Source organism: Scomber japonicus, chromosome 1, assembly GCF_027409825.1.
Source record: "Scomber japonicus isolate fScoJap1 chromosome 1, fScoJap1.pri, whole genome shotgun sequence".
NCBI classification, from domain to species: domain Eukaryota; kingdom Metazoa; phylum Chordata; class Actinopteri; order Scombriformes; family Scombridae; genus Scomber; species Scomber japonicus.
This window is the reverse complement of record NC_070578.1, coordinates 3,066,802-3,188,368: the sequence shown is the minus strand read 5'-3', so window position 1 is coordinate 3,188,368 and position 121,567 is coordinate 3,066,802. Positions and strand designations below refer to the sequence as shown.

At 41.5% G+C, this 121,567-nt stretch overlaps 6 protein-coding genes across 9 annotated transcripts; 4 read left to right on the top strand and 2 right to left on the bottom strand.

Moving 5' to 3' along the window:
* Positions 1-14,623: 14,623 nt before the first annotated feature.
* Positions 14,624-29,102, top strand: gpt2 (glutamic pyruvate transaminase (alanine aminotransferase) 2). The gene is made up of 11 exons (XM_053315665.1): positions 14,624-15,018; positions 15,809-15,898; positions 19,517-19,625; positions 19,950-20,083; positions 21,683-21,926; positions 23,171-23,250; positions 24,917-25,053; positions 25,820-25,994; positions 26,465-26,620; positions 27,630-27,742; positions 28,511-29,102. The coding sequence occupies exons 1-11, from the start codon at positions 14,728-14,730 to the stop codon at positions 28,668-28,670; spliced, it is 1,689 nt and encodes a 562-aa protein (XP_053171640.1). The 5' UTR covers positions 14,624-14,727; the 3' UTR covers positions 28,671-29,102.
* A 284-nt stretch (positions 29,103-29,386) lies between these two features.
* Positions 29,387-34,307, top strand: mtfmt (mitochondrial methionyl-tRNA formyltransferase). Its single transcript, XM_053315748.1, has 9 exons — positions 29,387-29,655; positions 31,113-31,310; positions 32,102-32,224; positions 32,305-32,407; positions 32,485-32,560; positions 32,646-32,737; positions 32,828-32,906; positions 33,344-33,417; positions 33,811-34,307. Exons 1-9 carry the CDS (start codon positions 29,495-29,497, stop codon positions 33,988-33,990), a joined length of 1,086 nt encoding a protein of 361 aa, XP_053171723.1. The 5' UTR covers positions 29,387-29,494; the 3' UTR covers positions 33,991-34,307.
* A 2,426-nt stretch (positions 34,308-36,733) lies between these two features.
* mthfs (5,10-methenyltetrahydrofolate synthetase (5-formyltetrahydrofolate cyclo-ligase)) lies at positions 36,734-39,819 on the bottom strand. Its single transcript, XM_053315785.1, has 3 exons — positions 39,568-39,819; positions 37,761-38,025; positions 36,734-37,638 (listed from the first exon to the last, which is right to left on the bottom strand). Exons 1-3 carry the CDS (start codon positions 39,700-39,702, stop codon positions 37,412-37,414), a joined length of 627 nt encoding a protein of 208 aa, XP_053171760.1. The 5' UTR covers positions 39,703-39,819; the 3' UTR covers positions 36,734-37,411.
* On the top strand, positions 38,064-48,751 carry zfand6 (zinc finger, AN1-type domain 6). Of its 4 annotated transcripts, none has more exons than XM_053315824.1 (7): positions 38,064-38,129; positions 38,779-38,821; positions 43,169-43,329; positions 45,651-45,753; positions 45,854-45,933; positions 47,402-47,500; positions 48,125-48,751. In XM_053315824.1, exons 3-7 carry the CDS (start codon positions 43,179-43,181, stop codon positions 48,271-48,273), a joined length of 582 nt encoding a protein of 193 aa, XP_053171799.1. In that variant the 5' UTR covers positions 38,064-38,129; positions 38,779-38,821; positions 43,169-43,178; the 3' UTR covers positions 48,274-48,751. The 4 variants fall into 4 exon arrangements, with proteins under 4 accessions (XP_053171799.1, XP_053171772.1, XP_053171791.1 ...); XM_053315797.1 differs by having other exon boundaries at positions 38,120-38,129; positions 38,515-38,821; XM_053315816.1 differs by lacking the exons at positions 38,064-38,129; positions 38,779-38,821 and adding an exon at positions 41,245-41,289 and having other exon boundaries at positions 43,172-43,329.
* A 2,691-nt stretch (positions 48,752-51,442) lies between these two features.
* fah (fumarylacetoacetate hydrolase (fumarylacetoacetase)) lies at positions 51,443-86,940 on the top strand. Its single transcript, XM_053315736.1, has 14 exons — positions 51,443-51,588; positions 52,071-52,181; positions 52,684-52,805; positions 53,355-53,404; positions 55,395-55,485; positions 57,504-57,601; positions 57,892-57,944; positions 58,167-58,266; positions 77,790-77,920; positions 78,886-78,961; positions 84,752-84,798; positions 85,656-85,757; positions 86,360-86,477; positions 86,672-86,940. The coding sequence occupies exons 1-14, from the start codon at positions 51,508-51,510 to the stop codon at positions 86,746-86,748; spliced, it is 1,257 nt and encodes a 418-aa protein (XP_053171711.1). The 5' UTR covers positions 51,443-51,507; the 3' UTR covers positions 86,749-86,940.
* Positions 86,941-112,134: 25,194 nt separating this feature from the next.
* Positions 112,135-112,317, bottom strand: LOC128355550 (cortexin domain-containing 1 protein-like). Its single transcript, XM_053315845.1, has one exon. The coding sequence runs from the start codon at positions 112,315-112,317 to the stop codon at positions 112,135-112,137; it is 183 nt and encodes a 60-aa protein (XP_053171820.1).
* Between the last annotated feature and the right edge of the window lie 9,250 nt (positions 112,318-121,567).

Genomic DNA, 121,567 nt, shown 5'->3' with positions numbered 1-121,567 from the left:
GGTACAGGTGTTATATAGTCGAATAGTGTTTGACTCTTAGGTCTGGAAGTGGCTAACCAGAAGAACAGCAGGATCTCTGATTACTGACTGGTCTCATTTATTTTGAGATCTTTTGGTTTAGAGATGTAAACTGTTCATAGACTAACCTCTGCAGCTGAGGAACCAGTGACTGATACTTCACATCTGAGGAAAGCAGCTCTAAACTCTGCACCATGGCTTTATCACACACACACACACACACACAGACAGACTGTAGCAGAGAAACGCAAATTACAAAAAGCATGAAAAAGAAGCTCACCGTTCATAACCGAAGACAAAAGAGCAGTAATGAAACCGTTATGTCCTCTATGTTTCCCTCAGTGGGTTCCTGCTTCTCTTCTTGACTCTTAGCTCCAGTTTCTCAAACAGAGATTAAGACTAGTCCTAGACTAAAGACAAGATTCTGTGAAAATACAACTCTAGTTCTTGGACCCGACTTTAATCCTTGTTCTGGAAATCGGCCGTTAGTGTTTCACAGACGTTTCAGTGTAAGTGGACTTGCACAAGCGGTGGTCTAATCAGAAGAGTTGGAAAGTTCTACAGGATTCAGTCATGTTTTTGTTGCGCTTGCTATCAAATAATTCCCATCATAGGAGACCACCAGGGTGACGTCATTACTCTTGAACTATTTGGATATATTTTTTTATGTAGGTAACTTGTATTTGTTTTTTTTTTACCAGCAAAGTTAATCACAATATTGATTGAAACACTAGAAGTCAAATGTTTCATCTGTCTGCATGTGCAGGGTGAAGCATGCAGGTCCAATTTAGGTCAGCACATGTGACTGCTGTCCTCCAACCAAAAATGTATTTCCATTACTGTTTCTCAAAAGATCTTTATATTTTTGAAAGTAAAGTTCTGGTCACAAAAAGTTAGGGATATCTGGCTTTCGGGTGAAATTTATGGAAAATGTAAAAAGTTCACACTACAGTGTCATCATAAAAATCATAAAAGTAGGGCATTTAAGTAGAAGCATGCAATGGTGATTTCCTCATCTCAAACAACAGCCAACAACAGTGGTGTCAATGTCTCAATAACTTGTCATGTGTCCTTGAGCATCAGTTACAGCTTGACAACGACGTCTCATGCTGTCCACAAGTCGACTTATTGTCTGCTGAGGCATGGCATCACACTCTTCTTGAAGGGCGGCCCTCAGGTCATTGAGGTTCTGGGGTACAGAATTATGAGCCTCAACATGGCGACTCAGCTGATCCCATAGGTTTTCTATGGGATTCAGGTCTAGAGAAAGTGCAGGCTCCAGCAGCCGTTCCCTAATGATGCAACCTCGATGAGCTGAAGCATTGTCGTCCATGAAAATGAAATTAGGCCTGTGTTGTTCATGCAGGGGTACAATGACTGTATTAATAATGTTATTCAGGTAGTATGGGCTTGTCACTGTACCATTCACAAAGTGTAGGGCAGTTCTGTATTGACTAAACACATCACCACCACCAAAGGCTCGTCTGATGACAAACAAATACAAAGGGATTGCACCAGCATAAATGCGACTGCTATTCTGCATGCATCCATGATCACCATAGATTGTAAACATAGATTGTATAAAAGAAATGTATTCATTTATTTATTTAACCCAGGAGCAGTTTCCGGATCCCAAATCCCCGTTTTTCTCTGTTTACATGCAAACATGCAAACAGAGTTTTCCAAAATCTCCACTCTGGCCGGAGTTTTTAAAAAGCATCGTTTTCAGGGGTGAATTCTCCATTTGCGTCTAAACGGAGGGTGCGAACGATGATTAATGTCTCTGTTTTTAAAAATAACCGGGTACGTATAAACGGGGCCTAAGTTCACCTGTAAAGGTTATAGTGGATTTTAGGTTCATCCTGAAATTTCATCTGAAAGCCAAATATCCCTGACTTTTTGTGAGTATATATATATACATATACATATGTACATATATATATAATCATTTTAGGGTACTTTCAATTGAGAGGTAGCTGACCCTGACAAATGAAAAAGAATAATTTGGACATGCTGTTTCTCAAAAGATCTTTATATTTTTTAAAGTAAAGTTCTAAAAAACAACATTTATTTTGTAATTTGCAATGGAATTTTCCAAATTTAGGTATCATAATTTGGTATACACTGGGTCAAACTAAGTCCTTGGGGTCCCTGGGAGGAATCTTAACCATGAGACACACTGTCTCCCCTTTATACAATAGATGCCAAGGTGTCTCTCTGAATGGAGTAGAGGTCAATGCAATCAGAGGTTGGATATTGCTGACCCTGAGGAATGGAGGGAAAGGGTGCTGAGCTGAGTTCATTGTGAATTCATATCCCCTTGTTTTAAATTTGCAGACCAGTATTCTATATGCTGTAGATCTGTTGGGTCTGACCATATTTGGGAATGGATCATTTATGGCAATATGTGTGTTGGCTTGAAGGGAGCATCAGGAGTGGGAGCACAAGTGTGTACTGATTATTCGTTCATTCTCCTTGATCAAGTCTCAATAAACCTTTTCAGCGTCAGATATCTTGGACTCCTGTGCACTTTCTCCACTCATGTATGGACTGCAGATTAAAATGTTTATCAAACTGGTGTCACTAAATAGAATCTCAACAAAACTGACTGGGTAAGTGCTGAATTTGTATGCCTCACCATATCGAGATCAAAAAGAATCTGTACATTTTTATTTTTTTGAGATTGGCAAATGCAAAAGTAAGATACTGGGGATGATCAGAAAGGAATATCCATTTTGGTAAAATATAGATACTGTATCAGAATCAATATAGTTGAAAAAAATTGATTAGAAATGCAAAGTGTGTGGTATTAGAGGAAAAAGACTGCTAGTGGGTGTTTCGGACCCCTAACAGGGCCCCAGTGTGGCTTCATGGTTTCTGAGGTACCTGCTAGAGGTTTAAACTGTAAGAAAAAAACATTTGTAGGGCAGTTTGTTTAAATCAATATTGGGGATGGTCTGCTGTGTGTCTCTGCTGAGACTATATGTGTGTGATGTTGTAAAGTGCAAAAATGGCTAATAATCCGTTCAAAGCAGGTAGTAAGTGTGAAAATAAAGTTACACTCACCAAAAGTTAAAAGAGAGAGTAGGCTAACTGTCAAACAGTGAAAGACACCAGTGAAAATGTGGAACAGAAGAGTTAACCTGATAAGCCACACACACCATTATCAGATGAATCTGAACATTGGTAACCCATCTTGGAACTTTGGTTACATACGTGTGGTTCACTGTGGCTTGTCAGCATTGCAGATGAAAGCTATGAAAATGAAAATCAAGCAAATTCCTTGAATGCAAGCTATGATGTATAACGTCTAACGGCGACTAGTTAGACCATAACTCACAGGTTCAAGTTGCTCCACTGTCACGTCTCCTCAGTTATCCATGGTGCATCTCTCTCTCTCTCTCTCTCTCTCTCGCTCTCTCTCTGGCGGTCTGTGACAGAGCGGAGCCGCAACGGACAGAGGAGCAGCAGGCTCAATACACACAACAACCCCGTATTACAAGAAAATGGGTACGTTAAATGTATAATAATAACACGGGACACCGATGTGTTGCTTCGAGTCGCATCTCTGTTTACTGTGAACCAGGTAGAGCACATTACACGCATTGCATTGTGGGAGCTAAGCATCCTGGGAATAGTAGTCCTACTACTGCTACACCTCCCCCTTATAGCTAAACTCTTTCTTCATTCAAATAAATTGTTGTGCAACTTCTCTGTGTTTTTACTCACGAACTACTAAAACTGAAACACAGGATATCATTTTTATCAACATTTTAACCTTAGCATACTTTTGTGTTTTTTTTAACTCAAGACTTATGAACTGTAACATCCCAAATCACTTTTTTTCCCCCCATGGGAACATAACTGTCATTGTTCACTTTATTCACAAGTCCAGTTTGTCAGGTGGCTTTGTCACCCGACCAACTCTTGTAACAGTCCCTATAGGTTGGAGGTGACTTCTGTTTCTTCTGAGGAGACTTCTGTCAGTCTCTACCATATACTGTAAGACCTCGGAGTGTTGGCTGATCCGACGACTGCTCCTGTGGTTCTCTCAGTGATAATCCAGACCTTTTGACCAGCAGTCAGTTCTGGGAGAGGTCTTGAGCGGTGTCTCAGGTTGTAGTTTGTGGCCTGCCTATGCCTTCCCTTCTCCTCCTTCTTGCGAAAGGCCTGCAGGTCTGGCCACTTAGGATCCAGCTTGGTCGTTGATTGGGGTAGAGATGAACGCAGGTTTCTTCCCATCAGCAGCTGTGCTGGTGAGAACCCGTGCACCAATGGGGTGGACCTGTAGGCCAGCAGTGCTCTGCTGTAATCACTGTCCTTTTTCCACAAGTCCTTGATGGTCCGTACAGCGCATTCCGCCTCTCCGTTCGCTTGAGGGTAGCGGGGGCTGCTTGTGATATGTATGAAATTGTTCTCTTTTGCAAACTCTCTGAACACTGATGATGAAAACGGCGGCCCGTTGTCTGATATGACAAACTCTGCAGTCCCGTGCCTGGCGAAGACCTCTTTAATAGCCCTCATTGTCACCTCAGCCGAAGTGCTTTCGAGCTCTGCTATCTCAATGTATCTTGAGAAATAGTCTATGATCAACAGGTAATCTCTCTTGGACCACTCAAATAGATCCATACCAACTTTCTGCCAGGGGCGGTCCGGCAGGGGAGTTGGCACCAGTGGTTCTTTGAGCTGTGATCTGTGTTTCGGACATAGTTCACACCTTTCCACCATTTGTCCTATCTGGGCGGAAATGCCAGGCCACCAGACGGATTCTTTTGCTCTTGCTCTGCATTTTGAGATCCCCTGATGTCTTTCATGCAACTGCTGTAGCACATCTGCTCTTAAGGGGGGTGGAATAACAAGTCTCTCACCTTTCATAAGGAGGCCGTGAGCGATGTGGAGATCCGCTCTGTCTCACCAGTATGGGCTGATGTGTGGGTCAGCCTCACAGTTCTCCGGCCACCCTGTGAGACAGTGTTCAGTCACTTTTGTGCACACTTTATCTTCTTTCTGTGCCTTTTTGATCTCCTCCAGAATTTTGTCTGTAGCTGGGAGAGAAGACAGTACACAGTCCACAAAAACCTCAACCTCTTTCTCCAGCTGTAGATCTCCTGCTGTGGGCGGACCCTTCAGTGGAGCTCTGGAGAGCGCATCTGCTGTGATGAGTTGCTTCCCTGGAACATGGACGATGGTGTAGGAGAACCGCAGCAGCCGCAGACGACACCTCAGGATCCACGGCGGGAGGTCGTCTAACCCTCTTGTGCTCAACAGTGGAACTAAGGGCTTATGATCTGTCTGTAGTGTGAAATGCAGACCTAACAGGTAAGATGCGAGTCTCTCACACGCCCATGTAGCTGCCAACGCCTCCTTTTCTATTTGCGCGTAGCGCTTCTCTGTGTCTGTCAATCCTCTAGAAATGTATGTCACTGGTCGCCATGAGCCGTCAGTCTGTTGCTGGTTGAGAACGGCTCCCAAGCCATATGGCCATGCGTCTGCAGTGTAGCGAACACAGCATCAGGACGGCTCAGAACATCCTCTGGTCAGAGTCACCTTTGACCCTCAGATGAGGAAATTGGACCAGGTTTGATATAGAGACAAACAGGGTCCTTCTCTTGGACAAACAAAGATCCCTTATCATTCCATGGGACAGAATCAAATGGAATGCTTTGAGCTAATTGCAAGAAGGCAATTAAATAATAATTCACTTTGTAAGAATGAGCCGGTTTGTCCCATCTTCCCATTCTTCTGGTCATAAGGTTTAACCCGAGGCATGAAAAATGACCTTTTTCCACCCCAGACCCGGAGTAGGGGACAAACTCGGGTCTTCTGACTACCCACGGGTAGCCATTCTGTCCTTCTCATCAGATAAGGGTCACACAGACAACGGTCGTAAACTAAAAGACACATTCCTGACTTCCCCCCCTCTGTGTCTCCTGAAACCACACAGAGCATGAAAGTGAGAAAATTAGTGTTAAGAACTTAAATAAAGAACATCTTAGTAAAAAGTATGGTTTAAACAATACCAATTACTTATATCCTTATCAATTACCTAAAGAAACCTCCACTGTAACAGCTATTACAGCGATCATAGATAAATGTGTATTTGGAGAACTGTGATTATACTTTCTTACTTACTTTAATTTACTTACTTACTAAATTTTGGTATGAAAATGTTTGTTTAATGTGAGAAAGTGTTACACTGATGTTATGCTTACATTTTGGTGATAATCAATTATCTATCATGGAATAAGTAGAATAACAATGTGTTATGTTTGATAATATTAATCCTCTTCAGGTTTTAATGAATGGCGGCTTGATGAATCAAGCTGATGTCATATTAATAACAGAATAATACATCCTGTGTTCTGTGTCAATAGATTATAGTATGCATTTTATAATCAGGATTAAATACTGAATGAATGTTGATGAAAAGTTTCATGATAAAAAGCTGGAAATCAGATCCTCAGAGTAGCTGGGATGAATCTGATTGGCTGACACACAAACCCTCCCCAGGGACAAAAACCAGCTGCACCCATGAACACACTCTCTTGCTCTTACTCTTCTTGGTCTTAGTCTTTGGTCTTAGCATGACCTGAAAAGGGTTTTGCAGACCTGAACAGGGTTCTGCTCTGTCCATCTTCTCTTTTCTTCACCTCACACATTATTAACTTAATCTTTACTTATTCTCTATCTAAGTTTTCTTAAGTTTTGTAATCTTGTAACTTTCACCAGCAACGTCTAGAGAAAAGGCTCTTTAAGTAAACACGTCATTAAGTTTTGCATTCAGCTTGTTTTGACATTTTGATGATTTTGACGCTGAGATCTCTCCAGAGAGAGAACTAGTTAAATTAGACGGTTCCTCCATCTTTCATCAACCTGAGAGAACTTTTGAGCAGACAAACGTCTGTCAACCCTACGACTCATCATAACTGAGAGGAACAAAGTCTTCCAGCGGACAACGACCGGAACAAGGCAGTCTGACGAAGGCCAGCCGACCCGGACATCTCATCCCGCCCGGATCTGCGACGCTCTCTGAGATCTTCCACTTGGTGTGCGTACGCGTAATTCTGAAGGGCGGACAGCTGAGACCCTCCATCGATGAAAGTAGGATCCAAATATTGCATTAATCAAGGGTTGATGTCAGATCGAGTAATTCAAATTTCCTTTAAAAGTAAGGCTCAGTAAAACTTATAGGCTAAGTTTTCTTAGTTTCCACATAATTACATATCCTTCATTTAAATTCATCATTCACCATCATCTTTCATTCATGTCGCTATATCAAGTAATCTCTTGAATTCATATTGTATTGTATCATCACATTCATTTATCCATCATTTATTTGTAGTGTGTAGTTAATAAAACCCATAAAACTCAATCAATGGTGTATGTCTATTCTTTGAAGTGATACAGGGGATCTATTGAACCATAAAGCCACGAACTTTAGATATTTGACTGATTCAGAAATGTATTGATTTATTAATTATTATGATTTATTGATTTATTAATTGGCTAATCAAACAACCAATTAAGTAAAAAAATCTTTTCCTTCATACCAAGGTGGTGCCCCTTATTACGAGAGCTATTTTCAATATCTTTAAGATACATAATCCGCTACAGCAGCAACCTTTGTGTCAGCAGTGTTTGAATACTGGGCTAACACATCTGGAGAGCTCAGTATTTGTTTCAATCTCTGAAAGGCTGTTTCCTGGGGCTCTGTCCATATCCATTCGTTCCTCTCTTTCTGCAGTTCTTTTAGCGGTGTGGTTATTGTGGCTAGCTGCGGCAAGAATTTGGCAAGGTAATTTTCCATGCCCATGAGGCGCTGCACGTCCTCCACGCCTGTGGGCTGTGGCAACTGCTGGATACACTTTACTTTATTTGGGTCTGGCTCGATGCCTTTTGCAGAAACATGACTTCTTCTCTTGCAAATTCACATTTCTCATTCAGCGTGAGACCCTCCTGTCGTATCTTCTTAAGCGCGTGGTGTAACCTTTGGTCGTGCTCCTGCCTGTCCCTGCCATACACGAGGACGTCATCTGCATGACAGAGCACTCCATCGCAACCCTCCAACATCTCTGACATTCTCCTCTGAAAATGTTCCGGAGCGGATGCAATACCAAAAGGGAGTCGGTTGAATTGGTATCTCCCGAAAGGAGTGATGAAGGTCGTGAGGGGCCGTGATTCTGGCGTGAGAGGAATCTGCCAAAATCCAAATCGAGCGTCAAGTTTGGTGAAAACTTTGGCATTTTTCATCATGGCCAGTGTTTGGTCCACAGCTCTCTTTTCACGACTGAATTCAGGGGTGTGAGATCCACACAGATCCTCGGTGGTTTCTTTCCTGGTTTGGGAACGAAAACCATTCCTGAACACCATTCAGTCGGCTCCGTGACCTTAGAGATAACTCCCATGTCTTCCATTCTGTTCAACTCTGCCCGCACTGCTTCTCTGAGTGGCAAGGGGACCCTTCTGGGTGCGGAGAGAGCAACTGGTGTGGCATCTTGGTCAAGCTCTATGTGGTAAGGCTCTTTTAATTTGCCTAGTCCCTGGAAAACATCTGGATAGGCTGCTCTAAAGTCTGTCTCTGTTTCCATGACAGCATCTACTCTCTCTACAAGCTGGTCTACTCAGAAGTGCATGTTCTAGTCCTGACACTATGTAGATGTACTGAGAGGTGGTGCGCCCTTTTGCTGCCATGTTTGCTTTGAAGCAGCCTTCAGGGATTAAAGCAAAAAAAAATCCTGAGCCTGAACTTTTTTAGACTTGTGCACTTGACTCTACACGCCACTACGTTGGTTGATCGATTGGAAACCGGTTTACTTTTTGGAGTGTTTGCACACGACACAGGCCGTGTTTTTGATGTTGGTGGTAATCTGTGGCGTGTACACATTCGCAAGGTCAAAATGATTGACTAAACTGCAACACCAAGAAAGGCCAATAGGTGGCAATAGTAGTCCAACACACTACAATATGCTACATGTAGCATTTCTTTTGATATCAAGTTTCGCTGCTAATCTTTGTCTTTGACAGGTTAAAAAATGGCCTACAATCACAAGGTGACATGTTATAAGGATATGTGAAATTGGAAGGCAGGCATTTGAAGAATAAGATTTATTTGCAACCATTTAATTTAAGGTATTCAAAAAAGGACAATGATTCTCTTTTTAAAGAGTTTTAATTCAACAGTTTCAACATATTTGAACTTTCTTTAAAATAAATAGTGGCAAATTAAATACTAAGAAATTAGACGTTCGAAAATCAAGTCTATAAATAACATAAAAAATATCAACTTCTACATGAAGTAGTAACAAATCAGGTACAATTTCCGTAAATTCCGGAGCTGCATGCTCTAATTTTAGAAAGAAAATCAATTTTGTACTTGTACAAGCCGCACCGGATTTTAAGCCGCAGGTGTCCCACGTTGTAACATGAGATATTAGCGAGGGTTGGTCCGATCGGCGATGCCTGACAGCCATCACGCAACCCCCCCCCCCCCCCCCCTCCTCTGACTACACACATTTAGGGCGCACTAGGCAATCATACCATGCCCAAGCACGTTTGCCCCCTACAGTCCGGATTATCTGGCTAGTGTGAGTGCAAGTGTACCCTGCTTGAGGGAGGCAATTTTCCCGGGAATCCCGGGAAATCAACGATGTTTTAAAAGGCAACATTAGCTGAGCCCTGGTCATTTCAAACAACACTAAATGCAATGTGGAGACATTATTCATATGGGTTCCCAATCCGACCATTTTTTGTGTATTATTTTGTCATTATTAAGGCAAAAGAACTCAATTTATGTCCATGGACATTATAATGAATAGGCTATAGGCTTAATATTAGTTTGCATCCAGCGTGCTGCGTGGACTTCATTACATCTGCTGCACCGCTGCTACCACAATTATCATATGCTAAGTTTATTGTCTGTGACTGTGACCCTCATAAAAGTAATATTTTATGAATCTGCATTATATAAACTAACGAAATTCGTTAAAGTAAGTCATTTGACGACTTCTAAGTCATTAAACTAAGTCTTACTTTTACTGGAGTAATCTACCTCGTTCTGTCATTGTACAGTTTATAGTCCGGAATTTACGGTAGTTAAATCAGATAGTTAGATTTAAAACGGTTTCACCATTTCAATAACTTTGAACTTTCTTTAAAATAAATAGTAATAATAAAAAAATGTTGCCGCTGGATGCGTTTAATCTTTCTGGAGCACAGCGTGCAGAAACAGGCACCTGGCTCTCTCATCTTTTTGCACCAACTACTAAACGGCTTGCCGTCCTTCCCTAGCTCATCTAGCCATGCCCAACGCCATTTATTTTTCAACCCTTGGTCGATTATCAGGGCATTTTCCCCTGGAGTCATGAACTGAGCCATCTTTCCACTCCATGCAACGTCTCTCTCTCTCTCTGGCGATTAGGCTTCATACGTAACTTGGTGGAGGCACGTTTCCTCAAGACCCGCCTTATTTCACCTCTGATTGGATAATAATGTTAGTTTCAGAGCGGGAGAGTTGTGCTTCTCTCATATCATTGGCAGACGAACGATTACACTCTCTTTCACATTTAAAAAATATATTATTTTATTTATTTTGTTTTGACGCGCCCGCAGTCAAGCGCCGCACGCCGGAATTCCGGCACGGGGCCGGAAAACTTTAATCCCTGAGCCTTTTACCTTAAGTGGGCCATAGCAGTCTCTTTTTAGGCTCATGTAGTTTCCCGTCTCTCTCTGGCTTGTACTATCTCTCAGGTATTGATGTTATATCTGCCCCACAGTCTAGCTCAAACTCAACATTCTCCCCATTTATCCGGATTCTTTCCATCCATGGTTCTGATGTGTCAGTTCCTATGTCTCCTAGAAAATAATAGTCGTCAGTGTCTGTGTCGCCCTGAATTTCTATGACTTCGCGCAGAACTACTGCATCTCCTGAGCTTCATACTGCAGCAAAATGTCCTTTTTTCCTACATTTCCGACATTCTGCATCTCTCGCTGGACAGTCTTTTCATGTATGTTTTTGTTTACAGCCACACCTGCCACACTCTCCCTGCGTCTAATTATTTGGCTTTTGTTTTTGTTGCCATTTCTGTTTCCTCTCTTTTTTCTTGGTATTGATGATGGCGTCCATGTTTGCTTTGTTGTCCCCCATTATTTCACTGTGGAGTATAGTCTGCTGTTTCTTTACTGTTTCACTTTGTCTGACTTTTTGTATGGCTTTAGCAAGTGTCAGGTCAGAGTCCATTTGTAGCTGTTCAGACAGTCTTTTGTACCTTATCCCAACTACGATTCTGTCCCTTATGAGCTCCTCTTTCAGTACCCCAAAGCCACAATTTTCAGCAAGTTTGTGCACTGTTGTGATATAAGCCTCCACAGTCTCTCCGTCATGCTGACGTCTGTTGTTGAACTGTGCTCTCTCGAATATAATGTTGTGTTTTCCGATGTAATGCTGCTCAAATGCTGCTTTCACAGCCTCATATTTCTTTTTATCTGCATCAGTCAATGGTAAAACTGCTAGCACATCATCCGCTGCGTCACCCATTGCATACAGGAGTGAATTCACCTGATATTCTTCCTCCTTTTCATCAAGAGCCGTTGCTTTGCGAAATCTCTCAAACCTGCGGATCCACCGCGGCCATTCTGCTGGGATTGAAAAGTCGAACGGGTCTGGGGATGTTAGTTGTACAGCTGTCGCCATCTGCGCGTTGATTCCCTCTTCCTTTCACGTTCGGACTCCAGGTCCTCGGTGCGCCGTCTCTCTCGACTCACTCACCAGTGTGCTGGTGCTAACCATAGACTGTATATAAGAAATGGACGTAACATCCGTGACGTCACCCATTGGTTTGTGGACTGCTGCTCGGAAGCCAATAGTATCGAATCTAGGCAGCACCATCTTGAAAATTTCAGGTGCATGCTGGGAAAAAAAGAACACGGATTCTACTTATATGGGCATGAGGCGGAGTCATGGACGAAAGTATGGGCGGGGCTAACGGCGGAGCGGGGAGGCTGCGATTGGTTGCGAGGCTGGATCTCAAGGACATTGGTCAATCACCCTGTCAATCACAACGTAGCCACCTAGCCTGCTTTATTGTCAAATATAAAATCAGAGAGGCCAAAATTTCACAAATGAACATCATACTGCATTGAAGAAGGCTTTAAACTAGCGATTGAGACCATAAACACATTTTGAAAACGTTTACTGAGGTTAGAAATCAAGTGAGAAGTTGGTGAATTCTCCATTGACCTGTATAGAGCCGGAAGTCTTTTTGAACACAAAACGATCGCCCCCTGGTGGCCTTTTGATAGAATGCAGCTCTAAGTTACTTCCGCATTGGCTTCTTTTCAGAGGATAGGAACTCCCCGCCTGGTGCTAACGAGCTAGCGCTCCGCTCGGGGCTCTGCCGTCATCTTCGTAGCGGTCAGTTCCGGTTTAAACGGCACGAAACTTTTGTGTTCGCCAGCTAACGCTCTATACTGAAACTACCGCCGAGACTACAGTTCACCACTTCTGATACCATGTATAATAATAACACGGGACACCGATGTGTTGCTTCGAGTCGCATCTCTGTTTACTGTGAACCAGGTAGAGCACATTACACGCATTGCATTGTGGGAGCTAGTGATGGGAACGGCAGTTCTTTTTACTGTACTGAATCTTTAGAATCCGTTCATTAAAATGATTCGTTCAAAAGATTCGTTCACCGAATCGTTCAGTGCTCTCCAACTCCCTGAACTGATAAACAGCCAAATAATCCGTCATTCAGTTCATGATTCAGCCCTGAGGTTCACGTTCACTTACTGAGGGACGGTGCGTTCAAGGACTATATTATACAATCATTCGCGGGAGACGCAGCGCTGCTTATACATGCACTAAAAATATTACACAGTGAAAGTGTCCTCTGTGCACAGTAAAATAACATAACATGATGCTACACTGATGTTAGCAACACAGCGCTAATGTTAGCAGTACATTTACTGAACGTTCGCGAACGACACGTTCGCGAACGACACAACACTAGTGGGAGCTAAGCATCCTGGGAATAGTAGTCCTACTACTGCTACAGTAAAATACCTTGGAGCTTTTGTACCGCCGTTTGTTTGTTTGTTTGTTTTTTTCCCCTAAAAGGAATGAATTAATGTTATTTAAAAACACACACACACACACACACACACACACACACACAGAGGGCACTTTTTAATACGAGGCAAAAAGGGCAGGGGCTCAAGCACCCCTAGGGCCCTATGTGTGCACGTGGCTGCTGGTGCAGTGTTGATATTAGCTTCGTAGGCTAGCTTGTAACTTAGTTGTCGCACGTGTCGGAGAGTTAATGTCCGTAGGTCGTTAGAGTTTTCAACCTGCCATCAAAACTCTTCTATCCTTGTTTGGTTGATGTCTAGCCGTTTAACAAGCCGTTCAAACCATTGGCCTTGTCAAATTACCATCAGATACTCGATTAATGCTGCAGAGGTTAGCACAACACGTCTGCTACAGTCGCCATCTTGCGCGAGACCATGGGTTTACTCAGGCTATACTATTCCAGGTTTGTTTGTGGTTTGACTTTTTACATTTTCTTACTGTTCACATTCAGTAAACTTTTGGTTAAATATTGCTCACGATTCACTTCCATAGTGTGTGTGTGTGTGTGTGTGTGTGTGTGTGTGCTCTGCCTGCGACTTCCTGCTCGGCCTATAGTCATAATGACATCACAGATCTAAAAAACATTCGAGGCTCGAGGACAGTAATACTGGCTCGAGGACAGTTTTACAAATATACAACCTGAAACTTTAATAATAAAAAGAGTCATAACTGAGCTTGTTTTCAGTTCGAGGTGTTCTGTCAGCAGTTTTACAGACATCTCTTTTATCATACCTGCCAAGATTTGAGTAATAAAATCCGGGAGATTTTTGTGGGGGGGGGGGGGGGGGGAGAGATTATTATTTGTGTTTATCTCATTTGGGGTTTATTTATTCATGTTTTTATTTTTATTACAACAAAACATGAACATCACAGTTTAATACTGTGGTAAAAACAAAACAAAAACAAAACTTTTGTCATTTAATCTTTTGAATTCGGCTTAATTAATTCTTCAGCCGCCTTTTATCCGCTGCTTAACGCAACACACAGCAGAAAATGTGCGGCGGGAAAATGTGCACTTTTATTTACAGTTAAAAACATTTCGTCGTGTGTTTCAGCCATAGACTGTATGTCAAACTAACGGAGCGGCGGCGGCGGCTTCCGGTCTAAACTTTCAAAATAAAGCCTTTGTTGTTGTGCACTTCTCATTATTATTATTATTTTTAACAAACAAATTTGGGGCTTGTAAATTACAAATTTAGAAAGAAAAGACAAAGCGGGGGGCGTGAGTCTAAAATATGGGAGAAACCCGGGAAAAACGGGAGTGTTGGCAGCAATGCTTTTATAATGGTGCTCTATGGGGGAACGCTTTTTGGGCAGGGAGATTATTCGCTACAATACCGCGAGTGACCACTAGGAGAGCCTGGCTGCAGGCTGAGCTTTACACAGCGTTTCTAGTACTTCATCCATCCGTGGCACCGGTTACATTCAAGCCTTCACAGCCTGACAAAGAAGAGCAAGTTAGCGGAAGATGCGTCATGCTGCCGCGTTTCTCTCACTGTGATGGCCACATAACCGGAATAGTGGGATTATGAAGCAATGTTATTTTGACTGGTGAATCATCGAACACATTCACAGGAAACATGTTTCGTCTTCATCACATAGTCCATCGCTCTTCTGTTCTCCACAAGACCAAGACGCTCTCTTCATGTCTCCGGCAGCATACGCGACTTAAAACGCAGGGGCCTCCGCTGCAGTGTGGACTGAAACAGTTCAGCACAGCAGAGGTCCCTGTGGAGGCAGGGGACCCATCCAGGATGAGAGAGCGAACCCTGACCATGGAAACCTTAAACCCGCAGGTGAAAGCGGTGGAGTATGCAGTGAGGGGCCCCATCGTTATCAAGGCGGGGGACCTGGAGAGAGGTCTGCAGCAGGTTAGTAGCTCTAGCTAACAGTACGAGCACAGTGGATTAAAAAAACGATTATTATTTTATTTTAATTAAAGCAGATAATGAATCTGTGCTGTTTGTATCGACGGATGTCTTCAACAGCTGACGGATTCCGTTTACTACCGCCCCGCGCTCTGGCTGTCCATGGGAGGCTATAAAAAGCTGATTTATTTTCACACACACACACACACACACACACACACACGTGCGCCCACAAGCACATGCAGGTTGCATCATCTCTTCAGTCTAAATCTACTATATAGACAATAATAAATTGTTGTTTGACATGATATATGAATTCTAACACTCATGCAACTTCAGCCTGCTGAAGCAGAACAGATCAGATCTTGTGTCAGTAACAGACTACAGCAGCAGAACTTCCACTCAACCATAAATGAAGCTGCCACTGTTTTTGTGAGTGAATAAAGAATAAAGAACATCTCTAAAGAGCCACAGAACATACACATTCATGCAAGTCATTTTTAGCCAAAGGATTATAAATATAAGCTGTAAGTCTGCTTAGTAATGGGAGAAATGGTATCTGTCCTCAGATAAAATGTTGAAGTGCTTATAAATCTATTTTATTCTTGAATGAATTAAAATAAATAAAACATACAAGCCTGTGTTTCCACTTTACCTGACTGCTGTTCACCCAGCACACACTTCATGAATCATGACCAAATATAATCCAAGTGTTTTTCTCTATTATATTTAGTATGAAAAGCCTTAAATGAGCTTGATGTACTGATGAGGATGTGTTTCTTTTTCTCTTCAGGGAGTCAAACAGCCTTTCACTGAAGTCATCAAAGCCAACATTGGGGATGCTCATGCCATGGGCCAGCAGCCAATCACTTTCCTCCGTCAGGTAAGAACAGACCTACTGTTTTACCTACAGCTTTCTGGATGATTTAGGAAACATTTCATAAACATTCAATGAATGTGCAGAGTAGACAGATACAGATACAGAGACTGACTGAAACAGGGTGATGTTGAGGAGTCCTGCATCTTACTCGTACTATACTAGCTTCACAAAATAGACTATTTGTGTGCAGTCTTTATGTCTTTAGGTTTGGTATTAGTGGAAATAATTCACATCAGAATCAACATTTTTCTACAATTCTGAGATGGTTCACAAATCCTAAATCTAAAATAAATGTAGTTAACAATGTTAATAGGCTCACAGTAAAAGCCTGAAGCTTGTGTGTGTAAAGGGTAAGCACCTAATTATATACTCCGCTCTGGTTGGACAGTATACTGGTGTAAAGCAGTTCATTTCGTGAGCAACATTTGCAACTCAACTCTTACTATAACACCAAGGACTTCATACCGATCAGGCCAGAGCACTGACACTTACATTTAGGCATTGAAGAACAAAACCTGATCTGAACAGCTCTCTAAAACTGTATCAATGTCAAATCCATCATTAACAACATCTCCAGAACTTCACAGCACACTTCATTCAATTGTATTTATTTAATCTTTATTTATATATAGCGCCAAATCACATCTCATGGCACTTTTCAAAGAGAGAAGCAAGGACAAAGGGGATAAAGGGAAGAAGTGTCATGCAGCCCTGGACTCTAGGAAGACTCTAGCTGGACTCTAGGTGGACTCTAGGTGGAAGATCATCTGCTTTGAGTGGTTGGGTTGACAGAGAAAGGCACAGAGAAACAACAGCAATAACAACAATAGAATTATAAATAATAATTATAGCAGCTGACATGGGTGTCAAGCAGGACCACAGCAACAAGAGGTCCACAACCATGATCCATGATATGGCTGTCACAGCTCCCAGTACCTCCTAGTATCTCCCAGTATCTCCCAGTAGCTCCCAGTACCTCCCAGTAGCTCCCAGTACCTCCCAGTAGCTCCCAGTACCTCCCACTAAAAAGACTGAGGCTGTCCTTACTGTTTAATCCCAGGAACACTGCAGGTTTTTTATTGTTTACTGAATGTAGTATTTAGAGATTATTTAGTGTAAGTCGTTTTCATTTTATTTTATATCCCTTTACAATTACAAGAATACTGTTGTGTCAATTTTGAATTTCCCCCTAGAGAAATCAATAAAGTTAACCCTTCCCCTCTTACCTTACCTTTAAAGGATAATCACCATTTTTTACAACCTGGACCTTATTTCTAGCATAAAATATGACCATTTACTCACCCAGACAACTTTGGTGTCATTTGGAGTCGTTTGGACGAAATTAGCTCCAGTGGAGTGCAGCCTCTATATAGTCTGTTTAATGTCTGTTTAATGTGTGTTGCTCCAGAATAACGTCCTGACTGTTCAGATTGCGGTCGCATTCAAATAAATCCGATATGTATCAGATTCAGTAGCACATTTGAAAGTGGCCTGAATCAGATTCAATGTGACTTGGGCTGTTCACTGATTCAGGTCACTTTTAACTGCAGTGTGAACGCAGACATAGTCTCAGTGCTGTGGAGTCTGAAGCCAGGCTGAAAAATGTCCAACAATCAACTTTCCTAAAAAGGGAAGATTAGGGATAAGTCTTTAGAAGAGGCTTAACAACTACAGTTTTCAGTGATTTTGGAAAGATACCTGTTGGGGAATGAGCTGTTAATTTGTCAGCTGGTTGGCACGATGTTAGAACAGCAGTAGAAGAATTCAGATGCTTCCCCACATCCTCAGGAGGTTTAGCATTGACAGTCTGGCTCAGTTACTTTTGTGGTCTAATTCCATTGTTCAGTGCGGAGGAATTTATAGCAAGTCTGATGATATTTCTTTCACTAAAAGAAGATAGAAACTCAGTATACTTGGTGAGAGATAAAAGGTTAGGAGTTAACTGTGTGGAGGGATTAGTAAGCTTCTCAACAGTGCAAGCAAATCATTGATATTTCTGTTGATAATGTTAAAAAAAGTCAGACAGACAAACCATTAATGTTGAGCCCTGCAGAGTGAAGACACTGACTAAAACTCAACACAAAGAAAGTGATCCACCTCATTGTGTCAGAGCTCTTGTTCTGGTATTTGGTTTGGACTTCTGCATTGAGCCAAACTCCACCCTCAGCTGCATGTTTTGGCTCGACCAGGACAGGAAGGAGTTTTCAGTGAGCAGTCAGCGTAATAAAACCAGTGTGTTTCCTTTGTGTGGCTGTGGAAACGCCCATCGTATCATAACCTACCAGGACACATGATGGTATGCAAACAACCACAACCATAGCAAATAAAGTCCTTGTGACAGATGGTATGACTTGCCATCAGCTCAGGAGGAGAAATGTGTTCCTTCACCTCAGTGAGACAGCAACACCTCCTCCTGTCCTCCTGCCCTCTTGTCCTCTTGTCACTGTCTGCCTACATGAAGAGCAGTTAGTTGTATGGTAGATTCATATCTCTGAGAGAGAGAGCAAACTGCAGCTGTAGATTCTCCATCATATACATCAGCAGGAACGGTTTCACGGTTTCAGCACTTGGTCTGACATTTAAACATGGAAATGCAAAGTTTCACATTCAATTTTCTCTTTCATTACTGTTGAAAGGAACTTGTCTTAACCCTTGTATACTGCTCAGGGCAGGCATTAAAGTTCTCCGTCGCTATGACGGATTTCCGTCAATTTGACTGCTGAAAGGCCCATATATGAGATCAATGCAGATCCGGTTAGAATTACAGAGGTATAATAATAATATATAACGTGATACCCTACATCTATCTATAAATGACAGGAACGTCTGTCTGTCTGTTTGTCCGGTTGTCTGATTGTCTGTTATTTGCATATTATCTCTCGAACCATTCATCTGATTGATTTCAAACGTGACAGATGTCTTGCTACAAGCACGAGTAAAGCCCATAAGGTGCTAAAATAAAACACAAACGATTTCTGAACATTTAGACCTCCAACCCCCACTGTGGTTATACAGACCACAATATACCTTATTAATTCCTGTAATCTTTTCGGTTTCATTTAGAAAAGAGCAGCAAGGGTTAGTGGGTGAAATATAATCTTGTTCATCAGGAGAACAATTTGCCGTTTTCTCAGCTGTCTCCACCTTGTTTAACCTAAAGTAACCGTAAAAAGGTTTCTATGAAAAGGTAGATGGTGTTTATAAAAATTTCAGTCAGAAGATTTTTTAATCCCTGGCTCAGGGTCAAGTTTGACCCATTTTTATATTTGAGAGCTATAAAAAAACCTTTTACACATTTCTTTGAGCCAGTGTCCTAATGTGACACACAGTATACAAAAAGGGGAATAAAATGCATCTTTTTTTCTTTTTAATTCTGTGCAGCTGATACACATTTTTATATATGCAAATGATACAAGTGTATATATATGTTTATGAAAACAAAGCATGCTGTATTCATCATATTCTATCAAATGTTCTCCTGGACAATAAAATAGTGATTGTTAATGTCTTTTTTCCATGAGACTAAACAAACATGTATTAATAACTGATGGGGAATTTCTGAATGTGAATTGGTGCAGTAAGGGTTAATATGAACTGATCATATATTGGGCCTTTCTGCAGGTGGTGGCTCTGTGTTGTTTCCCAGAACTGCTGGATAGTCCTTCTTTCCCTGATGATGCCAAACAGCGAGCCAGGCGCATCCTTAAAGACTGTGGTGGACAGAGTCTGGGTATATGTGTGTGTGTGTGTGTGTGTGTGTGTGTGTGTGTGTGTGTGTGTGTGTGTGTGTGTGTGTGTGTGTGTGTGTGTGTGTGTGTGAGCTATAGAAGAGTGTTTAAGAGGATTGGTTTGATGATATAACACAACAGTACATTTGTTAGTTAAGTTGATAAGTGGCATGATGCAGGTAATTACCCTTGAATTCTGCCATCTACTGGATGTAAAACATGATGTCTACAATTTGATATGAACTATAATTCCTATTTCTGGTTGTTATTATTTCATGTGAAAACTATTGTATGTGTATATTGCATGTTGTGTGTTTTTGCTTCAGGCTCATACAGTGCCAGTCAGGGGGTGGAGTGTATCCGTCAGGACATAGCTGAACACATCACACACAGAGACCAGGGTGTTCCTGCTGATTGGAACAACATCTACCTCACCACAGGAGCCAGTGATGGCATCATGGTATGAAACACTGCTGCTGGGATGATGAGAGAGGTAGCAGAGAGCTGACCAACAAGCAAGGGGCTTGTCATAAAGTGATTGAACTTCTACTAAAGTGGGAGAAATCTTGTCTACCAGCCAAATGAGCAGTGAATGTCCAGATTTGAGCAGCCACTCAATATATTACCATTGTATATTTTGGGTGGCGAGGGAAGTGGTGCTGATTTCAGTTCAACAGTTTTATTCCCCCAAGCAGTCAGGCTTCTGAACTTGAAAAATAAATGAACTGCCACTGAAATGACTGAAGTGAAGCACTTTTAGAGAAGTCACTTTATTGTTATTTGATTATTACTGTAGCTTATTTATTGATTTTTAGCTTATTTATTTATAATACTTATTTTAGAAAATCTCACAATGTCTTGCCTTGTATCCTCCTTTTATTTATTGTCTTGGTTTTATTTTAAGCAAAACATTATTTCATTTTTATGTATGCAAATGCATGAGAATGACCATTAAAGTGAATCTGAACTGAACTGAACTAAACTGATCTGAAACTGAATCTGAATCTGAATGTGTGCTCTGAAAGGGGAGGACCACACTCTCCCTCCACCTTTACTCTTAGTGATCCATGGAGTACTGAAATGTGTGTGGTGTGATTTCTAAAATAGACAAAATGTAGTTGTGTTAGCATTAGGGGTGTGATGATACACTCCGCTCACGAGACGAGACAAGACACAATATTGGGTTCACGAGATCGAGACGAGACGAGATTTTAATTATATTTTTAAGAAAACTTCAATGAGGAAATAAATTATTTGAAATTCACAAAATGGAAATTGAATTGAAATGTTTTAACTAATCATCTTGTAATTAATCACTTTAGTTCTACTTTCTAAATATATAATTATCATATGCAGTATGCAGCACTGTAAAAGGTTTCCTCATATAGGTATTTTATAGATGGATAATTTTGGTATTTATGGAAATAACAACCATAAATACAAAGGTTAGATACAATCACAACTACTAAAAAGTAAATTAAAGAGTAGAAACAATTCTAATATAAATATAAATTAAATAAAGAATCCAATTATCAAAAATTATAATATATTGCTAATAAAAAACAGAAATAAAAGTAAATTGCACAAATGCTGTATCACATAAATACACAAGTAGAACAATATATAAATTGTGTTATAATTTGGTAGTGTGACTCATTTTACTTTTGGCAGCATTAGGCTTCCACAGCTACGCTAGATTCCTCCGCTCCTCCTACTTCAGGCTCTCAGTGTAGAGACCTGCGGCCAACTTACTGCTGCCCCTCTCCTCATCTCATACATCTGACTGAGATCTTCTCAGCAGGTAGAAGCTGCAACAAGGTTAATGATCCACACGTGACATTATAAAAAGAAGACATGACGAGCGAATGAGCGATAGAAAACCAATCGTCTTAAAGGAGATATATCGTCGCGTTTTCATCTCGCGAGATCTCGTGATACACGATCTCGTCACACCCCTAGTTAGCATACGTCTGATTAGGTCAACAGTTTGTGAGTCTGATAGGAGGGAGCAGCTTCTTGAAAGAAATGAACCACATGAGTCATATGTGTTGTTTTGTAGAGCATCCTGAAGCTGCTGGTGTCGGGTCAGGACAGCTCCAGGACAGGCGTGATGATTCCCATCCCTCAGTACCCACTCTACTCTGCTGCCATCTCAGAGCTGGGAGCAGTGCAGATCAACTATTACTTGGATGAGGCCAACTGTTGGGCGCTAGACACTGAAGAACTGCAGCGAGCTTATCTGACAGCCAAACAGCACTGCCAGCCCAGAGTCCTCTGCATCATCAACCCTGGAAACCCCACTGGTAGGGTGTGTGTGGGTGTAGTGGGTGGTGGTGGTGGTGTATGGCAGTGCATTACAATGAAAAGTGTTCCCAGTGTTTTGTTGCCCTCATGTTTGTTAATAAAGTGGACCAAATAGTAGGAACACTTTTCAACTGCATGCATTAAAATCAGAATGCCCACGTCTTGTCTTGATATCAAAACTAAAGTACTTCCTTGTTTTATGAATGAAGTGTCTGTGATTACCAATCAGCTATGTTAATTCCTGCTTAACCTGTTCCTAAAGCTTTTACAGACTATCCAAACTGAACTAATCCTGCAGGTTTTGTTTCTTTTGACCACTTTTTCATGTCTGTGCTTATTCTAGAACATTTTTGGGACATTTCCTCATTAATAAATATCCATGCCAGTTGCATGAAAACATACTATAGCTATTTTATATTATCAGTGCTAGCTTCCCCCTCTTCCTTCCACTGCTCCTGCTCAGCAGAGTGATGATTGGCCGGGACAGAGTCACTATCAGTCTATGTTAAAGTCAGTGTAAAGTAAGAATAAATATGTGTTCTGAGTTTGACATACCACAGAAAAGTGTGTTGTTAACCACCCTGCCAAATTTGAATGATTAAAAAAATCGCCAAATATATGAAACTAGGCTTCAAAATTGTGTATAAATCAGCCTCTTTCTCCGCTACCAAACGCTGTGGGAGTGCCCACCGAGTTCGCTGAAACCCCGCCCCCTACCAAGTGTCACCTGTCAGTCAAAGTCACCACCTCTACCAGAAACATGGATGCTATGACTGAGAGCTTTCTGCTGCTAACTCAGCGGCTAGCCCGGCGGCTAGCTCGGCTGCTAGCTCAGCAGCTAACTCAGCTAACTGGCTAACTGTAGACTGTAGTAGTAGTAGTAGTGTGCGCTGAATGTATTTATACCTCTACAGCAGCAGGGGCGGGTTTATTCAGACCCACCCACTAAATCCTGAACACAGAAATCTTGAAACACAGTTTGTGAAGCCTAGCTCCACAATTCAAATCTAAATGGTTGAAATGCTTTTTACACCTAAGAAAATGTCTGAATTCACTTTACACAGTTTTTAAGGTCTGAAATGTATCATCATGCAATACTTTGCTGTGACAAACACTATTACTTGTTGGCATATTTTTGAATATCTTGCACCCGGACACATATACATGAAAACACATTTGTTGCCATGACACCAGCATGGTATTTCCTTGCATCCATCTGTGATATCCCCTGTGTGTTCTCCAGGTCAGGTGCAGAGTAAGAAGTGTATTGAGGAGGTGCTTCACTTCGCCTATGAAGAGAATCTGTTCGTCATGGCTGATGAGGTAACTTTCACTGCCAGCTCATAAATACTTTGGAACACTGGATTCAATTGTCAAACCATGTCAGTGTCTTGAGTCAGATTCAGATTGAGCCACATGTGGAGGGTTGTCTGTGAATTCTCCCAAATTACAAATGACATACTTTCCACCTCCCTCTAGTGGTATGATTCCATAATAACAGTTTTGGTTTTATTTGTCCAGTTTTTGAGATTATCTCAAAATATCATTGTCTCTGAGATTTCTGCCTCCACTCTAATACAGCGGAGGTACATTTTGTTTTTGGTTTTAATAGAATAATTTATGTGACTCTTTTTGAGAAAGAACGACCTGATTATTCATCATATTTAAAACAGACATTACTGTAAACATAGTTTTTTCCTTGAATTACTCTACTGAAGAAATGGTCCTCATGAAAGTAAGACTCATCCAGTAATCTCAGGAGTAAAGCAAAATTCCACGATCAAGATTACCATGTAAACCAGACTCACTTCATTAAATCAATTAAAAAATATATTTATGGGATTAAGTGATACATTTATAGATAAAAGGCCAAAACATGTATGTCTATAATGAAGTCCTAATATAAGAGATGTGTGATGTTACATTCACCCATTCACACACATTCATACACTGATGGTGCAGCCATGAGGAGCAGTTTGGGGTTAAGAATCTATAAGGACACATGGAGAGCCGGGAACTGATGAAACCTGCAGCTGATCCAGTCGGACTGAACCATTTTACATAAATAGAGGGGGTGAAGGGGGGGGCCCTGCAGGCGTTGATGTTTCCAAAACAAATAAAGTTATTGTTACCAGGACATTGAAAATAAAACACGTGTGATTATATGTTAGTTAATAACTAAATAAATTTCATCATCATTAGGGGCCTCTCTGGGCCCCCCTCAATCATGGGCCCCTAGAATCCGTCTCCTTTCCCCCCCCTTTTCGGCGCCCCAGGGCTCTGCTGCGACTCCCACACTCCAAAATGGTACTTTGGTGGAGCTGAGGCTAGCTTGGCTGCACCTGGGTGTTTAGCGTGGAGGCGCTAACTCAAACTCGACGCACTCTGTCGACTTGTCAACTGAACCGTCTCGAAATTTTTTAAAGTTAAACAAGCCGTTCAAAAGTCCAGTAGCTCTCTTACTTTCCATCACCGCGGTAGGTTTACTGCAGGAGGCCACTTCAAAGCATAGCGCTACAGGTAGAGGAGCCGTCTACGGGTGAGTAGAAGGGACAAAAAGGCTTGCAAAATTAAAATGCGATTTAAAAAAAATTAACACGTTATGGATTGCATTAATCTAATCGCGATTAACGCGTTAACGCTGACAGCCCTAAATATAATATAATATTGTGCATTTGTGCAGATCAAATGTTTTTCTTCTTCTTAACTATTGGAATATTATCACTTTCATCTAGTTTATCCCTTAAAAGTGTTAGATTTTTCTTTTTCCCATCAGTGGTTGTAATAATGTGTTGTTAAGAACCAGTCTCACTGTTCCTTCTATTGAATACCATCAGCTCTTTTTAACCCATATAGGTTATAAACCGACTGCATGTGTCAGTAACTGGACAGATGTTTTGTGTCAGTAACTGGACAGATGTTTTGTGTCAGTAACTGGACAGATGTTTTGTGTTATACCAGTCTTCATCACTGGCTGGTGTGTTCACAGGTTTACCAGGACAATGTGTACTCCTCAGACTGTCAGTTCCACTCCTTTAAGAAGGTCCTCTTTGACATGGGCACAGAGTACTTCAACAATGTGGAGCTGGTCTCCTTCCACTCCACCTCCAAGGGCTACACTGGAGAGTGAGTATCCTGAGTTCAAAGCCTGATCTCATTACTGCTTAACTTACTTCTAACTCCACCTAAAAGAGAATTAGGCTTGTATGTAAGTTAGGGTATTATTAGAGGTAGGCCTTTATTGAAGATTTTCTGTTTTAATATTTCATCATAAGACTTCAGTGTCTTGACATTGTCAGCTCTGTTCCTGCAGTGTTCCTGGTAAGTCAGCAGAGACGATTCTGAGGTTAACAAAAAACGTTTATTAAACATTTCTGAGGTGAAGCTGAGCAGCAAGAGGAACAGTTGAGTATTGATACAGCTCACAAATGTCAAGATTTCAGTAATGCTCTGTTGTTATCCAAAAGATTATAACCTACGTGTTCTCAAATACAAAGCAATGAAATAAAAACAGTTCTTTTAGAGGAATAGTTCCACATTTTGAGCAAACAGAGCAGCCATATCAATCTATTCATCTAACTCATAGTAAGAGAGTCAATGAGTACATTATTTTAAGATAAGTGCAGCATATTTATGAAGAACTGATGAATGGATTCAGTAGTGCAGTTCAGTGAGCACAGTTTATGTTTATACTCAGTCAGGACTCTTTTTTCCAACTGTAAGTGACTGTAACAGAGCGGTGGATCTGAATCACATATGTTTGCTATATGAGCCAAACAATCATTGTTTTATTTCACTGAAGAACTAAGTGGTTTGGTATGAATACATGTATCATTACACTGTTTAGTCCATGTTATGCGAACACTACTCTTGGTTTGTGTCTCTCACCCAGGTGTGGTTTCCGTGGAGGTTACATGGAGGTGTTGAACATGGATCCACAGGTGCAGACTCAGCTGATCAAACTGCTGTCAGTTCGTCTCTGCCCTCCTGTCTCTGGACAGGCAGCCATGAACGTCATCGTAAATCCTCCCCAACTGCACGAGCCCTCGTATGCTCAGTTTACCAAGGTGTGTGTCTATATGCCAATCAGTGCACATCAGAACCAGATTACGTTGCAATGGCTCAAAAGTAGTGCAAAAAAAAAAAATGCTGTATATTAATAATAATAAAACTTAAAAACCTTTTTTTTAAAGAATACAGAAATACATTGCACATTTGCATAAATATATTGTAGTAGTAGTAGTTTATAAACTTATACAGTCCATGGAACAGTCCAATGTGAGTGTGTGTGTGTGTGGGGGCGGGGGGTTTAGTGGGAATTCAACAGCTTGATGGCTAGGGGGAAGAAGCTGCTGTAAGAGCTCTTATTTTAGAAGCCAGCAGGTGATGTAGGATTCACATTTCACAATGATTGACAAATCTACAATAACACTGCCATATATACTGTATTTTATACCAGTTATTGTTGTGTGGTATGTTGAGTATATGTTATGTATACCTGTTCTAACCTGTGTGTACTGTGTGTTATGTTGTCCAGGAGAAGAGCTCAGTCCTGGATGCCCTGGCTCACAAGGCCAGGCTTACAGAGCAAATCCTCAACTCAGTGCCTGGGATTAAGTGCAATCCAGTCCAAGGAGCCATGTACGCTTTCCCTCAGATCTTCATCCCACCAAGAGCTATTAAGGAAGCCCAGGTCTGTTACTGTGTACTCCAGAACTTCACTTCACAGATATATCAAACACACAGTGATACAATACACAGAGACAGACTGAGTATGTGTTATGTACACTTTATCCCATTGACACCACAATTCATGTACACATGCATTAAGTCCTCAAGTACTGTCATCAAATATTTAAATGCCTTACATTTTCAGATTTTTGATTTATATCCCAGACACATTCCACTCATGCTGCCCTCTAGTGTTCATCTGTCTGAGTCTCTGCCTCTTATTCTGAAACTCACTGCAGTCTGTTGTTGCCACTTAGAAATAAGCTTCTGTCTGATAATCCAGTTACACAAAGTGGTCATGGGTTGAAATTCAGGTATTCAATATCATGACAGAAAGTTTGTTGGCTTATTTAAATATATATTTACATAAAACTACTCACTCCATAAAGAAATTCCAGATATATTAAAAAGAAAGAGGGAAAGTTTATTTTTCTGAAGAAATGCACATTAAACACAGTTTTTAAAATCCTGCACATCAAACTGCACACTGCATGTCTCTGTTTCATTAAATAGATTAGCAGTTCATCTGGGTTAAAGTTATTGTTTTGATTAATTGCGTTGTGAGTTCAGTGATGATAGAACCAGATCTCTGCTGAGTCTGACTGACCTGTTCCTGATCAGATTAGTTTTAGGTTCACTTCACTTTTAAACAGTGTTACAATATGTTTGGCAGACTGAAACATTGTTTCTCCAAAGTTCCATCCCAGAGGTGTTTTTTTCATCACATGCCCACAATTAATTAGACTGTCAATCAGTCAAACATCTCTTTTTAAAGGTAGCTATCCACTGCATGTCTCCCAGCTTGTGTCAAAATACACTTCAGAATAAAGACGAGTTGATGTGAATGTCTCTGAACATGTGTCCAGTCTGCATCCAGAAAGAACAGAAGCATCATTTTAGGACTGACATCACAGAAGATATGAGATGAAAATAATGAAACTGTATTGTTGCTGTCTGTGTGTCTGCTGCAGTCTCTGTCCATGGCTCCTGACATGTTGTACTGTCTCAAACTGCTGGAGGAAACAGGGATCTGTGTGGTTCCAGGAAGTGGATTTGGCCAGAGGGAGGGAACCTATCACTTCAGGTTAGATATGAACATTAACTGTTTATTATTAGATTTATATATCTCAATATTCTTTCATTACCAAGAATTGTTAGAGGAATAAAGCCACAGTGTAACAGCCTGGTGACTCTATGAAGCACTCTGCTTTATTTAGCTGTTAACAGTTTTAAACCCTCACATACAGTTCATATTTGTGCATTTCACAGTCTCCCCTCATAGTTAGAACCACAAATCATTGATGTATATACCTCATCAGTCATTCATAAATTGGTAAGTCATTGTTTTATGAGGCTTTCAGAGAGCAGAAACGGTGTAATCTTTAGTTTTTATGCTTTTTGTTGGTGGAGAAATAATATTTGCAATCACACTATAATAATGGTCCATCATTATATAACACCAGAGAACATAACTCTTTCCATGAATGATGATGTATATCAGCTGCACAAATGTTTTTTTAGAAAGTTGAAATATTTCCTTTTTTATATATACACTGTATATTCTGAGTCACATGAAGATAACTCATCACATTTCTGGCTAAAAGGAAAAGTTTTTAAGGTTACTTACTAACCGCAATAATCCTACAGGGTTAATAAACATTGAGAAATTGTGTTAACATTCACCAAAGTTGAATTCTACACAGCTTCTTTTCACTTTTTTTATCATAGATTTACTCCCTTCACTCCTCCAATGAATCCATCAATCAATCATCTCATCAATTTAGCTCACTTGGTCTAAATAAAATGCTATTTTTTATCTAAATTCAAGCATGACATGTCTTTTGTTTCCTAGGATGACCATCCTACCGAGTCCAGAGAAGCTGGAAGTCCTCCTGGACAATCTGAAGAAATTCCACCTCAGATTTCTTGAGGAGTATTCACAACAAGAGCCTCAGATCAGCAGCAGCAGCAGTCAGGACCATCACAGACAGATGTCAACACAACCAGACTGATGACTCCCACACTTCTCTACAGAGCTTCTGGGATTTTAATATTGCTTTGAGTTTTGTGTTGTTACAGAAATATTGTGCCTTCTTAGATGATATTTGAATAGGCGCAGGGTTTTCTACCTGTCTAGACATGTGATCCTCCTCCCCAAAGCCCTGAATATGAGAACACACACAATAGCCAAATAGGAGTCAGACTGGTCCTGTTTTCATCTAAGTAGTTCCTTTATATTTGTTCATTGATCTGTGCTCGGTGCTTCAGTGCTGAACCAATGAGAATCTTGCATTCAACCATCTGTTTTTTTCCACTAACATCTCTCTCATGCTTGGCCAAGGACTTCACACATCAGCTTGTTACACTAATGCCTAAAGATGTCTTTATGAACGCTTCTGTGTAAAAGTGCAGTAACTACAAAGTTACTAAGATACGTTTTTTTTTTTTTTTGAGTTAGTATTGCCTTATATAACATTAAAGTATCACAAAAAAAACACCTTTGTCTCACTGTTCTCTAGCCATGAAAGAGTTTTAGTTTCACTTGTCTTGTAGCAGTGCGAGCTGTCTGCATTCACACCAGTACAGGGTTTTGTTTTTTTGTTTGGTTTTTGGTTTTTGGACCTCATGTTCCACACTGCTGTCCAGTAGGTGGCGGTAAACGCACCTAACAGCTGGTTGCCAACCGCCAATAGAAGAAGAAGAAATACAGTGTGAAACATGGCGGCCTCCACAGAAGTGTAAGTGTCAGTGTGTTTGGAGCATGGAAGTATATAAACACAGTCTCTCCACTGGTTAAGTCCACACATTCAGGAGAAATAAGCAGCTTCCGGTCAGCATGAGGACTGCCTTCAGGAGCGTCCTGTGCCGCCTGCAGCACTGCGGGCCTCTGGCTTTGTGGAGGCGGCTGCGGTCTTCCTCTGCTCCCCCCTGGAGGCTGCTGTTCTTCGGCTCTGATCAGTTCGCTGTGGAGTCTCTAAAACTCCTCACATCAGACAGGTGCGGCTCCTGCAGCAGTAAACACACTGTTCCTGTCATTTAAAAACAGCTGATCAACTCATGTGATGCTTTTAGTAGACATGCGTGTTACTGTGTGAGAGGGATCAGTGTAGTCCAGGTACAGGACATCACTGTGAGAGAGGGATCAGTGTAGTCCAGGTACAGGACATCACTGTGAGCAGTGTGTGTTGGGTTACATCATCAACACAGCTGATACATACACACTACACACTGTACTTACAGCAGAGTGTCAGGAGATGATCTGCATCATAACATTAGTGGAACATATTACATCTCACTAACCAATTGTTGCTATGGCTAAAGCTGTCACTCCCGTTGAGAGGAAACCCTTTCCTGTCACTCAGATGTCATTTCAGCTCATATGAACACGTTTCCTTTCCTGTGTCCAGCCTCAGTGTGTGTGTTACCTCACCACTGAGCCAGCATACAAACCAGCATCACTTTAAAATGTCACATGTTGATGGCAGCAGTCACATCATATGAGTTGTCACTAACTACTGAATTATAGCTATTGTTGGGTTTGTGCTCTCTTTGAAAGCTCCATCAGAGTGACACATTTTCTCTGCAGTGGATTGCATCATGTCAGTTTCAATCACATTACATGAGATAACTTTCATTCATATCAAGGCAAGGCAGCTTTATTTATATAGTGCATTTCACACCCAGGGGCAACTCAATGTGCTTTACATAAAACAAACATTTAACAGTAAGAATTGAAAACAAAAAACATAAAAACACGCAATTTTAGAAATAAAAATAAAACCCAAGAAGAGAAGTGTTTTTAACCTGGATTTAAAAATGTTCACAGTTGGGGCTGATTTCAGTTCTGCTGGTAGTTTGTTCCAGTTGTATAAAAGGTTTGAACTCTGGGCTCAACTATCTGATCTGAGTTAGTAGATCTCAGAGCTCTACTGGGTTTATATTCTACTATCATGTCATTCATATATTCTGGACCTAAACCATTCAGTGATTTGTACACCAGTAGCAGAACTTTAATATCTATTCTATAGCTGTCAAGACTTCCAGTTAAGAACCAGGACCTTCAGTGTTTGGGAAAACATCTGTTATCTCAACATGTAACATATGTATTCAATCATCAAGTGTTAAAGATCGGTTTATACACACACTAAACCTCCAATGTTTTCATTCATATAGTTGGAGTAAAGCTTCTCTCTGAAGGTTTGGTCTTCACTGTTACTATTTGAGCTTGAACCAGCCACAGGCCTCAGTTTGTAATATGTGAACAGCTAGTTTCAAGTTGAAATCATGGTTTTGCCAAAATTAGATTATTTTGACAGAATTCTTGTACACCTGCTTGTGTTTAGATATTTAAGAAGTTTGGCTTATTTTGTTTTCCTGACTATTTCATTTTCCAAGATGATATTGAGCCTTAAACCTTCATCTTTACTCTGCTAACCTACATGTTGTGTTTGTAGGAATTCCTGTGGAGGGATAGTGGAGTCCCTTGAAGTTGTTTCTTTGTCTGCTGACATCCCAGTGAGGAGGTTCGCTCAACAGAACCAGCTGCCGCTCCACAGCTGGCCCCTGGGTGATCTGCATGGACCCTTTGATGTTGGGGTGGTGGTGTCTTTTGGCTGTTTACTCCAAGAGAGACTAATCAACAAGTTTCCACAGTGAGCTTTTTTGTTTGTCTATAAATGATGTAACCTGTGGACTGTTTATCTGCTCTACTCTGCTCTGGAACTAGGTCACATGATCTGCCACATGTTTAAATAATAACCCAAACATCATCACAGTGTGCAGACCCACTTCCTGCTTCAACTGTCACCTTTTCTACTTGTCTGTAGTGTTGACTTTTTTGAACCTGTGTAAGTGTCTGACTGCTTGTGCAGGTTGTAGGATTTATAAGAAGTGGTGTCTGTATACTTTTGGTTATATTTTATACTCATGAAGCAGCTAATTAACCTAAAATATTTACAAAACATTTAAAACCTTAAACTCCGCGTAAAGTAAGAATAAATATGTGTTCTGAGTTTGACATACCACAGAAAATTGTGTTGTTAACCACCCTGCCAAATTAGAATGATTAAAAAAATCGCCAAATATATGAAATTAGGCTTCAAAGTTATGTAAAAGTCAGCCTCTGCCTCTGTTTCCAAATGCTATGGGAGTGTCACCTGTCAATCAAAGTCACCACCTCTACCAGAAACATGGACACTATGTCTGAGAGCTCTCAGCTGCTAGCTCTGCGGCTAACTCAGCTGCTAGCTCAGCGGCTTGCTCGGCTAACTGGCTAGCTGTAGACTGTAGTAGTAGTTAGTTGACCTATTTAATGTGTTTAGTAGAAAAAGTCTGAATTCTAATTTAAAGCCAGAGTCTATTTCACACAGAGTTTTAATGGGTCATTGACAGCAGTGTGTGTGTGTGTGTGTGTGTGTGTGTGTGTGTGTGTGTCTTATCTCAGTGGGATCTTGAACGTTCACCCCAGCCTGTTGCCGCGGTGGCGAGGTCCAGCACCTGTCCTACACACTATCATGCATGGTGACACAATGACAGGAGTCACCATCATGCAGATTTGTCCTCACAGGTAAGCAGAGAGAAATCTTCCCACTGTTCTTCCTGTTTTTTCCTTCATACTAACAAAAAGAAAATGTCCTCATACTCCAGGTTTGATGTGGGTCCCATCCTCACCCAGGAGCTCAATCCTGTCCCTGAGAACTGCACTGCTGATGAGCTGGGAGCCACCCTGGCCACTAAAGGAGCACATCTGGTGAGTTAAACATTCCTGGTGCCTCATCCTCTCACTAACAGAATGCTAACATAGTTGCTGTATTCTCTAAACCACAGCTGATGGATACGCTGAGGACACTGACAGAGAGAATAGAAAATAAAAGGGAGCAGAGTCAGACAGGTGCAACTTTTGGTATGTAGCTCTGAACTACAAAGACACAGTCCTGTTACATATCAAGAGGATTTTTTCCTACTTACACCTTCTTTCCCTCCAACAGCCCCCAAAATCCACAAATCCATGAGTTGGATGGTGTGGGAGGAACACACTTGTGACCAAATTGATCGTTTGTATCGTGCCATTGGATCCAGGGTAATGACGACTGATCTGGACTGTTGTTCAGTGTGAGCCATTCAAGACTCTGTTGAATATGACTGTAATGATCCCTCTCTCTGCCATCAGATACCTTTAAGAACCATATGGATGGGCAGCACAATAAAGCTTCTTGATTTTGTAGGAAAATGTCACATTTCATTATCAGGTAAGTTAGCTTCAATCTGATTTAATGCACATTTTTCTAGTTCTGATCAGGTTTAGATTCTGCTATTAGAAATAGAAGAGTTTATCTTGATTCTGAAAATATTGAGTATGCTAGCTGGGTTACTCTGACATAATACTGGGGCATGTGAACCTCATCTACGTTTGTGATGTTACTGTCATCAGAGCTCATGTGTAGAACCAAACAAACGTTTAACTGATCTACTAATAAGTATTGTGTGTTTATCCACAGTCTGATATATCTTATTCCTCTGTGTCATATTAGAACATCAGTGAGCCACCCTGCTGCACTGAGTCACATGTTCCTTTGTCCATGAAGACAGTGGCTGCATAGTTTGTTTTAGAAAGTTTTGTGTTTAGTGCTCCAGTAATGTGTAACCTGAGCACCATGACCCTGAACTGTTACTCACATGTGTACAGATGAAAGGAGGGAACCAGTCCCAGGCTCAGTGAGCTATCTGAAGGAGTCCAACACCCTGGCTGTCAGGTGTAAGGTCTGTACATCTCTGTTAACCTAAATCTGTACACCTGTAACACCATAATCCATCCCTATCACCATGACAACATTTCTCTTCAAAAAGGGCGATACATAAAATAATGTTCATTCATTTCAATTCATATTTTCACTTGATGTGTGAAATGTCCTGAACAGTAGAGTTCAGATGGTTTAATGTGTGTAAATGTTGTCAGCTGTGTAAAATAACATGACATGCTGTAATGCACATTTCCACAGTACAACCGATTCATACTGATCACTCTGCTGGTCTAACTTCCTCTTTTTAATACAACGTGCTTCTTGTCCTGTAATGTTTTGAATGAAGTGACAACAGCACTGCACTTCTTTTTCCTTCAGCTGATCAGTGGTTGATCTGGGTTCTCTGTTGCAGGATGGGTGGGTGGGCTTCAAGACAGTGCTCCTGAAAAAGAAGCTGACAGCAGCTGATTTCTATAACGGCTACCTGCACCAGACAATGAAGACAGTGACGCCCCGTCAGACGGCTGAAGGCCTGTTCATCAGTAGTAAAGGAGTAACAGAGGCTGATCAGATGAGAAGGAAATCAAGATAGTTGATTTCTTCCTCTTGTCTGCATGTAAAGTACAGTATTACTGTATTAAGCATAAATGAATGTGCTGCTGATGGACAGATACTGAGAACAGTCATTAAATTGTATTTATATAAATATTAATCTAAAATGACGATCTATGACTTTTAAGATTTGATTCAACAGTCATGTGTATGTATGGATAGACTGTTAGGACCACAGAGCCTGGACACGGCCAGGAACCTCCATCTCCACTCAGCTAGTGTGTGTGTGTGTGTCCTCTGTGCACAGAAGCACAGGACAGCACACACATGTGTTTCTTTTGAAATAAATGTTATTTTGATATAACATGTAACGACATTTCAGGCCTGTTTTGTTCTACACAGCATTCATCTTTAAAGTCACCATGAAATGACCTCACATGACTCCTACTTCCTGTAAAACAGAATATCTTAAATGGTGGCAACATCTTGCAATAGTGGGTGTAACTTAAAATTTCAACTAATAAAACTTATCAATCAGATACAATTGTGTTAGTTCCGAATTTAAATCTTATTGGTTTACACTTGTGAATGATCCCTCCCTGCAATATGCCCCCGCCCCAACATTCTGTCTGGAAATATATCAAATCAAGGAAAGAGTGTCATTTCATGGTGCCTTTAAGAGTCAAAACACACATGAATGATGTGTTAATTTACAACTAACTGTCAAAAAAATGAAATTCAAATGTACCTGGAGAGCCAGCTACATTCTTACTGTACAAGCACCAGAAAACATAATACCTAGATAAAACATATCTGAGCCTCTCTGCTGAACACCTTTGAAGAGAAGACTGCATGTTTGGTTGTCTCTGCATACATAGATACAGTGTTAATGCAGTGGAAATGTAGAAATATTGACTGTAACTGACAATAGCTGACAGTTTTGGTGGAGGCGTGTTCTGATCTGTAATGTAACAGCAGAGTTCTGTTCATCAACCTCTGATTTGGTTTGTGTCATGAACACAATCCCAAACTTATTATAGAGTTCTTACAGGCTGTCTGAGACAGCAGCTAACTTCTCAGTAACAACATTAACCTCCTGCGACCCTGCATCCTCATATGGGGACATTACATTTTGGGTTTTCTGGACCTTATAGTTCATTTTATTTAACTCTGACCTGTTGTCCTCATTCATACATACATTTTTGTGTCACCTAGTGGCAGAAAACGCACATTACAGTATAAAAATAAGTGTAGAAACAGGATGACAGTATTTTGGCCAAGTAAATCAACAGCTGATCCCCAGATAAAAGTGGACTGGGTACAAAACCTTATCAAAGTTTATGGTTGAAACTTGTTTATTTTTGCTTAATAACATTTATAGTTTGATATTCTGATATACCAATTTGACTAATCTTAGCAACAAGCTATGACACTGCTAATCAGGTAGTCCTCAAGGGCATTAGGACTTTATTTATTTCCTCACATTTACAACAACAACATTAGTTTTATACACTGGTGAATTAATTGTGTTATACAATAAAATAAATCCATTGTGCCCATATGAGGATGATGCTAGCTTTGGTACTTATCAGGTCCCACTAATCCCACATATCTAGGAGAAATTAAAAATGCATACCAAACAAAAGCTTGGGTCTCAGGAGGTTCATCAGGTTCACTGCACTATGAGAGAAAATATTGAAGTGGGGAAAACTGAACCATAGGTGAATCTCCTGCTTTCTTTTTATGTGTGACGCTGAACTACAGTAGGCACATTCTGGTCACTCTATATTTGTATTCCACATTCCAAACTTTTATTAATTGTCCAACTGAGAATGTTTAAGATTCAACTTCTCAGACATCCATTATCCTCAGCCTGTAGCAGCAGCAGCAGGTAACAGCTTCAAGCTCTCACATGCATTTTCTTCAGGAAGTGCACATTTCCAGTGTTACCATACAGCCCCAAACACACCACTCTGCATCCAACAGTGTGTCTGCTGCACGTCAACAATAATAATAATAATAATTAATCTCAAGATAAATGCTATATGTCTGAATGTTGACAAATGCACATTCTACTGTTCTGTCTTTAGTATAGGATGTTAAGATCAGCTCAAGACCATGACAAATCATGGAAGGTGACACAAGACGTTAAAACAAGGAAATCATAATTTATTTGAATTAATTCAAAGCCAAATGTCAAAAAATAGTCAGTAAATCAGTAGTGTTAGTGTGTATGCATGATTGTCAGAACAGTGAGTGGAGTTTCCCCTTTGTCCTCTCTCTCTCATCCCAGAGCTTGTGAGGTGTGCACTTGTAGTACTGGGAACATCAGGCCCAGGTGCTCCCAGCAGCTAACCCCCCCTCTCTCCCCTCCTGCTAGGCATCTGCAATACAAAACACAAAGACACACACACACACACTGTATATAGTTTTAGATCCATTAAAAGTTATGACAGTCATAATCACAGCTCTGGCAGCAGATGATCATAACACAGTGTACTTTAACTAATCTCTGCTAGTTATTGCACTACACTAATAGCTGCAATGATACAAATGTAAAACCCTAATGCAAAAGTAGTTGAGATAATTACCATCAGCTTGCAGGGGCTCCATACTCTGCAGTGCCAATGTACAAAAAAATAATGAGAATTATTCATAAAGATTCATCCTCTATGAAGAATAAATGTGAACAGTAAGTTCCACAGCAATCTCCTATGATATATGTATAATTTAATAGTACACATTTTGAATTGCACCCTCTGGTGGTTCTGGTGGTAAATGTTAAAAAAAGGACCACATTATGACTTTTAACACCAGTTTTTATTTTTTTTCGGAATAATAAAATATATTATGCCATGCAACAGATTATTTCAGAGACTGTATCATGTTAGAAATTCATATTTCAAATCAGCATGTTTTATGTTGATGAATCACAATGTATAAAGATTAAAGTCAAACACCTTTTCAGAGACACAAGCTAAGGCAGTGAGTTTTGCTAGGTCCTGCTCACCCCTGAATGATGACTTTACTAAACCTGTGCAGGAGAACAAAAAAAAGGTAAGGTGTGTCTTGTTAAAGTTCTTCAAACATGTTTGTATTTGGTTCTTACTGTTCCCTCAGTTGAGTGCTTGGCACTAAAAGGCTGTTTTCACCTTCAATCTCTGAGTTCAAGGTGTATACTTAGGAGCATGGTTTGTGACATCACAGCTAGTTTGGAACCAATCATGGTCCAGTCTGCAACTTAAACAAATGTAATGTGGTAACTTGAAGCCGCCACTGTACAAACACTAAGAATGAACTTCACAGTGGAGGAGGAGACATGTGATAAGTGAACATATATTCATAGATTGGATGATTCATTGAGGTTAGAAGGAGGAGAGGATTTCTAAACATCTAACTGAACCGGCTTTAACTGGCTTTGGCATGTAAATATAGCCAGTTAGGAGTTCATTGACCAGCAGCTACTCATTGTCCTCATACAGGACTTCATCTATGAGCACATCGTTTTCATTGACGGGGATGTCCTGACAGAGCTGCTCTTTGTAGGCCAGGGCGATGGTGTAAGGCTTTCCTTTGGGGTGTTTGATGCAGCGCTCCAGGTAGGTGTCATAGAAGCCCTTTCCCCGTCCCAGACGATTCCCTGACCTGTCAAAACCTAGACCTGGCATCAGGATCAGGTCCAGACCTCCTGGATAATGAGAGCAGACAATCAGTGATAATGGTCTGTGTAAATATCTGTCCTTATTAATAAATAGAAACCAGCTACAGTGTGTGTGTGTGTGTGTGTGTGTGTGTGTGTGTGTGTGTTACCTCCAGCCAGTGCTTCCTCTCTGCTGTTATCATTGTCAGCAGGCTGTTGGATGTTCCAGGATGTCAGAGGAAGCGTCTCCATGTCGTGCAGACTGTTGAGCTTCAACATGTCCATGTGGCTGCTCTTGCTGTCATATCTGGGGATGAAGCAGCTTTTACCTGCTTTAAACACATCTTTGATGATTTCCTCAGTGCGTACTTCATCATGCATGCTGAGGAACACTGCAATCCTCTTACAGGACATGTACTTGGGGTGTTTGAACAGCTAGAAGCAAATGAAGAAGAAGAGAAAGTTAGAACCAAGGATGTTACCAGAGCCCAGGAGCAGGGGCCAGTCTGGATTATCACAGACCCTCAGGGGCCCCAAAGGTGATTATTTGTAGTGATGTGATTAACTACAAATGTGTTTGGTAAAATGCATCAGTACAGAATGAAGCTGCTATGTGGTGGATGGATACATGATGATTGTCTTCAGTGATTCTGAATTTGTTCACAGAAGCCAAAACTTAATTCATATTTAAACTAAAGCCTGTGCACAATGTTAAAGTGAAATCTGAATTTTAATCATATTGTGATGCCAAAGTGAGCTTTAACTTTCTTAAAGATTCCACTCTTAACAGCCTACATCTAAATGCCCACAATGATGTCAGGACAATTAAAACTGAGCCTAGAGACAAATAAACTAATTCAACCACACTTCAACAAACATCACATATTGAACATAAGAAACTAACTGTGGTTCATTATTTTGTAGTTTTGGCTGTAATGTGATCTTACTGTAATCACAGTAAGATCTTGGAACACAGCATCACTGCAAAAATAAATTCAGATGTGGAAAGAAACACAAACAGAAAGCAGTAATAATCCCTCAGTGCATATGTGAACCAGGATGTGCACAGTTGGAGCATGTGATAAGTAAAATGTTATGACCAAATTACACAAATAAAACCTCAGTCTGAATAAAGTGGAACTGATCCTTAATGAACTCCATTTCATCTTCAGTCATCTTTTCAGGCAGCTTCCTCTCTGATCTGAACCAGGTCTAACTCTAACATCAGAAGGTAAGTTAAATATATATCATAATGATATAAAACATGTTGCTGCTGTCATTCATTCTTCAAGCAATCACATGTTGTGTGTACAGTAAGTTAATGACTTGTTACTAGGCAACCATGTATTCTGATGAGTTTTATGTGATATTTGACTTTCTTTGAGAAGTGTCTAAATAAGGACCATGTTTGTCTGTATTGAATATGAAAGGTAGTTATCATGTAAACAGAAATATTTAATGTCACTTTATACTGCTAAATAACTAGAAAAAATAGACAAGAAAAATAGAATTATAATATAAACAAGGCTGCAGATAAAGTCTCTGTATATAAGCCTGTCACTGCACACACTGGACACAGGTGAGAGCATGTTGAGTCCACAGTGACCAAAGCCAGACTTATCAGTAGTTATGCAACAGCTGATACTCAACTACAAACTTTAGAAACATCTGATGAAGAAACTAAACACTTCGCTCTGTTTTTAAACACCAAAAACACATTAGTTCAATAAACCTTCAAAGTAAAGCTCTGAACGGAAGTGCTCACTCCCACCATGCCTTGTAATGTAAAATAAGACCTACTGAAGACATGTGATCCTAATGACAGCCTCGTGCTTCACAACATGAACTCAACTCAATGAAACATCTGGTCATCAAACTTCTGCGTTTTACGTTTATTAAGATCATATACTGAATAGGAAAACAGTTTCTTGCACATGTACAGTATGTTGTAACTTGAGTATCATAAGAGTCTCTTACCTTGTGTGAAACTACTAGAGACTGTCGGTGTTTCTCTTGGTCAGTCACAGCAGCAACACGTCGCTTTATCTCTTTTCTCAGAGCTTGTTTAGCTGCACGTAAAGCTGCCATTGTGTCTGTTCTCACATACATCATAGTATTAGAGAAGAGAAGAAGACTGAACTAGAGGCTCAGTGAATATAACAGTATTAGAGAAGATAACAACAGGCTCATGCTGCAGTGTTTACTTCAGCTGTCTGGACTGTGAAGAACATTGCTTCATTCTACTGTTCACTAGTTACACATTAACAATAGAGGCAGCACTTTACCCTGTATGTGTAAGCTATTCACACTGCCAGGTCTTCTGGTTTACAGCGTTCTTCTTCTTCTACTGTATTTCCGGCAGGCTGTACACTAAGATATGTAATGCTGCCCTCTACAGACAGGAGTGAGCTATTGATCCTGTACTGTCCAATACAGGCCAGTCCTGTGCTCTACAAACAGCTGAACATTCATTTCAGATGCAAGAATACACTTGAAAGAGTGTAATTTTTATACTTATTTATTATTATTTTATTATCGTATTAAATATCAGGAATTCCATGTATACTACTAATTTAAGTTAAATTGTGCAATATACATATATATATATTTCACTTTAAATCTGTGCAATAACAATATCAACTCAGGTATATTATCACTCAACACCTATTTTTACTTTTGTACATAATGTCACAATTATTGTTTATTATATTTTGTTACTACTATTGTTTTTTTATTGCTTTTGTACTTATTATTTATTGTTCTTATTTTTTTATTGCCGCTCTTCTATTTTTACTGTCCACTTTGCTGTTGTAATAATGAAAATTCCTCCACCAAAAAATATTCCTTTATTAAAAGGAATATTTTTTCTTAACTTATCTTAGAATAATGTTGTACTAACTTTATAACCAAAAGCATTCTATTACACTGTGCACTCACTGTGCAATCTAATGCAATCCAATACAACAGCTCTGCTTTCAATTCGACATTTTACGAAGTTTATGCATTGTCAGAAAGGTGATCATTGTAGGCTACTTTATGTTTATTGCTGAAGTCATAGTGGGTGATGTATGTTAATGGAGTGGGTTAGGGTTAGGGTTAGGATATTAGGAACACCATTCAATATTATGCACCCCAGTATGCCACCAATCAGTAATACACATAAAGTAGAATTATTACTTTTTTGACAATGTCAACAAAAACTGAAAATGTGTAAACTTGAAAAAAGTAGAATTTATAACATGTTGTAATGGATTGAATTAGATTGCACAGGCGTTCTTAATGAAGTGACCGGTGTGTGCGTGTGTGTGTGTTTGTGTGTATGCATAATACATGTATACACATGTATTTATATATACAACATGTATATGTATGTGTGTGTACATATATATATATATACATGTATCACTCTGACTGCAACTATTTGAAATCTACATGAATCACGTGACGATCAAGCGTTTTAAACTTCCGTTGAAATATTATATGATTGACGTGACATCCAGCCAATGAATATGTGAGTATGGGCGTGGCTCGAACTGGAACTAGCCAATAGAATGCATTTATGTGTAATTAAATAGTCGATCGATCGATGAGGTTGTTGTCTGGGTGTTGACTGGTGTCGATTCCTGTGTAGAAACCATAGACTGTATGGTAGAAACGAAGAGAAGTGGTACAAGGAAGAGATAGAGGACAATTACTGAGGTCGGTCAAACACGAAACACGAAGTTTCTTCAACAACAAACTGAAAAGCTTTTTAACGCGCTTATCTGTTGCTTCTGAATATTGATGCTTTTATTTGAACAATAGAGGTTTTTGTAGCAGGAAATGAAAGTTTCTCTGTCTTATTGCAAGGGCATTTAACTGTAGGATAGCCACACACACACACACACACACACACACGCACACACACACTAAAGTTTTGATTACTGACTGACAATTGTTAGTTGTGTTATTTAGAGTACAAACTCTTTAGTTGTACTGTCAGTATAACACAGTAACTTAATACATGATTAGTTGTGTTATATGTGTGTGGCATTAACAGTGATCATTAACAGTTGTACCTTCAGACAGGAAGGTGACATTGTTGTGAGTTAATGTCATCCTTCAGACTGGCTGTAAATCCTGTGTTTCATATAGCAGCACTATGGAATATGAATAGCAGATATTACATAGTGGATGCTGCCACTGGAAGAGAGACAGTGCATTGAATACATGTCAGTACTTTACATAAAGATAATGGTTGAGCAGAACCTTCACATGTAGTGAGACCAGACATGAGTTTGGGTTCTGTTGGATTCAAATATGTAACTGTGAAGTAAAACTAACTTTACCTCAACCAGCTATGACTAATGCATTGATGATTTATTTATTATAGCTTATTTTTAGACTCACTCATTGTATTGTATGCTACTGGACCTGAGTACAAATTTCGTTTTCATGTGCACACATGTAAATGACAAATAAACTTGAAACTTGATGCATCAGCATGAAGAATGCCATGATGTCATTTATAATAATGCAGAAAATAGCAGACAACTTTAAAGTAAACTGAGGTGATAATACTTCTTTAATTTAAGCAGATTGTCAGAATGGTGCATTCAATGGCAGTCATCAACACTGAAAATAACGTAGGGCAGATCAACATCGGTTTCAGGGTCATTTTCTGTGACACCCCATCTCTTTGTAGACTGACCCTCCATTCACAAACAGTGAATCTCAGACACTCAGCTGATATTCAGATGTGTCTTGTGTCCCAGTATAATGACACTGAGAAGCAGAAGTTTAAAAGGCAGACAAGACATCAGACATGTTGTAATAGTGTCAGTGTTAGTGTCAGTGTTAGCAGCAGCGGACACTCACTCACTTTTAGGAAACAGTTTGAGGAAAATGAATCCTCTCAGCAGATGAAGGTTCCTGATTTCAGCCTGATTTCCTTGTTCTTATAACACCACTGTATGCAAGATAGTAAAAAAGAAACATAACATAACTTTTTTCCCTTTGAGATGAAAGTTCTTACTCCAATAAAGTTGGTATGAATGTATTTTCTGGCAGATTGTTGTTGTCCATTGAGGACAAGAAAACAGATAGGGACTGAGTCGTGGCTGTTATGTTTATAAGGTCTGAAAGTTGTAGTTAAAATAGTTTTTCACACTCTAAAAGCCTTTACATAACAAGTCCATTCATTTCTTCTGAAATAGTTTCAGAATGTATCTGACTCATTGTGTTTTTAAACGTCAGATTTAAACATAAATTCAGATGTGCAATTTCCATTAGTCTCCTAGTCTTGTTTTCTTATTCTCTGATCAGATATTTCCTCATTTAAATAATCATTTGTTCATTTTATATTGTGTAATGTAGAATGTAGAATTTAAATTTTTGGCATTTTGAATATTGATAATGACATTCCAACATTAGACACAGGAAGAAGAATGTGACAATCAGGTGCACTCATCTCTAATCCTTTATAATATAGTTTAAAACAATGTGATCCAGTCAGAGCTCATCTGTACTTCCTCTTCACTTCTCTTGGAACTGGTCTAATGATGCAGATACAGTACTGACCTGCACACTGTCCCCACAGGAGGGACATCATGGCCCAGGAGACCAACCGCAGCCCAGCTCCTCTGCTCTGTACCACAGGCTGTGGTTTCTATGGGAACCCCAGCAATAACGCCATGTGTTCATTGTGCTACAAGGACTTCCTACAGAGACAGAATGGCAGTGGACGAGTGAGCTCCACAGGTGGGTGTTAAAAAATGATAGAATATAAAATATTTGAATGAAGCTGATCTTTGCACCAATACTTAGTGAGGATATCATGTATGTATGTGCTGCTGAATATGAAGCACAGTTGATATTTATCAGTACAGTATGGGGATCTTTCCCCTGAGCATATGTTATCTTACTGTAGAGAGTCACGTAAGTGTGTTGCTTTTAAATGATTTTCCAGGGAAGTGTCCACAAGCTCTAGTTTTAAAACAACAGTCAGGTGTCCATATGAGCTTTGGAACAGTTTTTACTTATTGTAATCCTTCTAGCTCATAATTCCTTCATTGTGCTTCTGTAGGCTGTAACTTTGGGAGATACCAGTTTGGTTTGATTATCTCACACTGTTGAAGACTTATTCTAGCTTCATATAAAGTTCTAAATGTATTTTTTGCACCCAGTGAGGACTACTGATTTAGTCCTGCATAACTTTTATTGGAAGTGTATTAGGATTATGTTTGTTTAGGCTTCTGACAACTTGTAAACATTGCATCCACACAGATCGTAAGTGATAGCAGCATCCTGTTTCACAAATGGTCACTCACAAATTTCACATACATTAGTGTGATCTACAGTCCTGTCACATGCTCACACATTGGTGGCAAGTGTGCTCTTTTTTCTGCTCTTAGTTAAATGGATAAATGTGAGAGGAGTTGCAGTTTGTATGTTAAAAATGAGGTGAAAGTGGCTCCTGATTCAATTGTATTTTACGATTTGTATGTCAGTTTTAAGGTCTGTGTTTTCCACCAGCAGATGAGAATGAGGCTGCAATTAAAATTCTTTTTCATCATCAGTTAATCTGTATATTGTCTTCTCAATTAGTTAGTAAGACATGAATAGTAAGAGATATCAATTATATAATCCAAGAGCCTGAGGTGATGCAAATATCTAGTTTTATCCAACCAACAGTCCAAAACCTAAAGATACACTATTCTGTTATATATTGCACAAACACATTAAATCTGCATATTGGAAGCTAGAAACAGAGATTATTTGGTATTAGTGTTTGTAAAAGTGTGTGTTTGTCCTAACAAGTCTCTAAAGACTCTCCAGCTGGTCCAGAATGCAGCTGCTCGTGTTCTGACAAAAACTAGAAATATTACTCCCATCACTGCATTGGCTTCCTGTAAAATTCAGAATAGAATTCAAAATCCTTCTCCTCACTTTCAAAGCTCTCAATGATCAGGCTCCATCATATCTTAAAGAGCTGATAGTACCATATGTACCTACTAGAACACTGCGCTCCCAGCATTCAGGTCTACTTGTGGTACCTAGTATCTCTAAAAGTAGAATGGGAGGCAGAACCTTGAGCTATCAGGCTCCTCTCCTGTGGAACCATCTTCCAGATTTGGTCCGGGGGGCAGACACCCCCCCCTACATTTAAGAGTAGGCTTAAAACTTTCCTTTTTGATAAAGCTTATAGTTAGGGCTCTTAGAGCTCTTAGCTTATGCTGCTATAGGCTTAGACTGCTGGGGGACTACCATGATGCACTGAGCTCCTCTCTCCTCCTCCCTCTCTCTCTATCCATCCACCTATATCCATTAACATTCATGTTCTATTAATGCATTCAGTAACCTAAACTTCTTCCCCGGAGTTGTCTGTGCTTTCTTATCTCACAGGTAATGTGGGCCTGTAGACGTCCAGGTGACAGATTCCAGTCCCGGACCTTCTAGCTTCATTGTTGATTTTCATTGTGCTTCTCTCTCCTATCCTTCCTTTCTCTCCTCTCTACCCCAACCGGTCGAAGCAGATGGCCGCCCACTCTGAGTCTGGTTCTGCCTGAGGTTTCTTCCTGTTAAAAGGGAGTTTTTTCTTGCCACTGTTGCTCATGTGGGAATGTTGGGTCTCTTTAAAGTTAAAACCTGAAGAGTTCGGTTTAGAACCTGCTCTATGTGTAAAGTGCCTTGAGATAATTTTGTTGTGATTTGGCACTATACAAATAAAGATTGATTGATTGATTGATTGATAAAATGATTGAAGTAATAGATTATCAAAATTGTTGCAGTTCAATGTTTTTGTCAATGAATGAATGAATGAATTTGACTATTCATTTCAGCACTAGACTGTGCTGCTTCTTCAGCATTCTACCGCTTTTATGCAAATTCAGTGCGAGTCCATGCATATGCAAACTTTATCAATATATTCATATGTAGAGGTAATATACATGCAGACTATGCATGTGTTTATTTACCTAATCAGAGGAGACCACTATCAGGACCTTATGTACAGTGTGCATCCACAGACTGAGTGGAAGTGAATGAGCATATTTAAAGTGAAATGTGCTTTTTCATTTCAGGTTTCTCTTCTGCTGACAGCAGTACAGGAGAGTGTGTCCTCACACAGTGCTCTGACAGGACTACAGTCACTTCACCAGCAGACACAGAGTGTGGACACAGCAGGTACGACTGCCTCACCCTCACACCACTGTCCAAACTAACTATATCACACTGTACTATATGTATGAATCATATTGTTTTTGTGTATGTGTGTTTTTTGTAGAACAACATCAGCCTCAGTGACCTCAACTGAAGAAAATACCTCAAGAGCAAAGAGCAGTCTGTCAGCTAATGATTTACAAAGTATGCATTGACCTATTCCTTCTTCTTCTTCTTTCACTGTCTGTTAGTATAACAGAGAAGTGTTGAGCTATATTTTCTCCATTTGACAAACATCAATTTTAGTTTTAGTTTCCCTAAATACTTTCATATCATCATATTTAGTATTTCCCGTGTTGCTATGCAGTTGAAATTCTTCATGTGGGTCAGATGTAACAGTTGTCTGCTCAGTCAGCTGATGTGAAATAATATCAGACAGGATGGTGTTAAATACTTATCAAGCTGCTAATTACTCATTGTGAGTTATTGTTACTCACAATTAGACCCATTACTAGGTCATATTAACTTTACATGGCTGTACTCTTATGTGTTTTATCATTTTAGTCCTTTGCTAGATATTTGTTTAAAAAACAACAACAGAAAACCAAAGGTATAATAATAGTCCCCTATTTTCATTCCTAATGAACTAAAAATAGTCAATGTACAGCAAAAGAAAAATCTATATAATTTATTGTGTTATTTTACTATTATTATACTCCTAATGCACATATCACAGATTCCCATGTTACTATTATCTAATAATAATAATAACAATAACTATCACTGGATCTCTTTGCCTCATGGACAAGAAGATTCATATTTAGTAGCCTCATCAATAATTGACTCAAAATGACCACATACAGTGTAACTAGTATCAGCTGGTTGAATACTGCATTTGACAGGATGTGTGTAAACTATTTGATCCATATGTAATCATCTCTGATGCTGACTGTCTAAACTCACCAACCACATTATATGTGAGATACATGCAAATCCTGCTTTAATACTAGACCAGTATTATTAGGTTAGTTGCTTTAATACTAGATCAGTATTATTAGGTTAGTTGAGGGTTTACTGTCATCACTGCTTGTACAATAAGAGCACATGCTGGACTTGGACATGGTGTAAGTCAAGATCTGTAATAGATTACTCCAGAGGCAAGAAGTATCCACATCCTCCATGCTAAACAGTACACTCAAATATGTTGCTGAAAATAAATATTTGAGGTGAGAACTAGGTAATACAGTAACACAATCTTGATCCATGTTAGATCAGTACTGCCGAGTTCCATCTGAGTTTAGTGAGTTGTTGACTTTCTTCTTTTTTCCTGCCAACTTTATTGAGTAAGCAATGGTCTGTGATGTTGGTACTATAGTGTGGCTGCATGTTGTGTGAATGATGTTTAATGCAACTTTAAGGTCCTCTTAGTGCAGTTAGAGCTGTTGAGAATATAGATGTGAAAGGAAATAAGAGTCCAATTCTTTAGTGTGGAAATTAAAAGTCATCATGTTTTCCTGTACCAGCTCAAAGCTCAAAAACAACAAAGGCTTGTTCTAATAATAAAAGTGACATATAATTTAAAATCATTTGACCAGAGAGCACTGAGTAAAAGTTTGATGACCTTTTGTTGTTGTTTGCGTGTAATTATGTGACTGCTGTGATTCTATTTCAGTGTGTGAAGTCGTAGCGGACTCACCTGCAGACGCAGAAGAGAAGCCAAAAGCCAAGAAAAACCGCTGCTTCACCTGCCGCAAGAAAGTGGGCCTGACTGGTACGACACACAACACTCACACCAGCTTCAATAGTTACTACACTAAGCAGCTCTGTTTTGTTTGGTCCATAAGATGTCTTGTCTAAAATGTCAAAAATATGTTGCTACAAAATTTTGTTCCAAACGGAGGAAAATATTCACATTTGACAAACTGGAATCAAAGAATTTGACAAATGATTAATCAAATATAAGAATAATTGTCTATTAATTTTCTGTTGCTCAACTAATCAATTAATTGACTAATCGTTACAGCTGTACTTGAAAATTGGGATTGGATTCACATACCTGTTAAGGATAATGCTGTATTTTCATTACTGTCAACAAATCTCATGTACAAACCAGCAATGAGCTCCTACTATCCTACAGTATTACGTTTGTCCAAAACCGATTCAAAACACATCAATGAGCCACAGTGCTGCACTGGATGATATGTTCCTTCATCCCTGAAGACAGTGGTCACAGTGGTTTGTATAGAAAGGGCTAAAAGACTAACTTTTTACACCTTTTTTAGAAATACATTTATGACCTATTTAATGTGTTTAGAAGAAAATGTCTGAATTCAAGTCAAGTCAAAAACAGAAAGTCAGCAACTTAATTCTTTAATGTTAACACTGTCTATTTTAGGTTTTGACTGCAGATGTGGACAGGTGTTCTGTAGCACACATCGATACTCAGACGTTCACAGCTGCTCCTTCGACTACAAAGCTGACGCTGCAGAGAGGATAAAGAAGGACAACCCCGCCATTGTAGGAGAGAAGCTCCATAAAATCTAAAACTGTTCAGACCATTCATCAGTAAATAAACATCAACCACTCTTATGATGGACACCTTTAAGTTTAATGTTCCTTAATTCTTTTGTCATCACCCAGTGTTTAATACATAAGTCAATGAATCAAGTCCTGTAAGTGATTTTACACAGTCAGGTTCCTCAGCAGGCTTGTTCTTATGTACAGTTATAAAGAATGCATGTAAACTCACCAGTCATCTTTACTTTCCACAGTTTTCTATGCAGTTTTATTTTAAAAAAAAGCCTTCACATCATCAATAGAAATCAGCTTTTTGTTTTATTCTCTAATTTAAAGTGTGTGATGGATCTTACTCAGTGTGTGTGTGTGTATGTTTATGATGAGTGATTATGAGAAACATTTACAGAGTTTACAGTATGGGTGCACACAAGAATGGCCAAGAGATATTATGGCATATTTATGTTTGTTCACAGTTTTAAATGTTTAATAAACTGTTCTCTGTTGTGTATTCAAGACTCAAGGTTTTATTGTCACATGCTCAACAACGTAGCAGATGGCAACACTGAAGATTTGCTATAAAGCATCATACATATATTAGCTGTAAACAGAAGATCATTTTGACAGTGAGGCAGACCTTTCAGAAGATTTGTAAATAGCTTAAAGAAAAGACAAAAAATATTAAAAGGGCATATTTTATAACTGACGGTCAATGCCAGTTCACATTCAAGGCATTTACTCTCATTTATGTCTATCTAATAAAAGATAAATTCCACCCATCCATCCATCTTCTTCCGCTTATCCGGGGTCGGGTATGCGGGGGCAGCAGCCTAAGCAGGGAAGCCCAGACTTCCCTCTCCCCAGCCACTTTGTCCAGCTCTTCCCGGGGGACCCCGAGGCGTTCCCAGGCCAGTCGAGAGACATAGTCTCTCCAGCGTGTCCTGGGTCTTCCCCGGGGTCTCCTACCGGTGGGACATGCCCTGAACACCTCACCAGGGAGGCGTCCGGGAGGCATCCTGATTAGATGCCCGAACCACCTCATCTGGCTCCTCTCGACGCGGAGGAGCAGCGGGTCTATTCTGAGCTCCCTCCGGATGACTGAGCTTCTCACCCTATCTCTAAGGGAGAGCTTGTACCCACGATCCTGTTCTTTCGGTCACTACCCAAAGCTCATGACCATAGGTGAGGGTAGGAACGAAGATCGACTGGTAAATCGAGAGCTTCGCCTTTCGGCTCAGCTCCCTCTTCACCACGACGGATCTGTGCAGAGTCCGCATTACTGCAGACGCCGCACCGATCCGCCTGTCGATCTCACGCTCCATCATTCCCTCACTCGTGAACAAGACCCCGAGGTACTTGAACTCCTCCACTTGAGGCAGAATCTCATCCCCGACCCGAAGAGTGCACTCCACCCTTTTCCGGTTGAGGACCATGGCCTCGGATTTGGAGGTGCTGATTCTCATCCCGACCGCTTCACACTCGGCTGCGAACCAATCCAGCGAGAGTTGGAGGTCACGGTCTGATGAAGCCAACAGGACCACATCATCTGCAAAAAGCAGTGACCCAATCCTGAGGTCACCAAACCGGACCCCCTCCACACCCGGGCTGCGCCTAGAAATCCTGTCCATAAAAATTATGAACAGGATCGGTGACAAAGGGCAGCCCTGGCGGAGTCCAACCCTCACTGGAAACAAGTCCGACTTATTGCCGACAATGCGGACCAAGCTCTGACACCGGTCGTACAGGGAACGGACAGCCCTTATCAGGGGGTCCGATACCCCGTACTCCCGGAGAACGCCCCACAGGATCCCCCGAGGGACACGGTCGAATGCTTTCTCCAAATCCACAAAACACATGTGGACTGGTTGGGCAAACTCCCATGCACCCTCAAAGATCCTGCAGAGGGTGTAGAGTTGGTCCACTGTTCCACGGCCCGGATGAAAACCACACTGCTCCTCCTGAATCCGAGGTTCAACTACCCGACGGACCCTCCTCTCCAGCACTCCCGAATAGACCTTACCAGGGAGGCTGAGGAGTGTGATTCCCCTGTAATTGGAACACACCCTCCGGTCCCCCTTCTTAAAAAGGGGGACCACCACCCCAGTCTGCCAATCCAGAGGCACTGCCCCCGATGTCCACGCGATGCTGCAGAGTCGTGTCAACCATGACAGCCCCACAACATCCAGGGCCTTGAGGAACTCGGGGCGGATCTCATCCACCCCCGGGGCCCTGCCACCGAGGAGCTTTTTAACCACCTCGGCAACCTCAGCCCCAGAGATAGGAGAGCCCACACCCGAGTCCCCCGGTCCTGCTTCCTTACCGGAAGGCGTGTTGGTGGGATTGAGGAGGTCTTCGAAGTATTCCTTCCACCGATCCACAACGTCCCGAGTCGAGGTCAGCAGCGCACCGTCCCCACCGTACACAGTGTTTACGGCGCACTGCTTCCCCCTCCTGAGATGCCGGATGGTGGTCCAGAATCTCTTCGAAGCCGTCCGGAAGTCTTTTTCCATGGCCTCACCGAACTCCTCCCATGTCTGGGTTTTTGCCTCAGCGACCACCCTAGCTGCGCTCCGCTTGGTCTGCCGGTACCTGTCTGCTGCCTCCGGAGTCCTACAGGCCAAAAAGGCCCTATAGGACTCCTTCTTCAGCTTGACGGCATCCCTCACCGCCGGTGTCCACCAGCGGGTTCGGGGATTGCCGCCCCGACAGGCACCGACCACCTTGCGGCCACAGCTCCGGTCAGCCGCCTTAACAATGGAGGCACGGAACATGGCCCACTCGGACTCAATGTCCCCCGCCTCCCCCGGTACATGGTTCAAGCTCTCCCGGAGGTGTGAGTTGAAAAAGATAAATTGTTCTCAATTTTTGCTTTCTGCACTTACTGTAATTATTTATAACTTTTATTTAGAAATAATTCAAAAATAAAGAATACAGAATCATGTGCACTAAATTTAACATTCTTTTTTCTCATTAAACTGCTTGGACATTAAGCATCTTTTGCTTTGTTTAAAAAAAAAAGAAACTTTATTTAAAAACAGAGAAGTCTGATCAGTGGAATTGTGCTTAGTCATTTACCAGGCTGGTTTGCATTAACATCCAGAGCTGTGGATTAGGGTGGATACAACAGGCAGCTTGTGATTGGCTGTGCAGTGAGAGGCGGTTTGGTCCAAAGGCTGCAGTTAAACATCTGGAAGCTCTTACTGCTGCTGCTCAGTCACTCAGTAATTCAGTGAGGTTGAGTGGAATACTTGAGCCAAAGAGAAGATGTCCTTCATACAAGTCCAGGCTACCTCTGATTTCTCCTTCCACAACCTTCCTTATGGAGTATTCTCCACAGCTGACAATGTAAGTGCAGTTTGCTTCTTTTATACAAATATAACACACTACAAGCAGTCATGTGTTGTGAAGCCAGTCAGAATAGGATTTCTAATCACAATTTTCAAAATAAAACTTTAAGAAAAAAGTGGTACATTGAGAGATGGTGTCTACTGGGGAATATAGAAAAAAAAAAACTTTAAAAGATACTTTTTAAACTTGCTAGTCATAGTTACAATGGGATGAAGTGCACCATGAGAGGTATGAGTATACTAGTCCTGAAATGAAATGAAATGAAACTATGCATTAAAACTGAGGTAGGTATATTAAAGACAGAAAGTGTACTATAAACTAATATAATATTCAAAAGAGCACACAATGCGCTTCAAATGATGAAGTTACTCAGGCTTCTTGATTTAACTCAATTCTGCAAACTTGAAAGAACAGATCCACTTGATTCAGTGCAGTAGAAACATGGATCATCTCAACTTCTGTTCTGTCTGTTTCTTCAGCCCAAACGTCGCATTGGGGTTGCCATTGGAGACCAGATACTGGACCTCAGTGTGATATTGTCCTTGTTTCAAGGACCTGTGATGTCCAAACATCAGGATGTCTTTGCTCAGGTATGTTGGTTCATAACAAAAATAAATACATTACTACTTAGCAGGGGGATTGTATGTCAAATTTTCATTAGGAACTGAGCCCCCCCTAAAAGTCCTCGAATCGCCCCTGGTTCATAATGTTAATCACGTGGTAGTATGCCATATATTTTTATATTCTGTCATTTGGCATCATTCACTAATATTGGGCAACATATGACAGCAAACTGATGATGAGTTTATGAGTTTACTATGTCCATCCTAGGTGGTTTTACTTTCTTGCTATTTATTTATGTTGTTGATTCATTTGTGATTAAGAGTATAAATTATGGAAAAAACTCAAAAGCAAAAAAGGGCACAAGAACTGCCCCTGTAAGCCCCTCAGCCCTGCCACTGTGTGCATCACTAGAGTGAGACTAAATCCAGCTGCCAAAAAGTAGACATACCTTTCAAATCAAGCACAGTGCAATGATATGTAATGTCATCTAAAATCATATTCTAATCTTTATCTTCATCTCCCTGCCAGCCTACACTGAATGCTTTCATGGCTCTGGGATATGAGGCCTGGAGGGAAACTAGGAGGACCTTGCAGGTCTTGCTGTCAGCCAATGAGAGCACACTGAGAGATGATGTCAGTCTGCGGAGCAGGTCAGTAGTTTTCACCATTTTAACCAGGATAATACTTTGAGTAGCTCTGCTCATATCCCAGTCAGTCATATCACAAAAGGATTTTTCCAATGCAGGATTTTCAATATTTAAAAAACTGATAATGGTATATCTGCAGATATTCATTGTTGTTAAGACATAAACATTTTTTTTATAAGCAACTCATAATTAGACATTGAAGATTTCTGATAAAGATATGGACTGAGCAAGAGAAATACAAATAAAATAAACTTGTTTTACTGTTAAAGCTGAAATATTCCTGTCAGGATTATTCTGTGAAGGTGAAATGAGGGTTTGTGGTTTATTGTCATTCAAGTTTCCAGTCTCTCACATGAGAGATGTGCAGTTCTTACCAGCCAATCATATCATGTAACATCAACAGATAAGATGTGAGATGTGACATAAGATGAAACTATAAGATGAAAATGATCTACTGTATGTTTTATCGAGCTTCTAAAATTCCCTCTGATGCACACAAAATAAGTGTTTTGATAAGGTCATTGGACTGTCTCTGTGTCTTTGTCTCTACAGAGCATTTGTCTCTCAGAGTGCAGCCATCATGCATCTTCCTGCAGACATTGGTGAGTGTCTTCTCTGTGTTAAAACTGTTGTTAAGCTACATGTCATTACCAGTCATTACTAGTTTCATAGTTACAGTTTGAATTAGTGTTGTAGTCAAGACCACCTAACCCAAGACTGAGTCAAGACCAAGACCAGAGCATATCAAGACAAAGACAAGATCAAGACTATGAGGTGTGAGACCAAGTCAAGACCGAGACCAAACTAATGTGAGACCATTTTCAAGGCTTAATCATAATAATCATGTAGCTCGGCATTTACATTATTCTTGTGCTAAAAAGAAAAGCATTATTTAGGAATGTTAGCAAAATACAAATGAATGTACTGTGGCTGTGCAATAGGATGATATCAGATATAAGAGAAAAACCTTTCATATTTTGCTTTATCTATATCGTCGTGATGTATATCACACTCTTTATGGCAGTATTTTTCATTATTTGGAGTCTGTCCATCTTTTGTGTCGACCAAGACCTTAAGACGTGGTCTTGAGACCAGTTTTGAGACCAAGACTGATCTCGAGTACTACTACACAGTGTGAATGACTCTCTAAAGTACATAAATAAAAGTAGAGATGTTAGCATCAAGGTGGCTTTTAATTGTTATTATGCACTCACAGAGAAAACTTATCACCTTTCTTGCCCTGTGTTTTGTATGTCAGGCTTCCCTATTCCCCTCATTAGTGGAACATTAGTGGAAACACTTCACAGGGCACATGCATGCCCTCCTCTGCAATGTTTATGAGGCAAATGATCTCTATTTACAGCTGAAGAAATGTAATTAAAAGATGCTAGAAATGTGAAAAGATGCTAAAAGTGAAACTCAGAAGTTCACAGTATACAATAATTGATTTTCTGTTAAAAATGGCAAATGTAGGTGGACACTCACATTCATGTGACCTGGCTCACTGACTGAGGTCATGGCTCTGTGTAGGTTCTATGTAGGCCAGTCAAGCTCCTTCACAGTAAACATAGTAGGACATTTCTTAATGGAACTAGCTCTGTGCCCAGGGGAATTGTAATGTTGACACAAGAAAAGGACAGACTCAGATTATTGCCAGTTAATTGTTTTTGTCTAAAATAGCACTGTTGTAGCATTGATATAGGATAAATCCCAGGAAAAACAAATCCAGAGCAGAAATAAAATAATGTCTGTTGCCAGGAGTGTCCATATACCTTTGGCCATGTGATGTACATTATATCGTTGTCAGGTCATTATCAGAGAATTCAATTGTAATTTTTAATTTAAAAAACCCATCATTATAGAAGGCACAATGATAATAAATAAATGCAGGATATAGCAGACACATAGTTAACCCTTATTTGAGAGCTGTAAAAACATACAATGTGCATTTCCTCTAGGTGGACTTTTCCTAATGTGACCCCGAATATACAAAAATGGAAAGAAAGCACAGAATTTCTGTTAATGTTTGTGCAGTTGGTACACATTTTCATATGTTTAAATTTCACTTGTTTTTATAACAATATTCTAAATCAGCATTCAAACATGTTGTTGAATTCTTTATATTCTATTCATGTCCCCCTGGACCATAACATAGTGACTGTGAATGTCTTTTTATACACTTCATTAAGGATTAATCAAACATAATACTACATAAATACTACATAAACTAATTTTTAAATGTGAATTGCTGTAGAGACTAATTATGAGTCAGAATATGAACAGTATGTAAAGGGTTAAATGGATTGAAGGTAGAGGGAGGCAGTGTTTAATGACCTGTTACTTTTCTATTACTGGACATGACCCGGGAACACACCGGAGAGCGGTGAAAAGCGGCCTACAGCGAGTTGCCATGTAATCTCTATGGAAACTCGCGGCAGATTGCGGCCGTGGCGAGTTTCCATAGAGATTGCATAGAGATTCGGTATGTTCCCGGCATAATTCAGTCAGGTTTGTGCTGGTTTACTTCACTAATAAAACAATGGTATTTTCCAGGCTGCTCCTCTCATCCTCTCCACTCTCTGTTTTTCACAGGTGATTACACTGACTTCTACTCCTCCAAGGATCATGCCACTAATGTTGGCATTATGTTCCGGGGGAAGGAAAATGCTCTGATGCCAAACTGGTACACTGTCAATAAACACTAGTGTCGTCTATGTACTACCTTGAATTGTATCAAATTATGTCTTGCATTGATTGAACTACCATGAATAATTCCTGATACAATTCTCCCATAGCTCATCTGAAATTTCCCTATCCAATTCTCTCCCCCAAGCCTCTTTAAATGAGTCCGACAATGTGAGTTTAGATATTGCACCTCTCGTATATGGTTTGATTTGAAAAAAACTGTCTAATGCTACGCACTGAGGTTTACGTTCGTATTGTGGAACATGAGTTCTCACAAAATGTCTCAACTGAAGGTAACGGAAAAAATGGGAAGCTGGGAGCTGGAATGCCTGCTGTAGCTGTTGAAAAGAAGCCAAATGGCCCTCAATGTAAACATTTCTCAATGTGATAATAGCTTTCTCTCTCCAATTTGAGAAAACTACATCATCCAGTGCAGGTTTAAATGCATGGTTACAGCAAATAGGAGAATCCAAATAAACTTTGGGTGTTTTCAGAGTTGTTATTACCTGCTTCCATATCTTTAAAGAATTATAAATTATCGGGTTATCATTAAACAAGTACTTCTTAATCTTTACTGGGCTATTAATGAGTGCTGGTAAAGAGGTGCGCTGACAGGAAGGTGTTCAATTTTTAACCATGCAGGCATCTCCTCCACATTATTGCCTGGTAGACACCCCAACCAAAACGAGAAGATATTTAAATGTGCAGCCAAATAATAGGATTTAAATTGAAGCAGGCCAAAACCTCCCTCGGACCGACTTTTGATAAGATGTTTCCTCGAGATCCTAGGTATTTTGCCGGACCAAATAAAAGATGATATAATTGTTTATAATTATTAGCTGCAGCAGTGGAGGTATAGAGGCTTTGGGATCTGAAATAAATAATATAACATCATCAGCGTAGGCCGAGATCTTATGTTGAGTTCCTAAATGTATTATAGGGTGTATTTCAGGGCTAGAGCAAATATAGGAGGCTAAAGGTTCTTTAGTAAGAGCAAAGATAAGTGGAGACAGAGGATCCCCTTGGCGTGTCCCTCTGTATAGTCGGAAAGGCGCAGATTTATTTAATTTTGTGACTACAGAGGCCATAGGTTCCTTGTATAATATCTTGATCCAATTAATGAAAGAATTGCCAAATCCAAATTTTACCAATACAGACAGTATATATAGTAATATAGTATATAGTATATATAGTAATATATTCTATATATATTCTATCTGGTCAAAAGCCTTTTCGGCATCAAGGGATATTATAACCGCATCTTCCGTGTCACAAAAAGGACTATATAATATGTTGAAAAGTCTTCTCATTTTAAAGTAAATATGTCGATTAGGGATAAACCCCAGACAGACTTAATTTAATCTCAGACTCTAGTGGGAGGAATACTATAAGGCTGGCTGGACTGCTGTGTCACTACTGAGTCAGACACACTGTACTTTGTTAAGAAGATGAGCCTCCCACCATGTCAGATCAAGCAGTGCTGTAGAATCAATCTTGCTGCCTTGTTCAGTGAAATGTGTAATCTGTCTATATCTCTGTTAGCTGCACAGCAGTAACTGGCATTGCTCTATAGTAGACTGTGAGATATAACTCCACAAATGTCTTAAGCAATTCTTCCTACCATCCCTGCTTTCATCACTTTTCTGAAAGGTCAGCACTATGTATGTAATTTGACTTTGGTGATCTCTTCAATTTTAACATTTCTACTTATTTGCCCCCACCCATTTGTTAATCGCTTTAATTTGTTAGACAATAATGATGAAAAAAAGGCTGACTTCCTAGAGAGAAGTTGAGTCTGTTAGAGCATCTGGTGGCCACACTACTTTCAGGTGCCTCTGCATTGGCTTCAGCCTGAAGCCGTGGTAGTTGCTACTTGAAATAAATCCTGACTTTTCCTCTTGCACCTATTTGTCTAATATTGTGTATCCTAGTCATGTTTATACACAGCTAACATTGATGTAGGTGATGAGAAGCAAATGCAAATTTAAAACTTAACTTGATCATTGTTCTTTGCAGGTTGAGACTTCCGGTTGGATACCATGGTAGAGCATCATCAGTGATTGTTTCTGGCACACCCATTCGCCGACCCTCAGGCCAGATGAGACCTGATCAGAGTAAGATCATGATGGAACTTTTATATTGTATATTCATTGTTGCTGAATTCAAAATCAATAGTAGATCTACTTAGTACAGCTAAACTTGTTCTTACCATTGGATGAAAACCAGCAAGATGCATTTTGCTGTTTAAAACTTTGTATGTGTTCAGTGATCCTGTTTATAGATTTAGAGTAAATTCTTCTACCTGAAAGGCTTAAAATACTTAAAAACACAACAGTCCAAGCATAAAAAGACTAGCTATTTGTACAGTAGGTGGTAACCATGTTTGCTCTTTCTTTTCTCTCAGCAAAACCACCAGTGTTTGGCCCATCAAAGCAGTTGGACATTGAGCTGGAGATGGTGATTACATTGTTTACTTTGTCTAATCACTTGTGTGTATGTAATGTTTGAATAACTCTCGAAATGAAACTTCATTTCAACATCTGAGCTTTCTGAGAGAAGGGCCTGAGTTGCCTCCTCTCAATTAACTTTCTCAATCTATGTGTTATTCACTATTGCTTAACACCATACATCAGCATTCCATTGCTATTATATTTAAAAGTGTTTTTTCCCCCTAATTAGGCTTTCTTTGTTGGAGGTGGAAACCAGCTTGGGGAGCCAATTCCCATCGAGAAGGCTCATGAACACATCTTTGGCATGGTACTCATGAATGACTGGAGTGGTAAGAGCCTCTGCACAATACACCAACATTCCTATTGTACATGCTTGAAAATGGTTAACAGTTCCCACACCTCATGGAAAATGTGGGATTATGATAGTTGAAAGTACAGAGAGACAGAGGATGGATAATAACATGCAACAAAGGGATGCTGCTGTTATGTAGTATTCTTTTTAACCATCAGGCCATCAGGGCACCCATCAATTCTCACACGCCTCACAAAAGCCAGCAAATAACATTTGTGCTGTGGTCACAGCTGTGGTAAAGATGACATACTCTCTTTAAAGTCCTCACAAACACACAGTACAAAAAGGTTCTCAAAATGTGCAGGACCAATTGTTTGTGCCAAAGTCAATTTAAATAAAATAAAACTTGGCCTAACTAATCACAATCTCTAAAAAACATAAGCCAAATACAAGACCTGACTTGCTTATGGACAACATGACTCCAACAAACACATTACAGTGGAGGCACCAATTGATAATCCTAATCTCACAAAAGATAACTACACGAGTGAAAGTTTGCGTGACTGTACTTATATGTTCAATGAGATGAAACTGACAACATACTGCCAAATCAGCAGCACTAATTAGCAGTGACATTTCACTTAGAAGCACATTGTTCCTTATTTCAGCTCTGCATTATAGATGTTGATGCAGTCACTTCTTATTTAGTCATATTGAAGTGGTTTTAGTCAGCCTCCATCAAAACATGAGTGGGAATACTCTACTGTATAGATTATTGATTCAGCTGGGAAGTCTCTGGAGATATGTGGTGCTGTTTCCCTCTTTTATACTCTGCTAGTGCTATGTTTCTTCCTTCCTCAATGAAGGTCTGATGAAAAGAAGTCCTCAGTATGGATCAAACTGAACCATGCTTCGGTTCATTTGTAGGGTGAAAACATTTTTGATATGGTTTAGACTAGGGCTGTCAGCGTTAATGCGTTAATCGCGATTAGATTAATGCAATCCATAACGCGTTAATTTTTTTAATCGCATTTCAATTTTGCAAGCCTTTTTGTCCCTTCTACTCACCCATAGACAGCTCCTCTAGCTGTAGCGCTATGCTTTGAAGTGGCCTCCTGCAGTAAACCTACCGCGGTGATGGAAAGTAAGAGAGCTACTGGACTTTTGAACGGCTTGTTTAACTTTAAAAAACTTCGAGAGGGTTCAGTTGACAAGTCAAAAGTAAAATGCAACCCGTGTCAAACGGAGTTTAACTACCACCGGAGTACGTCGAGTTTGAGTTGGCACCTCCACACTAAACACCCAGGTGCAGCCAAGCGAGCCTCAGCTCCACCAAAGTACCATTTTGGAGTGTGGGAGTCGCAGCAGAGCCATGATTGATTCCCAGCTGAGGCACTCTGGTAAGAAATGCTTTACATTATGGGCTTAAAACTGCCTTCAAATGTAAAATAACAGGATTTTAAACATGCAATTCAAAACATGATTAATCGCGATTAACTATGGAAATTCTGCGATTAATCTCGGTTAAAAAATTAATCGTTTGACAGCCCTAGTTTAGGCTAATTACAGGAAGTTCCAGCAGGCTATCGTCAGAAAAACACAATCCAATGGAATCAAATGTATACATTGTAACAAAAACATGAACCTTGGTTTGGACTCTAAGGTAGGTGTGAGAAGGCCCTCAGAAATCTTTTGACGTCTAACTTTATGGAAAAAACATTCCTTTTTTCATCTGTGTCATGGTATGGCATTGACAACTGTGTATAATGATACTACTACTACTACTACTACTGATAATAATAATAATAATAATAATGATAATAATAATAATCATAATAATAATAATGATAGCCTACCACTAATGACACTTCTAAATGTGTTCTATTTTCCTCTGTGTGTTGAGTGGAAGACACATAGCAGATTTGCAGTAATTAGTTGTAGCTCTAGAGGATAGAGCATGTCATAATGGTATACGTTGAAACATATGATTACAAAAGTCATCCTTTCAATTTCTAGTGATGAGTGAAAAAGTATAGTGGAATTAAACTGTTTCTAATTTTGTGTCAGAGCTCCCCTCGGGAATCCCTGGTTTGGATCCATCAGCAGTCTGTAAGAGAGAATGTGTGAAGTCACATGTGGACTGATCTGAAGCAAGAATAGTCTTACTGTCTGTGTGAGAGCACTGCGGCTGACATACATTACATACAATAAGACAGCAGCCAAATATGATATAAACAATGTGTTACAATGGCTGAAGTTATGCTGAGGTTGAAATCACGTTTCTGTTGTACACAACATGACCAGAAGCAAACTTTTTACTCAGAGGAAACTGTTTTTGAGTTGTGATTGATTTGAATACTGGTGCACAGATACTTATGTGCAATAGGCCAAGTCTTTTTCTCTCTCTCACAACAGCACAGTGTTAAACATTTCTTAGTCTGTGAAATTTGTGCTGAATGTGCAGCTTGAAAGTGAACTGACATTGCTTTCATTTTGTACTTGACTGCTGAAACCCTCAGGAGATCAGTCTGTGCTGAATTCATCACAGGCTCTCTATGAATATTTTCCATCCAATAGTTCTACTATGGAACAGCAGGCTAAGTTAAATGCCCCTATACTTCGTCTTCCTCTCTTCTTAGTGGTGCATTGTTTAATTGAAAAGTCATTTCTTAAAGGCCCACAGTGGGTGAGGCAAAGACTTGTCTAATGAGCCATGTCCGTGTGTGAGGGCAGGAGATACACTGAGCAGATTAGCATTAAAGCTCTTACTGTGTAAGATTATCTCACTGTTGCTTCATTAGCTTCACAGAGGAGACCTATGGGGAGGCTTGGATGTAGAGGGCAACTGGCATTACTGTGCATTTCAAAGTAAGTGCATTACATTACATTGCTAGGTGCATCCCAATGTGAGCTTTTCACTTTACACCAGTGTTGCAAGCCACATTATCATATCACTCTCTCATGTCTCATCCTCCCCTCTCTGACTCTGTGTTTCCATGGAACATCAGCAGAACTGAACTCTGTATTACAATCTTTATTTTATTTGAATGTTTTTTGCATTACGATGATAATCTTTGTGGCACCACAAGGTACACTGGGTAATGTAGGCCCAGAAAAGACCCTTCTCTCTACACCAAAATGCGGACAGAAAGTTAGAAATGAAAATCAATGACACTAAAAAAATACAGTACACCTTTATCCAACACAAGTGCTTCAATGCCAGTGTTGCCTTTTCCAGATCAGGCTTTATTTTGAATGCCAATTTTTCATTATTGTGATATTTTATTATTGAAGTTCTGGAAAAGTGGCCCCTTAAGTTGTGTATATAATTCTTTATTATATTCTAAATATATGATTGCCTTGTTTTTTCTCATTTCTGAGTAGCTAAGTAATAGATTTTTGTTAATGCTCTACTAGCTGGGTTTTATGGCATATGCTCAGTTCTTTGATTTGAACAGAGGCAATATCATCTTAAAACAGTTTGATTGCCAGATGCCATGATTAAAGCTTATTACCATGACATCACAAGATGAGATGAGTCGTTACAACATTATAGAATTAGGTAGCAAAGATATCAGCTGAGTTAGAAGGAAGGTACTGTTTTTTGGACAGTTTTGACAAAGTTGGCCCTTATAGGATCAAGATTAATTTCAAGGAAGATGCACTGAGGGTCTGATGAAGCAATGTCAAGTGCTCACAAAGAAAGTACATTAAACTCCTGGACTTAATTAAATATGATGTATGGCCCAGTTACATGCTGAAAGAAAGGAAAGGAAAGGCCTTCAGCAGGTTGTAGTAGTGGTCTACAGCATTATCTACATTGATATTAAAAATGTCCAGAAATCAATATTAAATCAAAACAGAGACAACAAATTATTGAATTGAGCTGCCTGCATAATAAAACATATCAGAGAAGCATGCTACAACTCCATTCCTCCTTCAGCTATGATGCTTCTGTTAGTGTCAAATTACCACTTGAGTCCAGCCAAGTTCCAGGTAAAAATAAGACATTCAGTTTATGATGTGTAATTAGGTTACTAACTTGCACAGCCCTTCCTATTAAAGATCTCACATTTAATAAAACAAGTTTCAGAGTTGTGTCATTCAGTCCAGTACCTGAGACTGCAGTCTGTTAGAGAGAGGCTTTAATCAGAGTCAGATTTGAATGGTTGGCTGACCTATGTACAGTTCTTTGTGTGATAAAATGGGATCACCTGCTTTTAACAACTTGAATAAGCATGATTGCAAAGGATAGAGATACAGTCTGTGGTTTATAAGAGAGGTGTGTGACAAAGTCAACTGGATTGACTGTTAATACATACAAAATGAGTTTCACATGAAAGAAAGCTGGAGGCATCTGCAGGATTCTCTTTGGCAGCTGTGTTAATAGGCACACACTGTGTAGTTACATGTGCAAAACTGAGAAAAATAGACTTGAAGTCTAAAAATACACTTTGGTTGGTGTTAAATGTGTGTTGAGTGCAGGTGGAAAAAAAACTGTTACGCAGACTGTGTACACAGCTGAATTGAAATAAAGTCAACTTTACTGTCAATTCCGCCCTATGTACAGGACATATAGAATATTGAAAAAAGGGGGGGAAGAACAAGGATCAAGAGCAGCAGGTTTGTAGTGTTCTGTACAAAGTTGCTAGTACTGAGTGTGTGTGTGTGTGTGTGTGTGTGAGTGAGTGAGAGAGAGTGTGTGTGTGTGTATTTGTATTGTGTGTGCTGTTGGATGGATAAGTTACAGTCCAGACTTTTTGGAGGCAGAGGGGAGTGAGTTCAGCATCCCGATAGCATGATGGATAAAGCTGTTACACAGTCTGGTGGAGCAGGCCTTGATGCTCCGCAATCTTCTCCAAGGCAACAGAAGACTGAAAAGGCTCAGCAAATCACCCACAATGCTGGTGGCTTTGCTGGCTAGGCAGGTGTTGTAAATGTACAGGAGAGAGAGAGGAGTCACCAATGATCTTCCCAGCTGTGTTCACTATGTGCTGCTAGGTTTTGTGGTTGAAGGCAGTGCAGCTTCCAAACTACACAGTGATGCAGCTGGTCATAATGCTGTCATTGATGCCTCCATAGAAGGAGAAAATGATGGGTACTTAGCTCTCTTCAGCTTCCTGAGGAAGTGAAGGTGCTGTTGGGCTTTCTTGGCCAGTGGAGAAACAGGAGTGTATCTGTTCTGTCAGACACGCATTAGATGGATGACTGAAAAATGCAGCTGAAATGCTTTGAGTGTAGAAACAGTGTTACCCCACAACAGATTGGATTTGTTCCTTAAAGACTGTGTAAAGTGAATTCAGACATTTTCTTCTAAACACATTAAATAGGTCATAAATGTATTTCTAAAAAAGGTGTAAAAAGCATTTCAAGCATTTAGATTTGAATTGTGGAGCTAGGCTTCACAAACTGTGTTTCAAGATTTCTGTGTTCAGGATTTAGTGGGCGGGTGACCATATTTTGATTTCCAAAAAAGAGGACACTCGGCCCGGCTACGATATAGCCTACTTAAATGACACTTGCAGTTTACTCAAAGATTCCTCATAATTTTAATATATTTAAAGTTTATATGTATGGATAGAATATTTTGTTATATTACAAAATAATATATCTGAAAGACAGAAATTCAGATAAGCTACTGAACTTTCTTTACTATGCCTCAATTGTAAAAAAAAAAAAAAAAAGAAAAAGAAATATAATATAAAATAATGTTCTAAATAATACCACTTCTGTATTAGAACATCCAACTTTAACAAAATATTTCTCACAAAATTTTCAGTGTAATGTAAAATAATACATAATACAGTACCCTCACAAGATACAAAAAACAAAATCTTTAGTCATCTTCTTCATCCTCCTTGTCTACCCATCCATATTTTGCTGTAGAGCTCATTTTTCCCAGCAGTTTCAGTTGCTCAACAAATAAGCGACTTTGCTGAACTACTCTCACTTCGCACTGCCTTTTTATGTTTCCGTGTCCATATGAGCTGTGAGGTTCCCGGCACCTTCATTGGACACAGACACATATGTACCAGCTTTGCACACGGTGCACTCCCATATGTCCTGACCGGAGGCCTGTACTACGAAGCTGGATTAACCTATCCAGGATATCTCTCCGTTACCTGGGTTGACTTATCCAGATATTCGCAGTCTAGGATAAGCGGTACTACGAAGCTGGTTATCAACTCGGTAAATCAACCCAGGGTTTTCCAATCTGGATCTCTGCGCGCTCACATAAAGGGGAGGTGTTTGCAGCATCTGACCAATCACAAACATGCAGAAACAGATCGCTTCCTCAGTGCCCTTCCTTTCATAAGAGACATTAAGATCCGACAGAAGATTGACATTTAGTACATAGCTCTGACGGAGTTGGATTCGTTCTATGTCTGGCTTCGGAAGTGATATAGAGCCTGTGCAAAATCTTAAATTGCCTCTCCCATGCAGAGTTAGACATCAGGACATTGGAGGGCTGGCCACACAAGGCATTCCAGTCTTCAGCCTTTATTGTACCCAAGTCAGATTCCCATCTGTCTTTCAACTTGTCAGAATTATCTGCATTAAAATTACAGAGGGTCTTATAAAGCTTTTTGGTGAAGAATTTAAGTTGCGTGTCATTTACCAATAGGGACTCTATAGGAGAAGTAGCCAGATCTCCAGTGAAATCTTTCAAATTACACAGAATAAAATTTCGAACTTAAGAATTTAATAAAATCATTATCGGTGATACCATACTTGCTTTTCATTTGTTGGAATGTAAGGATCGAACCTCTCTGAATCACGTCCCCAATAACTTTAATACCCTTGTGCCTCCAGGCAGCGAAACCTGCCTGAAGTCCAGGTTGAAAGTCATGGTTTTCATGAATAGGAGTTAATAGGGAGAAGCAATTACTGTACCCTTCTAATTTCCTGACTTTACGCCAAATGTTCAACATATTCTTTAGAATCATATTGTCTTTCACTAGAGTTGCAACTCTGTCAGGAGAGATATATAACAAATTCTGCAAGGGGATGCTGCCTAAAGAGGCTGATTCGCAACTGAGCCAGGTAGAATTGGGGTCATCTATGAACCATTCCAGAAGAAATTTAAACTGTGTAGCCCAAAGGTAGGATGAAAATGAAGGCGCTGCTAAACCACCATTTTTAACAGGTAGACAGAGGAAGCTGTATCTTAACCTGGGTCTCTTTTTACGCCAAATGAATGATATGATCACACTATTTAATTGTGTAAAAACTTTCTTTGACACCATAACTGGTAACATCTGAAAGAAATACAAGAGACACGGAAGGATATTCATTTTGATCAGATGGATACAACCTAGAAAAGACAGGGGCAGGCCACACCGCCTATCAAGATCCTGTTTTATAGTTTGTAAGAGAGGGGAAACATTTAATTTATATAAATCTTTTAAACACAGCGAGACTTTTACACCTAGATATATGAATCCTGCTGGAGACCATCGAAAAGGTTGTGAGATGTTCGGATCTAATGTTTGTGAGGAACAAAGAGGCATGGCTTCACTTTTAGAAAAATTTATTTTATAACCGGAAAAAGAGCCATAGTTATTAATGAGCTCTGTCAGTTTAGGAATAGAATGTGCAGGGGAATTTTAAAAAATCAAAACGTCATCAGCGTACAGCGAAATTTTATGCTGATGGTTATTTAAAAATATTCCTCTAATACTAATGTCTAATGGTAGCTGCCAGAGGTGGGACCAAGTCATTGTTTTGCAAGTCACAAGTTAGTCTCAAGTCTTTGCCTTCAAGTCCCGAGTCAAGACAGGCAAGTCCCGAGTCAAGTCACAAGTCAAGGCCGACAAGTCTCAAGTCGAGTCCCAAGTCCTACCGTTTGAGTTTCGAGTCCTTTCGAGTCCTTTTAACAACAGAGAAATAATATTTACACAGATCATGTATGCTTTTAAGATTTGTATATATATTTTTTAAACCTTTTTTTTGGAAGAACATTGTTCAAACACTCATTTCAAAACCTAAGAGTAACCTTAACCTTTTCAACCATGTCACCACATTATAAAAGATATCCTCACTCTCAAAAATTAAATAATCTACATGTAATACATTCATGCCTCTATCAGTTCAGGTTGCTCCCTTGATAAACAATTAGCATGCATCCATAGAGAGACTGGTGTGTGTGTGAGAGAGAGCGCAAGATTGTGTGTGTGAGTGAGTGAGTGAGAGAGAGAGAGATTGTGTGAGTGAGTGAGTGAGTGAGTGAGAGAGTGAGAGAGAGAGATTGTGTGTGTGTGTGAGAGAGAGCGCAAGATTGTGTGTGTGTGTGAGAGAGAGAGATTGTGTGTGTGAGTGAGTGAGTGAGAGAGATTGTGTGAGTGAGTGAGTGAGTGAGTGAGTGAGAGAGAGATTGTGTGTGTGTGAGTGAGTGAGTGAGAGAGAGACAGGGAGAGAGATTGTGTGTGAGTGAGTGAGAGAGAGATTGTGTGTGTGAGTGAGAGAGATTGTGTGTGTGTGTGTGTGTGTGTGAGTGAGTGAGAGAGAGATTGTGTGTGTGAGTGAGTGAGTGAGAGATTGTGTGAGTGAGTGAGAGAGAGATTGTGTGTGTGTGTGTGAGTGAGATTGTGTGTGTGTGTGTGTGTGTGTGTGTGTGTGAGTGAGTGAGAGAGATTGTGTGTGTGAGTGAGTGAGAGAGAGAGATTGTGTGTGTGTGGGTGAGTGAGTGAGATTGTGTGTGTGTGTGTGTGTGTGTGTGTGTGTGTGTGAGTGAGTGAGAGATTGTGTGTGTGAGTGAGTGAGTGAGATTGTGTGTGTGTGAGTGAGTGAGATTGTGTGTGTGTGTGTGTGTGTGAGTGAGTGAGATAGATTGGAAGGGGACTGGATTGGATGTGTCATGAACATGACAATGAACAGAGTTGTGCTTTTCCATGTCAGGGCCCTATGCTGCATTGCATTTGCAAAAGATCAAATTGGCCAAAAGTCTGTCAGTCATTTGTGCACGATGGGGACGTAGTATGATGCCACCATGGCTGAAAACTCGCTCCACTGGAGCACTAGAGGCAGGCACTGCCAACACTCTGATGGCCACTCGGAAGAGTGAAGGAAGAGTCTTCATGTTCAGTGCCCAGAACAAAAGGGCGTACTGTCCATCGGCTATGTCTAGGTAGTGACTTAGCTGTAGTGCTGGAGAGGTCCCAACATCCTTCTTCTGCCTCTTATGGTATGCAGCAAACAGCCCTTCTCCTTCTCCAAGGTCGTCTTGCTCTTCTTCATCAACCAGAGGCACAGGTTGCTCAGTCTCCGCAGCATCTTGTAGGATCAATTCTGGAAAAACATTTAACAACAGTAGCAGAAACAAAATAGCCCTTATTACCATTGGTGTTGGTGATACAGTGTTGGACTGAAAAATGCAATTATTGATGCTGTCAATTAGATCAGACTATGAGGAAAAAAGTTGCATTGAAGTCAATAGTATTTACCTTTAACTCGTTGTGCCACCTCTGCCTTGTTGTCACGATTGACCAGCACATGAGGCTCCACCCACAGCAGAGAAAAGGCTGGATCCAAGGCGGCTGCTTTGAGGTAGACTGGGTCTGAAAAGGGGGCAGTGATCCCATCTTGAGTCCTGGCCATTTTCACGTTAATGAATATCCCAAGAAATCTTTTGTTCAGGGAGGCCTGGAGAATTCTGACCAGGCCGCTCAGGAAACGAACTTGAGGCTTCAGCTTCTCAAGGTGGTGATTGAGGGATAAGACGGATGGAACAACTGCACTGATTGTGACGACCTTCTCTCCCTGTGTCAGATCAGTTGCTTCTCCAAACGGCTTCAAAATGTCCACCAACTCCTTCAACAGATTCCACTCTCGTGGCGTGAATGACAACTCCTTATGCCCAGCCTTTTCTAGAACGGCACAGAGCCTTAGATGATCACAGTGGAGAACTTTAGGTTATTTACATAACCCCGGTTCTCTGAGTAATATGAGTGAGATGTCTCACTATGGGATGCACGCCTCGCTGCAGCCCTCAGAAGCATTTATCTCATTACGCCAATCCTGATTGGCTGGTGAACGTGTCCGTCCGCCACAGGTAGTCCCACCTACCTTAAATAGCTCATGCGGACGGCACCACCCTCATTCAAGATAAGCACCTCTTCTCACTCGCCCAAGCAAGAAGGGTAGTCTGGTGAGACATCTCACTTATATTACTCAGAGAACCGGGGTTATGTAAATAACCTAAAGTTCTCTTTCATAATATTTCGTTCGATGTCTCACTATGGGATATGGTTGCTCCCGTATTGCCAGACAAGCTTATCGAGCGTCCACCAACCCACAGGGAAAAATGTACTCTGTTCCAATCAGGACAGCAAAACCGCGCGTGCCACGCACGGAGTGGAGACGTCCAGCATATAAAAACGGACAAAAGTGAGAGGCGAGGACCAACTCGCTGCAGCACAGATGTCCTGAACAGAAACTCCCCTGAATAAGGCCCAGGATGCGGCCAAGCCCCGAGTCGAGTGTGCCCGCAGACCCGCAGGTGTCTGCAAACCCTGACTCGTATAAGCCAAAGCAATCGCCTCCACGACCCAGTGGGACAGGCGCTGCTTTGTGACAGGTTTCCCCTTATGACGATTAGCCCAGGAGACAAACAGCTGATCGCTCCTCCTGAAACCCTTAGTCCTGTCCATGTAAGCGCGCACCGCACGGACTGGACATAACGCATGTGACCGCTGCTCTCCAGGTGAGGCAGCAAAGGCCACAAGGTCAATAGGAGAACATGAGCCCACTACCTTAGGCACAAAGGCCGGGTTGGGCTTCAAAATCATCCTCACATCCCCCGGGAAAAGCTGAGTGCATGATGGATGCACCGAAAGCGCATGGATGTCACTAACCCGTTTAGCCGAAGCCAGAGCCAGTAACAACACTGTCTTGAAAGACAGGTGTTTCAAGCCTGCTCCCCCCAGCGGCTCAAAAGGAGGACCCTTGAGCCCCTCCAGAACCACCGCCAGATCCCATGGTGGCACCAGCGGTCTGGACACGGGGAGAAGCCTGCGCGCTCCCTTCATAAAACGGCAAACCAGCGGGTGCTGGCTCGCTGTTTGTTCCCCAAACCCCACGTGACAGGCGGCTATAGCTGCCAAGTACACTTTAACTGTGGAGAAGGCTTTTCGTTTGTCAATCAGGTCCTGTAAGAATGACAATATCACACCCACTGGACACTGAAAAGGAACATGGCCATTTCTGTGACACCAGTCCTCAAACACTCTCCACTTACAGTCATACAGAGACCTAGTGGAAGAGGCTCGAGCACTTTGTATAGTGGAAATCACACGCTGTGGGAGTCCCACAGCTGACAAATTGAACCACTCAGGGGCCAAACCCACAGCGCCAGGCGTTCTGGGTGCGGGTGGAAAACCGACCCCCCCCCCCCCTGCGATAACAGGTCCCTGCGCAGCGGGAGCTGCCAAGGTTGCGCGCACAGCAACCGATATATCTCCGCCAGCCAATGCATCGCAGGCCAATGCGGAGCTATCAGAATCAGCGCGTGGCCGTGGTCCCTCACTCTGGATAGAGTGGCGGGTATCAGGGCCAGGGGAGGGAACGTGTAAAGAAGCTTGTGCGGCCAGACGTGCGCTAGTGCGTCTATGCCGAGGGGAGCATCCAGGCTGCGCAGAGAGTAAAACAGCGTGCACTGCGCGTTTCCTCTTGACGCGAACAGATCCACCGCGGCCCGACCATAACGGGCCCATATCTGCTCCACAATCTCCGGGTGCAGAGTCCACTCCCCGTATACCGGCGCGCCCCTGGACAACAGGTCCGCGCCCGTGTTCAGAGCTCCCGGGACGTGCGTCGCCCTCAGGGAGAGGAGACGACCGCAGCTCCACAGGATCAGTCTGCGTGCCAGCATGTGCAACTGACGAGAGCGCAACCCCCCTTGGCGGTTGATGTACGCTACCGTCGTCGTATTGTCCGTCCTCACCAGGACATGATGGCCCATGAGAGACGGAAGGAAGTGTTTCAGGGAGAGGAACACCGCTGAAAGTTCCAGAAAATTTATGTGAGACCGCTGGAGGTCCACACTCCAGCGGCCCCTCACTGACCGGCCCTCGTGAATTCCGCCCCACCCTGTCAGGCTGGCGTCCGTAGTGATCACCTTCCTGGACAGGACAGAGCCCATGGGCACCCCGCGGGTCAGAAAAGACGGGGCTCGCCAGTGGCGCAGTGCCCTGACGCACCCCGGCGTAACCAACACTCTCCGTGCGCCATGACGCACGGGATCCAGCCCGCATGAGGCCACCCAGAGCTGGAATTCCCTCATGTGGAGGCGACCGAGACGAACCACGAGAATGGCTGACGCCATCAGTCCGAGTAATCGAAGACACAATCTGAATTGAACAGATTTGCCTGGATGGAAAAGCGCGAGACATGCTCCGAAAGCTCTCACTCGCTCCGCCGAGAGGCGCGCCGTGAAAATCACCGATTCCAGGGATAATCCCAGAAAGATTATGTCCTGTGTCGGGCACAGCATGGTCTTTTCCGCGTTTATCACAAAACCCAGGACTAATAGGTGCCGTGTGAGAATACGCGTATGCGCCATGGCCTCCTGCCTCGATTGTGCCAAAAGCAGCCAATCGTCCAGATATGTGGCCAAGCGAATGCCCTGCTGTCTCAGCGGGGCTATCGCCGCTTCCGTGCACCGGACGAACACCCTCGGGCTTAAAGACAGACCGAATGGGAGCACGCGGTACTCGTAGCACGTCCCCTGGAAAGCGAACCTCAGATACTTTCTGTGGGGAGGATATATTGGAATGTGGAAATACGCGTCTTTCAGATCGACAGAAGTGAACCAATCGTTCTGTCGCACCAGGCGCAGCAGGGATGCGTGTGTGAGCATCCTGAACTTGTATTTCCTGAGAAATGTGTTCAGAGCACGTAGATCCAGGATAGGGCGAATACCACTCCCCCCCCGTTTTGGGACCAGAAAGTACCTGGAGTAAAAACCGCTCTGACACTGTGCGGGAGGAACGACACAGATTGCTCCTTTGTTTAACAGTGAGAGGATTTCCTCTTGTAAAACACGAGCTGACTCTCCCTGAGCCTGGGAGTGTATTATGCCGGCGAATCGAGGGGGAACAGCGGCAAACTGCAGCCTGTAACCTCTCGAAATCGTCTTCAACACCCAGGGTGAAGCTGCGAGCGCAGCCCACCTCTCCCACCTGCGGCAGAGAGGTGAGACGCGCTGCAGCTCCTCCACCATGAGAGGTCCCAACCGCGGTGCGGTGGCGCCCTCTCGTGGTGGAAAACTGACATGGCCTCTGGGCGGTGCTGTGCACTTTGGCCCGGGAGGACATTTTATAGTTTTGGCTTTTATTCGCTGCGCCCTCGGCACTCGGCCTGGATGCGACAGCGGGACACATTTTATTTTCTTTATGAAAACTTGTGTGTGTGTGCGTGCTTGTGGACATGGGAGAGGGGCAACCGCTGAACCCTCTGCCGTCAGATGTCCGTCTATCCCGGTCTGCTCTGGCACGGTCCGTGGCAGCCGGGAGATGGGGGCGTGGGGGGCCCCGGAGTGCACGCTCGGAAGCCAAACAGGTGGAGCTGGAGAACGGGGAACTTCCAGCTGCATCACCGGTGATGAGAGGGGCGGTCAGGCCGCTCTCTTCTTCTTCCTGGCCTGGTGGCTGGTAGCTTGCGCGGGCTGTGCCGGCGGAGCTGTAGCTGGGGCCGAGGACTTCTTGAACCAGCCGGGCCGCCCGGGCACGGGCGGCGGGGCGGGCTGAGGCTTCGGATGTTTCGGTATTTTGAACTGCGAAACCTGGGAGGCAGCCTGCGCGAAGGATTTACGCTGCGCAGGTGGAGAGGGAGCTGGGGGCTTGCGAGGGAGGCAGAGCTTGAGAGCTTCGTCTTCCTTCTTTTTGGCTTCACACCGTTGTTGCATCGATGCTAGGGCGGAACCAAAAATACCCTCCGGGACAATGGGCATGTCCAGGACGTCGTCCTTCTCTCTGTCTGACAGGCTGGCGAGGTTGAGCCACCGCGCTCGCTGGACATGGACACGGAGACACAGGTCGGTGATGACCGGTATCTCCTCCCACGCAGCTGGGTCCTGAGTTTGCGCAACATCCTCGCACAACTCAGCCTGGTAAGCCGTGAGCAGCGAGAGGACATTGAGCGCTCTGGCCGAGAGCGCCGCCGCCTTGTACGCTTTCTCAGTCAGGGCTGACTGAAAACGGTCGGACTTGGACGGCAGGCTGGGGCTCCGGGAGGACACCGCTGACAGCTGGGGGTGAAGGTGAGCTGCAACGAGTGGCTCCATCGGAGGCATGCGGAGCAGACCCAGGCTCTCCATCGCCTCACAGTCGAGCGACGAGGCCCCGGGAACCGGGCTCCGGCTGCTGTAGGGGCGGTCTCTCCATGAGCGCGCCACCTCCTCCAGCAGCTCCGGGAAGACGGGGAGAAGTTGCTTCGTCGCGCTCTTGGCCAAGGGCAATTTCTTCCCCTCGTAGCGAGATCTGGTGGTCTCAGCTACGACAGCGGGCCAGGGGATACAACAGCTATGGAGAAGTCCTCAAATATCATGATTGGGGTGCCGTTGTAGACTAGGGACTGCGCCTTCCTTGCCGCCTGCATGATCCGGACTTTATCCTGGAAGTTGTGGAGCCTTATGATAACAGCCCGGGACCGCTGTCCGGGGAGGGGACGGCGCGTGAGGGCGCGATGGCAGCGATCAAGTTTAAGGGACCCACCTCTGAAGCTCACCTTCAATATCTCCGGCAGCCAGGTCTTGAAGAAAACAACAGGGTTAGTGCCTGTCCTCGGGAAGCCCGATGACTCGTATGTTCCACCGCCGGCTCCTATTCTCCAGATCATCGATATTTTCCAAGGCCGCCTCTAGCTTGCTCTCCACTTCAGATAGCTTAGTGATGTGAGTTGCTGCGGTGTCCTCAGAGTTTGAAATGCGGCTCTCGGCTTCTGTAATCCGTGAATCCAGTGTGGCGATTTTGGACGAGCAAGCCTCGAGATTCTTCAAAACCAGGTCAATCTTTTTGTCAAATGAAGCCTCCACACCTTTGAGCACTTCAGTAGTTATTCTTTCCACCAAGCTGTTGGCGTCGACTTGACCCAGAAATGGCGGCGCGCTGTCCACCATGTTAGCTTGGCTGCTCTGTGGAGTCTGAACTTCTCCAGATTTAGCAGATTTCGCAATAAGGTTGAGTTTTCTCTGAGTGCCAGGCATTTTCCTACCTCTAGACTAGGATGTCCGCTCACCGTGACTACACCTTCTATGAAAAAAAATGACTATACGGATATCGAGCTGCAGGAGCACAGACAAGGTGCCGCTACTCCGCCATTCGCGTCACGTGACCCCCATCCAATGTCACTTTATTACGGCACAGAAGTTTGGGGCAGAGCGCTTCCTCAGTGCCCTTCCTTTCATAGCGACATTAAGTTAGTTTAATATTCAACATTCAAAATACAAACCTATTATGCGCTTCAACCATTTGAGTGAATGATGTCAAACCAGCTGTATAACCTACAGAATAATATCCCTCATGTGCCTCAAGGATTATTTTTTAAATATACATTTTGGTGAATTAAAAAATTGCATCTATCCCTAAAAGCTCATTCTCTCCTAAGCGCTCCTCTCACGATCCACGCACCAATGATGACAGGATCTTTTAAGAATGGGCAGGTCATTTTCTAAGAGAACTGATTGGTCAGGAGGTGGTGCTTTTATACTCGTTGATCTCTTATCCAGAACATAACCTGCTCCGGAGCAGGTTAGCTGTTCAGCATAAGTTACCATGGTGATTTATCCCGGTAAGAAGTGAACCAGCTTCGGGTTAACCCTGAAGTTACCTCGATAAGACAAAATCCAGCTTCGTAGTACAGGCCTCCGCACAGCTGATCACACACGGTGGACAGGGAAGCCACACAGTTTTGCAACCGTGTGTGTGTGTGTGTGTGTGTGTGCGCGCGCAAGAGAGTAAATATGCGTTTTATCAAATCACTGCAAGTTTTGTTAAGTTAAGGAGCGTGGGCGAGCTAAAGTTTGATGTCATTCATTCCTTCATTCATTCAGAAATGACAATGTTGAAAAAAAAGCATGGTAAAAAAGCATTAGTATCTCCCAGTGTCTCAAACCGAGAAGGAAGTATTGGCAGATTAACTGTGATAGCGCCATCATCAGCGCCACTGAGAGCTGAAGACGTGTCCTTTTTCTTTATCTCGTAATTACGAGATAAGGTGTCTAATTTTTTTTTATCCAGTGAATGCAATGTGCTTCCGTAAAAACCGGACATTATCATCAATTAATAAAAAACCCCCGGACGCCCCGGAGGGGATGTAAAAAGTGGACATGCCCAGGGAAAAGAGGATGTTTGGTCAGCCTAGTATAAACCCGCCCCTGCTGCTGTAAAGGTATAAATACATTCAGCGCATACTAGCCTACTACTACAACAGTCTACAGTCAGCCAGTTAGCTGAGTTCGTTGCTGAGTTAGCTGCCGAGCTAGCCGCCGAGTTAGCTGCTGAGTTAGCAGCAGAAAGCTCTCAGACGTAGTGCCCATGTTTCTGGTAGAGGTGGTGACTTTGATTGACAGGTGACACTTGATAGGGGGCGGGATTTCAGTGAACTCGGGGGGCACTCCCACAGCGTTTGGGAGCAGAGAAAAAGGCTGAGTTTTACACAACTTTGAAGCTTAATTTCATATATTTGGCAATTTTTTGAATCATTAAAATTTGGCAGGATGGTTAACAACACACTTTTCTGTGGTATGTCAAACTCAGAACACATTTATTCTTACTTTACATGGACTTTAACTTTTATTCATTAACACCAAAAATAAAACACAGTGTCTCTAGTGTGAATCAGGGTTTCTCACGCAATCAAATCGCATCATTTACTGTGAGAATGACTCTTTCGCTAAAGTAAAAATCTGTTATTTTAGAACCTTTGTTGTTTTTGTTGATTTCATCCATTATTCGTGTTGTGACCACATTTGTCTCAACATGGTCATGTTAAGCTCTGCACTGCATCATGATGAGGTGTGTCAGATTTAAATTTACTGAATCCAACGCACTTTCATTTCCTCACAATTAGATTACTGCAATGATCACTTAATGTAATGTAATAAATCAGAAATTAATTCACAGACTCCAAATTTTGAGAAAAGAGAGCATATTACTCCTCTTTTATTATTCCTTCCACTGGCTGCCAGCTGCTTTTAGATCCTACTCATAATGTTTTAAAGCACTTCCTGGTGAGTGTGACTCTCTCCTTATCAACCTGCACTCAGTTTGAGGTGTTTTAGGCAGGAACCTCCTGACTGCTCCTGATGAAGGTTGAGGATTAAAGACAGTGTTGTCTCTGTCAGTGCACCACTACTATGGAAGTATCTGAGACTTGCAAATTCAGCGTTTTCTTTCAGTCCTTTCCGGAAACTCACTTTTAACATCATACTTTCTTATTATTCTAATGTATTGATTTATTTATAGGCATGTATGAGTAAATAACTAATATGTTCATGCAGGTTGAATCTGACCATTTGTCAGATTCAACCTAGATGGGGCCAACTATCAACATGATGTCCCATCATGGGACATCATGTTGACTAGACAACACACACTGACATATTATTGGAAACGTAAATTAAACTAAATCTAATTATGACCTCCAATTTGTGGCAGCACAGATGCTTACATGATTTACTGAGCAGAAGTGACACAACTGACAGATAGTTATGAGAAATGATCTGTCAGATATTTTTTTAGAGTTGCAGCATTGAGATATGGAGAGAGACACTGTATTTTAAACCAAAACTGTTCTTCAGGGGATTACAAATCACAATCCAGCTACCATGAGATTCTCCTCTTCACAAAGAATCCAATTTCAATTTCAATTAATTTACTCTTCCAGCCAGTACAGGAACCAGGATTTCAGATATCCTGAGGTCATGAGTCCAAGTCCCCCAACACATTCTCCACTGATCAGAGAACACCAGAGGCCTGTACTACGAAGCTGGATTTTCTCTTATCGAGGTAACTTCAGGGTTAACCCTAGGTTTTCCGTACTACGAAGCTGGTTCACTTCTTACCGGGGTAAATCACCATGGTAATTTATGCTGAACGGCTAACCTGCTCCGGAGCAGGTTATGTTCTGGATAAGAGATCAATGAGTACAAAAGCACCACCTCCTGACCAATCAGTTCTCTTAGAAAATGACCTGGCCATTCTTAAAAGATCCTGTCAACATTGGTGCGCGGATCGCGAAAGGGGGGCTTAGGAGAGAATGAGCTTTTAGGGATAGATGCAATTTTTTTAATTGGCCAAAATATATATTAAAAAAACAATCCTTGAGGCGCATGAGGGATATTAGTCTGTAATACAGTTGGTTTGACATCATTCACTCAATTGGTTGAAGCGCAAAATAGGTTTGTATTTTGAATGTTGAATATTAAACTTAATGTCCCTATGAAAGGAAGGGCACTGAGGAAGCGCTCTGCCCGAAACGTCTGTGCCGTAATAAAGTGACATTGTGTGATCAGAGTGCTGTCCGTTATATTGTCCAATTTATTAATATTGTAGCTATAATCTCACGAATTTACACATTAACAGAGTCGGCAATTTTCTTCCTGGCCGTTGCTGCTGCATCAGAGTTGCTTTTGGCCTGGATGATGTGTTTGAATTCTTCATATTTTTGAAGAATAATTGTCTGCTCCTCCATGGTAAAGTAGGCTGCTCTGCAGACTTTCTCCATGTTTGCGATTAGTCAGACGCTGCAAACACCTCCCCTTTTATGTGAGCGCGCAGTGACCCAGATTGGAAAACCCTGGGTTCAATTACTGAGTTGATAACCAGCTTTGTAGTACCGTTTATCCAGGGTAAGTCAACCCAGATAACGGAGAGATATCCCGGGTATGTTAATCCAGCTTCGCAGTACAGGCCTCAGGAATAAAGTCTCTAAAATGCTTTAAATTTTTAATGTTCTGTTACATTTTGACCCACCATTGTCTAAATAATGGTTCAAGTGATAATCTGTATTCAGAAAATATCAAAGACCATCATGTAATTATTTGTATTAGCTATAGAGTGACAAAGTCAGTATAGGAAGGAGGTTGGAGTGGATTATAGTAAACGAAACATTAGACTTTAATAAAGACCTTCAACACAACACCTCTTTGCTAGCATTAAAAGACAATAACAGTCCAAATGTAAATCTGGAACTTTCGCTTTCAGCTTAGCTTTCAACTCAGATTGGGGTTCAGTTCTCCAACAGTGGGTGTCGAGTTTTCTACCAGCTGTTTATTCACCAAGACAGACAAAAGTAACACAGCAACATCATGTATGTTCCAGGGTGGCTATAGATCAGGTCATCAGGTTCGATTCCCGGCTCCTCCAGTCCACATGTCGAAGTTGTTCTTAGACAAGATACTGAACCCCAAATTGCTCCTGATAGGTTAGAAAAGCTCTGAGGTTAAAAACGTACATAATATCATACAAATTACTTGTTTCCTGGCGTAGCAGAAGGGTTCAAGTTGCTGGTCTTCATCATGAGCTGCATACTTATGTACTAAATTGGTGTGTTTACTTTCAGCCCGGGACATCCAGGCATGGGAGTATGTTCCTCTGGGTCCTTTCCTGGGGAAGAACTTCGGGACAACCATCTCACCATGGGTTGTTCCCATGGAAGCACTGTTACCCTTTGCAGAGTCCAACGCTATCCAGGTTAGAAGGGTTACAACTTCTACCAGTACACAGTTTGGAAACATGCTACTATTATGTCGATGACAAAAACTTAACTAGGATTCAGAATTAAACACCTGAATATTATACTTGCCAAGATAGAAAAACTCCATTTAGACCATCATGGGACAAAAACACATTCCTGAAAGGCATACTTTACTATAGTTTTAAAGATTTATTTTTGGGTTTTTTTTTAATCAGGTATGAAAACTTATTAAATTAGGAATTTAAGTAAAGTTAGTGCATCAATAATGAATATGTACAAATAAATGTATTTATGTTGGCTTTGGTGAAAGTTCAAGAAGGAACATCTCCTCCCTTGTGTCCTGCCTGTATTCCAGTGTGGGTGAATGTCTGTTTCCTCCTTGTCCATTTGTCTCTTCAGGTCTGCTTTTCCACACTGTCAAAAATCTCTTCATTCACAATTCTGGCGTCACCTGACCAATGATATTTTTGCACATGTTCCTCAGGCCAATCAGTCTCTAGATGCCGTTCTTTAAATATTGCCACAACTCTACCATTCTGACTTTTAGACCTACTGCTCTTATCTTCATTAAGGCCTGCACTTTAAGAAGATGCTTCACATCTTCACATTGCCAAAACTCTTTCTGTTGCTAACATAAATTATTATTGTTATACACAATTGCACTTTGCACAGAACTGAGGCACAAAGTTCTCTAAGTTCTTGACATTGATTGTTTATTGAGTGGTGAGCAGCAACAGTGGTACAGGTACAGTCATTTACACTGATGGCAGATTTCAGCAGGTACTGTTGTGCTGCTAATTTGACAGCACATGCCTCCCTATGGCTCCACTCTCAGAACAAATGTGACATTTTTGTTTCAGTATTAGTGAGATCGGCTCTACGATAGACAATATAGACACTGTTTTGCTTCTCTCTGCCTTATAGACCTATCTTATCCATCTAGTTTCCTTTTTTCCTGCAGGATCCTGAGCCCCTCCCTTACCTGCAGCACCAAGATCCTTACACCTTCAACATCAACCTGTTTGTGTCACTAAAAGGTACGGCACACACACACACACACAGAGAGAGAGAGAGAGAGAGAAAGTGTGTGTGTTATGTTTCCATCACTTCAGAGGGCATTACATTAAATTGACCTTACCTTAACTTTAACCCTCCTGTTGTCCTCCTGGGTCAAATTGACCTCATCTCTTTTGACTGTTCCTTCTTTCCTTCCTTCCTCCCTCTTTCTTCAACAGGAGGGTTAAACCAAGTCTTCATTCTAAAATGAATAATTCATGTTCATAAATTTTAATTCACGAGCAAGGAACACATCACCAACGAGATATGTTTTAACAGATTTATTGACAGAATTTGAATGAATTGTGTATTCTTGATGCGAAACGATTCTTGATACGGTGATTCTTGATGCGGTGTGGGGAGGTCGGACGAAGGATCCACCGCTGCGCCCGGGCAGTGACGAACCCCCAGGAACCTATAAGAGAGGAGAGAAGAACAGAAGAGAGGGCGGGGGGGGAGGGAAACTCGAAAGCGAGAGTGAACGAGGGGGAAGCTGTTAGGTCTGTTTATATAGGAGCCGGAAGGGGTGTAATTGGTGTGTGTTCCCGCTCCTGAAACTGCGCTTATCAAGCTTCGATTCACAAGCAAGGAACACATCACCAACGAGATACGTTTTAACAGATTTATTGACAGAATTTGAATGAATTGTGTATTCTTGATGCGGAACGATTCTTGATACAGTGATTCTTGATGCAGTGTGGGGAGGTCGGACGAAGGATCCGCCGCTGCGCCCGGGCAGTGACGAACCCCCAAAAACCTCCAATTATTTGAGACGTGCTCGTGCGGATCTTAGATCGTTGAGTCTGAGCAGATATAGCGGTGATACGTTAATGAGCGTTAATAGTGAGAGTCCAAGATACAAGCAAGAGGGCACGGGTCGAAGTGTGATGGTGACACAGTGAATTCTGAGCATCCAAGGAAACTGAAGATGCTATATGGAATATGGAATATGAACATCGCTTTGAGGGTCAGGGCGATGTGAGGAGTTTGGTATCCTCAGCGAATGGTGTGTAAGCAAGTGGACAGCAGTTCAGCGGTAAGAGAAAGCCGTTTGGCTGGTTCTTGGCTGACGAGACCAGCGAGAAGTGACTTACTTGGGGATGGTTTATGGCTGGGCTGGGGATTACCTGTGATTAGTTTGGAGAAAAACTAGTACCGCTGCGGTAGGATTTGATAGTAGGTGTTTTAAGTTCATGGCAGAATGAGCATAGGTGATGTAGCAGATGACGGTGGTGAGATAGAACGAGGGGGAAATGATGTTGTGTCGGTCATGAAAGTGTTGGAAATTATTCCAAGCTGTCCAGTAGGAGGAGAGTGTAGAAGATAAGCTGTTAATATTGTAGTTTGGAATTCGAAGATCAGGAGTATTAAAGATGGATTTACAGATTGAAGTCAGTGCAGAATATGGAGGAACTGGAGTTGGCAGCGGTTTGGCGTGCAGAGCCAGTTTCTGAACTTCTGGAACATAAAATGAGAGAGAGAGTCAGCGATGGTATTATGGTGGCCTGGGACGTGGTCGGCGCGGAGGATATATTGGTTAGTGATGGAGTGCCATGTGAGCGACGCATGAATGGCATGATTGAAAAGGAGTTGGAGCGACCTTGGTTAATGATTTCAACGACTGAGATTATCATAGTGTATAAGAATGGATTAACTAGACTATTCGTGTCCCCATAGAACAGCCGTGGCTACTACGGGGGTAGATTTCGAAGAGGTGGAGGAAGCGACCTGGCAATTGTCCATGAGTTCTGGGGGCCATTCTGATGCTAACCATCTACCGTTGTAGAAACCCCCAAAATCAGCAGAAGGAGCGGCATCAGTGTAGCTGGATGTCAAGGGAGTTAGTCAGCTGATCATCATAAAAAGAAGAAGGAGATACCGTTCCAGCTAGAGAGGAGATGGAACCACAAGTGAAGCTCGGCGAGACAGGATTGGTTCCGTGACAAGGAAGACAGAAGCGACAGGACGATACGATAGACCGCAGGTGGCTCTAAGAGCGTCGATAATAAAATAGTTATGGTGGTGAAATAGGACGACATATATGTTACTTTGAACGTGTGACGGGGCATTGATAATGAAATGGTAGAAGTGATGAGATAGGACAAAGTGTAGGTTACGTTAAACATATGAAAGGGGCGTTGATAATGAAATGGTCGAAGTGAAGAGAGAGAACGACAGGTAGTTTACGTTAAACGTGTGAAAGGGGGTGGTCTCAGCTGGCCACTTGGCGAAGAACGATGCATCGTTCTGTCTGATGAAGTTGCGGGAGTAGCACTTGGGGGCAATGACATCCCGGTGTCACTGCCCGGGAGAAATGAGCTGCAGGGATCAGTGTAGTCAAATATGGGTTATCCTGATACCTTGATGATGAGACAGCGGGGCGCTAGAAGCCCGGGGGCAGATGTTCCGGTTGAAGCAGAGTGCTGGCAGCTCTCGGTGCCAGGAGCCTTGACTAGAGCAGGCTTCTGTGGCAACTAGAGCAGGATGTCCACGATAAAAGCTGCCTGCTGTCGAACTAGGCGAGCCAAGGTTGGGTTGAGTAAACGGCGGGGTCACTGACATCAAACATCCTGGTCGAATTGAAGTGGTGCAGATGTAGTGAAAAACAGCAGGGGTCATTGGCATCCTGGTGCTGATGTTCTGGCCTAAGCCGAGTGCTGTGATTGGAATGAAGGGACGTTAAGGATTGTAGGCATCCCGGTGCCCGATGTTCCCGTTGGAACGAAGTGCTGTGGTTGGACAAATAAACAGCATGGGTTGCAGGCATCCCGATGCCTGATGTCCATAACTAAGCAAAGTGCTGCTGTTAGATTTAAGGAAATAGCATGGGTCGTAGGCATCCCGGTGCCTGATGTCCCTGTCTAAACAAGCGCTGTGCTGCTGTTGGATTTAAGGAAACAGCATCGGTCACAGGCATCTTGATGCCTGAAGTACATGACTAAGTGAAGTGCTGCTGTTGGATTTAGAAAACAGCATGGTCGCAGACATCCCGGTGCCTGATGTCCCTGTCTAAGCGAAGCGCTGGGGTCGTAGTGAGGAAACGCCATGGTTGCTGGTATCACTGTGCCCAATGTTCCCGTCTAAGCGGAACACTGGTTGGAGTTAGAAAACCACATGGGTCGCAGGCATCCTGAAACGCCATGGTTGCTGGTATCACTGTGCCTGACGTCCCTGTCTAAACGAAATGCTGTCTAAACGAAATGCTGTGGCTGGAGTAAAGAAAACCGCATAGGTCGCAGGCATCCCGGTGCCTGAAGTACACGACTAAGCGAAGTGTTGCTGTTGGATTTAGAAAACCGCATTGGTCGCAGGCATCCCGGTGCCTGATGTCCCTGTCTAAACAAAGCGCTGCAGTCGTATTGAGGAAATGGCATGGTTGCTGGTATCACTGTGTCTGATTCTCCGTCTAAGCAGAACACTGTGGCTGGAGTAAAGAAACCGCATGGGTCGCAGGCATCCCGGTGCCTGATGTCCCTGTCTAAACGAAATGCTGTGGCTGGAGTAAAGAAAACCGCATAGGTCGCAGGCATCCCGGTGCCTGATGTAGACGACTAAGCGAAGTGCTGCTGTTGGATTTAGAAAACAGCATGGTCGCAGGCATCCCGGTGCCTGATGTCCCTGTCTAAACGAAGCGCTGCGGTCGTATTGAGGAAATGGCGTGGTTGCTGGTATCACTGTGACTGATGTTCCGTCTAAACAGAACACTGTGGCTGGAGTAAAGAAAACCGCATGGGTCGCAGGCATCCCGGTGCCTGATGTCCCTGTCTAAACGAAATGCTGTGGCTGGAGTAAGAAAACCGCATGGGTCGCAGGCATCCCGGTGCCTGATGTCCCTGTCTAGGAGCGGCGCTGCGGTTGGAGTGAGGAGACGGCAGGGGGTTTATGACTCAGACAATATAGAAGCAATTTCAGGTTAGTTGTATTTGTGATAAATTGTGTTAGTCGCTTGCGATCCAGCTTTTAACGTGGACGATACGGAGTGATTTTGGTTAGTATTGTGATAACTGTGTTAGTAACGTGCAATACGATGTGTTTAATGGCAGATGATGCCTAAAATGACTATTGACTCGATATACTGGCAACGTGCAACCTGGTGTTTGTAATGTTCAAGCACGTGTAACGGTGTGCAATGGCAAAGTGACGTTACAGTAGCTGCGCGAGAAGCTTCCAGCTGGTATATGGAAAAGACAATGTGGAAGTAACTTTAAATTAATTATGAATCTTTACATAATGGAGATGGATAACGTATGATGCAGAACTGATGCCGTTGGTATAATGCCATAGACTGTATAGAAGAAATGGACGTAACATTGTGACGTCACCCACTGGTTTGTGGACTGCTGCTCGGGAGCCAATGGTTTCTAATCTGGGCAGCGCCATTGTGAAAATTTCAAGTGCATGCTGGGAAAAATAAAAACACGGATTCTACTTATATGGGCATGAGGCGGAGCGGGGAGGTTGCAATCAACCTGTCGATCACGACGTAACCATGCCCTAATGCATACCCTGCTTTATCAATATAAAATCAGGGATGTCAAATTTTTACAAATGATCATACTGCATTGAAAAAGCTTTAAACTAGCGATTGAGACCATAACACATTTTGAAAATGTTTACTGAGGTTAGAAATCAAGTGAGAAGTTGGTAAATTCTTCATTGACTTGTATAGAGACAGAAGTCCTTTTGACACCAAAACGATAATACTGACAAGTCTGAGTAGAATTAGTAGTGCAATACTACCTGGCCCCTGCCGGAGGGCGCTGTGGTCGTGGGGCTACGGGGCTCTGTGACGTCACGCGTGCCGAACCGGGCAATGATTGGCTTAGACGAAAACCCGGAAGGCGGGAGCGCCGGTTGCTGTTGTTGATGCTGAGTAAACAATGAAGCTTTAGTTTAATGTGGCTGAGGTTGATAGGGAATGCATCCTATGCAGGAATCGTTGGCAGTTCGGTCGCTGATGTCGGGGTCCGTTTGTGTATGTAAAGGCGGCCGGACGGAGAGTGCGAGTCCGGTGTGGTGGAGAGTTATCTGGACTGTTGAAGCGGCTGAGGAGGGGAGAGTTGAAGCTGCTGCTCCAGCAGCTTTGTGCGTTGCTTCCCTGGTTTTTTGCCCTCGCTAGTGGAGGAGAGGAAGCCGGAGATCTACCGGGAGTGTCACATCAGGGGAGTGTGGGTTGAAGAGCCTGCGGGGCCGGCATGTGCCTGCGGGGCCGGCATGTGCCCCGCGGGCGCTCGGCTGCGGTCTGCTGCTGTGTGACGAATCTTCAGTCAAGTCGGACGGGTTGATCTGCAGTTCGTGATCCGTGGTGAGTTCACTCTTGGAGTAGTAATCGTAGCATTTGTTCAAGTTTTGTTGATGCAATGCGGGAAGTACGATCTGTTTCTGGGATGACCATGAAAGCTTGACTGAGACTGCCTGCACGTGAAACTCGAAAGCGAGAGTGAACGAGGGGGAAGCTGTTAGGTCTGTTTATATAGGAGCCGGAAGGGGTGTAATTGGTGTGTGTTCCCGCTCCTGAAACTGAGCTCATCAAGTTTCGAGTATGAAATGTAGAAGAAGTATGACGTGGAAGTAACAAGTAAAGACAAGTAATGTACCTCAGAACTGCACTGACCTACAGTACCAGCAAATGGTTACCTCCCACCCCTGGACTGAATCATACTGTACATATCATAGTTCAAGACTTAAATGAACAATGCCTGTGACTCCTGGCTGAACAGAGTGAGATATAATGTGATATATTATTAAGATATGTCTGTTTGCTCTTCTAGGACAGGGCAAGGCAGAGGCATCAACCATCTGCAAGTCAAACTTCAAGGTAGGAATCTTGTGCATTGAGCCACGCCCACCATAACACTCATTGCTACATTATAGTAAATGCTGTATGCATGTACATCCTGGGCAAAGAGTTGTTTAATAAGTGCTACTGAAAGATAATAGTAGGATTACAATGAATAATTATTAATTAATTTTTGAGAGTGACCTTAAAGAGAGAGGAGCTAAGACTGGCCGGTAAGAGACAGAGGCTGAACTGAGGGTCTGCATAAAGTTTAAGATAAATTAGTATTTTGAACTATGAATCATGCAAAGCTACTCTGGTGCAGTCCCAGGATTAAAGTAGGACATGAGCATAACAGCCCCCCCTTAAGAAATCATTCTGCAGTTTTATCAGAGATCTTTGGTGCTGTGTCCACTAAAGCATTTTTTCTCAGATGAAAACACCCAGAGACACTTTGGTTGCTATGATACAGAATATCCTTGGAAGTTTGCTGTAAGTATATTATATTGCAAGTACCTAATTTCACAGATTTTTTTTCATTTGTGTTATCAACAAATACTAAATGTAAACATGTCAGCACGAAGTAGAGTACTTGCTCTGGATGTGAAGAAGGCTGAAGCACATAGGGAGAGATGACCTGTGGGTTTAGGAAACTTCTCAGTGAGTACCAAAGTGCAATGCTGCTGGCAATTGTAGCATATATATGTGGCCCTGCCATTGCAAACAATACAAACATATGCTGACCTCACGATAAAAATGCTTTGGTGGACACACAGCCCCTAAATCCAGACTCCCTCAGTACTCTCTGTGATTAGCAGATAACCAATAGGAAATCTTGCAGTCTGTCTCTCCTCATTGTTATGCCTGTTCTTTCCCCTCCATCTGTCTGTCTGTAGTACATGTACTGGACCATGAAGCAGCAGCTTGCCCATCACACTGTCAACGGCTGTAACATCAGACCAGGAGACCTGCTGGCTTCTGGTACCATCAGTGGACCTGTGAGTGTCTGCATGTGTAACTCTGTTTGTGTGTCAGATTAGCTATTAAAACAACAATAATACATATAACATGTAGAATCAGAGCAAGTAAAAACATTAAGCAGCTGAACACAGGATAGAAACTTACAATTAGTGAGGTGGGAGTCATGCAAATCCATTAATACAAGACAATGTGAAGCAGAATATCGGTGCAAACATATCATTACATGTCATTACATTACACAAGACAAAGGTAAAATCAGAAAAGACACAAACTGACACACACACAGGGGGGCTTTTTATTGTAGGGTTTACACACACATGTTAAACTCCCCTTTGCTTTTCTTTCTCCAGTAAACTGTTCAGTGAAGTTCACCCAACTGCCTTTTTTTTCTCCAAAACAAAAACTTTTGTTATCAGAATAATTCAAAAGATGATGAAATCAATTGAAATGTATGCACACCAGAGCTTTAAATATGTATGTGGCAATTGAGGTAGTTCCATGCTGGATGATGCCGACAATAGACTTTGTTTGCCTCTCTGCCTTCTGCCCTCTTTGCCTCTCTTGTGTTTTATACAGTATGTACACAACATTTCTAGTATACTTCTGTGTATACCAACAGGATCCAGAGAGTTTTGGCTCTATGTTGGAGCTGTCATGGAGGGGATCTAAGTCCATTGATATGGGGGGAGGAGACACCAGAACTTTCCTGAAGGATGGGGATGAAGTCACTATCACAGGTTAGACTGCAAAGCAACAGCTCACTAGCTTATGTCACCATTCTCTGTTTCTGCTAGGCATGAATGTTGCTCACTAAGATTGGGAAGTAGTTGCTGTTAGTATCACTACACCAGAGTGATTGTGTATGCAATTTAGAGGTTAAGAACCAGGCTACATGTTCATATTGATTATAAATATTCCATCCTCTGTCTAGGATACTGTGAAGGAAATGGATACAGAGTGGGCTTCGGACCCTGCATGGGAACCATCCTCCCTGCCCTGCAACACTGAAACACGTACACTGTTATTTATGTGGGAATTTTACTGTGGAGCATAAATACTGAAAGAATACAGTGTCTCTCCCTATGGTCATCATCACTGTCCATGAATGAAGACATCTACAACTAAAAATTCTACTCACTTATTCCCCTCTCTGCATCTTACACACACACACACACACACACACACACACACACACACACACACACACACACACACACACACACACACACACACACACACACATTTATGGAGCTATTACTGTTGCAATATTATTTGCAAATGCGTATCTCAATCTGTGTGTGTATATTCAGATCTGTGTGTGCGTATTCAGATCTGTGTGTGTGTAATATGATTTGTGTGTGTGTAATATGATCTGTGTGTGCTCCATAGTATGGAGCTATTACTGTTGCAATATTATTTGCAAATGCGTATCTCAATCTGTGTGTGTATATTCAGATCTGTGTGTGCGTATTCAGATCTGTGTGTGTGTAAAAAAAATCTGTAAATGTCTGTCATCACTTACAACTCAGGCAGGAGCTCTCGATTGGCTGTGTTTTTACATGTGAATTTTGCAACACTTCTGCCACGGCAGATCCGTGATCTGCAAATGTGTAGAAATGAGATTTGTCTGTGACCTCAGTGTTCCTTTGCCCTGAGCTTTGCCTCCCGACCATACACTCGACACAATGCCAACCGTGAGCGCAATGAAATGACCCCAAATGACACGCTTATCATCACTGGGTGCTACGCGCCGACTGGTGGTGTGTAGGCGGTACTGCTACTGCAGCCAGGCAGCATGAGCCTGTGAGCCTGAGCGCAGGGCAAAGGAACACTGGGGTCACAGACAAATCTAATTTCTACACATTTGCAGATCACGGATCTGCCGCGGCAGAAGTGTTGCAAAATTCACGTGTAAAAACACAGCCAATCGAGAGCTCCTGCCTGAGTTGTAAGTGATGACAGACATTTACAGATTTTTTTTACACACACACAGGTCTGAATACACACACACAGATCATATTACACACACACAGATCATATTACACACACACAGATCATATTACACACACACAGATCTGAATACGCACACACAGATTTGAATACACACACACAGATTGAGATACGCATTTGCAAATAATATTGCAACAGTAATAGCTCCATACACATTCCTCTGTGAAAACGATGCGATAGCAGCTTTGGTTAATAATTGATTTGCATTTCTCAGAACTCTGTAGAATTGTACAATGACTTTGTTACTGAAATTCTCTGCATTTCTGCTAAACCAAGATCAGTATTATTGATGTTTTATGTGTGTTGGCCCCTGATTTATAATAAAAGAATCAATTTTTAATCTCATTGTGTTTGTGGCTTTTGTTATCCATTGCCTCACTGTGTCCATAAAATTCTTGAAGTCTTTAATTACATCTTTTAGTACTTCATTTAGAGAGACGATTTAGTGATTACTTTGCAGGCATTCTATATTTTTCTAATTGTCATCAAATCATGTCATATTATATTCCTGTGTGTCATAGAGCTCCATTGTGGTTCAAAAACTATGAAACCCCATCAGTGAGCCCAATGCTGCACTGGGTCACATGTTCCCTCATTACCATAAACACACACGCTGTAGTTTATTTTGACTCGGTTCCACACACACCATCCTGCTGTCAGAAATACTCACTAGAACACCGAATGTAGATTCATCTGCTGCTGACAATAGAAAACAGATGCACTTACCATCACTGTGTTTATACAGCATGCAAAAAAGGCTCTGTGTCACTTGCTTAGCTTCTGTTAAAGACCGTGTAAAGTGAATTCAAAAATTTTCTTGTAAACACATTAAATAGGTAATAATGTCATTTAGATGCCATTTAGATTTTAATTGTGGAGCTAGGCTTCACAAACTGTGTTTCAAGATTTCTGTGTTCAGGATTTAGTGGGCGAGTCTGAAAATTACCGCTGCGGCATAAACCCGCCCCTGCTGCTGTAGAGGTATAAATACATTCAGTGCACACTACTACGTCTACAGTTAGCCAGTTAGTTGAGTTAGCCGCTGAGTTAGCAGCACAAAGCTCTCAGACGTAGCGTCCATGTTTCTGGTAGAGGTGGTGACTTTGATTGACAGGTGACACTTGGTAGGGGGCGGGCTTTCAGCGTTTGGTAGCAGAGAAAAAGGCTGAGTTTTACACAACTTTGAAGCCTAATTTCATATATTTGGCGATTTTTTTAATCATTCAAATTTGGCAGGGTGGTTAACAACACACGTTTCTGTGGTATGTCAAACTCAGAACACATATTTATTCTTACTTTCCACGGACTTTAAGAACAAGTTATGTTGCCTGTACACTGGTTTAAAGAACAGCTGTTTGTTATTTAGACACTGATACTTACTGCTTAGCTTTTTAAATCTTAGCTGAACTTAATCTAAACCACAGATTTAGTTGAGAGACACACAGTGGGACAGGCTAACACATTGTTGGTTTTGTCTTTTCATGGGATTCGTTGTCATTAAGAAAAATATAGAACAATACTAGGCTTCTAGTGACTGTACCTTTAATGGTGATAGACTGATATAATTATGCAGGGGCAAATTAAATTGATTTTCTTTTTGAAAGATAAAATGTGATAAATAAATAGTCAGTGAGAATTAAAACCACCTCTGCTGCTGCCAGTAACAACAGCAGCTGAGCCAGTTTGGATGTTTCACACTGTGTTTCTGGCTCTCTGTCTGTCTGCAGTACAGATACTGATGTGCTCTGAAAGACTTGGTTGAACTGACTAAAAGTCATCAGAATTCATCAGAAAAGTGATTTTTATTGCTGCATTAACTCAGAGACAATATGGCTGTGTGTGTGTGTGTGTTCTGATCCATTTGTCCAGCTGTTTTTGCATGCATTTCTGAGTGCACGTGGAACTTGTTTGCATGTTTTCACTGCTCCCTGTTTGTGTCTTTGATCTGCGGCTACTCCAGGCAGTTCAGAAGCATCTGGAACACAGAGAACATCCTTTCACTGAGCATCAAAACTGCTGGGATTCAAACCCACAACTCCATTCTCAGACCATGGATGTAGTTTATAGAACTCTATATGAAAAGAGAATCTTTTAACCTCAATCAAATGTGATGATACATAGTGATAGTGTCAGCCTGGTTCTTTTCTGAGTGAGAGTGAGAGAGAGAAATAAGGAGACAGAGAATTTTAGATAAAATGCTATAAATGGAGAAAAAATGCATCAAAATCAATGTTGTTGCTAATATAAAAAAAATTTAAAGGGGTATTTAAAGGGTTCAAATCCTTAAAGACCGTGTAAAGTGAATTCAGACATTTAAATTAAATAGGTCATAAATGTAAAATGTATGTATGTAAAAAAGGTGTAAAAACCATTTCAACCATTTAGATTTGAATTGTGGAGCGAGGCTTCACAAACTGTGTTTCAAGATTTCTGTATTCAGGATTTAGTGGGTGGGTCTGAATCACTGTTATGTAAAACGGCAGTAATTAGCATAAACCCGCCCCTGCTGCTGTAGAGGTATAAATACATTCAGCACACACTACTACTACTACTACAGTCTACAGTCAGCCAGTTAGCTGAATTAGCCGCCGAGCTAATGGCCGAGCTAGCAGCTGAGTTATCAGCAGAACGCTCTCAGACATAGCTTCCATGTTTCGGGTAGAGGTGGTGACTTTGATTGACAGGTGACACTCGGTAGGGGGCGGGGTTTCAGCGGACTCGGTGGGCACTCCCACAGCGTTTGGGAGCAGAGAAAGAGGCTGATTTTTACCATAGACTGTATGCTTTTTACACAACTTTGAAGCCTAATTTCATATATTTGGCGATTTTTTTCATCATTCAAATTTGGCAGGGTGCTTTTTACACTTTTCTGTGGTATGTCAAACTCAGAACACATATTTATTCTTACTTTACACGGACGTTAAAGTATTTGATATTTACTGATAATAAACTGATATTGATTAAAAAAAATAATTGAGGGCACGCAGGTTAGAGTGCATGCCATATACGTGGCTGACCCCAGTTCGAATCCCGGCCGGAGGTCCTTTGCTGCATGTCACACACCCCTCTCTCTCCCCCATGTTTCTTGTCTGTCTACTGTTGAATAAAGGCGTCTATGCCGGAAAAAATATTTGAAAGTAGAAAATAATATTAATTTATATTATTTTTTATGGCAGTCCTTTTATGCATACATTGTTTTGCCTACTGTGAATGCAAGCTCATCTAAAGCCACCAAAACAGCAAGGACACCACTGTGGATCTTTATTCTATTAATCCCTCTCATATTAATGCTGTTAACTGCTGCAGCTGACCTGATACAAACTCCTGCTTCTAGGTTTGGATGATTTTATTAAGGAAATAATAATTGCAGTAAATAATAGCAGCAATGTGAGCTGTGCTGCTGCTCTTCAGAAAATATTGGCATTTATAGCTTCCACATGCTTGCAGGTGATCTGCTGCTGGCTGCTTGATGTGAGGTCTACAGTAATCTGTCTTTCTCTGCATTATGAGTGTGTATCATAGTTCTTAAGTCATATGTACTGTCATGTAATCTCATGTTGGATGGACCATTACAGTGGTATGATGCATTGATTCCATCATCCACTAATTCAGTTTATAAATGTAATATTATTCTATTAACTATGTTGTTTTCTACATCATGTTTCAGATGTGTTTTATACTTTGATAAATCTTTTCTTCTGCATGGAAAATTGGCATAACAAAAAGCAGATCTCTTATTTACTCACACACAGAAAGCCTGAGATACTATTGTATCAGCTTCTTATTTTCACTGCTTTATTCCTGAATTAGTGTTTTCTCACCTTCTCCTCTGTAGCAATCCTATTCCACAGTGAAGCATGCTGTCTGATGTTGAAGATTTTAACACTTCATTCAATAGTTCCGAAATTGGATGGGATTAAAGCAGCTCCTAGAATGTGGAGGGCAACATTTAATAACCTTCCTCTGCAGAGGTTTTTTTTTTTTATCTCCACAATGAAACAATGAGGATCAACCAGCAAATGAAATCGATGTCATCCAGTCAGTCAAATACATGAGAGCATGCCTTCACTTTGTAACATTAAGAGTGTAGTTATATTGTTTACTTTGATGACTGGACTGAGAATATTTACCTGTAACTGTAATGTATCCAGCATGTGAGAGATTTAAAGACTGTGTAAAGTGAATTCAGACATTTTCTTCTAAACACATTAAATAGGTCACAAATGTATTTCTAAAAAAGGTGTAAAAAGCACTTCAACCATTTAGATTTGAATTGTGGAGCTATACTTCACAAACTGTGTTTCAAGATTTCTGTGTTCAGGATTTAGTGGGCCAGTCTGAAAATCATCATAAACCCACCCCTGCTGCTGTAGAGGTATAAATATATTCAGCGCACACTACTACTACAGTCTACAGTTAGCCAGTTAGCAGCAGAAAGCTCTCAGATGTAGCGTCCATGTTTCAGATAGAGGTGGTGACTTTGATTGACAGGTGACACTTAGTAGGGGGCGGGGTTTCAGTGAACTCGGTGGGCACTTTTTTATCAATCAAATTTGGCAGGGTGGTTAACAACACACTTTTCTGTGGTATGTCAAACTCAGAACACATATTTATTCTTACTTTACACAGACTTTAAACAACATGGTAACAGCAAGATTCTTTCCCCAGTCGTGGATTGGCAGTGAAAAGGGTTTTTAGTGACTGGTTATGAGGTTGAATTGATCAACCATTGGAGGTGGTTGTATAGTGTTGTCTGATGTGTAAAAGTGTTCCACATAAGCAGCTGCAAAGTCTTGGGGCCTATCTGCAACCAATCTTTAGTGAGGCCCTTTCATCAGCACATGCAAAAATACGATTTGATTTTTATCCTATGATGAAACATTTCTATCCTGATGGGAGTGGTCTCTACCAGGTTGACAATGCCCCCATCCATAAGACAGAAGGGGTCACAAATGATGTGAATCATTCAAACTCACTATATATGCACTTTGTAGGCACTGAAATAAATGAATATTTGAGGCCCACTTCACTTGTTTGTACTACCTGTCTGGTATCTTGTGCATCAGACTATAAACATTTGCATCAATAGAAATCACAGCTGACTCCCTGTAGAGAAGGTTGACAGGGGCAGAGGAGAGTGTGGAACAGAGTCCAAATAAAAGCAAGGATACAACTGAATGAATTGTTAAAATGTTAAGAGTTGAGGAAACCTTAAAGATCAGTCTGACAGCTGTGTCTGCTGAGCACTTCATGTTCAATCAAAGCACACAAGCTTGCCTCAAAAGCTTTGTAATCTGCATAAGGCCCTCAGTTTACACAAGGAAAAGTTTAACCTGGGGGAAGAGAAACCTCAGCAAAAGCAACAGGTAGGATCCCTCCTCCAAGACTGATCAGGTCACGGCTACATCCCTAAGACTAAAATGTTAAAGGTTAACTGAAACTAGGAGAAACTTTACTGACACATGCTCATTGACATGCATATGGCATCAATTTCAGCACACTGGTTGTCATGATTGTCCATCACACTGCAGACTACCTACATCAACATATTAGGTTTGCCTGTGACAATGTGATACAAAATACATTTACATTTTTTACAATTGAGATTTTCATATATGTCCACACCCCAACTTGCTCTCGTAGTATCTTAATAAATAAACAAAAACATAAGTTTTCATCTTGCATCATGTAAACTTTCACATAAACAAACTTCCCTTTTGTTACAGGTTGTGATTCTATATCTGCTGCCATATTTTTCCTTTATTCACTGTAGATCTGTCAACATGCTTACATCTCTGTTTACTCAGAGGATTCTTCAGGAAACTTTTGTTGCTTGCACACACGCACACACACACACGATTACCCCCCCCCCCCCCCCCCCTCAACTCCAACCGGTCGAGGCAGATGTTCTCCCACTTTGTACCTGGTCTGAGGTTTCTTCCTGTTAAGATAGAGTTTTTTCTTGCTACTGTTGCTAAGTGCTGCTCTTGTGGGAATGTTGGGCCTCTTTACAACTTTTGTTGTGATTCAGCGCTAAATAAATAAAGATTGATTGATTGAAGGTAGGCACCTCAGTTTAAGAACCATTATTGTGAAATTAATGTGTTGCGATGTGGACCAACGTAGCTGCTACACACTTTGATGAGAGACTGAGGTGCTGTGGAGGAAGAACTGCTGATGCAGGAGAACCTTAAAATGCCAACTAATTACCAAGTATTGATTGCCATTAATATAACAGCAGAGAAGCTGGTGGTGGCCATTTAACTGTGATACACATACTGAAATCTGCTGATGTACATGCACAGAAAGTTTACCTTAGAGCAGGAGAGATTTATGTGGGGGGAGGTAGACCCAAAAATTCACAGTATTGAATTTTTTAATACTGGTAGCAGTTCCCCTTCTGAGATGTGATACACTTGTCCCAGATTTCTCCCAGTCCACAAACATTTCCTGTAGTCATATTTTGTCACTGTCACTGTTCTACTGTCCAGAGCCTCCTGGATTTATTTCACAGTGGTTTATCTTTCACTTTCACCTTTTAGTCAATTTGAACCTTCCCATCTGTATGCATACACTACCTAATGTGTATCTGCCTCATAGATATCAATCTAGATTGTTTACTGTTGCCTCTTGGTTGCTCTAAGGAAAATTAAGCATGAAGTACAACATTAGCCTGAAGCTGAACTTTACTTTTACTTTGAATGTGTGTGTGTGTGTGTGTGTGTGTGCGTGTGTGTGTGTGTGTGTATTTAGTCAAGAGTGCATCATGTTTTTACTGGTAGGAAATGAGGAAATTATTGTTTTTTTAATAACATAGAGCCTTATTTACTAAGATCCCAAATCAAGGGTATACATTTAAATTGTTTAAATTTATGTGTAAATGAGTTAGCGTGCGATTTTGAAGGTGATTTATAAGAATAAATGAGTAAATGAAAACAGGTGCAACAGGGTGGAGACAGCAGTATTTAAATTAGGGTTTTGTGTCGAAGACTACATTTACACGTGCCCGGATATTTTCATAAACGGACATTTCATCCTCTCCATTTACAAAAAAAACTGTGTGCACACCAGTCCATTTTCAGAAAAGTTTCCGTTTACACTAACCTGTGTATATATGCCAGGGGTCTCAAACTCAAATGAGCTGGGGGCCACTATTGGCATTGTCATCTCAGTGGGGGGCCACTTCAGACGTACATATATATAAAAGATAATAAATATAATAATAATAAAAGTCATAATTATTTCTGAAAACAGTTATTACATACTTTATTATTTAACGGGAGAGTTCACTCAGTATAGGTAAGTTTTACCTTACAATGACAGGTGCGAACGAGGTAGATTACTCCAGTAAAAGTAAGACTTAGTTTTATGACTTAGAAGTCGCCAAATGACTTGCTTTAACGAATTTCGTTAGTTTATATAATGCAGATTTGTAAAATATTACTTTTATGAGGATCACAGTCACAGACAATAAACTTAGCATTTGATAATTGTGGTAGCAGCGGTGCAGCAGATGTAATGAAGTCCACGCAGCACACTGGATGCTGCATGCTGCGATTCCCTGGAAAATTGGCTTCTTCTCCCTCAAGCAGGGTACACTTGCACTCACACTAGCCAAATAATCCGGATTTTAGGGGGCAAACGTGCTTTGGCACGGTACGATTGCCTAGTGCACGCTAAATGAGCAGTGTCAGAGTAGCCGCGGCGGGGGTTGCGTGTAATCGCCGATGTACACCCCACTGATTGTTGCAGTTTTCATTCATAATTTCAGTGTTCTTGACGCTTGCTGTGGCAGCTTTAGTGTTCAAGTTTGCTGTCTGTTGTTTCAATATTTATAAGTGAGAACGGAAATTGAAAGCCAAGTTCAGTTTAGGTTTATTTCGCCTGAATGTAGGCTACAGCACACACTTATTTCTGCCCCCAACCCCTAAAACATATTAATAGGCTAATTAACAACAACCATCACAATGATGTGACATCATGCATTTTGATCGCAGCCCCCCCCTACTGAAAATACCTTCCAGCGCGCCTGTTGTAGCCTATTACTTATTTATCATGTATTAATTATTATTTAAATTAAATTGCACACAAAAGTATTCTTGTACGGTGGGAGGGGGACTTAAAGGGCTAAATTGCTTTGAACTATTAACGTCAAGTCGCGGGCCGGAGCTAGGGGGTCCGCGGGCCGGGAGTTTGAGACCTCTGATATATGCCGTCAAGGGCAGCTCAAACCCACGTTAGCCAATCACAATCCCGCATAGCAACAACAACAACGTCATTTCATTCCTCCACATAATACAACACTTGTATTTGCAAATGCAAACAAATACAAAGGGATTGCACCAGCATAAATGCGACTGCTATTCTGCATGCATCCATGATCACCATAGATTGTAAACATAGACTGTAGATTGTAAACAATGTTGCATTTAACCATAGACTGTATAAAATAAATGTATTTATTTATTTATTTAACCCAGGAGCAGTTTCTGTCACACAATCTGCCATCGGCTCCCCAAATCTCCATTTTTCTCTGTGTACATGCAAACGTGCAAACAGAGTTTTCAAAAATCTCCACTCTGGCCGGAGTTTTTAAAAAGCATCGTTTTCAGGGGCGAATTCTCTAAACGGAGGGTGCAAACAATGATTAATGTCTCCGTTAAAAATAACCGGGTACGTATAAACGGGGCTTAATGGTTTCCACCACGGAGAGTTCAGACGATCAGCCAGCCCGCAAGCGGAAAATGAAATTGATACCATTGAATTACAGATTTTAGTGCAGGAGGTCAACAAACATATTGTTAAATTACAACAGCAGGTGCAGCTTATTCTCTGTGATGAGCAGGTGAATGGATTACCTGGGTTTGACACCTTAGAACAAGGTAAACGCACAATAAGAGAAACACACACTTTGTCTTGAAGAGAGGTTATTCATTTGCCAAATCAAAAATAAATGTTAATTGCTAACATCAATATTTTTTAAATCTTTTTTTCCATTTGTCCATTCACATCCCAGCATGCACCACACAGACCCTGAGAAGCAGCCTGCTCATGAGGACATTCACGAGCAAGGAACACATCACCAACGAGATACGTTTTAACAGATTTATTGACAGAATTTGAATGAATTGTGTATTCTTGATGCGGAACGAATCTTGATGCGGAACGATTCTTGATACGGTGATTCTTGATGCGGTGTGGGGAGGTCGGATGAAGGATCCGCCACTGCGCCCAGGCAGTGACGAACCCCCAGGAACCTATAAGAGAGGAGAGAAGAACAGAAGAGAGGGCGGGGGGGAGGGAAACTTGAAAGCGAGAGTGAACGAGGGGGACGCTATTAGGTCTGTTTATATAAGAGCCGGAAGGGGGGTAATTGGTGTGTGTTCCCGCTCCTGAAACTGCACTTATCAAGCTTCGATTCACGAGCAAGGAACACATCACCAACGAGATACGTTTTAACAGATTTATTGACAGAAATTGAATGAATTGTGTATTCTTGATGCGGAACGAATCTTGATGCGGAACGATTCTTGATACGGTGATTCTTGATGCGGTGTGGGGAGGTCGGATGAAGGATCCGCCGCTGCGCCCGGGCAGTGACGAACCCCCAAAAACCTCCAATTATTTGAGACGTGCTCGTGCGGATCTTAGATCGTTGAGACTGAGCAGATATAGCTGTGATACGTTAATGAGCGTGAATAGTGAGAGTCCAAGATACGAGCAAGACGGCACGGGTCGAAGTGTGATGGTGACACAGTGAATTCTGAGCATCCAAGGAAACTGAAGATGCTATATGGAATATGGAATATGAACCTCGCTTTGAGGGTCAGGGCGATGTGAGGAGTTTGGTATCCTCAGCGAATGGTGTGTAAGCAAGTGGACAGCAGATCGGCGGTAAGAGAAAGCCGTTTGGCTGGTTCTTGGCTGACGAGACCAGCGAGAAGTGACTTACTTGGGGATGGTTTATGGCTGGACTGGGATTACCTGTGATTAGTTTGGAGAAAAACTAGTACCGCTGAAGTAGGATTTGATAGTAGGTGTTTTATGTTCATGGCAGAATGAGCATAGGTGATGTAGCAGATGACGGTGGTGAGATAGAACGAGGGGGAAATGATGTTGTGTCGGTCATGAAAGTGTTGGAACTTATCCAAGCTGTCCAGTAGGAGGAGAGTGTAGAAGATAAGTTGTTAATATTGTAGTTTGGAATTCGAAGATCAGGAGTATTAAAGATGGATTTACGGATTGAAGTCAGTGCAGAATATGGAGGAACTGGAGGCGGCAGCGGTTTGGCGTGCAGAGCCAGTTTCTGAACTTCTGGAACATAAAATGAGAGAGAGAGTTAGCGATGGTATTATGGTGGCCTGGGACGTAGGCGGCGCGGAGGATATTGGTTAGTGATGGAGTGCCACATGAGCGACGCATGAATGGCGTGATGAAAAGGAGTTGGAGCGACCTTGGTTAATGATTTCAACGACTGAGATTATCATAGTGTATAAGAATGGATTAACTAGACTATTCGTGTCCCCATAGAACAGCGGTGGCTACTACGAGGGTAGATTTCGAAGAGGCGGAGGAAGCGACCTGGCAATTGTCCATGAGTTCTGGGGGCCATTCTGATGCTAACCCTCTACCGTTGTAGAAACCCCCAAAATCAGCAGAAGGAGCGGCATCAGTGTAGCTGGATGTCGAGGGAGTTAGTCAGCTGATCATCATAAAAGAAGGAGATACCGTTCCGGCTAGAGAGGAGATGGAACCACAAGCGAAGCTCGGCGAGACAAGGAAGACAGAAGCGACAGGACGATACGATAGCACGTCGATAATGAAATAGTTATGGTGGTGAAATAGGACGACATATATATGTTAGTTTGAACGTGTGACAGGGGCATTGATAATGAAATGGTAGAAGTGATGAGATAGGACGAAGTGTAGGTTACGTTAAACATATGAAAGGGGCGTTGATAATGAAATGGTCGAAGTGACGAGAGAGAACGACACGTAGTTTACGTTAAACGTGTGAAAGGGGGTGGTCTCAGCTGGCCATTTGGCGGAGAACGATGCATCGTTCTGTCTGATGAAGTTGCGGGAGTAGCACTTGGGGGGCAATGACATCCCGGTGTCACTGCCCGGTAGAAATGAGCTGCAGGGATCAGTGTAGTCAAATATGGGTTATCCTGGTACCTTGATGATGAGACAGCGGGGCGCTGGAAGCCCGGGGGCAGATGTTCCGGTTGGAGCAGAGTGCTGGCAGCTCTCGGTGCCAGGAGCCTTGACTAGAGCTAGGCTTCTGTGGCAACTAGAGCAGGATGTCCACGATAAAAGCTGCCTGCTGTCGAACTAGGCGAGCCAAGGTTGGGTTGAGTAAACGGCGGGGTCACTGACATCAAACATCCTGGCCGAATTGAAGTGGTGCAGATGTAGTGAAAAACGGCAGGGGTCATTGGCATCCTGGTGCTGATGTTCTGGTCTAAGCCGAGTGCTGTGATTGGAATGAAGGGACGGCAAGGGTTGTAGGCATCCCGGTGCCCGATGTTCCCGTTGGAACAAAGTGCTGTGGTTGGACAAATAAACAGCATGGGTTGCAGGCATCCCTGTGCCTGATATCCATAACTAAGCAAAGTGCTGCTGTTAGATTTAAGGAAATAGCATGGGTCGTAGGCATCCCGGTGCCTGATGTCCCTGTCTAAACAAGCGCTGTGCTGCTGTTGGATTTAAGGAAACAGCATCCGTCGCAGGCATCTCGATGCCTGAAGTACACGACTAAGTGAAGTGCTGCTGTTGGATTTAGAAAACAGCATGGTCGCAGACATCCCGGTGCCTGATGTCCCTGTCTAAGCGAAGCGCTGGGGTCGTAGTGAGGAAACGCCATGGTTGCTGGTATCACTGTGCCCAATGTTCCCGTCTAAGCGGAACACTGGTTGGAGTTAGAAAACCACATGGGTCGCAGGCATCCCAGTGCCTGATGTCCCTGTCTAAACGAAATGCTGTCTAAATGAAATGCGTGGCTGGAGTAAAGAAAACCGCATAGGTCGAAGGCATCCCGGTGCCTGATGTCCCTGTCTAAACGAAATGCTGTGGCTGGAGTAAAGAAAACCGCATAGGTCACAGGCATCCCGGTGCCTGATGTAGACGACTAAGCGAAGTGCTGCTGTTGGATTTAGAAAACAGCATAGGTCGCAGGCATCCCGGTGCCTGATGTAGACGACTAAGCGAAGTGCTGCTGTTGGATTTAGAAAACAGCATGGTCGCAGGCATCCCGGTGCCTGATGTCCCTGTCTAAACGAAGCGCTGCGGTCGTATTGAGGAAATGGCGTGGTTGCTGGTATCACTGTGACTGATGTTCCGTCTAAACAGAACACTGTGGCTGGAGTAAGGAAAACCGCATGGGTCGCAGGCATCCCGGTGTCTGATGTCCCTGTCTAAACGAAATGCTGTGGCTGGAGTAAGAAACTGCATGGGTCGCAGGCATCCCGGTGCCTGATGTCCCTGTCTAGGAGCGGCTCTGCGGTTGGAGTGAGGAGACGGCAGGGGGTTTATGACTCAGACAATATAGAAGCAATTTCAGGTTAGTTGTATTTGTGATAAATTGTGTTAGTAGCTTGCGATCCAGCTTTTAACGTGGACGATACAGAGTGATTTCGGTTAGTATTGTGATAACTGTGTTAGTAACGTGCAATACGATGCGTTTAATGGCAGATGATGCCTAAAATGACGATTGACTCGATATGCTGGCAACATGCAACCTGGTGTTTGTAATGTTCAAGCACGTGTAACGGTGTGCAATGGCAAAGTGACGTTAGAGTAGCTGCGCGAGAAGCTTCCAGCTGGTATATGGAAAAGACAATGTGGAAGTAACTTTAAATTAATTATGAATCTTTACTACAAAGTAGTGGAGATGCAGTACGTATGATAGTGGACTGATGCCGTTGGTATAATGCCATAGACTGTATAGAAGAAATGGACGTAACAATGTGACGTCACCCACTGGTTTGTGGATTGCTGCTCGGGAGCCACTTTTATTTCATTTATTTATTTATAAATTTATTAATTAATTAATTTATTTATTTTCCTTCTTTTTCTTTTATGACACCAAACGATAATACTGACAAGTCTGAGTAGAATGAGTAGCGCAATACTACCTGGCCCCTGCCGGGGGGCGCTGTGGCCATGGGGCTATGGGGCTCTGTGACGTCACGCGTGCCGAACCGGGCGGTGTTTGGCTTAGACGAAAATCCAGAAGGCGGGAGCGCCGGTTGCTGTTGTTGATGCTGAGTAAACAATGAAGCTTTAGTTTAATGTGGCTGAGGTTGATAGGGAATGCATCCTATACAGGAATCGTTGGCAGTTCGGTCGCTGATGTCGGGGTCCGTTTGAGGATGTAAAGGCGGCCGGACGGAGAGTGCGAGTCCGGTGTGGTGGAGAGTTATCTGGACTGTTGAAGCGGCTGAGGAGGGGAGAGTTGAAGCTGCTGCTCCAGCGGCTTTGTGCGTTGCTTCCCTGGTTTTTGCCCTCGCTAGTGGAGGAGAGGAAGCCGGAGATCTACCGGGAGTGTCACATCGTGTGGGTTGAAGAGCCTGTAAGGCCGGTATGTGACTGCGGGGCCGGCATGTGCTTGCGAGGCCGGCATGTGCCCCGCGGGGCGCTCGGCTGCGGTCTGCTGCTGTGTGACGAGAGGAGAACCGGTTTCCCACGAATCTTCGGTCAAGTCGGACGTGTTGATCTGCAGTTCGTGATCCGTGGTGAGTTCACTCTTGGAGTAGTAATCGTAGCATTTGTTCAAGTTGTGTTGATGCAATGCGGGAAGTACGATCTGTTTCTGGGATGACCATGAAAGCTTGACTGAGACTGCCTGCACGTGAAACTCGAAAGCGAGAGTGAACGAGGGGAACGCTATTAGGTCTGTTTATATAGGAGCCGGAAGGGGTGTAATTGGTGTGTGTTCCCGCTCCTGAAACTGCGCTTATCAAGCTTCGATTAACAAAGGTGAAAGTCTGAAGCTCTTGTGAATGGATTGCCATCAATCACCCAGTAGTGTTGTGTCGTTCGAACAAACAAATCTTTTGAGTGAACGAAGTGAACTGAATCACTTCATGAACTGATTCGTTCCTTTCTCAGTTCAGTTCAGTTGAGCTCAGCCGCGAGCATGGCTGCCGGTCGGGAGTGGAACTGCCGCGACTCACTCACTCGTTCACTGCGAACGAATCACTCAGTGAACGACAACACTTTGACTGACTCTGAGTGATTCTGTTTCCCCTTTGCGGGGATACGCTTTCATGCCAATAGCATCAATTTCTCCAAGCTAACGGCTAACTAAAACAAACACACACACACACACGCCCCCATCCCCATTATCGTAATGGACTTAGGCACACATAAAGTAATGAGAGGAGAGGAGAGGATGATGTTAGCGGTACAGGTACTGAACGTCCCTTAGTCAGTGAGTGACTGACACAGCGCCACTTTCAGCACAGTACATTAACGAGATTCATGTCCTCAGCATGCCGTTCAATGATTCGTTCGCGAACGTGATTCGCCGTCATTCAGTTCATGATTCAGCCCACTTTCAGCACAGTACGTGAACGAGATTCATGTCCTCAGCATGTCGTTCAATGAATCGTTCGCAAACGAATCACGTTCGCGAACTGCTGAAAGTGGCGCTGTGTCAGTCACTCACTGACTCAGGGCACTGAGGGCTGAGGAGTTGATTCACGTTCAGTACATGTACTGCTAACATTAGCGCTGTGTTGCTAACATCAGTGTAGCATCATGTTATGTTATTTTACTGTGCACAGAGGACACTTTCACTGTGTAATATTTTTAGTGCATGTATAAGCAGTGCTGCGTCTCCCGCGAATGATTGTATAATATAGTCCTTGAACCTCCCTCAGTAAGTGAACGTGAACCTCAGGGCTGAATCATGAACTGAATGACCGATTATTTGGCTGTTTATCAGTTCAGGGAGTTGGAGAGCACTGAACGATTCGGTGAACGAATCATTTTAATGAACGGATTCTAAAGATTCAGTACAGTAAAAAGAACTGCCGTTCCCATCACTATCACCCAGGAGGTTCCAGCTGTGTGCGGGGCACTCAGGCCACCAGACAGCTAGTCAGTGCTGTATCTGGTTTAACTATGGTAATAAATGCCCTGGAGAGAGGCTGGCTGAAGTACAGGAGTCATGAGGAAGGGGTGTGGGGTGTGGGGGGGGGGGTTTGCGCTATCACCTTTAAAAAGAATCTAATTTAATTTCCTTTCATGACACCTAAGGGGGGAGGGGTGGGGGACAAGTTGCACATGAGTACAGTCGATCATTCAGTGTGTCCCGCATGTGTGGACATCTTATGTGCCTGCCCATCCTGTGTAACCTGGCATTCAGGACTTGGGACACTGGTCTGGGATGAACCGGCAGCAACTGCTGTAGTATGCTGGAATGACCCAGAAGCGACGAAATGCGGAGTTGCAAGTAGTTTTGTAATGGCAGGAATCGTGTGACTCCTTCTTGTGACTGGCTCCAAATCTGCTCTTAATTTGTGTAAGAGCTCCAAAATGGCTTCACTGGATAGGTAATATGTTTCTATTATTTTCACCTCTGTCATTCCAAAAATATTAACACAGGTATTCTGTCATTGTGCCTCTGTCTCCTCTCCACAGTAACAGCAGTCATCAGTGTGCAGCAGGTTAATACCTGTCCTTCAAACGTATTATTTATAGACGCAGTTACCGTCAGTAAAATATAAAAAATTACCTTCAGGTTTGGTAAATCACAATGTGCGTGCTAAATAACATATTTGCATTTTCTCCTCCCTGTATTTTACACACTGAGGTTAAAAAGTCTCATTCATTATAGAAAACGTACTAAATGGACAGTGTGTATTATCTTGCATATTTGGGAGACATATTTAGTAAATCAGCTCCATAATGTTCTAAATGATATTTACAATGCAAACAAACTACTACACCAGCTTGACCAAAGTGACACATGGTCTATGCTCCACTAAGAAACGGTGTGACTGCTGCAGACAAATGAGCGACAGTGGAAGTGGAGGGTTGTGCTGTGCTCTGCATGATTAGTCACGGCTGTGTGACGGAAAATAAAACACTCCTTGGAAAACTATTGGCAAGTTATTAACCACTGGAAAGACGCAATTATCTAACCGGACTGACAGGCTGGGAAAATAAGACACTGAATAAAGTCTTGGTTTGTGCTGAGAACTTTCTTATATGTTTTTACCAAAATGTGTTTATTGGATCAGATTGCAACATGTTTATACTGAAACTCTGATCATAGAGAAGGAAGAGTCTGCTTTTTGCAGGCCATGGAAATAGACTTTAACTCACATTCATCATTAGATTCTACTGATATGTTAAAGTCATTTACACTGAGTAACATTCAAGTCCTAAAATCACACATACTCACCCTTTTTGCATTCATTACAATAAAGGAAAAAGGTCTTTGGAGAAATAACAGAAATGCTCCGTTCTGTGTCAGCTGGCTGGAGGAGCATGTGATTAACAGCAGCTGGTGGCTGGCTGAAGTCAGTGCAGCTTAAGGGACCACTGACAGCTGCTCAAATAGACTCCCATTCTCCCATGTATGTGTCATAAGGTGTGAAATACAAAGTCAATCATTATAGTCTAAATGTTTAAATTCAGGCCCTCTAATAAGCATGCTGGATATAATTTAGGAAATTATTGCTACACTAATAAGATTTGGCTCACCTGCTGCTCTCCACAGCTTTGGGACTCTCACTGAGTTAGACTATTGTCACCATATTTTAGTAAATTAAATTGTGAGACCTGGTCTGTTAGCACAGTTTAATTAAAGTAGCTAAACATCCATCTTTACATACAATGCATGGAAGGATTTTGAATAGCAGTGACCACAATCCCAGCATTATGGGTAGGCCCATTCAGGAATGTGGCCCTCCCAGAAGAAATCGGCATCAACCCTGTTTCATTGAATGGGCTTATGTGGCTCAAGCCTTAGGCTTGACAATGTGAAAGGATCCATGAGGCACAGGGGGAAAAATCTAATAAAATTCACTGCAAGGAAAAAAAACTGCCTTGTTTGTGTCTGTTTGTGTTGTTAGTTTGATTTAGAGTGAGATATCTACAGTCAACTTACTAAACTGAATAATAGGCTAAACTGAATAGGAATACATTGTACCTGCAAAAAATGTTGGTATTGTCATTGTTAGCATGTTAGCATTAGACTAGCTGTGTGTGAGTAGCTTAACAGAGCTGCTAGCATTGCTGTACACTCTCTGCCCCTGTTTATGCTAAGCTGGATCATACACATTCTATAATATCTTGTTACTGGAAGCACATGAAATTGATATTGATCTTCATATCGACATTTGTTAAAATGACAATGTATATATAATGTATATGTTTTTACTCTATCAGCTTCTAGTCAAGGCAAATGTCAGCAGGACATTTTGGCACTCTTTCAGCCTGAATACCCTCCCAACTAGATAATCCCCCCCCCCCCCCCCCCAATGCTGCCTGAGAGTCACGTTCCTGGCTGCTTCAGAGCTCCTTCCTCGGAATAATTAGTCAGGCATTTTCTGCACTCCAAGAGCTACAGGGATTTAAGACTTAACCTCTCCCTTACTCCCTTCCTCCCCTCCTCCCTCCCTCCTGTACCCCAGCTCTGTCAAAGGGACACCTGTGTGTCTCTGTGGAAGATTTTGAAGACAATTTCACACCTGAGAGGAAACCATGTGACAGATATCCTTCAGATAAGAGCAGCAAGGCTCTGTGGTTTTGTCAGTCACATTGCAGGCAGAGGTTTCCTCAACCTTGGTGGGTTAGATAGCCAGACATCTGAGAAGCCAATACAACATTGTACAACATTGCATTCTTGACGAGAATGTCGAAATGTGTGTATGTAGCTAAATAAAGGTTCAGATAAGAGATTACCATGAAACTTTAAAGCAATTCTGGGTTATTTCCACCTGACAAAGAAAATATGCAGAAAACCGTTATTCACAAGCTAAAATGAAGGCTCTCTCAAACACACACACACACACACACACATGCAGGACTAGGTGTGAAATATGCAGAGATGTTAACAGGAGACACACACACACACACCGCATACTGAATGCTGTAAACAATGCCCTGTGCCCCCACAAGCATGCTCAACATGAGAGTCAGGCCAACCTTTTCATAGAAACAGGGCTGAAGCAGACAGGAGGCTGCCAGCTCAAAGCCAAGGTTAAAGGCAAAAGAGAAATATTTAACTGTCAAATTAAATCACTGTTTAACATTCACATAATGTAGAGCTAGTCTAATAATTGTACTGTATGTTGATGCTTGAATGTGCAGAGTATTTAACCTTTATTTAACCAGGAAGTCACATTGAGATTAAAACTTCTTTTCCAAGCAAGACCTGAACAAGACTGGGTCAGTTAGCAGCAACACATACAACAGCAACAGAATAACAAAATATAAAGTGAGAAATACAAATCATAACAAAGGCAGCAATAAATAAGCACATCTCAATTGTTCAATTAAGACAAGTGCAACTAGAAGTGAGAGTCTCATATCCTACGTTTAAAATCATTTAAAGGGATGAAGGTTTCTAGTTTCAGTTTGGATTGAAGATCATTCTAGGACCAGTGACCAGGACCAGTAGTGATGTAAATCAAGGCTGAGTGATACAGGCGATCAAGTTTTGATAAGGTGGATGGTGAAACAAACCTATAAATGGTATCGCCAAAGTCAACCTGTGACAGAAAAAGGCCAGTAACTAAAAGCTTTCTTGATGCAGCAGGACTTGAACCTGTACAGAAAGCCTAAAGTGAATTTCAGTTTCTTTGAGAGATAGTCAATGTGATGTTTGAAATTTAGACTTTTGTCCAGCCAAACTCCCAAATATTTGTAACAATCAACAGATTGAATAGGAACACCATGTAGAGTAGTGACAGAGAGTGTTGGAACCTCTGCTCTCCCAGAAGTAAAGATCATGGTTTTAGTTTTGTTTGGATTTAGAAGCAATGTGAGATCGCACAGAACAGACTGTAGGGAGTTCAAATCAGACTGAAGATTGGCTGTGTCTGTGGTAGGGGGCACAGGAGTACATGACGGTGTCGTCAGCATACACATGGAAATGACAGAATTTAAAGTTATCACAGATGTTATTTATATAAACTAAAAAGAGCAGAGGACCCAACACTGAGCCTTGGGGAACACCCTTTGTTATAAGAACGGGGTCAGACGTTACCAGATAACAGAGGAACCACTGTGAAGCTTTTCTGCCTGCAAGGTATTGATAGAAGTGAGTGGTCCACAATGTCAAAAGCCACACAAAGAGACACAGGTGTGCTTCTTGTCGTCATCCAAGACTGGCTGAAACTGTACTGCATTCAAAACGAAAACCAGATTGCATGTTGTTTAGAATGTTGTGTGAGTCCATGTATGATTTCAGTTGTGTGGCAGTAAGGCCAATGATTCCAAGGTATTTGAGAGTACAGAGAGGATAGAAATAGGTCTGTATGTATGCCCTTGACTCTAAGTGCAACTGGAGATTTTCATCTCTGTACAATTGAGTCCATTATGTGAGACAGAAGTTGATGAAAAAGGGCTGGCAGACAGTTGCCCATGGATAAGCACTGAATGACATTTCATCAGGCTTTTGGTGTGACCCAATTACAGGTCTAAAATAATGTAAGATTAGCTTCTTGTTTCATTTGTTCAATTATGAAGCACACAAAAGACAGGTAGTTGAGTAATTCACAATCATCTTTATTGTCAACACTCTGTATTCCTGTCACTTTTTAGATACAAAGCACCTCATAGATCCAAAATACCACACATTCAGTCATACATGCATACATTCATTCATTCATGTGCTAGCTAATTTAGACACTCTTAGGAGGCCTAACAAAGTCTTGAGATGCAGCACTGAATTTAAGATCCTTAATGTCTTACTGTATGTCAGGTTTCAATGTTTCAGTGGTCAAATGTCCACTGGAAATGTTTTTCTTCAGCAGACACATTCAATGCAGTTTAGATGATGCCTAATCTCATTGTTATACAGCATAGTGAACAAGAGGTTGTTTCCTAACCTCCACTCAATTGTTAAGTTAACCATATCGGTAAACTCCTGATTTATGCTTACTGCCACCACCACCTTTACAAAAAACAAATCAAACCAACTATTTAACCCTGCTGCCTTAAGAGAAGCATAATGTGCCATTTGCCCATCCGAAAAAAATTCATGTGTCCAAGAAAGGGAAGGTAAAGGGTCCTACAGCTGATATGGAACTCAGCATTGTGCTAAATGGCCCTTCTGTAGTTTACTGTAAGCTTAGGCACTTCATAACATGCAAACTGTCAATCATTTCATATACAATGAATGCTTTGCTGTGCAGATATATAAGTCAGAGACAGATTCATTTAACAGCAACAAGAACACCTCAGCTTTTTTCTAAACTAGTGGCTGAGACAGGCAAGGCAAACAAGACCGATTTATGAGTAGAAGCAACAGTGGAGGTGCAATATCTCATGCTGCCATGAGCTGTGATGTGACAGTAGAGAGAGATGTCTGTTGCAGTTTTGTGTGTGTGTGTGTGTGTGTGTGTGTGTGTCTGTTTGTATGTGTGTGCATTTTATTCAGTAACAGGAGATTACATGCTGTAGCAGTAACACATAATCAAGCATGACTGCTACTGTAAAGGCTAAATGGCCGCAGATTGTCTGAGCTTTAATGCTCAATTGATACTCTGTAGGAAGCACTTGACTGACTTGAATTTGCTTGAGATTCAGTGTCTATAAGAAAGTCATATTTCTTTTATGACGTTTCAAAACTCATGCACATAAGAACCAGGCACATGCATGTGATATGTGTGCGCATCACAGCATCCTCAAGCTGAAAACTGTCTTTGTTAAGGAGCATTTCTGCTCTGCAAGCACACAGAACAGTATCCATGAGTAGGAAACATCCTTGTAAGAGACACTTTGAAAGGTGATGTTGGAAAAGACGGTCTGTTCCTTTACATGGTCACTTATAATACTGACTGTGATCTTTGATTGGCTATTTGGTTTGATCACTGACAGTCAGACAGGCATTTTCTTAAGAGAACAAAGAGATACATTAAAACAAATAAGATATATAGTGGATAATTCTCCCTTTTTTATTTTTATTTTTTTTGCACCTACACGTATGAAAAAGTGTTAGACATCATAGCAGAGACCCTTAATGCTGTTTAAACTCACTTTCAGATTTATGAAACCTTTATTTTTCCATCCACACCACATTAGACCAAAAACATTTATACCAAAACCAGAAAACTTCTTTTATTGTATATCCATATCGGTCCCTACTGCATCTAATAATTTCATACATTTTTTCATTAAATAGCTGCAGTGATCTCTCTGTGCTTCATGCGTCTCTTTGAACAAGGAAACACCCATTGTTTCTGCTGCAGTGGGATTGCTGCAGGTTTTTAATAAACTCAAGCAGATATACATGTATTTCAAAGTTATAGTCTTTTTTATAGTGTCAAATTCCCTTTTTTCATCTTTGTAATGCAGCTCCACAGGGAGACATTGTTAAATAGCATTAATTAACATTAGATCCTGACCGGTCCTGTCAAGCTGGAGTGGAAGGATCATAACAAAAATAGGAACTGTGAAGTTAAAAGATATCTGAGTTTATTAAATACCTGATAAGTGCTGCTGTTGAATGATTTGGTAGAGATGCAGATAATATATATTTAACAAGAAAAGTTTTTTTTTTCTTCTAAATTTCTATTCCATTTTGTCTATTTTAAGACAAAAATGGAAAAGCACTTGGATTTCCATTTTTTAAAATTAACATGAAAAACAAAATAACGTTCCTTTGCACAGAGGGTTACATCTCTAGACCTGGTCTAATGTAATGCAAAAATATTAGTCACAAATCTAATAGTGGGTTTAAACAGGGTTAAGGCTGTTGCTCTGCTAAATACTTTTTCATCAGTGTAAGTGGTTAAAAAAAGGAATAAGCTACTAAATATTATTATTTATGTTTCTCTTTGTTCTCTCAAGCCACTAAACTTCATTATTTATGGCATTTGTGCACTCACAGAGCAGAAATGCTCCCTTGCCAGAATGTTTTTCTGCTGGTGGTCACTGTTCTGTGTGCTCACCAAGCAGAAATTCTCTCTCATGAGGACAGTTTTCAGCTTGTGGATACTGCTCTGTGCACTTATATCACGTGCACACGCTTGATTTTTATGTGGTTTTGAGACTAATTAAACACCATATTCTTTATAAAATATACAAAACCTGACTGTGTGGCTTGCAATGAAACCACTCAACATATCTAATTGTTATTTTGTATGATTTAAAGGGAAACTCCAGTGATTTGGGTTTGCATTTTCATATAGTTTATAGGTCAAGATCAAAGCAGCAGAGGATAAGAGATTCTGACTTTCAAGCTTCAAAAACGATCCTACACTTACTTTCTTCCACATTGGTAGTTACCCATGTGTTTCAAACTCCATGCCCCAGGTTTGTAACTTGACATAACCCTAATGACATCATCAGGGTTCAGGTTGTGTTCAATAAGTAAGAAAATCTACTTCAAAATCACATTGACAATTGCAGTGATGCAAATGATTAAAAATCTATGTTAAAACATTACTCTCATCAACACAATGTGGTGCATTTCATTTGGTCTGTCTATTCGGGGAAAGTAACTTTTAAAACAAATATAAAAAATAGTTTATGTGGATACATAAATCCCAAGAACATTTTTCTGAAAATGAATAAATCTAATACTTAGTCAGAGATTGCATTGAGTTATTGAATGTAGTGGAACTGCTGCCAGCAATGATGTGATATTGGACTTTGGCTTTCTGTAGCAATTCAACTGTTTTCAAAGCTTACTGCTACTACCATCACTAATAAACTGATATTGACATGGAAAATCAGTGGAGTGTCCCTTTTAACTGATCCTGTCTTATGGAAATCAAGACTGTCAATTTAACCATTAGGTGATGACAACATTAAAGTTATATTTATGCCTCCAATCCTCCAAAATGGTGGAATGTTTAGAGTGGTAGGCTCCATGCTAACTGTAGCATACACTGAGATTTGTCAAAGCACTAACCCTGACCTATGACCTTATTGTCACGTTTCACACAGAAATGCTAATATCTATGTTTTCATCACATAACATTTGTATTGAACCAGCTATCTCTTCAAGGTTTGTGTGTAATCCTGGTTTACTAAAAATTGGCTGTTTTTGTAGTTTTGGCCACCGTTTGTATCATGGCAACAACTGCTGGGATATAGGAACATGAGCATTAAGGTTGTATACAAGCTAACAGTTCAATCTGATGATCTAAAACCACTATGAGAAGTGTTGTAGATCATATTTGATTCAGGAAGTCTGGAAACTGTGATGGATGTTTACAACAAACAGTTTGCTAATCTTTTGTAAGTTACTGTAAGTTTACAACCTGCCTGATCATCTGACTGCTTGTGTTTGTTGATGTGAGCATGTCCCCAGACCTCTGCAGCTAGATCAAAATATAAGACCCAAGTTGTAATAAGCAGGCTAATGGCTCACCAACAATTAGAGACTGTGGATTGTTTTAGTTTTTTTTTCATTTATAGGATGTCTCCATATCAACCACATTCTCTAATCTTGTACAATCTGTAAAACACAGCGCCAGAACTTTACCAGTCTTGTATTTTTTCTTCTTCATCTTCATCTTCTGTTAATGTATCATTCCAGTCTGTACAGATGTAAAGGGAAAGTGCGGTCTGTTGGTGTCCACTTGATGATCAGCCATTACTGACCTTGTGTGTTTGTCCATCAGGAATGTAAGGCAGCCCCGGGGCTCCTGAAGACATCTCTAGGTAGATACAAAAAGCCAAGTTTCTGTGCTTTATTCTGTAGTGGTAATAGTGTCACACCATCAATGGCCTTGTTGGCAGCCAGAATCACAGCAGCTGCCTGCTTTCCTTCTCCTCCTCTTTTGTGTGGATAAAGCAATCATTAGTTGATCCTATAAGTATACATTCTGCTAGATGTGAAAATTGCTTGGCCATGTCTGATTTGTTGGATTTCTCTTCTCTGGACAAAAAAACAGAAAGAGGATTTCTCTCTTTAATACTGCAATGGATAAACTTAAAAAAAACTGTCAGGACATGCTAAGAACCAGCTAAGAAAGTGAATTCTAAATAAAAGAGGTTCTGTCATAATTCATTTGGATCCACACTGGCACTGATAAAAGAGCCTTTTAGTATATACTCTGGTCTGCCAGATTGTTTTGCTCACTAATGAAATGATTGTGGAGGCATAAAGAAGCCTTGCCTCCTCACAGAACCTTTGAAGAACCCTTCTGTACCTGGCTAGGGGTTTTGTCATGCATAGTTTCATGGAGTCAGTCAGTCGTCCAGGTGCTGTTCCTCCCATGTGGAGGTGGGGATAGCGCTGTAAGGGTCCATGATGACCTTGGCACAGCGGATGATCATGGCCACAAGCAGCAGGCAGAGGAAGGCGATGCAGGCCAGAGTCAAACCCTGGTCCACGTCCACAAAGGCTGGCTCCGCAGTGCCCTCCACCTCCATGACTGCTGTTGTCCGCTGCTGCTGCCGCTGCTGCTGCTGTCCTCAGCCACACCTACACACCCTGCTATCATCCTGAAAACCCAACTGCAGATAAACAGAGAGGGGAGGAAGATGGATATGAGTCTCACAGAAAACAGAGGGATGGGAGCATACTGGGATCAAAGCCATGACATCATCACAGAAGCCATTATAAAATGTCAAAAGCACTTGAACTTGAGGTTCCTTGGTGAATAGATCACAATGCTAAATATGACTATTGGTTTCTGATTACAGTGGAGCAGCAGCCTTTACAACCATTTTTAACAACTTTGATGTTTGGCTAATTTATTGCTGTGCTACTAAATATGAGTCATTGTAAATTTGAGGCCATTATTGAGTGATTGAACTTCAGTACATAATAAATACATAATCAGTATATCTTAACCAGGTAGTGGTGTGGGTTAAAAAAGTTGGTTAGTGTCATGGTTGAAAAGAAGTTCTTAAAATCTTCTAACAAAAAAATTGCATAGCTTGGTGCAATCTTTGTCCCAGTGGCTGCCCCTTTCGGTTGTATCTAGGGTTTCTTATTAAAAAAGTAGATGTTTTTTGAACAGAAATTATGCTAAACTGATTACAGAGTCTGTGGATGGTCCTTAAAGACTGTGTGAATTCTGACATTTTTTTCTAAACACGTTAAATAGGTCATAAATGTATTTCTAAAAACTGTGCAAAAAGCATTTCAACCATTTAGATTTGAATTGTGGAGCTAGGCTTCACAAACTATGTTTAACCCTAACCCTCTGTGTTCAGGATTTAGTGGGCGGGTCTGAAAATTAGCATAAACCCGCCCCTGCTGCTGTAGAGTTATAAATATATTCAGCACACACTACTACTACTACTACAGTCTACAGTTAGCCAGTTTGCTGAGTTAGCCGCTGAGCTAGCAGCGGAGCTAGCCGCCAAGTTAGCTGCAGTTTTTACACAACTTTTGAAGCCTAATTTTATATATTTGGCGTTTTTTTCAAATCATTCAAATTTGGCAGGGTGGTTAACAACACACCTTTCTGTGGTATGCCAAACTCAGAATACATATTTATTCTTACTTTACACAGACTTTTAATTGTGTTCACGTAATATTCAAGAGCCTCTAGAGGTTGGTCATGTGGTATGTTAGTGTTGAAGTATTCTATGTCCAAAGTAAACAACACTGTATCTTTTGTTAAAGGTGGAGGATTCGTTAAAGATACTAGAAACTGACTACTGTATTTTACACAAGATACAAATTGTGAGCAAACTCCTTTACATGATGGTGAACAAAACTTAAAATTCTTTCTCAGAATCAAAATCAACTTTATTTGCCAAGTATATTTATTGCATACAAGAAATATGACTGTTTTGTAGTGGCTCTAAATGTCCTTACACAACAGTCTTCACAAAGACACATAAAGACAATAAAGGGGGGGGGGGGGGGGGGGCTAAAGACCGTGTAAAGTGAATTCAGATTTGGCAGGGAGGTTAACAACACACTTTTCTGTGGTATGTCAAACTCAGAACACATATTTATTCTTACTTTACACGGACTTGAACAGTATTGCATAGCCTGCATATTAACAATAGAGGTACACCAGCACCAACATGACACTTAGTGTTTTTATCTTAACCTCTAGACATCAGAACAGTGTTTTTCCAGTGAACAGGAGTAGCCCCCACTCCTCCACAGAGCACATTCAGACATTTATGAAAGAATAATCTATATTCAACAACTTCAAAAGATACGTAAACTCAGCACCCAACCAATCAGAACACTGGTCAAATACTATTTCACAAATAAAAAAACACAAAGTGTCTATGTGGATAAGTAGAGAACAGTAGATTTGATCTCACAGCATGAGGCAACATCAATATTCAGAGTGCATGCAAGTATGGAAAAGCTGAGGAATTAAAGCCTTGTTTTTTTATGGTGAATTGGTCTTGACTGGAGAGCTCCATAAATCCATCCTCTGTAGCACAGAGATAAGCTACATTACCCTGAATGAAGAACTGATGGGAGGAGTGGAAGAAACCGGGAAGAGGTGTTCTCACCTTCACAGCTGTTGTTTGCTCAGTTTGTCCTCTTCCTTTGTCCTGACTGAAAAAATAATGTAGTAATAAATAGAGCATGGCTGGAATTAAGCTGAGAAGATGTATGGAAGAGGAAGTAACAGAGAATTCTGATATAAGGGGCATTCTTCTGTTTGTGACATTCGGCTGCCAAAATATGACATACCCTGTAATGCAGGCTTTGGGGTAGACTTTGATAGTTAGATTTGTTTGCCATCTTTCCTCTTACCATGTAATATTCTTGAATATTAGTAAAAGCGACAATGAAGGATTAAGACATAGATTTTTAAAACTACTGTATGTTGTCAGCGTGCAAAAGTGCAGACCAACAATCCCGTAATTACAATTTCTCACATAAACAAAATAATGAATGTGGTACAACTTAAACAATTCATAATTTATACTTAATAGACCTTGGAAATAGTGCTTTGACCAAACAATACAGAATCAAGGTCCAATTAATAGCCTCTTGTCATGTTTTCAATCGTATCTATCTATCTATCTATACTAAACTAGATTTTTCCAGTGATAATTAAATAATGACTCATCGATCTGCACTGATGATCCAGCACAGTTTTTTTTTCAGACTTCCATCTTCCTGTATGAGACAAGATTTCTTTCTCCATACTGTATCTTGATGTCCTTTTCTTATTTCCTTGTATCCATTGAACATTTACTTTTAAATAGTCTGTTTGCAATTTGTCTGCTTCACTGAGCTCATCAAGTAGATGCATACTCCTCAGACAGCAATAGGAAGCACTATTCACTGTCTGTTAGTTCAGCTTGTTGAAGCAGGTCACGGTGAGAAAATCTCTCTTTTCCAGTTCACTTTCCAGGAGTACTCAGTCGTCCGTTCAGGTGTACTAAACTGGATTACAAGGCAAGTGTACATACTGTCCTCTTTGAAATAGTCTGTTGGCAGATTAACAAATTAACTGATAAAGAAATCAGTCGTATAAAGTGCTTGACTAAAGTGGCTTGTCTTAACCTACAGCATTAAGATTTCTTTAGTTCCAGTGTTCTCAATTGGCCAGCAAAAGTATGGCACACAATTAGGGCTGTCAAACGATTTTTTTTTTTAACAAGATTTATCGCAGAATTTCCATAGTTAATCGCAATTAATGATGTTTTGAATTGCATGTTTAAAATCCTGTTATTTTACATTTCAAGGCAGTTTTAAGCCCATAATGTAAAGCATTTCTTACCAGAGTGTCTTAACTGGGAATCAATCACGGCTCTGCTGCGAATTCCACACTCCAAAATGGTACTTTGGTGGAGCTGAGGCTCGCTTGGCTGCACCTGGGTGTTTAGCCTGGAGGTGCTAACTCAAACTCGACGTACTCCGGTGGTAGTTAAACTCCGTTTGACACAGGTTGCATTTTACTTTTGACTTGTCAACTGAACCCTCTTGAAATTTTTTAAAGTTAAACAAGCCGTTCAAAAGTCCAGTAGCTCTCTTACTTTCCATCACCGCGGTAGGTTTACTGCAGGAGGCCACTTCAAAGCATAGCGCTACAGCTAGAGGAGCCGTCTATGGGTGAGTAGAAGGGACGGCTTGAAAGGCTTGCAACATTAAAATTAAAATTAAGATTAACGCGTCAACGCTGACAGCCCTACACACAATACATACTTCATTAGTAAGGACTCTACTATCCACAGAGCATTGCCGTTTCAAAAGCACAATCTTACACCACTGTGGTTAAAGTCTGGTTAGGTTTAGGTACAAAAAGGGAAAGATCAGGGCTACAGTGTCAGTTAGTCTCAAGCCTACCATGTAGCTCTGCATGTGTTGCTTTGAGCTCATAATTTACTTACTCTGCTCCAACTGGACAGTGTTCTGGTTAACTGCCAACAATGTCTGTGATTTGCTTTCCACACAACGTTCTTCTTCTTCTTGGTGGGGTTAGTTTAGTAGGAAACAACTCTTGCTTTTGTTAACACATTAACACACATTTCTAACTTTGCCCTGTAGTGTAGCTGGGTGCTTTCTGAGTCTCTCAGTAGGTGGTGCAGAGCTGCAAAGCTAGGTCTCAGTCACAGTGACTAGCCTATTGCTGTCTATCCACTGACACAGTAACGTCATCAGACTTTAGAGTGTGTGTACACGGCCGTTTCCTGGATGAAGTTTGTACCGGTGCACACACACTATGTATTGAACCTGAAAAAGAACTGGCACTTCCGAATTGTTCGTTCATTTTTTGCCTGGACGAACCATGGCCCTGGAGGGACTGAAAGTTCAAAATGATGGCTAGATGAAAAGCAAATGTTCACATATTGTTCTCCAGCAATGATAACTTCTGTTTTCTGTGAAGCTGTGAGCACAGTGATGCTTTGAGCTGCATGCTAAGATAGCTTAGCATGTTAGCATACTAATATTTGCTAATTAACAGAAAACACAAACTACAGCTGAGACAGTAGTATACTTGAAGTTCATTTTATTAAGTATGCTTGAGTGTATAGCAAGTATACTACAGACCACGTACTTGTATTGTACTAGAACATATACTAATTAAATACCTCTTCAGACTGAAGTGGAACATTTTTAATTTTATAAAAGTATACTTTAATAGCAGGTCGGTCCGCCCAGGGCGCAAAACTAGCCAGGACCGCCTCTGACTACTAGTGTACTAGGTATATACTTCTAGTCCACATTTAAGTTTATTGAAGTATACTTAAAGTATACCAGAAGTACACACTACACAGTAAGTATTAGTACTTTGTGGCAGAAACTCAACTCAACTCAACTCAACTTTATTTATATAGCACTTTAAAACAACCACAGCTGAAACAGAGTGCTGTACATAAATAGATAAAACAACACAGAAACATAAAACAATTAACAGGAAATAAATACTAAAATAATTGTTTGTTTTTAAAACAAATTAAGAACAATAAAACAATAATTAAAAAACAAACAAACCATAAAACACTAAAACAGGAGCAGAGTCTCATGCTGGGTTGAAAGCCAAGGAATAAAAATGGGTTTTAAGACGAGTTTTAAAAATGGACAGTGAGGACGCTTGTCTAATATTTAAAGGAAGCTTGTTCCATAATTTAGGAGCAGCAACAGAAAAAGCCCTATCCCCTCTGAGCTTCCGCTTTGACCTTGGTACCTCCAGGAGCAGAAATGGCCAATGGAAGAAGTAAAAAGTATAAGTTTTAGTATTAAAGTATAAGTGTAAGTCTTAGTATTACAGTTTTTCTCAGTCACTTTGGTACATTTCTCAGATCAGAATTGAAATTCTCGAAACTACTTGTTCAATCTTCACATCATTATGTCACTTGCGTACATCAAAAAAGCAGTTTCTCATTTATTTGAACAAGTTGCAAATGCTTTGGTATATCCATGCAAATGATTATGTACAATTCTCTATTCTTTCCTACATTATCAATTGCTTACGTCATGTTGATCAAAATGTATTATAATGGGTCTCTGTTGAATAGTCTCACCCCCCACAGTATTTAGGCATTAGTTCATCGCATAAGTCTTTACATGCAAAATGGTTGAACAAGTTGTCATAATATGTCAAGCATATTTCTATACATGTCCATTAGACTTTTTTTCAAAATCTGTCCTGCATTGGTAATTTGACACACTTGTGGACCACGTTCTCAATCATGGGCTTACAATGGCCGAGGCTGGTCAACGGGTGCAGCCAAATGTTGGGAGAACAATTGTGTCCTCAATCATTCAGACTTTTCATCAACAGAACAGTTATGTAATCTAACAATAAGCACTGTACTGTATACATTCTGTAATGCTTCATACAATATTACAGTATTCCATTGGCATTTTACAATATACAGAAAGTATACTTTATACAGTACAGTGACATTTTCTCTTACTCAAATTTGTGTTTTGCATTACTATATTTTTTCCACATAGGACTGCAAAACAACTTCACAGGAGCCCCTTTTCACACCTGAACAGGAAGAGGCTATTTGCGCCATTGTTGTAGAAAATAATGCCATAAGACTAGGAGATAAAGAGTGCCATTATAGAAGACAACAACATCTTTGAAAACATCCAAACAGTCAGCATCTCAACCATTGACAGGGTGCTGAAAAAACACCAAATGAATATGAAGCAACTGTACACTGCTCCATTTGAAAGAAATGGTGATAGAGTGAAGGAGCTTCGCTACCAGTACGTACAGGTAAAACGTGTATGAGCATGCAGTAACTGTACCTCACAGTAAACAGTACAACATCGTATAGTGATATACAGTACAGTAAGTGTGACCTTTACACACTTGCTACTGTATGGCTGTAGAAAAGTAGATGCAATATGTGCTGTATACATTTGATGTAACTGTATCTTGTCCAAAATGAAAATGCATGTCATTCATAAAACTGTCAGACCTGGACGAAATGAGGACTCAGATGCAGAGGTTGCAGAGACTGTTTAGGCAGACTTTTATTGATTCCTACCTTCTTGACAGAGTGACAAAATAACAGGCCATAACAACTTTATTCTATCAAGGCTGGAATCTAGGGAGAAAAAAATAAACAGGGAGAAAATATACTAATAAACAAAACCACTCCTAAACAAGGAGGGAAAAAGCCTAAAAAACTAAGGACTAAAACAACAGAAAATCACTCCACTAGGAGGTAAACGAAAAAGCCACAACTAGGAAAACAAAACACTGGAGGAACCAAACTCCGTTCACAAAAGAGAAAATAAAACAGAAAATCGGAGGCTCAACTCTAAGAAACTAAACTGACTTCTATGCTTAATCTATGAAAAAATAACAAAAGATCACTCGCAAGGAGGCAAAGAATACAGGCTTACTTGACGTGAGAAATAACAAGGCTGAGAAATATCATTGACTGTGGAGACTGGCTGGGGTGCACGACAGAACGAGACACTCTGGCACAAGACAAGGGAAGACGCAGACTATAAAACACATGAGGGTAATGGGGAACAGGTGGACACAATCAGGAATCAGGGAAGACCGGTGACACATGAGGAAGGGCAAGTAACCTGAAACGAGAGGAGAGTTAATTTTCAAAATAAAACAGGAAGTCACGAGACAAAACCCCAGGACGAGACAAACCTCACCGCGGTGTGACAAAAACTCATTTTGTGTCTTCTGGATATAGTGTATAATGGGACTGGAAGCAAGTGAACCACCACACAACTTCATCTACATGGATGAGGCTGGCTGCAACCTAACGAAACACAGAAGGCGTGGTCGAAATATCATCGGCCACAGAGCTACAGTTGATGTGCCAGGCCAACGGGACGGGAACATAACTATAGGTGCTGCTATCTCTGAGAATGGTGTGCTAACACATATTCCCATTATTGGGCCATACAATACAGAGCGTCTTGTCACCTTTTTAGACACTCTCGACAGGGATCTCATCCCTGAACCAGAGAGGGGTCAGATTGGAGATGACTTGCCAAAGTACATGATAGTTTGGGACAATGTCAGTTTGTGACCCACAACAGGATGCTGCTGGAGTGCCTCTCACCCTACTCCCCATTCCTTAACCCCATTGAGGATTTTTTCTCAGCATGGAGATGGAAAGTACATGATAGCCAGCCATATACACAGATGACCCTTCTGGCTGCCATGGATGCAGCGTGTGATGACATCACAGCAGATGCCTGCAGAGGTTGGTTAAGACACTAAAAGATTCTTTCCACGCTGCATCGCAAGAGAAGATAATCATTGTGATGTGGATGAGAACAGACAGGAACGTCAGGAGGTGTAGGAAGACTGCACTGCATGTACAGTTTTCCCTAAAGAGATTGTCCTATGTTCACATTTCTACTTTTGTTTTTTTCTTTGTGCTATGCAGTGCTGTCTTTCCCTTTCTGTATCGCAATGACATGGTCTGTCAACAAATTACAGTACGAACAGTAAAAGCGTAAATGTGAATCTTGTCCAGTCTCTTGCAAACAATCTCCCACATACGCTAAGGTGATGGCACTGACATGTTCATTGACACAGTGTGCTAGCTGTTACTCTGTTCAGGTCAATTCTAGATATGACTTTCCACTTGATGCTACTTTATATTTCCACTCCACTACATTTAATATTTCACATGTCTGAGTTGTTAATAGCTTCAACAAATAGGGAATTTCCCCTCTAAACTTCTCTCATGGTTTCAGTTCAATAAATGATCCAATATTTCAGCAAAAATCAAAGATTAGAGAAAAAGAACACATTAGTGTATCAGAACTTTTTTTCTTCTTTCCTCTCCCATTAACAATCTCACCACCCCTAAATTGGGAACCACTGGACTAAACTAGCTAACTGTATATACAGTAGTGTAAACCAGCTTACTGCATATAAAGTAGTGTAAACTAACTAACTGTATATAAAGTAGTGTAAACTAGCTAACTGTATATAAATGTATGTTGTCTGCTGAATGACTCCACAAGTGATTTCTGCCTGCTAGTCTGCTAGCTGGCTGCAAAATGTGGAATGGATTTCCTGAACAGAGGCGTGTCTCAATGAGGCACAGCGTTATGACACATGCCTCTGTTCACAAAATCCAATCCACAGTTTGCAGCCAGCTAGCAGGCCAGCATTTAGCAGCACTGTGTCTAGCCAACTTTTCCACACAACATGTACGCTGTGTGGAATTATTTTACACTCGAAACACTGCAAAGCAAGACAGTAACATGCAATGTTTGTAAAGACGTTATTCCAAGAGGCGGGAGCTCCGTCGCAACGTACAATACCACTAATGTAATCAAACATTTGAAAAAGCACCACATGAAAGAGCATAATGACTTTTTAGCCAGGGGGCAGAAAGACGAAAAGAGCCGTCAGAAGTCACTTCTGGAGTCATTCCAAAAGCTCCAAAAGCAAACTTCCAGCAGACAGCGTGAAAGCTAAAGGGATTACCGAGAAGTTACTCAAATTCATCATACTCGATGACCAGCCGTTATCAGTGGTGGAAAATGAGGGATCTCGCAGCCTGATTGACCACTTGCAGCCAAGGTATAGTTTACCATTCAGGAGATATTTATCAGAGACTGCACTCCCTGAACAGAGCTGGACAGTAACGGAGTACATTTACTTGAGTACAGTACTTAAGTACAATTTTGTACTTAAGTACCTGTATCTGTACTGTATCTGTACTTTACTCGAGTATCATTCTTGGGGAGTACTCATGACTTTACTCAAGTACATTTGAGAGGCAAATATTGTAC

Excerpts from the sequence above, each read along its gene's own strand:
- gpt2 (XM_053315665.1), top strand. The coding sequence starts at position 14,728 with ATGTTTCGTCTTCATCACATAGTCCATCGCTCTTCTGTTCTCCACAAG. Across the intron at positions 21,927-23,170 it reads CAACCCTGGAAACCCCACTG|GTCAGGTGCAGAGTAAGAAG; the intron begins GTAGGGTGTGTG and ends TGTGTTCTCCAG. Across the intron at positions 27,743-28,510 it reads GAGGGAACCTATCACTTCAG|GATGACCATCCTACCGAGTC; the intron begins GTTAGATATGAA and ends TTTGTTTCCTAG.
- zfand6 (XM_053315824.1), top strand. The coding sequence starts at position 43,179 with ATGGCCCAGGAGACCAACCGCAGCCCAGCTCCTCTGCTCTGTACCACA. Across the intron at positions 45,754-45,853 it reads ACAGAGTGTGGACACAGCAG|AACAACATCAGCCTCAGTGA; the intron begins GTACGACTGCCT and ends TGTTTTTTGTAG. Across the intron at positions 45,934-47,401 it reads GTCAGCTAATGATTTACAAA|TGTGTGAAGTCGTAGCGGAC; the intron begins GTATGCATTGAC and ends ATTCTATTTCAG.
- mthfs (XM_053315785.1), bottom strand. The coding sequence starts at position 39,702 with ATGATGTATGTGAGAACAGACACAATGGCAGCTTTACGTGCAGCTAAA. Across the intron at positions 38,026-39,567 it reads CTCTAGTAGTTTCACACAAG|CTGTTCAAACACCCCAAGTA; the intron begins GTAAGAGACTCT and ends ATTTGCTTCTAG. Across the intron at positions 37,639-37,760 it reads AGAGGAAGCACTGGCTGGAG|GAGGTCTGGACCTGATCCTG; the intron begins GTAACACACACA and ends CTCATTATCCAG.
- LOC128355550 (XM_053315845.1), bottom strand. The coding sequence starts at position 112,317 with ATGGAGGTGGAGGGCACTGCGGAGCCAGCCTTTGTGGACGTGGACCAG.
- fah (XM_053315736.1), top strand. The coding sequence starts at position 51,508 with ATGTCCTTCATACAAGTCCAGGCTACCTCTGATTTCTCCTTCCACAAC. Across the intron at positions 51,589-52,070 it reads TATTCTCCACAGCTGACAAT|CCCAAACGTCGCATTGGGGT; the intron begins GTAAGTGCAGTT and ends CTGTTTCTTCAG. Across the intron at positions 57,945-58,166 it reads TGGACATTGAGCTGGAGATG|GCTTTCTTTGTTGGAGGTGG; the intron begins GTGATTACATTG and ends CCCCCTAATTAG.
- mtfmt (XM_053315748.1), top strand. The coding sequence starts at position 29,495 with ATGAGGACTGCCTTCAGGAGCGTCCTGTGCCGCCTGCAGCACTGCGGG. Across the intron at positions 31,311-32,101 it reads CTAATCAACAAGTTTCCACA|TGGGATCTTGAACGTTCACC; the intron begins GTGAGCTTTTTT and ends GTCTTATCTCAG. Across the intron at positions 32,225-32,304 it reads ATGCAGATTTGTCCTCACAG|GTTTGATGTGGGTCCCATCC; the intron begins GTAAGCAGAGAG and ends CTCATACTCCAG.